Source organism: Diospyros lotus, chromosome 10 (assembly GCF_014633365.1).
Source record: "Diospyros lotus cultivar Yz01 chromosome 10, ASM1463336v1, whole genome shotgun sequence".
Lineage (NCBI taxonomy): Eukaryota > Viridiplantae > Streptophyta > Magnoliopsida > Ericales > Ebenaceae > Diospyros > Diospyros lotus.
Window position 1 is genome coordinate 22,446,314 of NC_068347.1, and position 121,888 is coordinate 22,568,201.

A 121,888-nucleotide genomic window follows, 5' to 3' on the forward strand; every position below is an offset into this window, starting at 1 on the left:
ATGTACTATATATATAATATAATCTAATATATATGTGTGCTATGTGTAATACATATATATAATATATAATTTATTAATAATATTAAATTATTTTTTTATTTTTAGCCATGAAGCATTCAAGCCTATGAAGAATTCAAATCCATGAAGAAATCAAGCTCATGAAAAATTAAAGTCCATGAAGAATTCAAATCCATGAAGAAATCAAACCCATGAAGAAATCAAGTCCATGAAGAATTCAAGCCCATGAAGAATTAAGGCCCAATTTGAGCAACCCATGGAAAATATTATTTGGAGAAGGCCCAAGGATTATTTTTAATCCTAATGAAGATTAAAAACTAATTTATAGAAATCTATTTTTATTTTTTATGTGAGAGCTTTATTAGGTGTGTTTTTTAGCTAAAATCTATTTAACTATTAGGTGGATATTATAGCTAAAATCCATTTAACTTTATGAGTGCTTTATTAGGTATGTATTTTAGCTAAAATCCATTTAATATTAGGTGTGTATTATAGCTAAAATCCATTTAACTTTAAGTGTGTGAGTGCCCATTAGATATAATTATGTCTAATTGAATAATTGAAATTGTGTGGTTTGTATTGCATCTTGTGGCCTATAAATAGCTCACTTGATTGCATTTGTAAGTGTGATTATTATTCTTGAATAAAAGTTTAGTTATTTCCTTAGAATTCTCTCTTTGAGAATTGCTTTTGTTCTCTCTCATTTTATTTAGTATTTTCTCTTGTGATCTTACTTCCTTCCTTTCTTCTTTTAAATTCTTATGTCATTTATTATTACTTTATTATTCACCGCCTAAATGGACGGTTAGTTTTTGCCTTTAAATTCTTGCAATTTTCATTCTTATCATTTAATTGTTCACCGCTTAAATGGACGGTTAGTTTATGCCTTTAAATTTTTGCAATTTTAATTCTTGTATTCTAATTATCTACCGCCTAAATGGCCGGTTAGTTTCTTCTATTTTAATTCCTGTCATTTAAATTCTGTTATTTAAATTATGTCATTTAAATTCCTGTCAATTAATTTAATGGAGATGAGTAGTTAAATCTAATCTTGGGTTAAGGCAAGGACAGTGTCCAACGCCAATGATTCCCAAAGAAAGCTGCGTTTTAAATAAGTAACCTTAATTTAAATTTCAGTATGAGTGTGTATTAATTATTGAAAAATCACTAAGTTTGGATTGGAGCGTAAGCCTAACTTAGAGCTTTCATGCCATGTATGAGAGTTACTAGAACTGGAAACGCTATCATACTCAAACCCGGATGATTAATTTAGTTGTTTTGTATATTAATTGTAATTGAATTTATGGTAGTTGCTTAAATTAGAATCCCGCATATCATGTATGAGGATTGCTTAACCTAGAACTATCATCATCTTTAATTGCATTTAATAACAAACCCTCATATCTGAAATTAAATTAATGTTGCTAATCTTTTATGCTAAAATTTGGGAATCAACGGGTTGGTACTGAAATTGTCTTAACTCAAGCACTATCCAAATTCATATTTTTACGTTTAATGTTTATTTCAATTTTTGCCTTACTTTATTTTCTAGTATCTGTTGTCTAAAAACAAAACCATAAAAAATCTTGTTGTCAATTTGTCCAAATGCGTGTGCGTGTGTGTGAAATTCTTTTTCTTTTGCCATAAATAAATCTCTCAGTGGACGACCTAGATTCATCCAGAAAATATAAATTTAAATTTGGACTACAACTGCACTCGTACACTGGCGAGTATAAACCTCTCACTAAAATAAAAAAAAAATATAAAAATTTTATTATGATTTGTTTTTATTGTGTTTTAATTGAAGGGTGAGAGAGCAGCCAAATTTTGGCGCCGTTGCCGGGGAGATTAAGGCAAAAAGAAAAAGAAAAAAAATAAAAAAATAAAAAATAAATAAAAGAATAAGCATCTCTTGATAAAATCGGTAACTCTATTTCTCTTTTACTTTATTTTTGTTTGTGCATTGTATATGAGACTGAGATCAGGTAGAATTTTGAAACAGTATTTTCATATCATTTCGAGTCTTTACCTGCAATTGGATTGTCAACTTTACACTCATGTCTCAAAATTACTACAATCTGTCTGCTCAAGATACTTATCATGATGAAAATTATCATTTTGAATCTGATTTGTCTAGACCTCTTAAGGATTATCTATACCCTCTTAGGCAAACCATTTTTGATTTGCAACCAGACACTACCCATTTGTTATCCACTTACCATGAAATTGAGGTTTGGTGTGCTGTGTGTGAGACTTCAGCTCATTTAACGGATGACTGCCCTATAATACCTGCTTTTAAGGAGGTATTGTATGGTCAATCCAGTTACACACACACACACAACTATGAGGGAATGTATTACCAGAACCATGAGGAAAACTACCATTCGGACTTTGATGCATATCACCTTAATTCACACTTTCCTCTAAATTTCTCATGGGAAAATGATTTTGTAGCCCAACCACATGAGCACTTCCTTTCCCAGCCTCAATCATTTCAAACGAATGAAGGGTCTACATTCGATGCATATCAACCCCCTCATGGGAGTTCATTAGAAGATACCTTCAATCTATTTATACAAGGCCAAATGGAAATTTTTACACAAATGTCCAAATGTTTACAGAGGACATTAGGAACCAATTGACACAGCTAACCCAGACTTTGAGCATGTCAGAGCCTGTCCATCCCAACTCACTCAAAATCCCAGTAATAAAACCCATCATCAAAAGTGAAAGTCAGGAGCAGGACATAGGAGTGACTGTCTTAAGGAATGGAGAAATAATTGAGAAACTTGATGCCCCTAGGACAGTACACCCTTTGGTGCAAGAAAAGAGAGTGGTTGATCACAGTGAGGTAGATGTCAATGAAGCCTTGGAGGAAGAAAAAGACCAAAATGATGTAAGAAAAGAATAAACCTGGGAGGAAGAAGAGGATAAAATTCGAGAGCCAAAATGTGAAAAAATCATAAGTTTATCCACATTTACCCCTCAATTTCTATCTTTTAGGTTAGTCGATATTATTGAGGATCAAATTAAACCAACCATGTGTGAGATGTTTGTGCAAATTAATGTGCCATACGCAGATATAATAAAACCAACACCTCCGGACGATATATTTTCAAAATATGTATGTGCATTCATGAGAAAAATCAATTTACATAATTTTGAAAATAACTTTAAAAGTGGTGTAGTGAATGAGAAATATTATACGATTAGGTGGGCAACCACTCATTTGATCCTTAACTGGAAGAAAAAAAAAAAAACTCTAAAAAAATAATAAAATAAAAAATATATAATAAAATAATTTTTTATATATATATATACATATAAGTTGTTCCTTTTCTGCATTACTTAACTAGTGTTTCTCTATGTGCAGTCTAAATAAAATTTCTCCATACGAGTTTATGTATTGAAGACCGCCAGGTATGCCTATCTTCTATCATTTTATTGCCAATTGAGGACAATGCGCAATTTAAGTTGGGGGCTAAGGTGTCTAAAAAATTTTACCTAAAAAAAAAAAAAAAAATTAAAACAAAATTAATTAAAAACAAAAATTGAATTGAGAGGGACAGAATTGACGTTGGTGGTAGCCATCTTTTCTTGGGCAGTGCAATCACACTGCCCTATAAAGAAAGAAGGCACACTGCCAAATGTTGAAAACAGAGGCGCCGAGCGTTGAAAAAAAAAAAAAAGGCACTGCCAAATGTTGAAAAATGAGACGCTAAACGACGTCAAGTCTGACGGTGCAATTATGGCATGCCTCGAGTCGAGTGTAGAATAGTGATGCCCATTGCTCTATAAGAGACTCCCTATCTGTATGAGGCAAGTCACCCCTCTTGAGCTCAATCTTCTCTCCTTTATGTTATTCTCCGATCAGGTACTCTCATCCCTTTTGTAAAGTTTATAGTTCTTTACTTTCTTCTTAGTATAATTTTAAAAAAAAAAAATGGATCTTTATCTCTCAAAAATTCACAAGTACTATCCATCTCTCCCGCAGAATGATTTGAAAAAAATTTATGCTGCTAGGTGTGAAAGACTTAGGTTGTTGATGCTTAATAACATCCCTGAAGATATTCGTTGGCTGATCGAAGAAAAAGTTCGATTAGCTGGTGTAACTTCACCTAGTTTTAAGCATTTTCCAAGCTTAGGGAAGAGTAGTTTTGCGAAGAAAAGAAGAGCGAAAAGAGTGAATGGTTGTTACAAATGTGCTCGATGGACCTGTAACACACGATGCAAATCTGTGGGGTTTACGTCCATAAATCGAGAAGATAAAATTAGTTTCATAAAGGATGGACTGAGTAAGGAGTCTCTGGATGATATCCGATTGACTCTTGAGACGCATCCATGTGGAATAGTGCAAAGAGAACTTCTTGCTTTATGGACCCAGTTCAGAAGTGACCACCAACGCTATAGTCTTGGGAATCTGACTAAAAATGACCATGTTTGCCAATCTATAAGAAAATTGGATGGGAAGCTTATCCCCGCTTCATAGAAAGTGTTTAAGCCGTTTCTGGACGTAAAACCAGAGGAAGATGTGAGCCACAATCACAACTACTTATACATACGCATGATTTTTGTTTGTATTTATTTCTTGTTGAATTGTTGTATAGCTACATTTGATCGCCAAACTTCTTTTCAGGACATACAAAAGGAACAAACATGGAAGGTCAGTTAGTTCGTCGAATCAATACCATATGTGTACTTTGTGGCTCTCAACTTGGGAGCGATATTTGTTACGCACTTGCAGCGAACGAACTTGGTAAAAAATTAGGAGAGAAAAAAATTAATTTGGTATATGGAGGGGGAAGTCGTGGATTGAATGGTTATGTTTCACAAGCTGTACATCTTGGAAATTCATCTGTGGTAGGTATAATGCCAATCCCTTTAGCTGAACCACATATTTCCGGGATTACACGCGGTCAACTTATAGAAACGACTTCTATGTCTGAGCGCATGGCTTGTAAGATTTATCAGTCAGATGCCTTCATTGCTTTACCAGGAGGTTTTGGAACACTTGAAGAAATCTTTTGTATAATCTCTTGGGCCAAGAGTAATCTCCATACCAAACCCATTGGACTTTTAAATGTTAACCATTTTTTCGATGGGTTACTCTCTTTTCTTGATCAGGCTGTGGACCAACAGTTCATTTCTCGTTCAACAAGAAAGATTCTCATTTCTGCATCCACCATTGATAAGCTGCTAGAGAAATTACATGCTTATGTTCCACAGTACGATCCTCATGAGCCTCGGATAGACTGGTCTAAGGCAATTAGTAACAAGCGCCAAAGGGGTCCGATTAATTTAGATTTATCACTGTGAGAAATGCTCTTTATTAAGATGGCTGAGTAAGGAGTACTTTTTGTACTCTTGAGACGCATCTAGTTATTGTACAACTTGCAGGATTTTTCTTGGTTGTGTTCTTAAAAAAAAAAAAAAAAAAAAAAACTGTGGAATGTTGTTGGGCAAAGTCTTTGATAAGATGGCTGAGTAAGGAGTACTTTTTGTACTCTTGAGACGCATTTTTTTTATCTTATGACTTGCATCAATTTTTATTTTGGTATGAAAATATAAATATATATATATGGTGTGCTCATTTGTTGTTTAAGTTTTAGCAGTTCACAGCAAAGTGGACTTGTGGAGTTACAGGTATTCCTAACAACCCTAATTTATTACTGCAATTCAAGTTGGGGGGTGTAAGGTTTAGTTATGAATTATCTGGTTCATATTTAACTGTGAGTTTGCTATTGCTAGTTTGTAGTCTTGTGTGAATTGATTATCTTTATCTGCTCTTATTAAAAAAAAAAAAAAAATTGTGTTTCAAATAACGCTATTCCTAAAGTTTTGAAGTTATGCACTGATAGCCAGTTAAGTTTGCAATACGAAACATGAATGCATTGATTTCTTATTTGAAAACGTATATGCATTAGAATAAGTAATTTGCATTCATCGAGAATTCAAAATTTAAAAATTGATTATCGGTCATAAAGTCAAAGGTAACAGTAATTAGCTTATTAGTACACTGTATGATCTCTCAACAGAAGTGGAGACTATTACCCAAGTGAGTGTTTGAACCTAATAACCGTTAATTCTGAGTGAAATAACACTTACTCTAAATATGTTTTATTGTTTATTTTATCTTTTCAATGGCTTCAAAATATCAATTCGTTTTGAATGTCTAGTATGATAATGGATAAGTTTGACTAGTTTCAAACTCTGAATTAGATGACTGAGTATCATCGTTTTGTAGAAGCATGATAGAGGGATCAATTTCTTTCATTTTGAGCTTATTAAACCTTTTTCTTTCTTTAAATTAACCTCCTTTGCTATCCCATTTGAGCCATTTGTAGTACAATTTCTTTCGTTACCCTCGTTTGGTGTGATTTTGGGAATTAGTCTGTTTATCTATTTTCATATTTAAAGAGAAAAAAAAAGAAAAAAAGAAAAAAAAAGAAGAAAAAAAAGTGAAAAAAATGGGGGAAAATTCTCTTAGCTATTCAGCATAACTGTTTCAAAAGAAATGGTAAAAAAAAAAAAAAAATCCCGACACATCCTTTGCACACTCTACCTTTTCTTTGACAACCCGTATTAACTTTATAGCCCCATTACAACCCATTCTGGTCCCTTTTTGATGCTATAAATCATGTGATCTCAAAATTCGAGTTTGGAGTAGGGAATCATGTTTAAATTCAGAAGTTACTCATCTAGAGCATTATTCCAATCATGAAGCTATGTCAATTTCCTTGTTCTTTCATGAAAATACGTTCCTTGTATTTGGGATGGCACCGAGTTTTGAACTTGTTCTGCATTTACTCTTATAACGGTGCACCCCCTTGTGTGTACACCTGAGGAATCCTTTTTATTGGAGAGAAAATTCATAGTGAGATTTGAAGTCAAAACTTTGAGGGACTAAGTCTGTGTGTTGGTTATCCTAATTTCTATTCCTGAGATTATATGACCTTTAACCAAAAATCTGATTTAGAATGCTAAATTACTTATTCAATTTTATGCATTTTGGTTTCGAATTTGAAATTTTTACATTCATATAGTTATTGTGAATAAAGTTTGGCAGGTGTATAATCTGATTGCTAAGGGACTAGCAATGTTTAAGTTGGGGGGTATGATTAGTGGTTAATTTTGTAAAAATTTTATTATAATTATACCCTTCTTTCGATCTTAAATATGGTTTAAATTAGATATTAATATATATTTTATGGTTATATGCAAGTTTAAATTGAAAGATAAATGAAATGAAATTCTAAAGTAAATAATAATAATATATAAAATTATATATAATACATATACATCATTATATGCATGCATGTACTATATATATAATATAATCTAATATATATGTGTGCTATGTGTAATACATATATATAATATATAATTTATTAATAATATTAAATTATTTTTTTATTTTTAGCCATGAAGCATTCAAGCCCATGAAGAATTCAAATCCATGAAGAAATCAAGCCCATGAAAAATTAAAGTCCATGAAGAATTCAAATCCATGAAGAAATCAAACTCATGAAGAATTCAAGCCCATGAAGAATTAAGGCCCAATTTGAGCAACCCATGGAAAATATTATTTGGAGAAGGCCCAAGGATTATTTTTAATCCTAATGAAGATTAAAAACCAATTTATAGAAATCTATTTTTATTTTTTATGTGAGAGCTTTATTAGGTGTGTTTTTTAGCTAAAATCCATTTAACTATTAGGTGGATATTATAGCTAAAATCCATTTAACTTTATGAGTGCTTTATTAGGTATGTATTTTAGCTAAAATCCATTTAATATTAGGTGTGTATTATAGCTAAAATCCATTTAACTTTAAGTGTGTGAGTGCCCATTAGATATAATTATGTCTAATTGAATAATTGAAATTGTGTGGTTTGTATTGCATCTTGTGGCCTATAAATAGCTCACTTGATTGCATTTGTAAGTGTGATTATTATTCTTGAATAAAAGTTTAGTTATTTCCTTAGAATTCTCTCTTTGAGAATTGCTTTTGTTCTCTCTCATTTTATTTAGTATTTTCTCTTGTGATCTTACTTCCTTCCTTTCTTCTTTTAAATTCTTATGTCATTTATTATTACTTTATTATTCACCGCCTAAATGGACGGTTAGTTTTTGCCTTTAAATTCTTGCAATTTTCATTCTTATCATTTAATTATTCACCGCCTAAATGGACAGTTAGTTTATGCCTTTAAATTTTTACAATTTTAATTCTTGTATTCTAATTATCTACCGCCTAAATGGCCGGTTAGTTTCTTCTATTTTAATTCCTGTCATTTAAATTCTGTTATTTAAATTATGTCATTTAAATTCCTGTCAATTAATTTAATGGAGATGAGTAGTTAAATCTAATCTTGGGTTAAGGCAAGGACAGTGTCCAACGCCAATGATTCCCAAAGAAAGCTGCGTTTTAAATAAGTAACCTTAATTTAAATTTCAATATGAGTGTGTATTAATTATTGAAAAATCACTAAGTTTGGATTGGAGCGTAAGCCTAACTTAGAGCTTTCATGCCATGTATGAGAGTTACTAGAACTGGAAACGCTATCATACCCAAACCCGGATGATTAATTTAGTTGTTTTGTATATTAATTGTAATTGGATTTATGGTAGTTGCTTAAATTAGAATCCCGCATATCATGTATGGGGATTGCTTAACCTAGAACTATCATCATCTCTAATTGCATTTAATAACAAACCCTCATATCTGAAATTAAATTAATGTTGCTAATCTTTTATGCTAAAATTTGGGAATCAACGGGTTGGTACTGAAATTGTCTTAACTCAAGCACTATCCAAATTCATATTTTTACGTTTAATGTTTATTTCAATTTTTGCCTTACTTTATTTTCTAGTATCTGTTGTCTAAAAACAAAACCATAAAAAATCTTGTTGTCAATTTGTCCAAATGCGTGTGCGTGTGTGTGACATTCTTTTTCTTTTGCCATAAATAAATCTCTCAGTGGACGACCTGGATTCATCCAGAAAATATAAATTTAAATTTGGACTACAACTGCACTCGTACACTGGCGAGTATAAACCTCTCACTAAAATAAAAAAAAAATATAAAAGTTTTATTATGATTTGTTTTTATTGTGTTTTAATTGCAGGGTGAGAGAGCAGCCATGCTCGTTCTTTAGATCATTTGATAGTGTTAATCATTTGTTTTTTCTATTGAAGTTTGTTCCAAGTGTTTTAATCAATTGTGTTTGCTTTTCAAAATTTTGTAATGATGTTTTGATTTCATTTATGTACCGTTTTTGTGAGAGCTAAGATTCCTCTTCTCCCATATATTATTATTTTTCTCCTTTCTTTATTCTATTCTTCATTCAAAACCCTAAACCTACTTGACTCTCCCCTAAGTCAATCCATACCCAAATTGATCTTTGAATTTTATCTTCTCTCTGGCATTGAAGCTGGTAATCGTCTCCTCTTAGGAAATTGCACCAACATTTGGGGAAAACGATTTGTTTGTTTCACATTATATCAAGGTATATGTTTTGTCTCTCATTGATTTTTCTTGCATTCTCGTATTTGTCTCTTAGACCATTCGAAAGTGTTTCATTTATGTTTGATGTTGAAGTTTATTCCAAGAGTTTTAATCATATGTATTTGTTGTTCAAAATTATGTAATGTTGTTTTGTGTCATTTATGTAATGTTTTGTGAGAGCCGAGATTCATTTGCCACCGTGTTGTTTTATTCGTCTACAAATAAGAAGAGAATATTATTTTTAGGGATTTTATGACATCCATTTCTTCATTGTTGGCTTTGTATGTGTTGTAAGTCAATCTCTCATTAGTTGTGTTTATTGTCAATGTAGATTATGGCACTCTTCCCAACTAGTATAATTACTTGTTCATTGTTAATCCTATATGTCCTAGTTTTGCCATAAATCTACTCAAGGACCATTATCTCATGTTAGTCCAGCCTACCACATTTTTATGATAGCTTCATTATTACTATTTGCGTCCTTATGTATAGTCAAGCTCGAAGACCATCATTCTTCACTATTGGGTAGTTGGGCTTTTAATTGTAACTACTCCTTTCTTCGTCTTTTTGAATTCTACTAAATCACATTCCATGTATTTTAGCTTTGTAGTTAATAGTTTTTATACTCCTTAATTTTAGAACTTTTATTTACACTCCATGTATATAAATGTTCAAAGATTAGTTGTTAACCTATATTAATTATGCTCGTAGCAGAAATATGGACAATGTACCAGCATGGTCCAAGGCCAGAGGTGTATCGAATCTCTAAAATAATCATTGATGAGAAGACATTTGGGTTGGAGAAGACCGTGGTCTATTGACATGCCTTAATAGATGGTCATGGAGTTTGTCCTACATTAGTGCATGACCTTGTACATCATGAGGGTTGGCTTTTTTCACACAGGCTTAGGAAAGACTTGAAGATTGATTTAGCATTGATGATCATCCTCATTGAGCAATGGAGACAAGAGCGGTTCATAAGGCTCTTGTGACATGCTATCTTTCTACTCTCCATTCCCAAGTAAAAGGTGAGTCCCGTGCTTTTATAGAGCATGGTCTCACCCACAAATCCCTATTGGTGCCCATAGTAGGTCAATTACCCTACTTAAACCAATCATTATATCAGTCCCTAGGCACCATAGCTGGAAAGGCTCGACTTCAAAACCATACGTGGAGCTTCCACCTCATATAGCTTCTCTAAGAATGAAGGCAAGCCTATCTTGTGCAGTTAAGGTTGTTGTGCAGGCTATGCTTCAAAATTAGTATCCACATCATCCTTTTATAAGAGGATTATCTCTTCCAATTTCATGAAGGTCGACGAATGGATGTTTTTCTGGTTTAGGTCGTGAAACAAGGCATGCAAGTGACTCAAGAATTCCTTCCTTGTGGTTGTTTGAGGGTTATCCATCGCTCGAGCTCCTTGTTAGAGCCAATCCCCTTGTGGCTGAAGGATCGTCATGGCCCATATAATTTCCACCCTGACCTTGAATAGGTCTTGGGCTTGAATTCTCGCCATATCTATGTCAGGGGCAGAAGGAGAGTGGAATCCACTCAAAAGCCACAATTGGATGCTTTCCACATTGTCGTCCCCTTTTCATATTGTTGGAAATATCATAAAGATATTCTGAAAATAAAACAACAGTTTACTCAAAGAAGGACTCAAGTAATAGTTAGATTGTTCTCCTAATCTTATGGTCTAAAAAATAGGAGATGAAAGGATAAAGTGATAAGGTGATTTGGAGATTGAAAAACTTCAAGAATAAAGGATAAAGGCAACAAATAAGGCAACAGAATAATCTAAGATATCTCAGCAAATTTTTAAATTCTTGTTGTATTTATTTTATCTTCAAAATATATTCAAATATGTTTCTAGAATATATGAGATAACCTAGTTATTGTGTATAAATACCTTATATTACTCAAGAATCAGTTAAGCAAATGTATAATTTTCTTAACTTGTTTCATTTTTCTACATAGTACAAGAGCCTTATTTCTTAAAACCTTAATTCTTTTTCCACCTCCATCTTTAGGGTTTTTGTGTGTGCGCGCGCGCACACCATTACAACCTTCATTGCTATTCAACCACTACCCTTGACTCTTTCCCTTTTTTTAGTCTTCATTGTTGCATCTATTTAGCCGACATTGCCACTACCAGCTCTACAATTTCTAATATAGTTACCCCAAATCCTTTCAATCTTCCATCAGGGAATCAACCCACTAATTTATCTTCATCCTATCAATTCATCTTATCAACTCCATGGAAAGAATTATCTCCAATTGTCCCAAGTAGTCTCTACCTATCTAAAAGAGCGTGAAAAGTTTTCTTATCTAATCAATAAGGATCCTAGTTCTATCGATCCAAGGTTTGAGGCATGGAACGAAGAAGATGCCATGATTATGTCATGGGTTTGGAACCCCATGTTACTAGAAATAAGTAGAAACTACGTGTTTCTATCATTTACTCGTGACATTTGGGAGACACTCCACCAAAGCTATTCCATGGAGCATGATGCAACAGTTATCTATGAGATTCGAACCAAGGCCACTGCTATGAAGTAAGGAAGGATGATTGTGACTGATTATTACAACACACTTACATGTATTTGGTTTAAAATCGATTATTACTAGAATATGACAATGATTTGCCTTGAAAATACTACAACGTACTATGCATTTGTGGAGAGAGATTGAATCTTTGATTTTCTTGATGGTCTTAACTTAGAGTATGACCAAGTAAGAGTGCAAATTTTGGGAAAGAATCCTATGCCTCTTGTTGCAAAGGTATTCTCTATTGTTCGAGGAGAAGAGACGTGATGCTTTGCCATGCTTAATCTATCAACACTTGTTGGATCTGCTATGGAAGTAAACAAGACCACTCTAATTGCAGTTAAACTAGGATCTAGTCCCAACAAAGATGGTTTATGGTGTAGCTACTACAAGAAACCAAGACACACAAGAAAATTGTTTCAAACTTCATGGAAAAGAACAAGTATTCAATAGATTGGGAGGCTTTAAAGGAATTCCCAATAGTTGGGCTAATCTCACTAATCAAGACAACTCTCAGCTAGAGAAAACTTTCTCATTGAGAATTGATATAAATGAAGAGATTGAACGACTGAAAGGTCTCCTTGATACACTCTCCAAGCCCTCTAGTTCTTGTTCATTTGCTTGGAATGATAAGTGTCTTATTGCTTCCTCTTTTAATGCTTATGGAACATCTCCACCTAACTGTTGGGTATTTGATTCGAGTGCTACTAACCTTATGATTGATGAGTCTACTTCATTTATTTCCTATAAACCAAGTTCAGGGCATCACAAAATCACTATTGCCAATGGATCTTCTCTTGCTATTGTTGGTGAAGGCCATATCATCTTAACACATTCTCTTCGTTTAACTAATGTTCTTCATGATGGATTACAATTATGATGGTGTGAGTAAAATTAAAATTTTTTATGTACATCAGATATACAGAGCAAAAGCATTAAACACACTATACACAACTTGAATATTTAAGTAATGCATTATTTTATTACATAAAATACAATAAACAAATACTTGAAATCAGATGTTAGGTTGGAGCCTTGTTAGCAATTCGTCGAATTATTCGCGTATTATACGTAAATTATTTCGTATTTTTATAAAAAATATTATACTTGCATATTTTTAAAATATTCAGATTAATTTGTATATTTTAAATTAAGAAGTATAAAACGCGTATCAGCCAAATTTTTAAAAATTTGACTAAAAAGTTCATTGCCTACTCATAAGGCTATGTGCAGAAGACTCTGATAGTAAAGTTTTTTTTTTATTATTATTATGGTTAATGACTCATGATGATTTTATTATTTAATACATTTATAATCAACACTAAAGAAACATGTCTCCTGGGTTCTGTTTCCACTTTCCAATTCCACCTACATCTGCTTTAGTTTTTTTTTAAATATTAATGAATATTATTATTCATTTATCCCATACATATCTCTCATTTCTCTGTATCTTAATAATTCTTATTTTGTAATATTGATAAAAATATAGAATTATATTTGTGTTTAACGAATTATTTTTTTATTTATTAGGAATATGTTTGTATGTATATATATATATAATATGCCGAATTTATTCAGTTGAAACATATTAAACACGAATTAATTCTTTGCTGATTATTTTTTGAATGACGAATGTTTGATTGAATTTTTGACCATATTTAAAATATATCAAGCCGAATAATATTTGGTACTTTTATCGTCCCGAATTTTTCCCGTTCATCGAATTGCTAACGAAGGGTTGGAGTATAGAAACAGTTTTTATATTGAGACTAATTCCATCTCACATTGTTGGGGGTTAGGTTGTCCGCACCTAGCATTTGTCCAATTCCATTTCGGTTACCTCTTCTTGTGCTAGACAGATAATCCTATATTACTAGCACCTATGTCTTGATTCCTCGCATGACATTCACGCCTAATTAATTTTACGGAAGCAGAGTAGAAAAAGACAAAAGAAGTAAAGGAGAATAATAGAAAGCAAGCAGTAACTTTTCTGTAATTTCAATTGCTTCTTTACGTCCCAATTTCATCACCTCCTCACCCCACCCCTTGCCAATTGGCTGACACGCGAACAACATTATCACTGGCTGGGGCAGTGCAGGATTTAACTAGCAACCACCAGTAGTTGACTGTTAAATCTAGAAGATTTTGTAGCTCAATTCACTAACTCTTAGCAAACTAGATACCCTAGACACATTGGGAGATTAGTGTCAATACTAGACGTAACACTACATGGTGTGTAACTTTTTAAGTTTAATGTTCGCTAGCAATTAGATAGCACCAAAACCCGTTTTGACATTGGATGCGTAAAAATATTATACCAAAACCCGTTTTTATAACATTTCACATCAGATAGCATCATGTCTCATTCATCTTAGTTTTTGCTACAATCTTCATCTGGAACATTTGAATATTTCAGGGGCAAAGTCTAAGTTAGACGATGAATCATTTAAATAAGGGAACAATAAACATATTTCGTGCATGGATGCGAAATGTCATTTTCCATTTCATTTCGGTTTGAGTCGACCGTACCTTATGATACTCCCCATTTTCACAGCCTTTTTACTAGGTCGAGGTGTATAGGTGCACCCTTGGAAGAGCAGTGGTCCCGGCTGCTCTTATCCTACCCACCATCGGTTGATCGTTTCGCCATCGCGCCTCCGCCCACTGCCGCTGATCGCGGCTTGCTACTCGCGGCTGCTTGCTAAAGGATGCGACAATGACAGTCGCTCTCTACCTCGCTGCCGATGCTTGCCACGTCGGTCACCTCCACCAACCCACCAATCACCGCTGGTCGCGGCGCCTCCCGCCTTCACATCCAACTCTGCTTGGCCTTCATCACAGGACAGTCATGGTCGACTTCAGCCCAAGCTCTCACGAGCTCTCTTTCTTTCTCTCATTCGATTTCTCTTTCTTGGCTTCTCTCTGTCTTGATCTCTCATGGCTCTCGGCCAAGCTTTCACAAGCCCCCCTCTCTCTGTGTGTGTGTTTAAATCTCATGAAATGGGGCACTGTTGAAGCCTTGGTCCCGAAACACACAAGTACCCATAATTATAAATATACATCAATCTTACTCCAGCCAATTGCTCAAAAATTTGCTCCTCAAATCACTTTGTAATCCCTCATCCCAATGTCCTCAATTGGTGCAAAATTTATCCCTTAATTGCTACAAATCTGCCTCATCACGTGCACAACTATGTACATATATATAACATTATATATTACATCAATATATATAAAAAAATACATATTGAAACCCCAATTTCATCTCTATTTTTACCTGTGCAATTCCTTAATTGCATTTATATCCTCAAATATCAAATTAATTTGCATTACAATACCGAAAATCTAAAATTAATAATTCGAGATTTACTCGTTAAGGGCAATTTCATCCACACGCCCTTACCGGACCTTTGTTTCATTTTGAAATCACTCCATGGTTGATCATTACGTAAAATCGGAGCCCTCTCAGGGTTCTATTTATTTTTTGGAAGTCCCTTATTATAATTCGGTCTTTCAGCCTGAATCGAAACTATACCGAAAACTATTTTGATTCTAATTTCTTTTAATACTATAAATCCTATCTCAGAACGCTCATCGAGACCATATCATTTTCCTTAGACATTTACACTCCGAGACATTCCTTACAGTTGAGTCGGTACTTATAACTGTAAGAAATTATACTTAAGCCCCTAATCTTTTGATAATTTCACCTATAGCCCAAGTTAAAATTACTCTTGAGCCTTTTAAAAAAATTGGGATATTACAACAAGAATATCTCCATATCTCAATGATGATCCGAGAGGTCTTGGATAGTGCCTACCAACAGTCCAGGACAATATAAAAGACAATGAAATTTAACTTTAAGTGAGCCTATTACAGTTGACGATTATCGTGTATTATAATCCTTCCATCACCTAACATCCCGACTGAGTGAGAGCCATGGAGTGATAAATTCACAAATTCAGTAGCTATGTGTCTGACCCAAGGTTGTTAAAATCGAGATTTTAAGTGGGATCGACAAAGGGTTCATAAAATCGTATCGTAAAATCAAATCGTAAAATCGTAAGATTTTAGAGATAATTAAAAATACCCTTTAATTTTTGTAAATATATGTTTATAATAACACAATTTTGTAGAAAATGAATTAATATCATGTAATAACCTAATTATTCCTTATTATAATTCAAAAGATGATATTTCCAAAATATAGCTCAAAAACTAGTAGGTTGGTATAGGCAATTTAAAGGCAAAATATAGGTAATTTAGAGGTAAAATATAGCTTAAAATTCTTTAGAGGATACTTCCAACGTCTTCCATTAGATTTAGATTGCAATTTTTTCTTGATTTAACATTGATTAAATCAAGTAATATCCCGATTTGGAGTTGGGTGGTCCATTAATTAATCACACTAATGGGATTTGAATCGTTTGGGGGTCTTCGAATCATAAAATCGTACGCATAAAATCGGGATTTTAACAACAATGGTCTGACCCCATTAGTGTGACTAGATGACACATTAGGAAATCCCTTTTCCTAACAATTGATATGCCCTAGCCAGGGACTGTTTTGTCACAGTAATAGTAGATCACATAGAACGTTCACCTCATCAATAACAGCGAGGGTGACAGATCTTATTGCCAACATTTGTCTACATACACTAGCAATACAAAACCATAGATAAATCTCTCCACCTCGCAATTGGATGGTTTGACCCATTAGCAAATCATGCACACCAATATACAAAATAACTGTGCTGGTTCAAGTCAAGGATTAGCTACACAATCACAATTTTGACGACACGACCATTATCCACAATGCCATGTGGTCATTCATCAGCGTTACATTCAGTGGATTGTTCCCCAATAACCACCCACAAGTTTACTAAAAACATCCCCATATCATACGGCATGTGACACACCATCTTTCCATCAGTATTTCATGTTGAACAATGTAGTAAACGTTGTGCTAGTCCATACTTGACTAATTAGAGTCCCCATCCAATTAATCCAAGGAGTAGGAATCATATAAGAAGTCTTGTCACTAAAGAATCCAATCACACAGTCTCAACATTTTGAGAATAAGATTGTCAAACAGGAGATCTAGGGACTGATTTATATAACAAATTGAAGAGTTTATAAATGAAGATAAAATTATCTTTTATTAATAGGTCGAATAGACTAATATATCCTAAACATAGGGTTAATTTTCAATTTTATCCTGTTTTGACCTTTGTTTCAATTTGATTATCGAACATTCACTTTTGTTTCAATTTTATCCTCAATCTAGCAAGAATATGCCCTTGCTTATGTGGCGCCTGATGTGTCAAATAACAAATGTAACACCCCACTTTCTCAGGCATGTTATAACTTAGGATAATTTTGGGATAATAAGTTTTTTCTATTCAAAACTACTGCTAAACCATATCATTTCTTATATTTATCCCAAAATTTTCATTCATCTATCTCAAATGAGAATCATCATAAACATCAAATGCGGAAGATAGAATCAAACCTTAACTTTAACATTAACCAATAATAAGGTTATACATCATCGCTCTTCAAAACGTTTAGAATTCAAAGTAACAGAACTTTAAATACATAGGCGACATAAACGCATAACCATTACATTATGCACTTTGCTAAGTGTCATTGCATGTCTCTTTTATCCTCGTTTCAGCTACAATTTCTATCTAGAACGTTTGAATATTCCAGGGACAAAGTCCAAATTAGATGATGAATCATCTAAGTAAGGGTACAAAATCATATCTCGTGCATGGTTGCAATATGCAAAATGTCATTTTCCTTTCGTTTGAGCCGACCATACCTTAATGTTACTCCTCATTTTTACGATTTTCTGACCATGCCGAGGTGTATGGGTGCACCCTTGGTAGAATAGCAATAATGGCCCGTACTCTCAAACCATATGCGATGCATAATCAATAATATCATCGTGAACATATTCACATTTCATCATAACATGTAAATGCAATCTACGTAACATATTCACATCAAGGCATGACAACATGATAAAATCATTTATATAAAACCAGGTTTAGGGTCGGGCTATTTACCTCAAACGTATTTCAAAATATCTTGATTCTCGTGTCAACCTTCTAACGTACTCAATTTGGAATTTCAACGTACCCTGGCCATCATATTTATTCAAGAATATCAATATTTTATTTTTCTAATTTTCTCATAATTTTCCTTTATTTCTTCCTATTTTTCTCAATAATTCCTCAAACATTTTCCTCACTAAATAATTTCTCAATAATTCCTCACTAAATAATTTCTTAAACATTTTCTCAATTTTTCTACTACCACAATTCATAAAAAATAATAATTAGAAAAAATCCACTTACCTTGATTTAGCCTCTCAGGCTTCCTTGGTATATGTGCCCTAACCTTGAAACGCATGTTGACCTCGATTGAAGTGTCAAGATCGAAAATCTCACTCCTGACCAAATCTTAATGCATCAATGGTCCCTGGTCATTATATTTAATCCAAAACTTCAATATCCTATTTTTCTCAAATTTCTCATAATTTTTCTCCAATTTTCTCCTATATTTCCTCAATAAATCCAAACTAAATATTTTCTCAAATATTTCTCTATAACAATTCATATAATAATTTTCTTGATTTTTTGAAATTTTCTAAAAAATTTTACTCACCTCAATGTAGTCCATTCGACCTTTCTGTATGCATACTTTTCCTTGAACTATATGTCTCGAGTAACTTTTTTGGCCAAATTTCTCAAAAAATTATTAAACTTCCATTCCTATTTTTCCATAATTTTTTAAAAATATTTCCTTATTTTTCTTCCTTTTTCTTTTTCTTCCTCCTCCTTCCTTCTTCTTCCAATGCACGAACAACCACCATGCCCAGCCACTCCCTCACACTACTACTGCCGCCTGGCCCTCACTTGTCGTCGCCAGCTGCCACCGGCCTTGCCATACCACCACAGCCGCCCCTTGCTTACTGTCCATCTTTCTGCCATGCCGCTAAAAGCTTGCGGCCATGGCTACCGCAACCTGTTGTGGCCTATTTCGGCCACCCTCACAACTGCCTCCGACCACAAGCTTGGCTCTCAACTCTCTCTCGATCTCTCGGCCATTTGCTCGCTGCCTTCGATTCCTTCCATTTCTCTTATCTTCTTCATTTTCTCTTGATTTCTCCCTTTATTTATAGGCGCCTCAACTGCCTTGGCCATCACCCTATGCATCCACTTGCAGCATGGAGTTTGTAGGGCATAGCTATGAATTTGCAAAGGCATGGCCTCACACACATGATAGATTTATATATATAATACTATATATTGCACTACAATAATAAAAAAATTACATATTTAAATCCCAATTTTCATCTTTATTTTACTTAGGCAATTCTCTAATTGTAATTACACCTTCAAATATTAAATTAATTTGCATTATGATACTAAAAATTCACAATTAATAACTTAAAGCTTACTCAATAAGGACGATTTTTCCTTTACGTCTTCACAAGACCCTTGTTTAATCTTGAAACCACTTCAGGGTTGATGTTTACGTAAAATCAAAGCTCTCTCAGGGTTTCACTAACTTCTCGGAAGTCTCCTACGATAATTTTGTTTTTCAGCCTGAAATACAATTGTACCGAAAACTATCTCCGATCTGACCGCTTTCAGTTTCATAAATCGCATGTTGAAATGCTCATCAGTACCACATCATTTTCCTTAGATATCTAAGTTTCGGGACACTCCCTACAATTGATTCGGTATCTCATAACTGTGAGAAATTATATTATAATCCCAATTTATCTGAAAGTTTCACTTACGGCTCAAGTTAAATTACACTTGAGTCCTTTAGAAAATTTAGGATATTACAACAAACAAGTCAGCATAAAGGGCATCATTTTTTATCTTTAGCTGTTCATCCGACATCCATAATGGAATCCTCGCAACCAGTTTTATCATCAGGCAAATGATGGACGTTACCACGAGGTTCCACCCAATCACAAAGCTGGCACCCAAAATCTGTTTAAGGATTTGGACTTCGCCAGCCGATCGACTGTAAACACCTTCCCTGGAGTTGGTCACTAGCAAGAAGAGGGCGCAAAGCGCTAGCTCTGCAAACAAACTTGTCAGAACACCCTCAAGAAAGCCGGTAACAACATGGGTGTGGAAGACGCCTAGCATGTCGTCCACGTGCTGTGGCAACTTCGACCTCTTGTAGACGATCATCATCGTGAACCATGGCACGGTGCCGAAGAAAACCCCCATTATTATAGCCACCCATCCTTGAACCAAACCTACAACATTAATCAATGTGAATCAATCAAAACATCTAGAAATAATTACACTCACTTCAATATTAGTTGAAAAACTGAGTCTCAAATTGTGATCATGACCATATATAGTTCTTGGTGACATACATGATATGATCAAATTAACATTGGCCATCGAGATATACTTAAATATTTCTTAATGAGTCAAGTAGTCACAAGATAGCATTGGATTGGGGTTGGTCAATAGGGTTAAAATGATAATCTTGCATGTGTTAATTTATTTTTCAAGTATGGTAAGATGATTTAATTAACTGACTGAGTGAATTGACTAAATTAAATATAATTAAATTAATGTAATTTATTATATAATATGGTCCTTAGAGAAAGAAGTTATGTTTCGATTAATTAAAGAATGAAGGTAAGAGAAACAATTAATCTTTTTTATGATATTTCAAAAAGAGAGGAAAATGGGATTGGAGAGAACCTAATTAATTCCCCCTATATATACTTCCCTAAAGAAATGAGTTTCCTACTTACCTACCTTCAAACAAACAAGAATAAATATATAACTCCCCAATCCATTTGTCCATGCAAATTAAGACTTGCAAAGTTACTAATTATTTATCCCATTATTAAGTCACGCTAAATTTTTTTGTCTTATTTTTTCTCTTAATTAATTTACACTCCAACACAAATGTACGTAACAGCAGCAGCTAGGAAATTTATTATAAGCTTGCATATGCCAAGGATGATGCAAATAAGGCATGTGATCATGCCCTGAACGACGCCGATAACCGAAGGTTTGTTGAAGAAGATGACATCTAGACAAGTTTAGACTAGATGGCTCGTGGTAGCATAGATGTCAGTGTTGAGAACTGCCATCGAAGAATCGATGTTGGCACTATACGGATTGTCGTCGTTGAAACCCGCCCAACCCATCCACAGCAGCCCTGCTCCGCCTAACATCAACAACACGTTGTTTGGCGAAAACCTCTCTATGTCGTCTACCTAGTGATAAAGTAGATTGCGAGGATTCCATTGTGGATGTTAAATGAATAGTTGAAGATCGAAAATGGTGTCATTTTTGCTGACTTGTTTGTTATTTAACACATCAGCCGTCACGTAAGCTAGGGCACACGCTTGTTCGATCGAGGATAAAATTGAAACAAAAGTAAAAATTTGATAATCAAATTGAAGCAAAAGGTCAAAATAGGATAAAATTGAAAATTGTCTCTAAGTTTAGGATTTATTAGTCTATTATGCCTTATTAATATATACAAAGATACAACAAATGTATTACTTACAAGCCCGCTAGACGCCATCCAAATTTAGCATTAGGGCACACATTACTAACACTTCATATACCAAACACTACTATTCTCATCTCTATTTCTAAACTAACCAAAGATCTAATTCTAGAATGCATTATTACTTTTTTTTTATAATCATTGTGTATTTCAAAATTGGATATTGGGGAAGAATATTAAAGCTAATAAAGTCCAGAATGAGTTATATCTTCTTAATGATGTGCAGGCTCTGTTACTTCTAAGGAATAGGCTACTGAAACACAAGCAAAATCACCTAAACTGTTTGACATTTGGCTTCACCATAGACGTTTAGGTCTTCTTAGTTTTGGTTTTCTTAAAGCTCTATTTCCTTCTTTATTTCTAAATGTCTCTAGTTCTTATTTTCATTGTGAAGTGTATGATCTTGCTAAATACCATCGTGTATCTTTTCCATTTTTATCTGTAACAGCCCGCCTCCCAGAGCCCTTATTAGAACCATAACCTTTTTATCACATGACGCCTAATAATTATCCTTGCATAACTGTACACAACATACGACCATCCGAGATTACCTAACATACATTGATTTCCAAAAACGTAACACGGTAACCTGACAACACCACACCAAAACAACACCCAAGACCCTAGTTTTGGGAGAACTCTACACTTGCTATCACAACTCGACAATCTGGGCCAAAACTCGCTAGACATTCCCACCAACACTGGCCTCTCCTCTACCTGGAATGATGGTCAAACAAAGGGTGAGTCATAAGACTCGGCAAGCATAACAAGAAACAAGACTGGTTTAGTTGAAGATTGCACCCCAAACCACCTGCACGCCACGTGCAAAACAAGCAACAACCCGCACCCCTGTGCCCAAGACATACACACAACATGAACCACAATTCAAATGAAAATCGTATAAATAAACATACACATAATAGTCCTTGGGGACCACATAGAAGACACCGACTGTACTTTTCCTGAGCTTTAAATAACTTAGGAATTTTGGGAATATATATTTTTTTTTCAACATAAACTCAATGTAAATCATTTCCCGACAATTCCATTCTACCTTCCCAACATACTAAATAAGAATCAATAAGCTAAGACAGGTAATCATCATAAATGCGAAAGATTAAAATCGAAACCTGATATGGTACATATCTGAATTCACTAATCACATCATAAGAATCCGTACCATCATATCATTAAATACTTAAATACATGGAGACTTAATATTGAGAAATAACAACTGAGCACCTTAGATACAATTTGACGATTCCTCATAAATACATTAAACCGTAACGATTATACATGATTATCAATATAGTACAATCTTCTAAACATGACTAAGAACATGTCATGAATCCTCACAAATGAGCATATACCCGAAAAATTCGCTGAACCCATCGACCACATCATCAATCATCCTCTTGCCATAGCTACAAATCCTAACTGAAACATTTGAATGTTCCAGGGGCATAACCCAATTAGAAGATGAATCTTCTAGTGAGGGTCCAAAAACATATATATGAATGCATGATGCAATAACATGAACAACATTTGCCCTAGTGTAACTTCCTTGGCCCAATGGCCCGGCTAGAAATCCTAGGCAGAATCTCGAACCTCTACAGGATAAGTTTAACGTTATTCCATCAATTGCCCTTGGGGAATTATGGCTACACTATCAGGGTGACATCCCATTCACATGCACAAATATCAATATGTCAATAATATCGTGTCATGTAAATATCACGACTTTCCATGCAATATCGCAAAATGATTATAGCATTCATAAATAGCATGCATATATAAGCAATCATATTATAAACATAAGTTCTTGGGATAAAACCACTCACAAAACCATACTTAGGATAGGAAAACTCATCTTTAGAGATAAACTCAAATTTCTCAAAAAGCGTGCATCGCCTCGATATGTGTGCCCGATCTCGATTTCCCTGTCAACTCTCGAAAGTTGCACCAATCACTTTTCCTCGAGCACATAAATCATAAAAAGCATATTTAATCACTAAATATCTCAATATTCCAATTTCTTTCATTTTTCCTTTATTTTCTTCCATTTTGCCTTCTAAAAATCCTAATAAATACTCTCAAGACTATTTTCTCGAATCTCTTTCCATAACAATTCATAATATCCAATGAACTTCAAAGGAAAATTACTGAACTTAGCCGGATGTTGCATTTCACGCAAAATGAGGCTGTTTGGTGCGAAAATCGAGACAGATAAGTCTAAATCCAAATATTTTTGCACAAGCCTCTAGAGCTTGATTTTAGAGGAATTTAGAAAAAAAAATCAGAATTTTCTGAGCCCGGACATGCCCTCACTCGCACAAACAAGTTGGCTCACGCCCCCCCACTCGTGGGGTCCAGCTAGTACGTGTCCCACACACGCCGGTCGTCTTCTTTCTCAGCTCGCCGAATAGCTCGCAACCTGCTTGGTTTTTTGGCCATATCTCCTTCATCCGAACTTCGATTGACTCCCCGTTTGAACCTATGGCTTCCTTTTTTCGCCCTCTACGAGATAATAGCTTAAAATCCCACAAACAGAGCCATTTTCAGACCGTTCAAGCTCGTTTTTCGGCAAAACTCATTTTTTCGATGAGGTTTCGGATCTCACTCATCTCTTAACCAAAATAGATCAAATTGCACAGAAATGAAGCTTCAAAAATGGGAAACAAAAGCCCCTTATCCGATTCTCCCAATTTATTCATAAACTTACAAATCTAACAAATTAATTTTCTCAAAGGTTTCGGCCATTGCTATTTATAGGCAACCCGAGCCTCCAAACGCTCAAGGGTGCTCAATCAGACTTCTCCAAAGCCTCTACCGCCCCTAGATCGACCTATTTGCTACAAAAATCGACTGCAATGATGACTTTGCATTACTTTCCAAATTTGGCCAAAAAGTTGGTCGACTTTTCTTCAAATTTCGGCCACCCTCATGGCTCTTGTCGGCCCAAGCTTGATCCTCAAGCATCCCCGACCATCCCTCGTGCGATCCCCATGGATGAAACGGCTAGTCGGCCACCAGATCCAGCTGGTTGGCCATGGCAAGTTGCTTCCAGCTTTATATTTCCTAAATTGCACTTTTGCCCACCTAATTTTACCTCTTATGCCTTGGCTCATTTTCACAAAACCCCTGAACTTTCCAATATTGCCATTGAGTCTCTCAAGTCCTAAAACTTCCATTTCACCTTTGAAGATTCCAAAAACTCCCTATCTCGGCCTCCCTCCGACAAATTCTAAAAACTGCACTTATGTCCGAACCTTCGTTTTGGCCGTAAACCCTTTCGTTTCTTCCTGAAACCACTGAAGGGTTGTTTCTTATGAAAAATCGAAACCTCCTCAAGCTTTCGTTGACTTTTCGAAAGTCCCTTACAACAATTCGATTTTGCAGCCTAAATGGCAGCTGCATTTTAGCTGTATCGAAAATTATTCCCGATTCCATTTCTTTCGATGCCATAAATCCTATCTCGAGATGCTCGTTAATGCCACATCATTTTTCTTTGGCATCTCAGCTTCAAGGCACTCCCTGCAGTCGATTTGGTCATTCATACCGTAATAAATTACCCTTATACCCTCAATTTATCTGAAATTTCACTTTTACCCCCAAGATAATTTACTCTTAAGTCTTTTAGAATTTCTCGGGTATTACATCGACACCCAAGTCCCCGAAAAACCTGTCACTGCCATGAATTAGTAAGCATGAAACCACGAGCCAAATATAACCAATATAACCTTAGGTCGGTACTCCCGTCTGAAACAAAACGATACTTCCATGTGTAATGTCAACCTTAGGTCGGTACTCCTGCCTGAAACAGTACAGTCCTCTCGTCCGTGGTAATAATGCCAACCTCAGGTCGATACTCTCGCCTGAAACGATACGATTCTCCCACCTGTGATAATAGCCTCGGATCGATACTCCCGTCCGAATGATGTACATCAAGAAACCAGAGTCACTGAGCACATAGAACCATACAATGCAACACATAAGAAATGCAATGGCCTCTGCAACATAAGAGTGATGACAAGGCCCTCATAAACCAAGCATCAGGCCATGTTATGCCCACATAAGAATACACACATGTGGAATGCTTTAAATGCATATGCTCACCTAGAGTACCCAAATTAGCTCTTAGGCCAATCAGGTCATGCCAATGCTCACGCAACCTATCACACACAAAGCATGTGTCCTCAATGAATGCAACCCGACCTCGACACACATTGTTAACATCAACTGTAATTAAATAAATAATAACTTCATACTCAAAGACCTAAGACCCACAACTAGCGCACACACACATACACACACCTGGAACCTAACCCAACCAAGTGCAACATCATTCCCAAAGAAATGGGGCGATACAAAGCCCCATGTTGACTGGCAAGAAATATTGCACCAATAATAAATATAGTTGCCACGCGTAATTATACAATTAATACGTGGAATCGAATAATAACAAGGGAGGAAATAAAATATGAATAACGGCAAGAACTTGTAAAGGAATTAAAGCTCACGAAGAGAGGATTAGAAACTTGCCTTTAAACGATCGTTTCTAGCCTTTCCTGCGCTCCTACTGCAAAATAAAATGTTTTATAGAGAATAACAAGATAACGCTCAAATTAATTAAATCTAACTGCGTAATCCACATAATCTAACCGTGAAAAACCTATAATTTAAATATATAACATCTCTAACAATTTTATCTACTTACAAGGATATTTTAAACACTAAATACTCCCAAAATCCCTTGATTTTCTCCCATTTTCTTCCTTCCCAAGCTACTGCTCTCAAGCTCTTCTTCTCCCCCTATTTTCTCTTTGTCTCACAGTGCAAGAAGTGGCCAAATTGGCCACTGGAATGGCCAAAAATAGCCTTTAAAATGTTGCAAAACGAGCTAGCTTGGGCGGCAAGGCGGATGAGAGGCCCAGAGCGCGCCACGTGGCACGGCCAGCAGCTGTTGTGCAGCCACCCCTCCTTCCCCGAAACGTCATTTCGGGGGTCTCCTGCGTTGAAAATACGAAATCCCCCCAGCGCACGTGAGCCTCGAACCCCCGACCTCAACCTCCCCACGCGTGCTCGCAACCACCCACGTTGCTGCCTCCTTCAATACATATATGCACACTATTAAATTTAAAGAGACCCTCGGCCCACTTTCCAAATTCGCACCACAGTCCCCAAACTTTCGGAATTCACACACAAACCCCCGTTTTATAATTACATTAGCACCCCGAAATTTCTGAAAATCCCAACTACACCCCAATTTAATAATTTCATAAATACTCCAAAATAAGATAATCAATTACCTTAATTGCCTATTTCCTCAAAATAATATAATTTTTTTTTTGAATTCTCCAAATATTCAATAATAATCTCAAATATCAGGATTAATGATTATTATTTATCTTCAAATTTCAGGATGTTATATTATCAATAAAAACTTCAGCTCCTTTTGATTTAATTAATTCTAATGTATAGGATCCTTCCAAAGTCTCTAATCTAAAAAGGACTAAGTGGTTCATTACTTTTATTGATGATTATACTCAGGTTAACTGGATATTTTTACTAAAAGAAAAATCTAAAGGTCTAAAGATTCTTTAACATTTCTTTCAACTCATTCATACACAATTTGGGGTTCACATAAAGCACATTCGGACAAACAATGGGAAAAAATATTTTAATCATACCCTACACCAATTCTTTCAATCCCATTAGGTTATTCATTAGTTCTCTTGTGTAGACACTCCACAGCAAAATGGGATTGCTGAGAGGAAGTATCGTCAGCTTTTGAATGTGACTCAAGCCATTCTTTTTGACACTCATGTTCCATCTTATTTTTTAGGAGAAACAATCTTAACTGCTGCACAACTTATCAACCAAACCTCGTCTTAGATCCTTAACCAGCAAAGTCCCCTTCAAAAACTCTCTATTTCCTACCATCACCTACCATATTTGACTCATTTACCTCTCAAGGTCTTTAGTTTCACTGCTTTTTTTGATATCCACAAAATCAATCGCACTAAACTTGACTGTAGAGTACTTAAATACCTATTTCTTGGTTATTCTAACACTAAAAAGGGATACATGTGTTATCATCTCCCTTCTCAAAAGTTTTTTCTCTCTTGATGTCTCTTTTCATAAAGATCAACCATTTTTCCCTTCTCCCAATCTTCATCTTCAGGGGGAGCACTATTCCACTTCAGAAGATAAAGTAGTTTTTCTCATTCATTTACCTACAACAACTGACCATGATCAGCCCTTGCAATCTTTACCTATAGCCACTAACCATGATTAATTGTTTCAGCCTTTACCTACAACAACTGACTGTAACTAGCCCCTACCTATAACAACCCAAGACCAGACTTTTCCTTTGCCTATAACCATTAATCATAACCAATCTACAACCAATGATGACCATCCTTTAGTCAATGACCAGTTTATGACCAACAATCAGTCTTTCCCTATGCTAGCCTTATAGTTGAAACCTCTAAATTTGCAAGAGATAAGGAAGTATAAGGAGCCTACACTTGTATACTCAAGAAGGCTACTGCTTAATTTGGACCAAGAGCTACTCCCCATTTCCAACCTAGTGTCAAGTAATGAAATTTTGAAACTTAGTTATTCTAACTATTAGAATCCTATTGATCTTGAGTGGCCTATTGCATTGAGGAAGGGTACCCGTAAGTGTACTCAAACCCACTATTTATCTTTGTAGCATTCAACATTTCTTTCAAATCTTGACTCCATAATGTTGGTTCCTAATGATGGCTAATATATCCCAAGAGGGAGGGGTGAATTGGGATTTGTATAAATTTTTGATAATTTAAAACTTTAATTGATGGCAGAAAACTAAGTTTCGAAATATAGGGCTTATGTTTCGAAATAAGACTTTATGTTCTAGTAGATTTCAAAACCTACTCTATATGTTTCGAAATAAACCTTTCTATTTTGCAAGTTTCGAAATATGAAATGTATGTTTCGAAATCTACCTTACTGTTTTGCTTGATTCGAAATCTTTTATCTTGTATTTCAAAATAACGATCTTTGAAAAAGATAATTTATATAATTAAGAGTGTACCAAAGGTGTTAGTATATCAAAGATATGTTTATACATATATATACGTTTAAGCTCGAGGAAACTTTGTTTTAGTCTTTGAAAATAATTCTTTTGAAAGCATAAGCAATAGGCAATAATGACAAGTAAAAGCGAAAGTACAATTACACATAAGATATATAGTGGTTCGGCACCCTGCCTAGTCCACTACCTTCAAACTTACCCACTTAAAGGATTTTTCAATCCCAATCACTTTTACTAGTGATCAACCATAACAAGGGTTTTACCACGATTCACCCTAAAACCTTGTACAATGAGTTTTTATGACTCAACTCAAACCTTTCACCAAGTGAGTTTTAGGCTCAACTCAAACTTTATAACAAATGAGTTTTTAGGCTCAACTCAAATCTTTTCCACAATGAGTTTTAGGCTCAACTCAAACCTTACAACATTAACAAAATAACTAGAATTTTATCTTTCCAGCCCAATAGAATGTATAGGAATAAATATATTACCAAAGGCTGGACAAACCTCTTAACTTGAGATGAGGAGAGCTGGAGTGATGAGACTCATTGTTTGCACTTGCTTCTTCTTTTCACACTTTCAATGCACAAGAATAGGATGTCAGAAGATCTTCTTTGAAAGCTTATCAAAAGGATTTAGATCACCACTTGTGCTTGTGTGTGTGTCTCTAGTGTGTGTTCTCTTATTCTTGTTTAATCAATCTTTTCTTGTCTTCAAATACTTGCTATTTATATCAAGATATAGAAATCTGGCCATTTTATAGCCGTTAGAGACAAGACAGAAAAGTAGATTTCAAAACATGGCATACAGGTTTTGAAATATCACAATTTTACACATAGGTTTCGAAACATACTCCTCATGTTTCAAAACATACAGCCTTTCCAGCTGAACTTGCATTTAGAGACAACAATGAGTGGGAGACAAGGTCTCATGCCTATTATGATTAAAAATGATCTCTAATTCAAATTTGAATTTGAATCCTTAGAGCATGGAGAAAGCATTAAACAAATGATTTTGATAAAAATAAAATTACAAAACAAATGCATCTCGGTTTTTAAATGATCTGTTGACAGAATGTCAGAGGTTTCGAAACATACCTCTCTAGAAATGAGGTTTCGAAACATGACATATAGGTTTCAAAATATAGTCCAAAATCTGAAACAAATGCTAATACATAGATGTTTCGAAATAGCATACACACTTTAGAAAACATGAAAACCTTTTCAAATGAGTTTCGAAACATGCATAGAAACATGACAGATTTTCAAAAGGATATACTTGAAAGCACAATCCACCGCATGTATACATCACAACTTATTTACAATTCCTTAGTTTAAGTAAATGTCCACATTTTCTTTTATTTATATTTTACCTTCCATTTACTTTAATACATAAATATAAATAACAAACTACCCCTTATTTGGATTCAATAAAAATATCTAGAAAATCAAAATTCATTACAATAAGAAAGTAGAATTTGGGTTTTAGTATAAACTCAAAATTTAGTAATATTATCACCTCCAAAATACATACTTTCTATTTAATGAAAAATTCATTAAAAATTATTTTAACACTAATAGATATTAGATATCAAAATACCGGGAGATCATTTTTCAAAATGAACACATTTTCAAAAACATGTTCTAGTTGGTCTTTTGCCTTAGAATTATTTTAACCAACGATTTCAAGGCTAATTTTGAAAAACACCTTAGGAGATTCTTTTAAATCATAATACTTGCTTTTGCAAATCTCCATATGTATAAAAATAAACTTAACTTGGTTTTCATTTGAACAAAATAATACTTGATATTGAAATTGATATATGTTGAAAATCATAGCCTTGACTCATGACTTGGGGATTAAGCCAATATATGTTTGTCATCATTAAAACTAATATACAAAAATGTGCAACAACACATAACTATCCCCATGACTGTTCATGAAGCATTAAAAGATAAGAATTGGATTTTTGCTATGAGGGATGAAATGAATGCCCTAGACAAAAATAAGACTTGGGAGGTGGGTGATCAACCAAAAGGAAAAATGACAGTAGGCTATAAGTGGGTTTACCTCAAATACAAAGCTAATGGGTCATTGGAAATGTATTATTGTCTAGAAAAATACCCAAGAGGGGGGTGAATTGGGTTTTTCAAAAATTAATAATTTTAACTCTTTTGAAAACTCTTAAATTTGTGATTTTAATATGTGGTGATCGTAGTAGAATTGAAATCAGTAAAATCACACAACCACACAGAACAATAGAATTTTATAGAGGTTCGGCTCTAAAGAGTCTAATGCTCTCTCTCAAGACTTAGCTTGAGGCTCTCAAGACTTATCTTGAGGTTCCACTAAAGAGAATCAATACTAGATTTTAATTGGAGCAAAAACCAACATACAATCCCTTGTCTAAGCAAGAACCACTAGCACACTACTAGCAAATACAATCTCCTCACACAATAAATGAGTAAAAATAACAAACTTACAACCAGAGACAATTACAAGCAAATCACCAACGGTTGAGAATTCCACCAGCCAACACACTTCGAACCTTCTCACTCTTGTTTGAATGCTCTATCAAATTTGTTCTACCTTGAGCCTACATACTTACCATATATATATATACATCTTACAAACACACTAGCCATTAAAGAAAAATGTTAATATGAAATTTGAAATTCAAAAAATGTTTAAACTTTCTCAAACAATAAGAAAACATGACTCACCTTTAATTCAAAATAAATTTACTTTTTGCATGAGAAATCAGGATTTGAAAATTCAAATATAAGATTTTGAGACATAAATGATTAAAACAAAGAAAACATGTCTAAAAACAATTCTCTTTTAATTCAAAATAAATTTATTTTTTGCATGAGTAAGAGAAAACATGTCTAAAAATAATTTTCCTTTAATTCAAAATTTGAAAATTCAAATGTAAGTTTTTGAGACATAAATGATTAAAATAAGAAAATATATCTAAAAATAATTCTCTTTTAATTCAAAATAAATTTACTTTTTGCATGAGTAAGAGAAAACATGTTTAAAACCAATTCTCTTTAATTCAAAATAAATTTAATTTTTATATGAGAAAGAGAAAACATGTTTAAAACCAATTATCCTTTAATGCAAAATAAATATACTTTTTGCATAAATAAGAAATATATTTATCAATAAATGAAAATTCAAATATAAACTTTTGAGACATAAATGATCAAAATAAAGAAACGTGTCTAAAAGGAATCTATCTTTAATTCAAAATAAATTTACTCTTTGTGCCCATTTTTAATTCAAAATAAATTTATTTTTTGTATGAGAAAGAAATACATTTATATAATAAAAATATTGTTGTTATCATCAAAATCGTATTTACTTACCCTTGAGCTTAACAGGTATAAAGTTCGCTTAGTTGCAAAAGATTATACACAAACATATGGAATCAACTACCAAGAAACTTTTGCACTTATGGCTAAAATGAATACTATTAGAATTCTATTATCTCTTGCAGCTTGCTTTGATTGGGATCTAAAATAGTTTGATGTTAAAAATACTTTCCTACATGGAGATTTAGAAGAAGAGGTCTACATGGAATTACCACTAGATTTTGAAAATAAATTTGGGCCAAACAAAGTGTGCAAGCTGAGAAAAGCATTTTATGGACTAAAGCAGCCCCCTACAGCATGGTTTGGCAAATTTACTGAAGCTATGCTCAGGACGAGATATCGACAAAGCCAAGGAGATCACACATTCTTCATCAAACACTCAAAGGAAGGTAAACGCACCATCTTCCTAATATATGTTGATATAATTGTGACTGCGAATGATGATATTGAAAAAGGAAAATTAAATATTCAACTGGTTAAAGAGTTTAAAATTAAAGATGTGGGAAGGTCAAGATATTTTCTAGGGATTGAACTTGCCTACTCAAAACAAGGCATGTTTATTTTCCAAAGGAAATATGTTCTTAATTTTCTCAAAGAAACAACGAAGCTAGGATGTCAACCTTTCAGTACACCAATTGAGCAAAATCACAAATTAGGAGGACAAGAAGATGTAAGTGTTGTTGATAAAGGTTAAAATCAAAGACTAGTAGGAAGGTTAATTTATCTATCTCATACACAACTTGATATTGCCAACTTGATAGGGGTTGTTAGCAAATTTATGCAGGATCCTAGAGAAAAACATACGCAAGTTGTTCATAGAATCTTATAATATTTGAAAGCCACAATAGGGAGAGGAATTTTGTTTAAAAGAGAAGGAAAATTAACTATGGAAGCTTATACAGATGCTGATTATACTGAATCTTTGACAAATAGGAGATCTACTACAGGTTATTATATATTTTTAAGAGGAAACATTATTTCATGGAGGAGTAAAAAACAACTAGTAGTATCTAGATTTAGTGCTAAGGCAGAACTAAAAGTAACGGCTCACCATCTGGGACTAACTTCCCGGACCTGCTTGTCATAATTTTTGCTTGGTCGAGCCATGCCTCTAAGGAACCTAGGGAGACATATTTCCCACCTGCATTACCTCTCGTTGCCCCATGACAATATGGTCTGCCTGTTCTAGACCCTTTTCCTTCTAGTGGACCTTCCCCATTTGGGGGGCACAAGAGGGGTTCTCCCAAAGGCTCTTCCAAGGACTACATCATGTGCAACAAGAGAAGCATCACATGCTCCATAGGAAAGTGCACTGCACCTTTGTATGTGCATGTCACGTGCCCCCAAAGACGACGAAGGTTCTCCCAATCCTTCTAGGTCGTTCCAATCCCTACATGTTCCTCAATATTGCCTCATCTCTCTTGGACAACGGATTGAGCCATTGCTTAGGTTTTTAGTAGCGTTGGTGTTCTCACAAGGCAAATTCTATTGCTTGCGAAAGCACTACCGACAACTCATTAATTTTTTTTGAAACAAATAAATTTTAATTGTTATATTCTAGAAACAACAATGTCAATGTTTGATTGACTACTGAATAGTTCTAATTGGCTTTTTACTTGTTTTTTTTTCTGTGTGTGTGTCTGTGTTTTTTTTTTTTTTTTTTGCATCTCTCAATTATTAAAATTATTTTTCTTATATATTTAGGTTCCTTGTTCCTTGTGTTTTAAATACACAAATATATATACACACTTACACAATTACTAGTTTTTAAACATATATAAGTTTATTTTTTAGTTTTCTTTTTACATTTTCTCAATTATTAAAATTGTCTTTTATATATTTTAGGCTCCAAGTGTTTTATTTATATTATCGACATTAGTGTTTTCTCAAATGTTGGTGTCTTTCTCAAATATTTTTAGATGAGTAATTGGATTTTGTCTTTATAAATGTCAATATTTACATAAAAAAAACCTTCAAGTATTTAGTGACGATGATCTAGAGTTCGTTTTTCGAAGATCAACCTTTTGAAACCTTCCTCTAATGTTATATATAGTTGTATATAGTTTTTTTTGTCATATTTGGTGAATGATCTTTATTCACTATTTTAGTCTTTTTCTTTTTTCTTTTTTTTTAATTGTGTTACTTGGAATATATCCTAACATAAAGTTGTAGACACTTTTAGTCTTTTTAATAAAATTCTTATTTATGTGAAAAAAAATTATATATAAATACATATTTTGTATATATGTGTATGTATATAAATAAAATACAAGTATTTTAAATGCATAAAAAATAATTTTAATAATTAAGAATTAGCAATAAAAGGTTAAAAAGGCCAACCTGAAGTTGTTTGGTTGACGGAATTTTAAAGGCGTTAATTATTAAATACACGTGACTGACTATGTGAGTCACATAAAAGTTGGCCAAATAGAATCACATATTAAAGTTGGCGTTAATTTTTACAGTTGTTTGGTTGTGGCGTTAATTAAAATTTTAAAAGTTGGCATCAATACATGTTAAAAAATACTATTGGTACATCTTTGTGTACTCCTTAGACTACATAAAAGTATATTAATGACAAAAAAAATCCATCATAAGGCGCATGTGAAGTGCAGGGTATTTTGGTCATAATACCTCCTTACGTAGTTCAAGATGTACAAAATAATTGTATATCTAGCATGATTCATACATATTTTACAAGCTTTTTGCTTTTTTATTATTATTATTATAATTAGTATAGTATAGTAACTTTATGAACATTAGAATTCCATTATTAATATACAATTTTTTTTTTTGGTTGTCTGAACAAATTGAGAGGGGGTGTGGGCCCATGAGAGGGAGTGGGACCCACACCCTAACGTAATAGTCCATTATCAATATAATAATAAATTTTGTAAATTTACTTACTATTTATACCATATTAATAGTAATATCCAATTTTAAATCCTATTTCAATTATAAACTATCATTGCTCTTTCATTAATAAAAAAATCATTAAATACTATACAAAACTATAAATATCCTCTCTATTGGTAAAATATCTCTGTCGCTTTCCCTGTCCCTTTCCCTTTCCCGTTCAGGTCAAACACACCTCCACTTCCACAGACTTCTCTTTTGGTCTCATTAGGTCTCTCTTTGTTCTTTGGGCTTTTTTCTTTTTTTTAAGCCTCTTTCTTCTTAAAAGTAAAACAACAGCAGCAGCATAACCGTACCCTTATCTTCCGACAATTATTTCTTATTATGGTCATGGCAGTCTTTAATAATTTTTATTAACTAAAGAATAATAGCTGTAGCCTAAAATTAAAAAAAAATAGATATTACTATTAATAAAATTAATTTTTTTATTTAAATAAGAAAAAAAGTAAAAACTTAGGTTCTTTGAGCAATTTATCATATATAGACTATAGTGCACCAAGCAAACACAATTTAAATAAAATTTAACACATAAACTATTACAATAAATATGTATTGTATATTTCATACTTCTTAACTATTATTCTTAATTAACACAATATATTTAACATTACCCTTTACAAAACAAAATAATACTCTATCCTTTGCACCTTAATTTAAATAAAATTACAAAGAAAAAAAAACTAAGTTCCCTCAGAAAGTATTCTGTTAATAGAATTTTTAATTATTTTTTGTCATAAAAATAAAAACAGGTCCAAATAGTAATATAGACCAAAGTTGGAGAATTTTATCAGTCGATTTATGCAGGTGGCATGCAGATAGGCACGTGGTGAAGGTAGCAACATTGCAGATTTTGGTGTGCGATTTTGTTCACTCCCTTTAACGGGGTAACTTTACCCCGTTAGTTTAAGGGGTAAAAATGTCATTTCGAAGGTCTCTACTCACTTACCCCGTTTCTCTCTCTCCTCTCTCACCCTTTCCCTTGCTCTCGTCGCCGCCGCCGACCCTCTCGCCGCCTTCCTCTCACGGCCGCTGCATTGCCGCCTCGCCACCGCTTCGTCGCTGCACCGCCGCCTCGCCACAGCCTCGTAGCTGCACCGCCGCCTTGTCGCCTCGCCACCGCCTCGTAGCTGCGTCGTCTCCTCGTCACCACCTCGCCGTTGCCTCGCTACCATGCGATCGGTGAGGCGAGGCGTTCGACATGAGAGCGACGGCGGCGCGAGGCTGGCTGGAGAAGAAAAGGAAGGAGAGAGAGAGAAGAGATGGAGACTTGAAGAAGAAGAGAGAAGTAGAGGAGAGGCCGTTAACTTTTAACGGGGTTTATTTTAACCCCCGTTAAATGGGGTGAACAAAGTCCAGATTTTGGTACACCTGCTACTGACTAGGTCGGCAACAATATGCACCCGCATCTCCACCGTCCATTTAAGCGCCGTTTGATCTAACGGCACGCTCTCTCTTTCTCTCTCTCTATTTATCTCGGGACTCGTCAAATTCCGCCTTCTCTCCGTTTCGTGCACTGACAGGCTTTTTCTTCTTGCTCAGACTTATCCGGGTCGAAACCCTAACCCTCGGATCAGGTACTCGCTCCTTCTTCTTCTCCTCCTCCTCCTTCCGTGTTTGTTGTTTGATTCCTTTATTATTCCCCATCTCCCTGGTGTTCGTCTCGCTTCGATCTATCTGTTTAGTTGCCGGGAAAATTTTAGGTGTTGAAAATGGGTTTTGATGACGGTTTAGTATGTTTCGTTCCAAAGGAGGAAACGAATCTTGTTTGGTATTTCGCTGCTTAGCTTGTTTGGTTTTGTAAGGGTTAAAATTCGATCCAGAATTGGGTTCTGACGGATGAGTTTGTTCGATTTCCTCTGTGAAAATTGAAGAAACAGGAAATAAAATCTTGATTGATACCCTATTTGATTTTTGATGGATTTGGTTGGTTTGCTATTCAAAGAGTTATGGGAGGAACAAAGTAGTCTTCCTTGATTTAATTCGATGAGTTTGTTCTTTCCGGAGGAAATTAAATTCGATGAGTTTGTTCTTTCCAGAGGAAAATAAAAGCGACGCAATTGTTTCGTCTCCCAAGAGAAAGTGAGAAACAGAAGAAAAAAAATCTTGATCAATTTGTTGGAATTCCTTTCAGAAACAGAAGGAACAGGCAAACAAAAAACTTGATCCAAATTTGATTTTCGCCGAATTTGTTTATTTGTCTTCCTTTTGGAAAATAAAAGGAAAGGGAAAAAATATCTTGTGGGGACTCAATTCAAGATATTTTTCCAGAGCATGGCCTTATTATGATCAATGTTATTAAAGGCGCACCTTGGGCGCCTGGAATGCTTCCAAGCGGGCACAGACCACCATGGCACGCCTAGGCCCAAGGCGCCTTGGGCTTAGGAGTGCTTGAGCTTTTTTAATTGTTTTTTAGGTTTTTATTTTACTGTTTATTACTTTATTTAATTTTTTACTGTTTAAGTTTTAAATTTATTGCTTCAACTACAAATTTGACAATGAGTAAAAGGTCTACTACTTTAGCTCCAATTGAATTTGAACTAGATGAAGATGGGGAGGGAGATGATGTGGAAGAAGATATTAGAGATGATGCTTCTAATGATGAAAATATGGAAATGTTTGATCTTGATGATGAGGATGATTTTAGATTATTTAAAATGCATAATTAGTTAATCTTGATTAAGATTTAAGACTTATAAATTATTTTAAGATTTAATTTAAGTTGACTTAAAGACTTTTAGATTGCATTTTTTGGCATTTTTTATTGTTCTTTTCATTAGTATATGTTGAATTTTTTAATTTCCTTGATAACATACTTGTAAATATATTATTAGGAGTTAGAATCTATTTTATACCTTGTTCTTCAACTAGTTCTATCAGGTGCGTGCCTCGCCTTACGCCTTGCACCTTAGGCTCCAACACTCTTTTGCGTCTTGGACTTTTAATAACACTGATTATGATTAATTTTCATTTTCCTTTACCAAAGAAAAATTGAAGGAACACACCGTTGGTGGACTATTTTGTTTGGTTATGTGAGGAAGAAAAAGCAATATAGAAAAATAATCTAATCTTGTTCTTTTTTTATGTTCTATTGTACAGTAATTTCATGTGTAATTCATCTTCCCTTTGATATTCGTTTCTGAGGGAAATTCAGACTAATTTTCTAAAAAAAATATTAGATTGTGTTGGCCATGCAATTTCTGGGGTTCAGTGGTTTAATGACTGGGGCTTTGATGCAAACTATGGTGTGTGATATTTCCTAAATTTTGGGGCTTCACCCCAATACTCGAAGTTACATTCATAAGTGCAGAAATATGTATAGCGTTTTACAAATTTCTTCATAGTTGGTTTTGGTGTATAAAATATAGGGGGTTTCTTGTGAGTCCTCTGTTCATATTTTATTCTATGGGCTTGGGTATATGGTTTTCAGATAAATAAAATGAACAGCTGGGAAAAATTCTAGATCTTGGGCTACAATTTGTATGTCTGAATTCTTTTGTGCCTTTTCTTTTCTGATCTTCCACTGTTGAACTCTTGGATAACTTCCCAATGGTGTTTTCTTATATGCCATATTCAACGCCTAAATGCAAGGCATCAAACATAGCCTATGTTTCATGATCCTTATTCTCTATAATAAAATCAATATCAGTCATATTTTTTTTAATGGGAAAAAGAAGTGCATGCTGTTATTATTCCCAGAATCAGGTGTTGGATAAAAACATGGCGGATTTAGGTGCGATCACATGCCAATTCTACTTTTGATTCTTTGAGCAATTTCATCTTTTGTGTTATTGTGCTAAACATTGACCACAGCTAGGACAGGTCCTTGGTTATTCCATTCGCAATCAATCTGCAGGTCTGAGTATTCGGTGTTCAGTGCAACTTCTGTTCAAACTTACAAGCCTAGTTTCATGTCTGAGATTGACATCCAGATTCCTAATGCTTATGGTATGTTAGAATTATTTGTGATGTCCCATATTAATTTTTTCAGTTCTTAGAAGCAAAGCAGTGTAAAACTACATGAGAATTTTCCTGTCTTGTCATTTTAATTTGCAAAATCATGAATAATTGTGCCATATGGTTGGTTAGATCCTTTTGCCGAGGCAAATGCTGAGAATTCTGGTGCTGGCACAAAAGAGTATGTGCACATTCGCATACAGCAGCGGAATGGTAGGAAAAGCCTGACAACTGTTCAGGGGTTGAAGAAAGAATTCAGCTACAATAAGATACTGAAGGACCTCAAGAAGGAGTTCTGCTGCAATGGCACTGTTGTACAGGACCCGGAACTAGGCCAGGTATGTGTGCCGGTGATGTGATATTTCTTCATAGTTTTTGACCTGTTTCCCTTATATTTTTTATATTGTTGCTTCTGTTAAGGTTATCCAGCTTCAAGGCGATCAGCGGAAGAATGTGTCTACCTTCCTTGTTCAGGTGAGATGGACTGAGGATCCATGTTGGTAGTTGTTCACACAGACATAGGTTAAACTGAGCTTATGCGGTGGTGGGTTGGGTTTTTGACTTGTACTCTTGGGCTTTGTTTCTGGTGAGCAGGCTGGAATCGTGAAGAAGGATAACATAAAAATTCATGGTTTTTAAGCTGCTGCTGCACAGGTTCCGATTTGCCTCCAAATGTCAGTTCGGGAGACCTAGAGTTAAAAAGACTGTAAACCTTGCATCTATAATACCTTTTACCTTCTTTTTTTTTTTTTTTATTAAGGTTGGCCTGTTATCTCAAGTTCTTGGTTGTGTTATCGTCAGTGAGTTGAGAGTATTATGTGCTATGATGACCGAGAGAAGTTCAATAATTTTCAGTAGGGTGCAAGATTATCGTTACTAATGGAAAAACATAAATGATGATTAACAGCCTGTTTACATGATTCTTGTTTTGTGTGCCTAGGGTGAATAATAATTGGCACTGATTTTTAGGATATATTATTCCGGAGATAATACTATTAGTGAGTAAAATATACTGACTTTTTTTTCTCTGCGTTACCCACTTGGTTTGAAACCAGATGGGTTGTGGCGATAGCCATCACTCTCTAGTAGTTCTAAGATGGCCATCGTCGAAACCCGCATCTTGTTCCGACGACGGGGGATTTTTTTTTTATTTTTTTATTGTTTTATTAGAGAGATCAAGTTTAATGTTATATTGATTTAAGTAGTTAATTAATAAAAGGAATATTTTGGCAATAATTTAACCAATTTGGTTTGTAAAAGTACATGATAAAAGATATTCGGGTAAAATAAATAATATTTATCTCCTAGGTTCTCAATCAATATTTTGAAGGGAAATGCATCCCACCAGTTTTAAGTTTGAATAAATAACTCTTAAAAATTATGGCAAAATCTAATTTATATTAGATTTATTTAAATTTATAAATAACTTTATAAATTGTTATAAATTTATAGTGTTGTTATTTGGAATGATCGTTCTTGTGAGATTTCTTGCATTCGTGTCTTGATTATATCAAGGGAAATAAATCATAGCTGTGAGTCTTCATTTTATTGCGTTAAGTAAGAATCGATCTTATGACTTATTAGATTGACATTTACATATCGTTTGTCTGATCGTTCGATCTCTGTTTTGGGAGTTAATAGTGTTATTATTTCAAATTATAGAGTAGAGGTTGTTTGTTAAATTTATTTATGGTATAGTATTTTTTTATTTTGAATATTTTAATAAGTGCCTAAGAATGAGACTAACGCCATATGTGCTGATATGTTTAATTCTTTAATTAAATATAAATGTGTTTTGGTTTTTATATTTAAAATTACATAATATAATATAATTAATTCAAATAAAATATTAATTTATATGTCTAAAATAACTAAATAATTTAAAACGAGTAAGAAAGAAGACACGGATTGTTTAGCCTTGCGTTGAGCTTCAAATTTTAATTTAATTTTTGTAAAATAATATATTACTCATTATTTTTATATTTTTTAGATGTCACTTTATTATTTTAACTTATTTCAAGTTATACGTAATTAGGGTTCATTGTCTAGCCTCCAACATTGTGTTATTTTTGTTAAATTTTAATTTTAATCTTTATAAAATAATTAAATAATAATAATAATATTCATCATTCTTATGTTCATCATTTTAACTCATCTCAATTTTAAGTGTTTTTTAAACATTTATACATAATTAAGCTTATTTTACCTCACTTTTATCTCTGAATTAAACGAATTGATTGATGTTGTGTTAATCTAAAGTAATTAGAAAACAAAAATGTAAAACTACATAATATATATATATATCCAATATATTTCTTGAGGCACACTTATTTAAATTCTTAAGTGATCTTAAACTTGTGAACTTCTTTATATATAATTTTATATGTACTTATTTATCTAATACTTAGTACACTTAAAATCAAATTCAAACCCTGCATCTTAAAAAATCAAATTCAAACCCTGCATCTTAAATGCAGGTTGAAGCAGATGAAAGGTCTGCACATAAAATTAACAAAATAATTATATATTTTCATTCATCAATTTTAGTTTGATTTTCAACCATTAATAATTATATTTAGAATGGAATATAGAAATGAAAATAAAATCCAGCATGATGATTTTAATTTGTGAAATTTGAATACAACTCACCACTAGGAAGTGAAGTCCAAGTCATAAGTAAAATCAACAAATACGCATATATATATATATATAACTAAATTAAATTATTTTTCTATCAGAACTAATTACCCAAATAGAAATAAAAGGTGCAAAGTAGAAGAAAGTAGACCAATTAAACTTGGTGTAGTGTGAGGGAAATCATAGGACTTAGTCTACTTGAAAACTTTCACTACATGAAAATAATGAGCAATACACCAAGTCTTCTCTAGATCAAACTAGAGATAAAACTAAAAGCAATCATCAAGAACATCAAATTCTTGGCATTCAACTTGATATTGTAAAAAAAAAAAAAAGAAGAAAAGGTAAGAGGAAATATCACTAAGAAGAAGTTGTCGTGTCATACGCAATCTAGGAGCTATAGTGCACCAATTCAAATCTCTGTCGTTTAGAATGATGATAAATATCCTGGGAACTTACTATTAAAATTTGAGGTCAATCGGACCAAAAACAACTTCAGAGCGATAATTTGATGAAAATTATCCAATTATTCTTGTCCTCCAATTTTCTTCTTCTTCCTAGTCATCAAATTCTCTATTCTTTTTATTTTCTATGTAGTTTTCCCTATTTATTTAAAACCCTAACAACCATTCATATATTTAGTAAGCCTAAACCCATTTTGAGCTTTTCTTATTGAGCTTGCCAACTAATAGGGACTCAATATAACAAACTCTCTTCTCTAACTTAGTTGGAGTGACTCACCATTCCAACAATCAAGAGGCAAGTTTCAAGTTTCTTCCTTGGCAAAGTCTTTGTTAACATATCAACTCTATTATCATAGGCATGAACTTTCTCAAGATGCAACAACTTAGCAATGAGAACATCTCTAATCCAATGATATCGAATATCAATATATTTATATTTTGCATGTAATGTAGGGTTCTTACCAAGATGAATTGCACTTTGGCTATCACAAAATAATATATATCGATCTTGTTCGAAACCAAGTTTCTAAACAAAATATTTCATCCATAGCAATTTTTTGTAAGTTTTAGTGGTTGCAATAAATTTTGCCTCAGTAGTGGAAAGTGCTACACACTTTGGTAGTCTAGATTGTCATGCCACACCTCTCCCTATAAAAGTAATTATGTGACCTGAAGTAGATCTACTCAGGGGCAAATCCAGGAATTTAAAATGTAGGGGTTGGAAATTAAAAAAAAAAAATCGATGTAATGAATTCATATATAACAAAAGTCATTTTTATTTAATTTGAAACTGTTCCCGACGAGGTTTTAAAACATAAAATTCATCTATAATAGAATCTAGATCTATTTTCTTAGCGAGTTCCCGTTCAATGTTGAGTATCATACAATCAGAAAGAAATCATCCTCCATTTTGCTACGAAGTTTTGTCTTCACATGTTTCATTGCTGAAAATGCTCAGTCAGTAGTCACAGTAGAAACATGTAAAGTTAATATAAGACGAATCAACTTAGTCATCATAATATAAGTCTTCGACCTTCCACTCTCAGTCAAAATACGACATAACTCAACAAGTGTAGATACTTGAAAACAAGTATCACTCTTCATATCTAGCTCATAATGTTGCAACTTATATTCCAAAGCACAAATGTTTTGCCGTGAAAAATCTTTAGGATAGAATTTTTCTGTAAGTGTAAAAATATCACAATCATTAAATGATTCAAATGAGTTTTGGGGATCTAAAGTTGCATTGAGAGAGAGAAGCTCTACTGATGTATCATTAAACCTTGTATTTAACTCCATCAGTACAAAATCTATTGTTTCATTGAAAACATCAAAGTGATAATGATGTTCCACTGTAATCTGATCACGATAACGACAAAGACCAACCTTATAGAAGCTATCTAGATCGGGTATGCCAACATCATACTTGGAGCAAAAACTTTTCACTTTTTGAAGAAATTATTCCTAGTCATCATCTCTCAATTTTTGAAGAAGTGTTTTTGTTGTAAAAACAAATTTTATAACAGCCATGATATCTTGAGATTTCCTTTGAAGTGTTTGACAAAGAACATAAATGATTCTCATAATGTTATGCATTAAATGCAAGCTGACACACAAAATCAAAACTTTTCAATTGTTTGTAAGCACCAATAGTTTCAACCCGAGATCTTCCCTTCGAAAAATGGACACTAAGATACTCAAACACCTTGCAAGTTGCATTGTACATGTCTATCAAGCTCTTTGTAGAGTCATAATGAGAACTCCAACAAATAGCTCTAGATCGTTGCAAATTACCCACTGATTAGCCCTACTTGCTGACTCATGCTCTCCAATAGCCAACATACGCTCAACTTCTTCTCTTTGAGCAGCTTGAAATTTAATAACGCGCTTTGGAGAATAAGTGGTAATATTGATAATATTGTCCAAGTGAGAAAAGAATTGCCAAATAACATCAACATCTCTAACTGCATAAACCAATGTCAACTGTAATCGATGGGCAAAGCAGTAAACATAATATGCATATGGACAATCTCTAAGAAATAATGCCTGAAGTCCATTGCAAGCGCCACATATGTTACTAGCACCATCATACCCTTGCCCTCTCATTTTTTTCACATGAAGCTCATGTTGAGCAAGAATATCGGATATCTCATTTTTTTAGATTTGTTGATGTGGTATTAATGGCGCTTTTGATATGAAAGAAGCATTATGTCAAAATACCCCAACAATTCACAAATCTCAAGATTATTACCATTTTCTCTCGGTTAGATGCATCTTACGCTTCATCAACAAGAATATAAAAACATTCATCCCCAACTTCTTCCCGAATCATCTTTCTTACTCTACTGGCCATAATGTGCAACATCTCTTTTTGAATACTAGGAGCAATGTATTGATCATTTTATGGAGCATTCTGCAATACAACATTATCAATTTCTAGATTTGATTATGCCACAAACTGTACCATCTCAATAAAATTTCAACGATTCAATGAAGATGGAGATTTATCATGACCTCTAAAGGCACAACCTTGAAATGCTAGCCATCAAACACTTCGAAATGAAGTCTTCACACGCAACCAACGTCTCTCAACTTTTTCTCTTGTCACGGTATGCATCACCTTGTCAATATGTTGAGATGATTTCATCAAATCTTTTGCTCTTCTCTCACATATATTATGATTTGATGAACCAACATGAGTAAGAAAAACATATTGTGATCCATCATTAACCCTCTTTCATTTCTTAAATCCAGTACTGACCAATGTTGAACTGTTAGACGAATTACCACAAATCTGAAAAAGAAAACAATAGAAATAGTAGTCCTTATCCATTGTAGGCGAATACTCTAACTAAGAAAACTGACTAAACCATTTTTTCTAAAAACAATGAGCTTGAGATTTTCCTTCTGTCCTCGGATACTCCACAAGTTTTGGTTGATAAGGCCCAACTTTTAGATATGCCATTCTAATCTCATCACGTAGATTAATAGGATGTTCATATAATTGTTTTCTTTTTCTTTGATATCATTCAATGGCTGTAGATGGTTGCAATTTAGGTTTTGAGGACAAAGGATGTTCAATTTTTGGAGATGAAATTGGAGGAATTTGCTCAGTAGAAATTGAAGGTTGTGCCTCGATCAATCCATCAACAGCTGCAATTTCACTAGATTGATCTATCTTTGAAAAGAACGAATACAAGTTCCTATTTTTCTTGGGAGAGAGTTGACCTTTCATTTGTAAATTCTAAAAATCGAAAACAAAAAATAGCGATCCATCAATAACACAACAAGTGAAAAACAATTCAAAAATCCAAAAGAGTAGGAAAGAGTTTATTAGATTTAAATTAATTTTAATTTTTTATTATTTTTGTATTCTTTATTTTTTAGTAAATTTAATTTAACTTTATTAGAGTTTACTTAAGTTCATTAAAAATGAAAAGAGTGTTCAGACAAAAATATATATACATATATAGGGCTCTCTAAAAATATTTTAAATTATAAGAGTTTTTATACAATCCCCAAAAAAATAAGAAGTATAGGATAATTTATCCTAGACAGAACAAATAATTTAGTATATTATTAAAAATTATTTAAATGTAATAATATAAAGCAAATACATTAAAACAAGATAGAGAACAATCTTAAGAACACATACAAAAAATTGAACCAAACATGAATAAATGTTGAATTCAAGGCTTAGCATCTGCCAAGAATATGAATAAATGTTGAAATGTAACAATATGAATAAATGTTGCTTACATGGAGAAGTAGAACCGTCCTTTTGGACCAACAAGCTTTATGGGCTTCAATTTCATTGCGGAGGAGGACTGGAAGGTAGAACAACAGTAAGGATCTCATAATCACCGCGACACCGCCGAGCCGACAACCTCCTTTGTTGGAGAAGGAAAGTGCCTCTATTCTCGGAGAAAGCAATATCAACTCACAAGAGAAAGAGAGAAAGATGGGGGCAGGGGAAAAAAAAGATACATTTCAGGTGGCCCACCAGATTTTCTTTCTATCATCATCACTTCTTGGTTGAACTGTTGAAGAGACATTTCATGTAGTAACTGTGTAAAGGAACAGACTAGCAGTCTTGAGGTTGAATCATTGGTTGAAAAGATGTAATGTAATCATGTAGTTAGATGAAGAGAGACGTTTGACAGCCACATCAAAAGGACAATTGATGGAGCAAGTGGTGGGCTACTTGGGCTATATATATATATATATATATTAATGTTTAGTTGGGGCTAAGCTACGTGGGCTTTTATATATAAATATATATATTACTGTTTAGTTGGGACTGACACGAGCTCCTGAATCTACTAGAATCAATGTCTCCAGTCATATATGTATTTGTGTAGCTGACTAACATTAATTTTTCAATGCCAAAATTGAGTTCTATTCTAGACATGCCTCAAGATATCTTATGATCTATTTCACTACATTCTAATGCATTCTTCCAAGGTTTGAAAGAAAATGACTAACAATACTAACTACATGAGTTGTATCTAACCTTGTACACATTATAGCATGCATTAAACTTCCCAATGCTAAGACATAAGGAACTCTCTGCATTTCCTTTTTCTCTTCATCTACTGAGGGACTTTGTTTGATACTCAACTTAAAATGAGTGGCAAGAGAAGAGTTAACTTTTTTAGTCTTATTCATATTAAATCTATGAAGTACCTTTTCAATGTATTTTTCTTATGACAAAAAAGTACTTCTTGGTTTTTTTGTCTTGATCAATTTTCATACCAAGGATCTGCTTTGTTGGTCCTAAGCCTTTCATGGAAAAAGATTTATTTAACTACTTCTTTAGTTTATTCTTGCCAAGAATCAGCATGTTATCAACATAGAGCAAAAGTATAATAAAATTATCAAACAATTTACGTACAAACACACAAGGATAAAAAATAGTCTTCTTATAGCTTTGCTCCCCCATAAATGATTCAAACTTCTTCTATCATTCTCTTGGTACTTTTTTTAAGCCATAAATACTTTTTGTTGGAAAGTTAAAATAAAATCCCGATTATACTGGAATCAATTTGGTCAACTTTCTCTTGTAATTAGTTGTAATTTCATATTTAATTTATGGGTTTGTAGCTTAGGATTTTAGGGTTAGTTGCCTTTTTCTGATTTGTTTCCTAAAATGAGGGAAAAGTCTAGCCTATATATATTATAATTTCTCATTCATGGAAAATCAATAAAGAGAAATTCTTCCCATAATCTCTTTGTTCACTTTTCTTCAATTTGCATACATAATCCTCTTTGTTTTAATCTATTCTTTATTGTTCAATATCACTATGAAAAAAAGTAATTTTTATTTTCATTTGCTCAATCTTTAAGTTAAGAGTAGCCTCTGAACCAAGACCTACACAGATGGATGACATTTTAACCAATAGAGAAAAAATATATTCAAAATTAATACCATTCCTTTGACAAAATCCTTTAACAACCAATATAGCTTGGTATCATGGATTTGAGGAGTGTTCTTGCCTTTGCATTATGTTTTACTCTAAACACCCACCTATTTTTCATAGCCATTGGGTAATTTTACCAATTCAAATGTGTGATTCTTATGCAAGAGTTTCATCTCATCTTTCATGGTTTCAATCCACTTTTCTTTATGTTCATTTTTCATAGCTTCTTCAAAACTCTCTAGTTCTCATTCATCAGTTAATAATATATATTCATTTTGGGAGTATCTGGTGGAGGATTGTCTTTCTCTAGTGGATCTTCTTAATATAGTTAGAGGTGGAACATGGGCTGGAACCTTTAGTATAGGTTGATTATGATCATCATCATCAGTCTTAATATGATTAGGGGCATCTTCATCGCTTGCATTATGTAAGTCACCATGCAAATCATTCTGCATATCATCTCTAGCTTGTTCTGGAATTGATGTGAAAGGAACTAGATTCAAATCAACCAAGTCATTAGAATATTAAGAAACTGTCTTGTATGCCTTATTAATATCCTGCATGGTTTGATATTCCACAAACACTTCACAACTTCTAACTACCTTCTTTTTAACAAGATCGTATAGTTTGTAACCAAACTCATCTTGTCCATAACTCAGAAAATGCATTCTCGTGTCTTTACATCAAGTTTTGTCTTTTCATTATAAGGAGCATGCACAAAAGCTTTGCAGCAAAAAATACACAAGTGATCATGTGAAACATCCTTACCTGAAGAACTCTATTAGGCACATCAAACTACAAAGAAATATATGGTAAGAGAATAAGAAAATGGACAACTCTGTTCAAAGCTTCACCCCAAAAAGATTTTGGCAACTTTGTTTGTGAAAACAAACATCTCACCCTTTCAATTAATGTTTTGTTCATCCTTTTAGCTATTTCATTTAACTATGATATCTTAGGAGGTGTAATTTGATGCTGAATGCTTTGTTGCTTGCAATAATCATCCAATATCTTGTATACTCACCTCCATTATCTGTGTGAATACATTTTAGTGTTGACATTTTGAATATATTTTATGGAAAAATATGCAGAGAATAGAGAGAACACAAAAGACCAATTTATTCAGCAGTAAAAACATATATTTATACATAAAAAATGTAAAAAGAATTGTTAAAAATTAGCTAAAGATCAGCTAACAACCAATCTGAAGTATATAAGATAGTTGCTAATTTATTGGTTATGGATAATCTTTAACAATTATTTTGACTCCTTCAAACCACATTAGCAGCTTTTTAGTCACTTTTTCAACACTTCTCATTGACTTTGAGGCTATAAATGCAAATTTTTAATTTTGGCATGTCTTAGATATATATGCATATGGGCATTTTATGGTTATGAAGCATAGGTATGGTTACGGGGCATAGTCATGAATATGATTTTGAGTAGAGTTAAAATAACTCTTCCTCCTCCAGTTGGCTATTCATTGCTGCTTTGGCTTCATTTTGTTAGATCTCCTTTGAATGAAGAAAATACTGTGCCAACCATTGTGTCAGTGTAGGACAACTCTTCAACAAACCCGCGCTTAACTGGATCATTGGGTAAAAGTGTAGGCCCTTTAAAGTTGTTGTCTATATATTTGACTACATCAAGGCTCTTGCCAAGGACTTGATTGTTGTGTTCCAGTGCAGGCACCTTATTAGCGGGGTAAACTTTCTCTTTGTATCAAGTTGTCCTGTCTTGAAGGTCAATGGCAACCAACTTGATCTTGTCTTGCAGCCCTTTGTAGTTTCTAGAAATCCACGCATGTTGTGCAAATGTTCATATGTAAGCGATATTCAACTTGGTAGTGCCATCAAAGACAGAAGATGACTCGGAGTCAAGACTCAAAGTCAGGGGAGAACTTCTTTCACCGATGAGGTGGCCATTGCAAAAGCCGCAAGTGATGGTGGATTCGATCGAGATTGTAGCTCTTTGATGTGATGTGGACATTGTTGTGGACTTTGTAGACGTATACAGACAATAATGATGGCAATATTATTATATGCCATAAAATGAAAAACTGGGCTCTCGGCTCGCTTAATCTCGCAAGTCCCTCAAGAAGAAGGGCTCTGATACCAGGTTGACATTTCGAATATATTTTATGAAAAGATATGCAAAGAATAGAGAGAACACAAAAGACCAATTTATTCAGTAGTAAAAGCATATATTTATACATAAAAAACGTAAACAGAATTGTTAAAAATTAGCTAAAGATCAGCTAACAACCAATTTGAAGTATATCAGATAGTCGTTAATTATTGGTTATGGATAATCTTTAACAGTTATTTTGACTCCTTCAAACTACATCTGCAGCTTCTTAGTCACTTTTTCAACATTTAGTTTCTTTCCAATATCTCTTTCAACCAAAGCCTAAAACTATTTAAAAACACCCAATACTTAATCTTTTGCCTTCATAGTATATATTGATATCTTCCTTGAATAATCATCCATGAATATCATAAAGTATTAAGCACTACCAAGTGTTCTTGTCTTCATAGGACCACACAAATCAAAGTAAATCAAATCAAGTGGTTTTGACTTCCTTAATGGAGAATGACTTACATGAAACTCTTATCTGTTTACCACACTTTTTTAGTTGTACACTTTTCAACTCAGATAAAAGATTTTCCTTGGCTAGCACAATCATGCATCACTCATATAGCTAAGTCTCTTGTGCCACATATCAACTACGTCTTCATTCTCTAATACATTAACAATACCACTGATAAACTTTGCTTGCATCAATTTAAGTGTTTCTTGCCTCTTGCCATAACCATGTTGCCCTTTGTGAGTTTCTATTGACAATTATTGAAAAAACTGACAAATCCACAATCTTCAAGTCTTCCAATGGAAATCAAATTCAACCAAATAGTTGGAACATGTCTCACATCCTTAAGAACCAATCTTGTGCTAATTTTCAAACAAACATCTCCAATACCATCAATTTCAGCTTCACCAATATTGCTCATTTTTGCAGTCCAAAAAGGATCTGTTGTATAAGAAGTAAAAAATCTCTATGTGATGTAGCATGAATTGACCTGCCATTGTCAATCACTCAACTAGGTTCTATGACATACCAAGTTGATAATATCCTGATGACAGACAACGAGAAAGTTATCAGTGTGGTAGTGATTCTCTCATTGTCACCATCATTTCCATTGTCATTTTTCTTATCTTGATCTCTACCATTGTTTTCTTTCTTTAACTTTCTGCGAAATTTCTTGATATGCCTTTTTTTTTTCCACAATGATAGCATTCAACATTTGTAAATTTTCCCTTAGACTTGTTTCTACTTTTATCTCTATGCATCAGATCTCGATTCATACTATTCTCTCTAGTCTTAGTGACCATAACATCTTATTATGAGGAAGTATTTTGTGACTTTCTTCTTTCTTTTTCATTCAACACACTATTTTTGGCTAAATCCCATGAAATCACACCATTTGGTGCAGAGTCAAACAAAGTCTCTAAAAGTTTCCCATGAGTCAAGCAAAAAACCAAGAAGCGTTAGTGCTTGTACTTCATCATCAAGTGTGATGCCCATATCAACTAACTAATTAATAATTCCTTGAAATACATTTAAATGGTCTGCCATTGTAGTTTCATCTCGATATCTCAAATGCATTAGTTGCTTTAACAAATACATTTTATTGTTGCCACTTTCAAGCATATAGATCTTCAAGTTTCTTCCACAATGTGTGTGCATGAATCTTTCTGCTAACATAATTCAATACATTATCATTTACCCATTGTCTGATATATCCACACACTTGTCCATGACATAAGGTCCACTGCTCATCAGTTTTAGTTGCAAGTTTTTCAGTGGCAAATACAGGTAAATGATATTCTTTAACATAAAGAAGATCTTCCATTTTTCCTCTCTAAGCATGATAATTAGAACCGTTCAAGTAAATCATTCTACTTCTATTTACATCCATTGTTCACCACAAGACAAATAATTAGCCTTACTCTAATACTAGTTTGTTGGGAAAATACCTGTAAACATGCTATTACAGATGCTTTCCAATAATAAATAAACCAAGACTATTAAAATAATTTTCTTTCTTTGTGTGAACCTAGTAGGAAGCAATCATATAGAGAATATGTTGCATCAATATAATATAATCCAAGCACATCCAAAAATCAAGACACTAGATCTTTTTTTCTTTTTTTTTTTTTCTGTGGAAAACCTCTTAAAAGAAAAAGAAAAAAAAAACATGGGATCTTGTCTAATTAAAAACTTCCACTATATGAAAATAATGGGCAATACACCAAGTCTTCTCTAGATCAAACTAAAGGAAAAACTAATTGCAATCATCAAGAACATCAAATTCTCGACATTTAACTTGATCTTGAACAAAACAAGAATATAAGATAGAGGCAGTATTACCAAGAAAAGGTTATTGTTCTGTACACAATCCAAGAACTACAATACACCAATTCAAATCTCCAGCATTCAAAATGAGAATAAATGTCTTGGGAGTTTACTGCTAAAATTTGAGGTCAATTAGCCTAGAAATAATTTGACTTCCCATCGACAATTTGATGAAAACTGTCCAAATATTATTCTCCAAGTTTATTTTTTATTGTGAAATTCTTTCTTGTTTTTTGTGCGGCTTTTTCTATTTATAACAACCCACTCACATATTTAGTAAGCCCAAACCCATTTTGGTCTTTTCTCGTTGGGCTCTCCAACTCAAAGGGGACCCAATATAGCTTATGCAATAGGTTTGGCTTTTTTGGCTAACCATAATCTACTTGAATGTATGCTTTGCTTTATCTCTTTTAGTTTCACAACGTGCGTTATTTGAATACTTAATTTTAATATTTAGGGTGTCATTTTACAATGATATATTTTTTTTCTATAAGTAAGAATTTCATTAAGAACAATCAAAAGCGTTTACAACTTTAAGGTAGAACATCCCCCAAGCCCCAACCAAATGTCACACTAGAAAATCTAAACAACTAATAAAAATATAAAATGTACAAACCTTCTTATATCAAAAGAAATATACAATTGTTTTCTTCATTAGCATCACCTTCTGAACACATTCAAATAAAACAACTTTCCTAAAGATTATGTTTGCTTTGGTCATTTAAGGTTAACAATTGTGTTACCAACCGCAGGATACTCACCAAAATAATCACTTAGGTTGCATAAGTATACTCATAGCTCAAGCCTCCATTTAAGGTGAGTGTTGGCATTTGTGATGTCAATCCTAATTAATAAGTAGTTCAAACTAGTAGAGTAGATAACAAACACTAAACTAAACCATCAATTCATAAATTTCCCTAAGGATTGTATTGGCTTTAGTCATCCAAGATTAACAGTTATGCTGACAACCCCAATATACTCACCAAAATAATCACTTAAGATGCATAAGCATATTCATAACTCAAACCACCATAAGCGATTCAAATTAGCAAAGTAAAGAATACTGGTTAGCCAAAGGCTGCCAGAAATAGTAGCTAACCTTATCCAAACAACATACTGGATCTGATGTATCAACTATGACACAGATCATTCTTTCTTTCTGTAGCATCTATTGTTGCGCTCTTGTCACAAAAAGTAAACCATAGCTTGCAAGACCAAATGGTTAACAACCTATCGAAGGCCCTTACCATTCCATCTTGTCGCTACCTACAATACACCTATCTCTCATTAATGCCAAGGCCATCCAAATTTCTTTGAATGGCAAAAGAAAGATAGCACTTCATGGGAGTAAGGACAATCAAAGAAAATATGGCTATGTCGCTCTGGTGTCACCCTGCAAAGGAAGCATTTATTCGAAAAAAGTAAATAAAGGTTAATACGATCAAGAGTAGACAACATCTCCCTAATTGCCAAACAAAATATAAACATATGTGAAGGAAATTCCAAACTGTGCCATACCAAACGAATGTGCAGACGCTACATCAGAAGGTCTTGCAAGGCAAAGCGAACAGAAAAAAAACCCCATTCGAGGTTGGTAACCTCTTCAATTCATCATGATACCCAACTCTAGGAGGGTTATGCATTTGATCTTGAATAATTTTCAAAGATTGTGACAAAGTCACCTCTGGCCATCGCTAAGACCCATTGATAATTATTTTTTATACCTGGACATTAATAGAGATACCCAACTATCGAGGCAACTAATAGGAAAATCGATTTATAAGCACCCTAAGGGGATGCCACTGATCGTGCCACAAGAAGACTTTTCTACCATCACCTATCTTCCAACCAAATTTATATTGCACTATATTGCAAAGTGATAGAAGCCTTCTCTAGTACCTGGGACACAAGGTACTAGAAGTAGCTAGAAACACTTATCTTTACTCGATAGGTGTTCACCCACTTCACCCATAGAGAGTCACTGTCCCTTTAGAACAATCGCCACATCAATTTTGCAATAAGGGCTCGATTCCAAACATATAAAGGTTTAATATCCAAGCTTCCCTACTCCTTCAAGCAACACACGTCTCTCTAGGCAACCTTAGCCTTGTGAGGATCAATCTCCTTACCACTCCATAAGAAGTTACGCACTAATTGTTCAACTTCTTTAACCACACATTTTGGAAAAATAAACACAAATGCCCAATAGAAATACATGGTGGTAAGAACTGACTGAGCAAGCTAGAGTCTACCACCAAATGATAACAATCGACTGCACTACGAACACACTTAATTCCTTACCTTATTCACGATGAGCCTACAATCCCCATATGATAACTTGGTGGATAAAAGAGGAACCCCCAAGTATCTCATGGGTACTGAACCCTTCCTGAATCCTAAAGAAAGATATAGCTCATTCCTCAAGGACTCATCCCTGCATGAAAAAATCAATCACTTTTCAAGGGATTAGCACAAATACCTAACCAAGAAGAAAACTTCTCCAAGCATGACTTCAAAATTCCAACAGAGAAAATGTCCCCATAAGAAAACAATAACAAGTCATCAGCAAACATAAGCATCACCATATGCATCCGCTCACATTTCCAATGAAATTGGAATTCGGCAGACTACGTATACTGACGCATAATGCCCTATAGGACCTACATTACCAGGACAAAAAGGTAGGGTGACAAGGGATCTCCCTACCCAAGCCTCAACCTCTAGGAAAGAAGCCATGCAACTGGCCATTAATCTTAACCGAATAATGAGGGTTGTAATACACTCATTTACTTAGCCACAAAACTAATTAAGGAATGAAGTTCATTAAACAAAAGGCCATAAGAAGAAAGTCCCATTCCATAGAGTCATAGGCTCTAGCTAGGTCCACTTTCATGGTACAAGGAGGAAGGCTCTTATGAAGGTGGTACTGATGAACCAACTCCTAAGTCAACAACACATTATCCCCAATTGCTCTGCTTGGCACAAAAGCCTTATGGGACTCATGCATCCACCAACCCTAGCAAAACCCTTTTAAGCTTATTAGCCATTATCTTTGTAATGACCTTATAAATAACATTACAGCAAGATATTGATTGAAACTGGCTAGGCGACTCTAGGATGGGGAACTTTTTGGGATGAGGCTAATGATAGTAACATTAATCTCCCTCAAAATGCGACCCGTGAAAAAGAAATTTCAAACAACCTCAACCACATCAGGACCCACCAAATCTGAAGTCTTTTTAAAAAATTTAACAATAAACCCGTCTAGCCCATGTGCTTTATCATCCCTCGTACCAAATAAAAACTGCCTAACTTCCTCAAGGGTCACAACCATAATAATCCCAGGCAACTAGTCTTGAGTGAGTTGCCTCTCCACAAAGGAAGCAACATCTTCAAGCTGTAAACTAACCAAACGAGCACTACTTCCTAGGAGGTGTTAATAGTAGGATAGTATAATATCCACAACATCCTCACTAAACTCAACAGTCAAGCCATTAGACCTCTGGAGGCTAAGGATATGATGGTTATTACGACGAGCCATCCTAGTTTGGAAAAAGAATTGGGAACATTGATCCCCCTCCACTGACCATTTAATTCAAGCTAAGGACAAAAAAATTCTGACTCCTAGACTAAAACAGCCATATAGTCCTTGTTCAATTCCAATTCTCGTTGATAAAGAGCAAAATCTTGAGGGTTGCCATGAAGACCTTATTGCACCTCAGCTAATCTACTTTTAAAATCCATAGCTCAAATCTACCATATATAACATATAATATAATACATAATATCACTCAAATGTCAATAACATAACATATGTTATTGACAACTATAATATAACATATGTTGTATAGTATCACATACAATATATTATGTGTTATATTTACAATATATAGCGTATAATATAATACATAGTATCACTTAAATGTCAATATTAAATATTTAAATAATATTTTTGTTTATAATAAAATAAAAATAATTTTTATTTAACTTTTTAATTAATTGTTTTTGTTTTTAATTCAAAGATAAATTAAAAGCAACATACGAATATAAAAAATCACAACATGGGGAATGGGGAGAGGGCACGTATCAACATATATACACGTACACATAAATAAAAGAAAATGGTATGAGAGTATAGAATTTAAAAATAAAAATAAAATTAAAAACCTGCTCATAGCCATATACATGTGTGTGCGCGCCATCATTGTAGGTAGTAGGCACCCCAGAAACTGGAGTTGAGAGGGGGGATTGCACTAAATAAATTCATCAGAAATATTTCCTCTTGCTTCCACCATCTTTTGTCATCTATCTTTTCTTCTTGTCTTTGCCAAGTGGGTTTCATTTTTATTTTTTTTTATAACTTTGGTGTTCGAGTTTCGTCTGCCTAGTTTTGAAGGAGACCAATCTTTCCCCATGGTTCAATTTTCGGGTAAATTGAATGCAGTCGCAAACTTATACATTCCCAAACGGATACGCGGTTAGTCTCTACTAAATAGAGCATTTTTGTCTCCACCAAGAATTGATCCCCAGCCACTCCCAAGGAAACTTAGGAGCTTTACTACTTGCGCCATGCCCTAAGAACAAGTGGGTTTCATATTATTTTGAGAGAGAGGGAGACAGAGAGATGTGGGAGGAGCCGAGGGAATGGTAGACCAGTTTTGAGAGGGAAACACCATAATGGGTGTTTTTCTTTCTATGATTGAAGAGATAGAATATATTTTAGGAAAATGTTACTTGTACAAATAATTGGGTTACCGAGAGGATGATCGAAGATGCCAAATGAAAAAAATATCATCACCCAATTTGCAAATTCACCACCCCTACCCTTGGCTGCCTTCTCTCTCCTTTGTCATGGCCGCTTCCAACAAGCTTCGCCTCACCTCGCCTCATTATCGCCCCGTGTTGCCTTGCTGCCTTGCAGATCTCCGATGCATCATCTCATCGCCCCGCTACAACGCATCGCGCAACCGTAGTTGCATCCTGTCATCACCTCGATGCAACGTCTCGCATGATTGCTGCTGCATCTTACCGATCGTCATTCCACCGTCTCGTCGCCTTGCCGCTGTCACATCTAGATGAAGCCTGATCGAGCTTCATAAAGCAAACCCTAGGGCTTCATTCGCATATGAAGCCCATGCGATGAAGTCCAATTCAATCATTGAGTCTGTCATCCCTTCGGTACAAGTAGTACGGTCCTATATTTTATATCTATATATTTTTTATGAATTATTTTTAAACCTAGGAGAATGTTGCTATAAGTTATATAGTGTTTTTTTCATTTTTTTGTTGTATTTTTCAAATCATAGATTTAATTTTTATATTTAATAAAAAAATAAATTTTACACATCATCTCTAATATTTGACTAAATTAGATTGATGACTCTTCTATGCTAAAAAATAACTCCAATCTCTTAGTTATGATGCATCGGATACCCCTCTATTGTTAAGTAATAAAAAAATATTTTTTTTTAAATTCCTAAATGTACTTGTAATTAAAAAAGAAAAATAAAATAAAAAAAACTATTGGAGTGACAAGTGATACCATCACCAACCCCTTGGATGACAAACCCAAAAAAAACTTCAAATAACCCATATTAATCATGGAGAGAAAGAAAAAAGGAGAAAATCTAATTTTAAAGAATTTAAAATGATCCCTAACTCAAATCAATCTAAGTGTTCTTTTAACTCAAAAACAAAGAGAGAGAGAGAGAGGGGGGGGGGGGGAGATTGAATCAAAGAGAGATTGAGTGTAACACTTCGTTTTTCTCGACATTAAAAGGCTTTTTTCTTATTAAAGAAAAAATATCAACTTTTATTGTTAAATTAATTATATTCTTTCTTGACTTGTGTAGTAAATTCTTAACTCATCAAAATAAGTTCATACCATTCATCACTAGAGAACCTCACTCTTAATCCATTTCAAAATACAATAATTTATTATAAAATCATGGTGGAGCGCAATAATCCAAGTTTCAACTCATATAAACATGTTTAATTTAAATTTTAATAATATTATCATTTTTTAATTTTCTTTAATCATTTGTAATCCACTCTTAAACTTAAGAGGCTCTCGAATTTTTATTTTTTTTTAAAGTCAAGTGTTTAAAATAGTCAAAACATCATCAAAATTCATAAAAAATTCACAACAACTAGAATGCTAATATACAGTTAAATCAAAACAAAATATGTAACATATATGCTTCATAACACAAAAATCAATTTTTTTTTTTACTTATATCAATATATAATTTTTACTTTTATCTTTTTTCTCTAGACATGAGTGTACATGTATCTAACTTTTTAATTAATTTTTGGTCGAGTATATCACTTCTTAATTTGCATATATATATATATATATATATTAACCATTACATTGATAAAAAACACTACTATACTTAATATCAATTTAATTTTATACTTATTAAATAAAATAAAATTTTAAATCTCACTATTTTGTAATGTGAGCTACCATAGATTACCAATAGAATTTATTTCGGTATCAATTTTAGCCTTTATTTAAGAAATCATTTAAGAATTTCTTGTCATAAAAATTATTTTCCTAACTACTCTCAAATTTCAATATCACATAGATACATTAATTAAACCGATCGAGATCAATTTAGTTTTAAACCGAGATCAATTTTAGTGTTATTCAAATTCAGATTATAGAGAGAAAAAGATTTATAAAGAGAGATATATGATGAAATTTCTACTAGGGATGCCCCGTGCGAAAACCTCCAACAACATCGTCTCAAAGGCCCACTTGGATCAAATAGAGAGAGAGAGAGAGGGGAAGGGAGAGAAGAAAGTAGAAAGAAAAAAGATAAATGGTTTAAATACAGTGATAAAATGGTCAACTGAATTTATACAATTTAAACAAATCTTAAAAGTAATATTTTAAAAAATACATAGAAAATCGATATAATTTAAGCAAATCTCAAAGGTGATTTGTGAAATTTAGCATTCATAAATTACATAAGGCTCGAGTATGTATGATCTTAATATTCTATCTCTTTTTGGTTTGATATTGTAGTCTAATTTTCAAAGAATTTATTATTTTTATTTATTTTTTATGAATTTAAAAATTAAATTTTAGGTGACTGCTAAATTTTTGGGATGCAAAAGATTGAAAAAAGAGAAAAAAAAAATGTCAATATAATAATCTATGTATAATGTAAAAATAGTAATATTTGGAAAGGTGAATACATTAATTATCCTTTGGTGTAAGATAAATTGTAAGAAATTTGGAAAGAGAGTTAAAAGATTATGACAGACTCGAAACATAGGAAAAAGTAACTTCATGAAAAGAGTGATGAGTCGTTAAAGAAAGAACTCGGAGAGACTTAGAAATAGAAAGACAAGGATGACTGCAAAAGATGACTAACAATATAATTTAAAATGACATAATGATTCACATTAACAGCAATTAAATGAATTATCTTTGAATCTTTGTCATTTTTATTACTGAAAATGAAGTTGTGTTAAAGTAAATTCAAAAGAATTTTAAATTTTTATGGATGTAAACAAATTTATTTAAATAAAAAATTAAATCCTTCTATTATTTAGAAATTACTAAAAGAAATTATAGCGTGAACACATTCATTAAATTGTGTGAATCTATTAATCATATATGCAAGATAAAATGCATAAGTGTGAACTCTATCTTATAAAAATCTATGGCTGAAGACACAAAATTGGTATGAAAAGCCTTATTAATAAATAACCAAATTTAAACAATTAAAAATAAATAAATTAAAAAAATAACCTTACAAGTTATATTAAGTTAAACTAAATGTGAGACATCCTCTTATAATTTGACGTAGTTCTAAATAAAAGTAACCTTACAATCACGGGCAAATCAAAAGAAGGGAAGGAGGGGCAGACACAAGTTGTAGCCTGTGCCAATCTCAGCCCACCTTAGATCTGCCTTGCAAATCTTGCTCATTTGAGGGGAGGGCGCAACCCGTGACAGCCTCAGCTCTTCTTAGATTCGTCCCTGAATTTTCTCTGCAAATCTTGCTCATTTGAGGGGAGGGTGCAACCCGTGACAGCCTCAACTCTTCTTAGATTCGTCCTGAATTTTCTCTGCAAATCTCGCCTATTTGAGGGGAGGGTGCAACCCGTGTCAGTCTTACCCTTCCTTAGATTTGTTTCTAAATTTGCCTTACGAATCTATCCCATTTAAGAGGAGGAAGGTGACACGACTTGCAGATCTAGAGGCTAGCTGTCTTTCAAATCCGCCCCTACATAATAATTATGATGTCGCAATTTTCATTAATTAACTGACAATGAAAATGGAATATTTGGTTCATATTCTCTGGAGTGGAGTGGATCACCCTCACTCACCCTGCCCCGTCCCTCGTCACAGCTGCAGCTGCATATGCATGCATTCAAAAAAATTCCGGATAGGAGGAGACGACAAATTACCTTTCCTTTCCTTATCTTATCCCACTACAAGCTCATAAAGTATTTTTTTTATTATTATTATTATTATTTCTCTAATTTTAAAATTAATATTTTATAATAACATCATCCCAGATATGATATGGTTGATTTTTTATTTTGGGAAATATTATTTTTAAAAGAGAAAAATAATATTAAATTCACTTGCAAAATACTTGATATGTGGGTGGGTTCAATTAAAAAAGAAAGACAAAAAAGAGATGGTCCCAATAGCAATTAAGCAAAATCTGCAAATCCGACACACCCTTTTGAAATGAAGATATTTTAATATCCTATAGATAGATAGTAGCCTTCCTCTCCTCTCCTCTCCTCTCCTCTCCTCTCCTATCCTTTTTTCATCTACTAATTTGCTACAGAATGAATGAATGAATGAATGAGACACCATCTCTCTTTCATTTCTTCTCTCCAGAAAGAAATATACATACAAGCACAGGAAGGCAACAGTTAATTTCATCTCTTTCCCAAATAAATACTCACGCTCAAGAGTTTATTTTGATTATGTGCATTGCATGAAAAATAAATCTGTTATGGCCGACCGCTGAACTTCTTACGATGCATTTGGAATCAAACTGGAATGAAAATGGACCGAAACTTTTTTTTTTTTTTTTCTCTTTCTTGGCAAAAGCAAGCAGATGAAAACATTCTTCTTTAGTGCCTTCAACCAGGGGAGAATAGAAAATTTAATTTGTGTGTTGATGATATTAGTATTATTAGGTGCAATCGAGCGGAGCCGAGCTCCGACTTGGCTCGGCAATGTAGCTTATAAGCTTGAGCTCAAGCTCGAGCTTGAGTTGAGACTTAAAGCTCAGCTTAGGTTTGGCTCGTTAACAGGTTGACAGTTGAGGACGGGATCGAGCTCAAGCCCCTATTGGCAAGCTCAAGCTTAAGCTCGACACAAAAAGACTATGCAGTGAGTGGCGACAGAGAGGGAAGTGGTGTGCGGCGATGGTTAGTGGTGGCAAAGAGAGAGAAGATATGCGGCGGCAGTGAGCGGCAACAAAGAGAGAGGAGATATGCAGCGGCAGTGACGTGGCAACAAAGAGGGAGGAAGGCATACGGCGGGCTGCAGTGACAAGAAATGGCCCTACAACGGCTAGCTTCAGAGAGTGAGAGGGTGTGCGGAAACGACGAGTGGCAACAAAGGGAGGAAAGTGTGCAGCGGCGGACAATGACGATAGGCAACATCCCCACAACGGTTGGCTTCAGAGAAGGAAAAGGTGTGTGACGATGGCGAACGAAAGTAGGTGTCGAGATGGAGCCTAGAGGTTGCAGTAAGGGTCGTAGTTGGTGGCGACAAATTATAGGTTCATTGGTCTCTTTTACTTTCTTTCCTCCTTGGCTCTTCAATCTCTTCAGTACATCTAGGGTTTTATTTTAATTTCTAAGTTAAGAATTTATATGGTGTATTTACTGTTTAGTTAAACCTAATTTAGAGAAAATTTAAGCAAACTTAACCACACCAACTCTATATTAAGGAACTTAATAAAAATTTTAAAATGTAACATGTAAATTTTTTTATTCTTTTGCATATTACTAGACAACGTGTATAAACTTCTGTATCCTTTAAATAATTAATTACTATATTTTCATGGAATCATTATACATATATAATGTTATATATATTGATGTAATACTATATAATTTATAATAGTCTTACTCAAAATTAACAATAATTTTAATTATTATTATGAATTATTATTAATTTTTTGATAGAATTATTATGAATTATTATTGATTTTAGATAAGATTATTATAAATTTTATAGTGTTATGTCGATTTATAAATTTTATCTGTGAATCCAATGCTTGAAATATGCATTTAATGTTGTCTGTAATAACTAGTTCTTTTAAATTTAATGCAACATTAGTTGAATAAACTATGTATTACTCGAATGAGATATGCAATTACTCGAGTAAACTTTTTTAATATTCAAGTAAAATATAACTTTAGTTGACTATAACTTTAATTTAATCAATGAATAATTATTAATCGAGTAATATTCATGTTTATTTGACTAAAAAATGAATTACTTAATTAATATTTTTTTTAATCGATTAATGATACAAGTACAGAGACTTGTCATTTTGAAACAGATTTATTACTCGATTAAAAGATATAGTTATTCGACTAATGTATCACTTAGTTGATTAACTCTTTGGTTACTCAAATAATTTTTTTATCATATATTTAAGTAAAATAAGTATATAACCAATTAATCCTTTAAATGGTCAAATCTTACTTGATTAAAAGAATAAATTAGTTGACTACAACACTTGTTATTCAAGTAAACATTTTCTTACTCAATTAAACGATAATTACTTTCAATTAAACTCATGCATTAATTGATTAATTTTTAAGTCACAACATATCTTATTATTAACGCATTTTAATGGAGAACATGTATTAAAGTTTTACATTTAATTTCTTATGGTCAAAATATTCTCAAAATCAAACTCAACAAAATTTAATGATATTGTTATAATAATTTAAAGTTTGATAATTTTATGTTAAATAATATTTTTATAAAATTATGAATAAATTTATTAATGTATTTATAAACGAGCCTATTCAGAAACTATTTTTGTAAACTTTTAATTGAGTCTACTTGTGAACCTCTAATTGAGCCTATTTACGGGCCTTTAATTAAGCCATCTTGTAAACCTTTAATTGAGTCAGCTCGTGAGTAAACGAGCTGAGTTTCATTGTGTTTAAACTTAATTCGTTTACAAATCAAGTTTTAAAGTTAGTTTCAATCTCAACTCGTTTATCTTTAGGGGTGTGCAATCAGTTATAATCGAATCGAACCGACCAAAAAAATACTAACTGAATCAAACCGAATCGCATGTAATAATCAAACCGAACCGACCAATTAATTCTCACTAACCGAAATCTAAAATGAATTAACTGAACCGATAATCAATTATGCAAAATCAGTATAGAAACAAATCGATTTGCAAAAATGAAATACAAGAATAACATCCATTGATACAGAAAAATGCAAAACTATTTAGAGATTGAGAGAATACAAATTAATTTGTGCAAAAGAAAGAAATACAAATGGAAGGAAGAAATATCAAGAAATTACTTCACTGAAACTAACCTCACTGAAATATCAAGAAACTAACCCATAACAAGGAGACGAAGGGGACGACCGATCATTATTGAAAGTCAAAAAAATTGAAAAGTTAAAACCCTAACCTAAGGTCAACACTAACCTCTGTCTGACGGTCAATCATTGTTGGTATGGGTCGATCGTCCAAGCACAAGGAAAGGAAAAAACAATGAGACGAAGGGGATGACGATCGGTGAAGGGAAATGAGTCGGTCTAGCTCCGACGAAGGGGACGATGATTGGCGAAGGGAAAAGCGGGGACTGGCCAATTGCTGACGGCAAAGGGAAAGGCGTCCAAGGTGGAGGCGACACCAATGGCAACAGACTCGAAGGGTCTCTCTCTCTATCAGTCTTGGTCTCTCTCGGCATCTCGCATCTGTCTCGGTCTAGCCTTCTAGTTCTAGATGAGTAAGAGTCTCTACCTCAAGTGTCGCGACGTCGACATCGATGGAAAGGAGAAGGCGATGGTGCTGCCATGCCAGAGCGTCGAAGACAAAGGAAGGGAGAGGTCAGAGCCGGAGCGAACAGAAGGTGCGCGTGGTTTGGTCCTTCCACCTTCTAATCTGGGTCTTCTTTCTTCTGCATCTCTATTTGTCACTTGGATATTTTCACTTTGCGTCTTGGATATTTTCACTTTGCGTCTTTGTTCGGTTAAATAGGTTTCGGTTATATTGTAATTATGTTGCTTCGGTTCGGTTATTTCGATTATTTCAAGCAAAAAATCGAACCAAACACTGAAAACCAAACTTTCCAAAAAATTTAACTGAACTGAAATTTTGAAAAAAAAATAACTGAACCGAACTGACCGAACTTGTCAGTTTGGTTTGGTTACTTCAGTTTAACCGAAGTTTTGCCCACTCCTATTTACCTTAACAAACAAAGTCGAACGATCTTTTATTAAACTGAACATCGAGTAATTTGTAAAAATCACTCATGAAAAAAAAAATATTTTTAGAAAAATTGTTCCCCTTTTGAACAAATTATATGGGACAAATTTTTAGGCCCTATTCAATTTTAGAAAATGTTTTCTAATTTTTAACTCTAATTTTATAAATAAATATCTTAATATTTTATGTTTTAAAAATTTATAGTATTTATTTTTAAAAAAATTAAAAAAGAATATTTTCTACTTCATAGTATAAAGTCAAGAATTTAAAAAATTGAGTTTTCCATTTTTGAATAAGAGATTTAATTATTTAATAAAAAATTAAAATTAGAAAGAAAACATTTTCTGTAATTGAATAAGTCTTTCATGTTTGTATATATGCTTTAATAAAGGGAAATTTCACCAAACAAGATTGAGGTTAGGAAAAATTATATAAATTACTTTTATATTTTTAAAAATGTCACTTACCTCCCCTGCCTTAACAAGGCATGAAATATACATATTTATATCACCCTGTCTCTTAGTCTCTTCCATCTGCCTTAACAAGGCATGAAATATACATCTTTTACTCTCATATTTATATCACCTCGTCTCTTAGTCTCTCCCATCTGTGCGCCTCTCTAATCTTTAACTTGCCAAAAGGCACATGCCAACGCCAACAGTGCTGCAGGTGTATAAACGATTTTCGACAATCATCATTTATTTAATTTCCTCTATCCTTCCTAAAGTCATAATAAGTCAAAAGAAAAATAAGCCATTGATCTAGATTATTCTAGATGCGATGGGCATTTGGGTTTTTGGTTTATGGTTGAAGGGAATTACTATGGTGGTATAAATAAAAATAAAATTTTTATCATGCATTAAATACACGAAACAAAATATAATATACATGCTATACATAATTTAGATATTTAAATAACACGAATATTTAATAATTGAATACATAAATAAATGCATATATACTTAACGTTTGATGAAGGGATATAATACAGAACCAATTTCTATATTAAAATAGATTTTATCTCAAGATGCGGTGGTCTGACTCGATCCACACCTAATATGCAATAGGGTATCGTTCCAGTCACCTCTTCTCGTGCTAGATATAGAAGATCTACGTATCACCAGTGCTCATATCTCAAAATTATACGTGTAACAATTACACGTATAATTTTTGCTAATTATTTAGAGGAAGCAAAAAAAGAAAAAAAAAAATCTGTGTACGTGAGAGAGAAGAGAGAGAACCAAAGAGACAAAGGGCTATACCCCTTTTATATAATACAAATTCCCTTTTATTTTTCTTCCCCTTCCCCAATTCAATTTTTCTTTGAAATTAGTACAGCCCTTTCTTTCTCAATTATGCAAGTTTACCATGCACTGTGCAATTTCGGTTGCCACCTCTTACTATGCAATCAATAGTTGATTTCACACTATGCGTTATCACTATACACTATGCATTTCAACCATACACTATTGGTAGAGGGTCAATGGTCAACATTTGACCAATCAATTTTTGATACATTTTGGGCACATGATGTCGATACCAAACACAACACTATATGATGTATGACTTCTAGATTCACTATCAGCTAGCAATCAGATAACACCGAAACCTTTTTCTGTATCGATCAACCCTTTGACCCATCATCGAAATTTCTCCAAATCCCAATGACATTCCGAGAGTTCCTAAATAGCACCTAGCAATGGTTCAGAACAGTATAGGTGGCAATGAAGTTTCATTTCAAGTGAACCTATTACAGTTGACGATTACTGTGTGCTATAATCTTTCCATCACCAAACGTTCCGACTGAGCAAGAGTCATGGAGTGACAAACTCAGTAATTATATGTCAGACCTTATTAATGTGACTAGATGACACCTCATAAAACACTTTTCTTAACTTTCAATTTACCCTGGCCAAGGACTATCCTATCACATCAATAGTAGATCACATAAGATGTTTACCCTATCAAATACTGACAAGGGCGACGGATCATATTCTCAACACCTGTCTCCATATACCAGCAATACAAAATCACATAGATGAACGTTCCCATCTCACAATTGGATGGTTCAGTTCATTAGGAAATCTCAAACACCAATACACAAAACAACCATGCCGGTTCAAATTTAAGGATCAACATACCATTGTAATCTGATGACATGACCATTATCCACTAGGCCATGTGGTCAGTCATCAGCGTCACATTCGACTGATTGTTCCCCAACGACCACCAACAAATCTACTAGTAACATCTCATATCATATGGTGCGTGACACATCATCCTCATATCGGTATCCCTATACCGAACGAGATAGTAATTCTTATGCTAGTCCATACTCGATTAATCGAAGTCCCCATCCAAAGAATCCAAAGAATCTAAGAATTAGAAATAGTTTAAGATATTTTGTTACCAGAAAATTCTATCACACAATCTCAACACCTTGAAAATAAGATTTTCACACAGAAAATCTAGTGACTCATTTATATAATTAACTAGAAAAAATATGAATAAAGAAAACCTTGTCTTTTATATATTTATACAAAAACACAATTAATACATTAAAACAAACTCGATATATGTCATCCAAATCTAGTATCAGTGCAGACAACACTAACAATGGTTGCAACCCAACAATGATTTTTTTGCAATTATGGGTTTTGGCAATTATTTTTATTTTTTGAAGGCACACAACCATTTTATCTTTATTTTTTTTATTTTTGTGTAATTAATAGGGACATCTAAGAGATTTTAACAAAATTAATTGTCATTACTTAATGATAAAGGTATGTGTTGTGCAATAATTAACCTCAAGTGACATCGGGGATATTTCTCAAAACACAACAATAGTAATTATTTTTTAATCAAACGTTCTAATTGATAAGTTAAAATTTTTGTTCATTCAAAAAAATTAGTTGATTAACAATTTTTTTAGAATTTGAATTAGACCCAAAAGAGAGAGGGCTCGCCAATAATTTAGCAGAGTATCAAGATCGGAGTGAGACCACAAAAATCCAAACACAACTTCACGAAAGTTGGGTCTAAGTGAAGATAGCTAAAAGTTTTAAAAGACAAGTCAACTTTTCATTAAGTTATAGAGCCAACTTTGAACATAAAATTAGAACAAATGAAATCAAATTGGGTTGAACCTAGTCCTGGGCATCGTAAAGGAGGTCATAATGAATTCGTGGGACCTGAGTTGAGAAAATTAGGTGAATAAATTAAGAGTTATTCATGTTTGAAATTGGTTGGATAGGCTACTTTGAACCCAAATCAAATTCAAATAGATTTGAATTTCAACGAATCAAAAGATAGGTGTCAAGATAGGCACAACCAATAACACAAAGGTACAACTGAATTTCACTACCAATTGCTAATAAAAAATAATCAAATTTGAAAGATTGTAGGAAAAAAAAAAAACTAAACTATAACACGATGAACAACTTAGATAAGTTATTTTGTGCCAACACTACAAGAAAACGATTGTGAGTCAGATCAAACTCTCTTACAACGCAATTAGATAGAAGGAAACAAAATTGTATTGGTGCTCTTGACAAAAATTTACTATCACAAACAAAAAAAGATATTGAAGCCAAAAATCTACTAAAAAATGCGCGCGTGCGCGCGCGCGCGCGCGCGCACACACACAAAAACCACGCTATGATGGAATCTAAGGGTGGTGAGACACAATGCGCATGACTAATGGAAAGGACCAGGCATTGTCAGATGGTGACTGACGATAATGAAAGTGACCAGCAATGCTACGTGCATTGAATAGGTCACTCATTTTCACCTATAAATAGTCTAATTCACCTAGTTTTGAAGTCGTGAGCAAGAGCAAGGAGATGAGCGAAATAAGAGGAAAAAATAGGGAATATGAGAGATTTCGAGCTACTGAAAAAACCAGTACGGCAACCTAGTTTGCCAGAGAAGACAAAAGGGCACTACCAACGATTGTTTTTTTGGAATCTTTCTAGTGGCAGGCGGTGGTAACAATGGTCAGCGCATGGCAGGGAGCATTTTTTGGTGCTCGACAGTGGTTTCATGTTGTGGCTGAAAATGAGGGTGGTTGCCAATAGGGTGTTCACAATGCGGTTCGATCAACCTAAGTTATTTTAAATATACTAAATCATATGTACAGTTTTTTTATTACTCTAAATCACGTTGTCTAATTTGGTCTCCATAAATCGTACCACAAAATACGATGTGATTTTCTCTGTTTGTTAGAGTGGGATTTATATTGGCCTTGGTAGATTAACAAATTGGGCTTAAAGAATTTTTGGTTGATCATTTTAACATATTTTGAGTTTTTTATTTCAAAATTAACTTTTTTACATGAAAATAAAAAAGAGAAACTATACTAGCGAATAGTTTAAACAAACTACAACTTAATCAAAAATTAAAATACAAATTTAAACATATTTCCAAAACATGCCATAACTATTAAAGTCCAAACACCAAGCATAATTAACTTACTACTAATTACTAAAGTTCAAACACCAAGCATAACCAATTAAAGTCATGCAATTTAAAGTAAAATAAGAAATATTTGAGAAAGATAAATGAAAGCTTTAGAGAAATGAGGATGAGGGGTAACGAGTGTCGGTAAGGAGAAATGAAAGATTTAGGTTTTTAGTGAAAGAGCTGAAATAGGAAGATGACAGGTAAAGAGTGTTAACGAGGGTTAGGAGTAGAAAAAATTGTTTAGGCTTTAAGATTTTATTTTTTTAATTTCCATATTGTTAGACTATTAATATGTAACGACCCGTTCGAATGATAGGAAGAATCGGAATAACTTACCCTGATGAGCCTATACGAACTTCATAGGGGGGTCACCCATCCCTGGATTACCCTAGGTTAAGCACGCTTAATTTGAGAGTTCTTTGCCAACATTCAGCCCAAAAGGTATCCAGCTGGTGTTGTTTCCTTTCTTACACTATCCTCGATATATACTAACTTGTCTAGGCTCTCGGGGTATTACATTCTCCCCCCCTTAAGCACATGACGTCCTCGTCATGCGATCTTATAACCGGTCCTAGATCTCTCTTCCTTGCATGGCCGATGTGGGATTTGCCTAAGGTCCCTACACGCACCCCCCATAGAGGCCTACACACCCCTCTCGGGACTCAGCCTCCTCGCTGAGGTTTGCCCCACCATCGCGCTCAGAGACTCGGGGGTCGGCTCTAATACCACCTATAACGACCCGTTCGAGCGATAGGAAGAACCAGAACAACTTACCCTGATGGGCCTACGCGAACTTCCCAAGGGAGTCACCCATCCCTGGATTACCCCAGATTAAGCACGCTTAACTTGGGAGTTCTTTGCCAACATTCAGCCCAAAAGGTATCCAGCTGGTGTTGTTTCCTTTCTTACACTATCCTCGATATATACTAACTTCTCTGGGCTCTCGGGGTATTACATAATAGTTCGGCAATTTGGTTAAAAATCAAAAATTATTTTTATCAAATTTCAAATTGTACTGTTTATAGATTTCTCAAACCATCTCAACTAGTTCTCCTAAAAACAAATCGCGAGATATAGTGGGGTGCGGTTGGTTTTTACGATTTAGCAGTTCTTTTAAACACACCTGGTTGCCAGGAAGACCCACTTATTTTTTAGACAACTTGAGAGATAGAAGGTTAAGCAATTTTCTAGAGAGCCTAATAATATTGTAAGATTGCAAATTCACTTTTGTCTAAAATTTACCGGTTTAACAAGTTTCAAATTTGGTAAGGTAGAACATACCTTACCATGTGAGTAAATTAACTTATATAGAGGGGAAAATGGAGTTTCTTGACATGTAAGTTGGCCTTGAATGTTGCAATGGGATGGGACAAAGACATCCGCTGTCAGCGAGACTCTTTGATGGAGGTGTAGTGTCGATGGAACCTTCATTTAATACTACATTAAATGTCGATGGAACTTATAGTGGGCGCGGGATTATTGCAAGTACAGGAATGATGATGATTACTGCTGGCAAGCATGGGAAAATTCTATCCCCAACCAGCCAAATTGCTCTTCACAGCCCACTCCATGCAAAATACTCTACTAATTTTAAAATCCCAATTTTAACCCTAGTTGTAGCAGAGAGAAGAGAGAGTGTAGTAGAGAGAAGAGAGAGAGAGAGTGGGTCGGCTGCCATGGCCGACCCACACACACACACACACACATATATATATATACACGATTCGGCCATGGCAGCCGCACAGAAAGAAAGAGAGAGAGAGAGAGAGTAAGTCGGCCATGGCTGACCCACACCCACACACACACACACACACACATATATACACACTCACACATACATATATACACACACAGCATGGCCGCGGCCATGGCAGCCGCGACTATGGAATCCATGTAAGTTAAATCATAATATTGCATGATAAACATAACATACAATTAATCATTAATGCCCATAATCGTAAAACTCATGTAAATCACATAAACTGTAATTAAATGCGTACTTGAATCAATAACAGAAAATACCGTAATGAGAAATACCAGCTGAAGACGAAATATCAGAATCTGATTTCTCCCCCTTGACCTCAACCATAATGATGGAATAAAATAACTGTACTGCTTTTGATTGTGTTGGGTAGGGAGAGGACCAGACCCCTATTTATAATAGTAGAAGTAGTCTCCCATCAAGACTCTTAGGAGTTATCATTAACATTTTCTAAACCAATTAGAATTAGGATTGACCATTATCTTATTAAATCTTTATATTTATCTCATCAGATTAACACAATTATATCTAATATTGGATTCGTTTATTTTATCAGATAAATACCATAATATCTGATAAATATTAATTATTGTAATATATTAGATAATGTTACAGATTTATCCGATGAGATAAATTCTTAATTATCATGTAAGCCATAAGAAGATAATTCTTACAATCCAGCCCAACACACACCTATATATATATATATATACACACACACTCACACACACGAAAGCATGGCTGCGGCCATGGCAGTCGCGACCATCAGAAACCTCCGCACCTCGCGGTGCAGGGGTTTTAGCAACCCCCGCATCGCAAGATGCGGGGGTTTCTCCAACCTCCGCACCGACCCCTCCCCATCCCGGCGACGATGGCAGTATCGCTGCCTTCGTCAGTTGCGATGGTGGCAGCCGTGATATCGCCACCATCGCCCCGAGTCGGGGTACGCTGGGTTCCTCGACTACTACCATAGCTAGGTTCTATGGCCGCGACCATGCGTGTATGTATATATATGTGTGTATGTGTGTGTGGGTCGGCCATGGTCGACCCACTCTCTCTCTCTCTTTCTTTCTCTCTGTGTGGCTGCCATGGCCGAATCGTGTGTGTATATATACGTGTGTGTGTGAGTGTGTATATATATATGTGTGGGGGGGTCGGCCATAGCAGCCGACCCACTCTCTCTCTCTGCTACAGCTGGGGTTAAAATTGAAATTTTAAAATTAGTGAAGCATTTTGCATGGAGTAGGCTGTGAAGAGTAATTTGGCGGGTTGGGGATAGAATTTCCCGCAAACATGGGATCGAGATTTGGTCGAAAGATCAATAGAAATTTTGGATCTCCATCGAGCTAAACCCGATTGGATCAGTACGATCCACAAACCATAAAACATCCGACAAACATCTTATCTAATAAAAAAATATCACATTATTCATTTTAAGGTATTAAATAGGGTAATCGTTAATAAGCAATAAAAACACATTATTTTGAGATGTAATTTATTTATTATATATGATTTTCAATTATAAATAATTTTTATTAATTGATAACATATTATAAAATACAATATACTTATCATTAATTAAAAAAATATTTTATAACTAAAAGCAAAAATACAATAATAAATATTATTATCTAAAAAAAAGAATATTTATTATATTTTAATTATTATTCTTAAAACGATAAATGGCATTGCTGTTATTTAAATTACATTTCTTCCAAGTTCCACGATCCATGTTCCTAATGCTAAGTCTCTGCCAATCAAAACGTTACGTGTCCTCACTGCCACTGAGGGATCAAGATAAGGTGATTAATTTAAAACTTGCCAGCCTTTCCTTTTTCCTAATCGTTGGGGTTCCTTCCTGTCCTGTCAGAATCATCTTTTCTTTAGCTGCTCAGTGTTTAATGGAAAAGCATCTTTCTTTTTGTTCTAAAAGGTGAAATTGTTCGTTTCAGGTGTTTCCATTCTCGATCTGACAAAAATGTGAGGGGAGATTAATCATGGTGACTCAGTCAACCAACAACAGTTAGACCAGTGTACACTGCGCACAAGGAGCCCCCTCATTTGAGAGATTACTCCCACACTGTGGCTGATGAGACTCGATCCTGAATCATTTGTTCTAACTTCACTGCTGTTAACCAACTGAACTGCCCATAGTGGCGAAAAGTATCTTTCTTTGTTCAGATGTTGACATGCTGCTTGCATAGTGCGGGTGGGCATTTATTATTGGCGAAAGCTCAATTTTTACTCTTTCCTTTTACGTTCTTTTAGCGTAGTTATTTAAAATTTTGATTATTTTAATTATACATCTCACTTATATTTTTAAATTAATTTAATTTTTATATTTTAATTTTTTTTATATGATAATCCAAACATTTCATTATTTGATATTTTTTTATGTGGTAAGTTGAACTTTTAATTATTATGATTATACTCTTAAATTTATATTTTTAAATTAATTTAATCTCTATAATTCGACGTGAATAAAGTGTAATGTGTATTTTGTCATGTCATTTTATTTGTTTTATATAAAAGTATAAGATTAATTTGATTAAAAAATGTAAATCTAGGAGAATATTCGAAACAATGAAAAGTTTGACTTGTCACATAAAAAAAAAAATCAATATATATGATGTTAAATTGACTTAAAAATCATATTCATAAATGTAATCGAAACAACAACAATTTTGAATAATCACATAAAAAACATGAAAGTATAGAAACAAAAATATAAATTTGAATTTTATTTCTTCTTCCACCCCAATGAAATTCTACCCAGCCACACGCTCCACTTGAAATTTAGGTTGTACAAAAATTGAAATGAAAAAATGATATTTTTTTAAAAAATTAAAAAATAAAAATATGAAATAAAGTGTAAATTAAAAAAATATAAGAATTTTTTATAAATATAATTTTTAATATAGAAAATTATAAAAAATAGTTATTTAGGAGATTTTAAATAAAAATATAACATATTAAAGTTAATACACAATTTTATTTTTATAATACATATATAATTAATATTATGAAAAATACTTTTAACGTGTAATTAATTTTTATATAATATTTTATGTATAATTATTATTTTATTATTTTAAAATTAATTAATTATTAAAAAGTGATTGATGGGATTGAAAAGAAGAAAAGTCTATTGAGGAGTTGGGCTCGTTGCGCCTGGAAAGTGAAAGTGAAATTGAAATTGAAATTGGGGGTGAAAACACATAGAAGTGGAGTGGCAACCCTTCTCTCTTTGCTTGATTTCAGTGCCTTCCGTCTTCTCCCTCTTTTGTTCTGTCCGTCCAAAACGAGTGGGATTTTGTTCAGGCTTTAACGGGTTGATCATATTTTCACTGTTCATATGAGAATGAAAAATAATGAAATGATATAAAATAATTTTTGATTATCATTTCGTTACTTTTTATTATCATATAAACAATGAGGGTGATGATCACCCCATTAAAAGAGGTGAATAAAATCGCTCTCGTCCAAAACACGTGGGAGCAGCCTCTATTTTCCAATTAATCTCTCTTTCTCTGTCAACCCTCACAAATACAAATATATATATATATATTATTTTTAGAGTAAAATAATTGAGTCATAATAAATTAAGATTCGTATTAATAAATTATGAGTTCGATTTCTTATTCTACATAGTAAGATAAAATTTTTATGTATAATTTTTTTTTATTAAAATTAAAGACATAAACGATGAAAAATTACACAACAATGATAATCTTTATATATATAAATTAAGGAAGATTATGAAAGGAGATGGAGTGCGATTAGATATTTTGTTCTTTTCTCTAGGTTTTGCGGTTTGATTATGCATAAATATATATATATATATAATATATTTTGAGTATTGACAGTTTGTTATCGACCATTATATATCATTGGGATTGTGTTTTTAGTCATTTTTTATAATTTACGAAACACTATCAAGATATTTTATAAATTACAAAAATAACCACAAAAAATAAAAACATTTCGAGCTGTGTTTTGAAATCAAAAACGATTTGATAACATCAAAATCACGTCTCCCAACCGTTTTCATGCTTAAAGAGGTGATAAATGCATGCATCCTTCCCACTTGTGGCAGAAGAAGACAATCTGGATGCGTCATAACACATTTTCGGCCCTTCAAGTCCTATCATCTCAACACGTGTCCATTCTCACCAAATGACAAGATATATATATATATATGAAGATAACGTTTATTAAAATAAAAAATAGAAAATAAAATATTAAGATAAATTTAAAATAATTTTTGGATCAAAATATGAGATGGCCAACATAAGATTAGGAAACATTTCAAAATTTGTATCAAACTATTTGTTAAATTCTTTAGAATGCATTAAAAGACATAAACGTTATTTTTTTTTTTTTTTATAGGTAGGAGCTAAGATATGCTTATTTTGAGGGGATGAGAGATATGCATATCTTAAAAAATTATGAAAAATATCATAAAATAATTTTTTTCAATAATAGTCAGATAAACTTAACAAACATATTGAAAAGATAAAAGTTTGGGATGTATATTATATCTTGGTTTTTACATCCCATATCTTAATTAACAAACGCCCTTAAGATAGCATTTGTTAAAATAAGTAAGATAAAAAAATATCAAGATTAGGTCAGAATGTTTTCCGAACCAAGATATGGAATAATCAATATAAGGTTGGGAAACATTTCAAAAATTTTATCAAACTATTTGTTAAATTTTTTAAAATACATTAGATGACACAAACATCATTTTTTTCTTATCTATAAATACCAAAATATGCTTATCTTAAAGGGAGAGAAATAAGCATATCTTGAAAAATTAAGATAAGAAGCCACGTGACTTCTTTTTCAATGATCACCAGATACATTTAACAAACACGTTGAAAAGACCAAACATCCGAAATGCTTTTCATATTTCACATTTTCTGATTTATATCTTGATTAACAAACGCTACTTAAAAATATTTACTATCTTAAAATAATTTACTTGTCGCATCCCGTAGAATAAAATTTTTGATAAAATTATCTATTTTTAAAATAAATTAAATAAATAAAATTCATGTACACAAAAACATTCTGACCATGTAACTTTAATTAATACCACTAAGATTAAACTATAAAAAATGAAACTAATAATAAGATTCCAATACTGACTGACCTCTTCAGAACAAACTTCTTCACCTCCCCCATCCCCAGGGAAGCTATCACTTTCGCTGGTAAAAATCTTTTCCTTTGTTCAACCTTGTAGATCATATTTTCTCTATATATATGTCACCTCCACTACTGGACTCAATTCAGACTCATAAACCCCTTCTTCTTGACCCAAAGCCCAGCAGCTGCTCTCTCCTTCTTCTTCAATGGCGGCCGCCGCTACAGCCCTCACTTCATCTCTCTCCTCCAAGACCTCTCTCTTGGACCAGACCTCCTCCTTCTATGGCATCCCCATTTCAACCCCTTCTCGCCTCCAACCCCTCAAGTCTGCCCTGCAAAACCACTCCATCTCCGCCTCGGCGGCATCCTCTCCGCCTTACAATCTCAGGTCATTCAAGTTTCAGCCCATCAAAGAATCCATCGTTTCCCGGGAGATGACCCGCCGGTACATGATGGATATGATCGTCCACGCTGACACGGACGTCGTCATCGTCGGCGCCGGCTCTGCTGGGCTCTCCTGTGCCTACGAGCTCAGCAAGAATCCCTCCGTACAGGTACAAGTTTTTATGTGAGTGAAATTAACGCATGTTTACTTTGCCTTTTCTGCTTTGTTTTATTCTTAGCGGCAATTTGTCGAGCAGGTGGCGATCATTGAGCAATCGGTGAGCCCCGGCGGCGGCGCGTGGCTTGGCGGTCAGCTCTTCTCCGCCATGGTGGTTCGCAAGCCTGCGCACCACTTTCTCGACGAGCTCGGCATCGAGTACGACGAGCAGGACAACTACGTGGTCATCAAGCACGCGGCGCTGTTCACGTCCACCATCATGAGCAAGCTGCTGGCCAGACCGAACGTGAAGCTCTTCAACGCCGTCGCCGCCGAGGACCTGATCGTGAAGGGCGGGAGAGTAAGTGGCGTGGTCACGAACTGGGCGTTGGTGTCGATGAACCACGACACGCAGTCGTGCATGGACCCCAATATCATGGAGGCGAAGGTGGTGGTGAGCTCATGCGGGCACGACGGGCCGTTCGGCGCTACGGGGGTGAAGCGGCTGAAGAGCATCGGGATGATCGAGAGCGTGCCGGGGATGAAGGCCCTGGACATGAACACCGCCGAGGACGCGATCGTGGGGCTGACGAGGGAGATTGTGCCGGGGATGATCGTCACCGGCATGGAAGTTGCAGAGATTGATGGAGCCCCGAGAATGGTACAGTTATCTTCCCCTAGAAATATGCCAGCTTTCTGTAAAGATCCATGTGCTGTTTCATTCACTAGCTAAGAGGCCACCCGAGCATTGGGGGGGTAGAAATGACTGTCTCGCCAAGTATCATTTAGGACAGTGAATTTTGCTGAGATAGATAAAGTCAATTGGACATAGGATGTTTCTGGAAATCTCAATTTTACCCTTCATTAAGCCCCCCTCCCAAAAAAAAAAAAGGAATTGGAGGTCACCATACCACCTTTTTAAGTCGCAATTACTTGGAAATAGTGATTAAGTGAAACCCTCTCTCTCCTAATATGATCTCAATTTAGGTTTGTATCAATCTATCTATACCACCTTTTTTTAAGTCGCAATTACTTGGAAATAGTGATTAAGTGAATCCCTTTCTCTCCTAATATGGTCTCAATTTAGGTTTGCATCAATCTATCTATAAAAATACATATGATTTGGGGGGCTGGTGATTTGCAGGGGCCAACATTTGGGGCGATGATGGTATCAGGGCAGAAGGCGGCTCACCTGGCGCTGAAGGCACTGGGGCTTCCGAACGCTCTGGACGGAACATTCGTCGGGAACATCCACCCTGAGCTGATCCTGGCCTCCGCCGATAACTCTGCGGCCGTTGATGCTTGAGGCCTTCTAAATGAGAAGAATGATGTCTTATCTAAAGGAAGAGAGAGAGATAGATGAAGGGGTAGTGGGGTGCTCCCTTCTTCCTGTGTATTTTCTGGGCAGACCTTTGACTTTTGTGGTGTGATTGTGAATAATGATGGCAGCGTTTGGTTTTTTTTTTGTGTGTGTGTGTGTGTGTGTTTTTTTTAATTGAATAATGTTATTATCACTAGTTATGGTGAATGACGGTAATGTATCACTTTACGTGGACTATATTGTTGGCATTGTATATTTTAAAATATAAAAAATAAAATTTGTTAATTAAACACTCTTTTTATCTTAGTCAAGTAAACACTTTAATTCATATGAGTTGCTACATTATCACCTCTATTAGAGATGAGTAGCATTAGGCTTCTTAATTTTGTGTTCTCTGAAATGTTTTTTGTGGCAAGAATTAGTTGTTTGAAAAGCTTGAATTTATCAACGGACGCTTGCATTGGTTAAGGGTCTCACTAGAAGAAGGCGAAGAATTATTTACTGATAGTCTAATGAGTAGATAACAATTCAAATCAGATGCTGCTATGCATGGCCTAGCTTTTTTATGTCTTTGCTTCTGAACTGAAGCTCTCTTCCGTTTGGTTCTTTGGCTGGGGTCTCTACTTATAATTTTCCTCAGCAATTGCCAATTGAATTGGGGCTGGGGGCCGACAAAACAACTGGGACAAAGACGACATAAATTGATAGACAGTCACAGATATATAAAGCAAAACGAAGAGCCATCAAAACCAGCGCAGGTGGAAGGCACAGCAGGAAACCAGTTCAAAGAGTGGACGGAGACACCCTTATTGCTACAAAAACCGAAACTCCTTACCAAGAGTTTTTATTTTATAGCTATAGCCTCTTCCTAACAACTCTGGCTTCTAATTAATTAGTAATTTCATCACAAGTCGATATGATCATATGAATATGACGCGCACTTGGAGAATGAGCATTTTATCCTCCAAATTGTAATGGAATGGTGCGTTATTGCATTGCATATCGCTTCCCACAATGAGATCATGACATCTGTGTTTCTTCTTTTTGGGAAGTTTTTCCGCCTAAGTTTTTTTGGATATTTTTTTAAAATTTCTTTCCCTAAGATAGTATTTGTTAATTAAGATATAAGGTAAAAAATATTAGATATGTGAAACATTTTGAATATTTATTATTTTTAATATATTTGTTAAATTTATTTGATATTTTTAAAAATCTTCGTGTGACTTTTTATAGATAAATTTATCTGACATCCTTTTAGATAAATTTATTTGATATTTTACAGATAAATCTAAATCATTCATATGTTTCTTATAAGATAATTAATATCATTTAATATATCTTTAAAATTTAAATTTCTCTCTCTCTCTCTCTATATATATATTTTATTATTTAATACAGAATTCATTTCACTTATTTTTTAAATTATTTTATTCAATTTTATATTTTATTATATATTATGAAAATATGCTTTGATAATTTTTAATTATCTAAGTGAAATTATTATAATTTCATCGATAACTATTTTTAATTTTTATTTTTTGACAATTTACATTAATCATAAAATACTATTTTAATCATAAATGTATTATTGATTATAACATACAATTTTGAATGAATTTAGTAATAGTGATATTTTAATAAAAATAACACTTATCTTAGTGTTTATCATATGCATTTAACAAACGTATGAAAAAAAATATAAAATGAATTTTAAAAAATTTAATAAACAATCAGATAAAAATTTTGAAATACTTTACAGTCTTATTTTGATGATTCCATATCATAGTTTAAAAAACATTTCAATCTTATCTTAATACTTTATTTTTTTCTCATTTTATCAAACGTTACCTAAATAAAAAAAACAACAATATTAGTGTTCTCCCAGGTCACCCCTTTCCTTTCTTTGCTTGCTTGCTTGCATAATTAGAATTTGTCTTGTTTGTCATCTTAAATGAGCAGATCAACCAAAAAGATAGCCGCCGGCTATTTCCTCGATTAGGATCTCTTTTCTAACAAACTATGTTGTCTCACTCTCATTGTTAGAAACTGCCTGAGTCATCTTTGCCTAATAAAACTAACATTTCTTATCAGCTTGGTCTAGCAGAATGATTGCATCCTTTAGCCAAGAAGTTTTCATCTTGTCATTTTGTCCCATTTCATTAATTTTTCGAGGCTCCAAGCATTTATGATCAAAAACCTCGTCGGTGTGGGGCTCTTTGCAAATCTAACCCTATCAATAAGGTGGCTTCAACTTGGCAAAACAAGAAATCAAAGACTTGAAGAAGCTTTTTGGCAATTACGATGACAAAGGAGGAATCATGAGATTTTGACTGGGCAACTTTGTAAATGTCAAGAGACTTTGTGGTTATTTGTTTTCATAATTGCTGAAGTTTTCAATAATCGCAACTAAAAAGGTTATAAAGATAAAAAAAGAGTTTAAAATGAAGGATAAAATAATTATTTTACGTAATATATTAATAGTCTTTGTCATTTTTAGACATAAAGGTAATTATTGCCTTTTCATCAAATTTTAGGTATGCCACATTGAATTTACCTTAAAAATTTGGATAAATTTCAAAACTCATTCATGAGATTTGTTTAAATTATATCTACCAATCTTATATTTTTAAAAATAACCCCTACCTTCCCTCTTAGTTAATAAATAGTTAAAATTAATCATTTTACCCTTACATATAAACAATTTCCCCTCTCTCTATCTCCTCCATTTCTCTCTCTCTCTCTCTCACACACACATATGCACTCTGCTTCATGCATCTTCTCTTTTTCTTTGACTTGCATTTTGCAATGTTTACTCTTCTTTTCTTTCCTTGTCTATAATGATTTGTGATTAATGGAATATACTTTTCATTTTTCTCAACTCTATTCCTCATTTTACTCTTTACTGTGGGTTTGGTGATACCAAAATTTTTTTCTCCATCGAAACACCAACAGGTTTTTGATTCCATTGCATAAGGGTTGGGTTTCTTGGTGTGATGGACCTTTATCAAAAACCTGTTGGCTCAATCAATGAGGTTTGATGATGGAAATGGGACGAAGTAGTGTTATACCAATCAATATCTCTTTCTTCTTCAAAGCCTTCAAACCCATGTTTTGAATATGGGTTTTAAGGATTTTTTGAACTTGATGGGTTCAAATCTTCAAACCTTAAAAATTGTCTAGGTTTGAAGGTACGAACCCAAAGGGTTTGCATGTCATCCACGATCTGTAGTCAATGATGCATAGTGATTTTGTTATTATTGGTCACTTGTCATTTTTGTTTAATTTTTTTTAATGATTATAATGAAAAAAAAAGGAGTAAAACAACAAACAATATATCTAGTCTTTATCCTACTATGTGGGATCAGGTACATGAATTTTAAACTTTCATGTATTTCTATCTTACAATGAAGAAAATATATTTTGAAAATTTTAAAAAAATTATCTTACGGGGTATAAATGACAAAAGATATAAGTGATATATATTTATATAATTTATGAAAGATGAGTAATTTTTTTTAAAATATAGAAATAATCAGTTTAGTTTAAGCAAAACTTCATGAATAATTTATAAAATTTATACTAAAAATTTTGTGCAGCATCATTTTTCAAAGGGAATAACTACAAAATAAAGTGCCCAAAAATAGTGATATTCTCTATTTATTAAAGAAGACCGATATTTTTACCAAAAAATTCTGTGGAAACGGGGCAGGGTGAATTTACAAATTTAACCAAGAAGTAAAGACCGTTAAATGACGTCGTGTTTCTGGGGAGCCTTCTTCTAACCGTGACCTGGTTGATTTCTCATCGGTCTTTGCCCCCTCAGATCAGTACCGCCGGCTACTCCTTTTAGTTTCGTTCTCCGGTCACATCTCGACCCCAATTCAACCCTATATTTTCACTATCTAAACCCTAACCCTAATTTAACAAGCCGCCCTTTTGATCTCCGTCCCGAAACATTATTTTGAAGCAGTCAACTAAAAGATGGAGGAGCTCTTCGTCGCAATTCTTTCTATGATTCTCATTGTGGCGTTGATTCCGCTGTATCTATGGAGACGTCGTCAGGCCTCTCAATCACCAGATCGTATTGAAGAGGATGTTCAGGTCTCTCTCTCTCTCTCTCTCTCTCTCTCTCTGATGCCTTTACAACCTTGGGCGCTTCGATTGTAGTTGGTGATGATAAGCTATGAGCATTGGTTTTACATATTTGAGATTATAAATGACTTAGATTGACTTATATTTGAATTCATTTGGTAACTTTTGGTAAACTTGGGAGATTTGTAATGACTGGTACGCAAATAGCAGGCTCGGCAGAGGGAAACTGTGGTGCGTGCGACTGGCGCTCGTAGGATGCGGAGGAGGCCTGCTGCTGCTGCCACTGCCAGCACCTCTTCAGCCCCAGGTCAGTACATTCTTCCGAAGATTAATGTACATGCTGCTTTGTTTTTCTATTTTGTATAGATATGTGTTTGAGTATTCAGGCTAATGAAGAAAAGTTATTAGTAATGCAAGAAATCAATGCCTTAAGAGTAAGATGCACTTGTAATATCTGGAGGTAGTTTACTTGCCTAGATGTGTTGATTCCATAGTTCCATGTTCTCAAAAGGTGGTAAGTTCATGCTTTTGACCATTTTTTCTAATTGATGTAGAGAGAGGTGTCTGGTGAGGTAAGTTAATGCTTTTGTCCCAGGCATGTTTCATGTTAAGCTGTGACCAGAAGTGGTTGTAGATTCTTGGACCAAGGCATTTGGGCTTATGTTTGCTACTTGCAATCCAGTTTCAGCGGAATTTCTTATTGTAGTAGCATTTGCAAGAGGGCCATGTCGAATTTTCTCTCTTTGGAGTTCTTTGGCTGATGTCTATTTGGAAAGCTTAAAAACCGTGGAATTGGAATTAATAGCATTTGCAAGAGGGCCATGTCAAATTTTCTCCCTTTGGAGTTCTTTGTCTGATGCTTGTTTGGAAAGCTTAAAAACTCTGGAATTGGAATTCAAATTCCAGAGTTTTAATAAATTCCTGCATTTGGAATAAAAAAAATGTAGGAATTGGAATTCCATTTACCCTCAAAACTCTGGGATTAGAATTTCGATAAAAGTTGGTTGGAATTGTACCAACTGTTGATGCAGCAAAAAACTTGGTACAACCCATTATAGCATACTTACAGCATATACTACTTTTACCCCCCCCCCCCCCAATTTAAAGTTTTCTTGTCTTGAAGAAATGTTGAGGAGGCTTGCCACTCGAGGAAATTGCTTGAGGAGATCTGGAACGTACTCCCAAGTATTATTATCCGGGTGAAGGTCAAACCATTGGATGAGGACTTGATTGATGGGAGCCCCTTGCTTGTAGATTATCCTTCTATCTATGCTAGCTGTAGGTTCTCTTACACTGTCTCTAGCAGTGGAAAATGTAGGTAGGATTGAACTCACTGGTTGTGCTCCTATTGACTTCTTGAGAAATGAAATGGGAAACACTGGATGGATGTTGGAGCCCTTAGGTAGTTGCAGCCTGTAGGCCACATTTCCCACCTAGGTAGTAATGGGAAATGACCCATAGTACTTTGGGTGTAACTTTGAGCTAGGCTTTTGGAGTAGGGCCCTTAAATGTCCTGATTGCAGCTTCAAGTACACCACTTCCCCCACTTGAAACTCCTTTTCACTCCTCCTTTTGTCTGCAAACTGCTTAATTCTATTCTTGGAGTTGGTCAACTTTGTTTTGAGTATTTGTAAGGCCTGTTGCCTTTGCTGTAGCCGCCTGTAGGTAGGCATATAGGGCTGCCACTGTTGAAGAGTCTCCCAAGGATGGTAGCAAGGGAGGTTTGTAGTCATAGAGAGCTTCAAAAGGAGATCTCTTTATATAGCTGTGGTGGGTGGAATTGTACCACCATTGAGCTGTGGCCAGCCATTTGTGCCAAGACTTGGGCTCTAGGAAGCAAGAACACCTCAGATACATTTCTAAACACTGATTAACTCTTTCTGTTTGGCTGTCAGATTCAGGGTGGTAGGCGGTGGACATGTTGAGCTTGACCTCCAATAACCACATCAACTCCTTCCACAGTAAGCTAGTAAAAATTTTATCTCTGTTGAGACTGTAGCCTTAGGTACCCCATTCAATTTCACTATGTGATCCAAAAATACCTTAGCTATTTCCTGGGTAGTGTAAGGATGAGTTAATCCAATGAAATGGCCAAAGTGAATCTATCCACTATCACCATGATGCAATATTTCCCTTCTAATTTTGGAAGCCTTTCAATGAAATCCATGGATATGCTTTCCCAAGGTCCTCTTGAAATTTCCAAAGGCTGTAGTAGCCTTGGGTATGCTACATTCTTTGACTTCCACCTCCTGCAAGTATCACACCTTAACAAAAACACTATGACATTCTTCTTTAGCCTTGGCCACTGGAAGAGTTGCTTGACCTTATGGTAAGTGTTCACAATACCTGAATGTTCCCCAAGGGGTGAATTATGTAAGGCTTCTATTACCTTTCTCCTAAGCACTTCATCATCCCTTATGACCAATCTCCCTTGGTATTTGATCAAGCCATTTGGTCAGTGTATACCTTGGTCTTGAGGTAGGATTTACCACCAATTGTTGCAAAAGTTCCTTAGTTTTCCCCTTTGCTTCATAGCTTGAAACAATTTCTTGGCACCAATCTAGAACTACCATGGTTATTGTAGCCGAACTGCCCTCTTCAAAACACCTGAATAGGACATCTGCTGTGAGGTTTTCCTTGCCTTTCCTATACTGTATGGTGTAATCCAATCCCATTAGTTTTGTCATCCCCTTCTGCTGTAATTGAGTGTGCAACCTTTATTGCAACAAAAATTTCAGACTTTCATGGTCCGTTTTAATCACAAACTTACCTCATTCCAAATAATGTCGCCATTTGTCCACCGCCATAAACATGGCCAATAGCTCATTTTCGTATATGCTCAATCCCAGGTGTTTAGGGGCTAATGTTTGGCTAAGAAAAGCCAAAGGTCTGCCCTCCTGAACTAACATAGCCCCAATTCTACTAGCACTCGCATTCGTCTCAAGTATGAATGGCTTATTGAAGTTTGGTAACCCTAATGTGGGAAACTTACTTGTAGCCTCCTTGAGTTTGCAAAAAGCCTCCTCCACCTCTTGACCCCAATGGAACCCATCTTTCTTCAATAATTTTGTTAGGGGTCGGCTAATAATGCCATAATTTTTAACAAACCGGCGATAATAGCCAGTTAATCCCTAGAATCCCCTAAGTCCCTTGACATTTTGAGGCCTTGGCTACCTTAACATAGCTTTTACTTTGTTAGGATCAGTACTCACCCCTCCTTTAGATATAATGTGGCCCAAGTACTCCACTTGTTCTTGTGCAAAGACACATTTTGACTCCTTGATATACAATTGTTGAGCCTAAGGACCTTAAAAGTGGTTTTTAGGTGGTCAAGATGATTAGCAAATGATAGGCTATAGATTAGAATATCATCAAAAAACACTATGATAAATTGGCGCAAATATGGTTAAAAAATCAACGCCTGAAAGATAGTTGGGGCATTGGTGAGACCAAAGGGCATGACTAAGAATTCATAGTGCCCTTGGTGGGTTTTGAAGGCTGTTTTGTGAATGTCTTTAGGCTTCATTTGGATCTGGTGATAGCTTGACCTAAGGTCTAATTTGGTAAAGACAGTAGCACACTTAAGCTCATCAAGCAGGTCTTCCACAATGGGTATTGGAAACTTGTCCTTGATGGTTATGGAGTTTAGTTGACGATAGTCAACACAAAACCTCCATAACCCACCTTTCTTTTTGACAAGTAATACAGGTGAGGCAAAAGAGTTGGTGCTTGGTTGGATAATGGATTTGTGCAACATGTCTTTAATGAGTCTTTCAATTTCAGTTTTCTGTTTTAGTAGGTAATGGGAGGACCTTACATTGATAGGCTTGGAATTTGGTTTCAGATTAACAGGGTGATCAAAAGGTCTATTGGGTGGTAGGGAGTTGGGCTCCATGAAGAGGTCCTTATACTTAATTAAAAGTATATTAAGAGAGTCAGTCTTTTGTACCTTTATTTGGACATGAGAGTGGCTACTCACAATAATTGCTACCTCCCCTTCTTGTTCTATACTATCCCCTATAGGCTCCATGGCATGAATGGAGAATAGTTGTGCCATCTTGGTGAATTTAGTTTTGAACATCCTTTGCAACTTCTTACCTGAAATCATCTTGCATACTCCCACTTCATGATTACCCGTTAGGGTCTTCCTTCTTCCATCTTTCTCAAAAGTCACCTCCATTTTATCAAAATCAAAGCTGATTGGATTAACTCGTTTCATCCAATCAACTCCCAGCACCACATCACAACCCCCCAACTTAACAACCTCAAATCAGCTAAGAAATCCTCTTCGTTCATCTCTTAATAGAATCCCTTACACGATGATTGGCTTAAAGCCTTGCTGCCATTAGCGACTATTATTGATAGGGGATGAGATTGAGTGATTTCACACCCCAGCCTCATTGCCATAGCTTCATCCAAGAAGCTATGGGTACTTCCACTGTCAATGAGCACCATGATGGGACAATTGTTTGCTTTACCTTCCACCTTGATAACCTTGCTGTTGGCCACCCCTTTTAAGGCATGTAATGATATTTTTCTCCCCTGTCTTCCCAATCAATCTCAGAGAGTTCCTCTCCTTCCTCTATGTCATCATTTTCTCCTTCCAACAATAGCAATTGCCTTTTACACCTATGGCCTATGAAGTACTTGTCCCCACATTTATAACACAGCCCGGCTTGTCGCCTTTGTTCCATTAATTTTCCTCCATTTGTAGGGGTAGGGGTGGTAGAAGGTAGGGCTAATACTCCCTTACCACTGTGTCCCATATCCCTTGCTACCATTATGTTCTCAACCTGCCAGCCTCCTCTGACTACTCCCCTCATCTGGTTCCTCTTGTAGCCTTGCACTCTTAGTAGCTTGCTTCACGGTCTGAGGCTGTATCATCTTCACCATTAGTCTCACTTCATTTCCTAGGCCACTAATAAAACTTGATACAAAGTATTCCTCGAACAAATGGGGATTGTGCACCATCATTCGGGACCTTAGCTCTTCAAACTTGAGCTGATAAGCCTGCACGGTCCCTTCTTGCTTGAGTTTGTTGAACTTTTCAATTATATCCCTCATACTCCGATCCCCAAATCTCTTACAGAGATCATCAACAATACATTCCATGGACTTCCTTCCTTCACCGCACTCCAACCTTGAAACCATGCATCTCCCGTATCATTCAGGTAAGCAAAAGCTAGGGTAATCTTCTGTTGTTTTGGTATTTGATATAGGGAGAACATCCTCTCACACCTCCTTATCCACCATCTCGGATTCTCCCCTTTAAAAAGTGGAATCACTAATTTCGGCGCAAGGAAGCTCGGCTAGTTATGATTAGCTTGAGCTCTTGGCCTCCTTTCCCTTGTATTTTCCCCCACCATTTCTGGTTCAAACTCGAATTTCGACGTCCCTACTGGTTGGTGCTCCATTCCCACTTCGGGAAGGATGGGCTTCGACCTCTCCCTAGGAGGAAACTCAGGTGAGAGTCTTATCGGTTGTTGGGATGCGAACATCCTTATGAACTAGAGCATCTGCTCCATCATTTGTTCTCGTAGTAGAGCACTTTGTTCCCGGTTCTCTTCACACCATCTCAAAATTGCCTGATCAATTTGGGTATCCACCCCTGTTCTAACAAAGGATTTGAGAGTTCCCAACCTTCTTTGCATCTCCGCCATTGCTGTTGTAACCTGTTGTAACTGGGACTCCATCTACTTCATTCTCGTTCCATCGGCTATGGCGATGAATGATTAGTATCCGATTGACGCCGAAAAGCGTTGCTTTGATACCAGAATGTTAGCTCCCTAAGGATTTGACGGTAGTCTTGATCAATAGATGGACTAAGAGAGAGAGAAATCAAGAGAGAATTTGGAAGAGAAGAATGCAGAGTTAGAGAGAAAGAGGGAACAAGGAGAGAGAAATTCAGAATTCTCTTGGGAAATTTCATAATCATCTGTGGAAGGAATTCAACGATATTTATAGCTGATCCTAACCTCTCCCATGTGCGGGTAACCACTTACATGCATTTGGGAATGTACCAGCTGCTAATACAGCAACAAACTTGGTACAACCTATTACAACATACTTATAGCATATACTACTTTTCCCTTCTACTATATTTAATTACAGTTATCTCCCCCTTACACGTTAGTACATGACATTCACTAACAAATCAATTGTATATTAGTTTTTTTTTTTACTTTAGTTGAATTGTTAAGGGTAATATTTTCAAATTACTTATGTAATTCCATTTCCATCTTGGTTTCAAACATAAGAATTGGAATTCAATCCTAATTAATAGTATTTTGTTCCAAACTGTTGAGAGTAAAATAAAGTTTAAAGGATAAACTTGACCCTTTATTTAATAGCTTAAAATTTTAAATTAGACGGTGGTTAACAATTCAACATGGTATTGGAGCATGCATAGGTCTTGAGTTCAAACCTCACCACCAACCCAATATTTAAATTGTTGCACGTTGTTGGACTAGTTATAAGTGAAGCCTGACCACATGTGAGAGGGTGTGTTGAAAGCAAAATAATAGTTTAAAAGATAAATTTAACCTTCTATCTAATAGGTTAAACTTTTAGATCAGATGGTGGTTAACAATTCAACACAAAACAAAACAAAATAATTGGAATACTAATTCTTTTGGATTCTTTCAAACTCTGGACATTGAATTCTGATTCCATTGGAATTGGTTCCAAACAAGCTGGCAGTTGGCAAGGGCCTTGCATAATAGGGAGATCAGGCAAGGGTGCCATGATCACCCATATTTTTCATGTATAATATCCTGAAAAAATAGCATGTAGACCTTGGAAATCTTACAAATGCCATTTCACTAGTTGAATCAGTTGCTATGGAGCTCCTTGTTCTTTTGGTGCCTGAGGTGATCTTCCTTTTTACTAATTAAGTATATCTCTTTGGAACATTGAGATTTCTGGATAACTTTAGTTTACTTTTTCTCCTCTGCTCTTCCTGTATGGATCAGATCCATTCCATTTTCATCGTCTTCGATGGATTTTACTTGAAGCAATGGAAAGTAGAATGTGCTCTTTATAGCATTCTTATAAACTAGAATCCTGGGACGTTTTTCTTTGTCTGGCAAAATATTGGTACAAAATGAATGGCATAAATTTTGCATTAAAAATTTGGGTTGCAGAAAATATTGACGATAGTGATGATGAAGCTGTTGAAGAAGAGTATTATGCTGCTAAAGCATCAAGGAAAAAGGAAAAGAAACGGCAAGAACGGGAAGCACAAAGACAGGTGCAGGGCTATATTTTTCTTATATATCTTCTTCTTCCTGTGACTTTTTTCATTTTCAATTATGTTTCTTACCGTGTCCATCATAAAATGTTGTTATGGCTATTATTAAAATGTTTCACAATTCACAATATTCAAGGAGATATACTCTTTAATTATAGCACATCATCTCATGAACTATATTAAGATGTTTACTATAACCATTGATCTCATGGTTGATCCTTTTGTCCTTTTTTTCACCCTGCTTATTATGGCTATTGGAGCATTATCAGTTTTCTGCACTAATATTCAGATGGTTTATCTTGAAGGCTCAAGAGGCTGCAAGGGAGTCAAGGCATACAAAACAAGATCGTTATGCTGAAATGCGAAGGAGGAAAGATGAAGAGCGTGAAGCACTAGAACATCAGCTGGTTGGTAGTTGGTTGATCTCCAACATTATTGTGGACGTCAAATTTACACATTGTTGTACCCCATTGATGCGAAACGGGCATGGTTTATGCAGGAAGAAGAAGCCATGGCACGAAAGGCCAAGGAGGAAGAGGCTGCTGCTTTAGAATTTGAAAAGTGGAAAGGGGAATTTTCTGTTGATGCTGAAGGCACAACTGTAAATGAAATCCAAGATGGAAGCCAGAACTTGCTTTCTGATTTTGTAGAATACATTAAGGTGTCTTTTATTCCTAGTGATTTTGACCTGTCCCTTTGAGAATTAAGGCTTGCCAAGATGCATGCAACCGTTTTCAATCAGATAAATCCCTGAATCAAAAGCATCTTAAATCTGTCTTCTTTTAGTCTGAATAATTCTATAAGTTGTTCTTGGAGTCAACTGCTTTGCATATGTATGTATCCATGAATGTGCCTAACTCATAAAGAAAACAAAGAAATGGATATAAAAGGTTTTCTTAAGGGTGCCTTTGTGTTGGCACAGGAACTGTTTCTAGTAATCAGTAATCAATGATTATGCAACTCAAAACTAGTAGTTTTGTGCTTTTTAGTGGTTTTTAATATATTATATGTTATGTTACTGCAGGAGCACAAATACATTCCATTGGAAGATCTTGCTGCGGAATTCAAGCTCAGAACACAGGTTTGTTATAATAATCATAACTATAACTTTGCCTTCACCCCCTCCGGGTGCTTGTTTATCACCAATAGTAGATTTATTGAATGATTTTATGCTATGTAAACAAATCAATAACTGCTGTAAGGAGTTCTGATTGTTAAATTTATGCTTCCATCAAGTATCTTCAATAGAATTGTTTACCAGACCTCCTTCTGATTGTATGTTTTTTTACTTTTAAAGTACATTCTTTGTGTGTGTGTGTGTGTGTGTTGGGGAAGGGGGGGGGGGGGGGGGGGCAGAAATTGCTAGCTACATTCTATGCAACTGTTACGTTTATCTAGTTATGCATGTATGCTCAAGTTGGCCTTTGTGGTTTTAGGTTTTGAAATCACTCCTTGTTCACACAATGCAATGTAACTTTTGCTTGATGCAGGATTGTATCAATCGAATCACCTTGTTGGAAGATGCTGGTATGTTATGGTTTTCATTTTCTTGCTCTGCATTCATCTTTTTCAATTAACTGACACTGCTTGTTGCAGCTGGTCAATGGCTCTCCATGCTATCCCCATTCCAACTTATTTACAGTTGGATTCTATGTCAAAGCATGGATAACTTAATCTACCTTTATGTTGGGCCTGGTTGTCCTTTTTAATACTTTCACATCTACTCGTATTGTTGACTTCATTTTCATCTTTATCCTGATTGTTTGTTGATGATTGCTAAAAGTTTTCTTCTGTAAAACATCTCAGGCTATTATTATTCTGCTTAATCTTTGTTAAGAAAGCTGTGGTATCACTTTGGGTCCGTGTGTGTTTTTTTCAATCAACCAATCCCCAAATTGCTCTCTCAAAAACATATGTTCTTTAATTTTCTTGCTAAAATAATTCAAAATCAAAGGTGCTTGGTACAAAATATTCATACATGGAAGTCTAGAATTCATGTAGGCGACCTCACATAGTGGGATAAAGACTGGATATGTTGTTGTTGTTGTTGTGAATCTGCAAACTAAGATTGGGTGAATCAAAAGCTCTGGGTTTTCAATCCACACTCAAAATAGACCATATGTAGAGAAAGCTCTACATGTGGTGTATGAGGAATGCTAGCCACACCCTCTTAATTTTTACCACTCTCCTTCTCATGCTGAGACCTCACCATCACTGGGCTTATTTTTGGTAGAAAGTCTAATCATTAAAACATTTAGAAGATAAAAATAACACCAGGGATGGTGAGTTGCTAGCCTGAGAGGGAGAGTGGTAACAAGAGTGTGTTTAAGAGGTGTGGCTAGCATTCCTCGATCCATGTATACATTTGGTGTGCTGCTATTTATATAGTTTGTTTCTATACACATTTTACTTGTATCCTTTGTCCCTTTTTACTTGTATCCTTGGCTACCGTATGTATATAGGTTAAATTCCACCTAGATCTCTTGTGGTTTGGTCCATTTTAATGTAGATCTCATGTAGTTTACTTTTAGCATTTAACTTCCCTATACTTTCTTTTGTCCGTAGACCCCTTTCCATTACTAACAATGTTAATTAAGTACAAAAACAACCCCCTCTCTCTGGGCAACTCTTTCTCTATACCTTCTCTTAGAAAAATGATTTAAATTAATGAGTTGAAAATTCATTAGGCTTGGCCATCCAAAAGACATAACTTAAGACATATGTTAACTAGATAAGTTATGCATTGATTAAGAAATCCAAAAGATATTCAGAAAGTAAGAAGGCATCCAAAAGACATTCAAAAATTAAAAGTCCAAACGGATTTGTCTTCAATATTGAAACATTCATAATGAAAATACTTATATCCAATATTCTAGATTGGGCATCTAGATATGAGGTTGAGAAGTACTTGGTTCCCATCAGTTAGTGCAAACTATGTGGGAATGGGATCTAATCCAAGCTAAGTTGAATTCCAGCGATAGAGTTGCTGGATCCCTTGCACAGTGGGAGGCTCCAGCTATCTTCAAGAAGTGTCATTGCAGCTCTTAGCAAGAGATTTGACACTAGATTAAATTTTGGTTTTCTCTAACACGAATACTGTGCTGGTTTTCTAGCAATAACTGTTCCAGTTTTCTAAAACCTTTCACCTTTTTTTTTTTAAATCTCTACTTTCCTTCTCTACCCTCTCTCTATATTTCTCTCTTGAAATCTGCATCTGGCTTGTATCCCTTTGCTCTTGTAATGAATGAACTCAGAAAGCACATCTAAGAAGAAATGCTTTGGTGTATGTTATTTGTGGCGATATTGTTTTGATGTATGAGGCAAAAGAAGGCGTGAATAATAAACTTGAATTGTGGAGACATGCGTTGGAATCCAAAGGTTTTAAATTAATTAGGTAGAAAACTGAGTATGAAAAAAGTGAGTTCAGTTAAAATAGAAGTGTAGATGATGTTATTGTGAAACTTGGAAATCAATTTATTCCAAAAAGGGATCTGTTTTGATATCTTGGATCAAATGTTCCAACCGAAGGGGAGATTATGGAAGATGTTACTCATAGGATCAAGGTAGAATGGTTAAAGTGGAGAAGTGCATTCAACATTTTATGCGATCCTAAAATTCCTTTTAAGCCTAAAAAAAGTTTTATTGGACAACTAGAAGATCATTTTTGTCATATAGCTCAGAATGTTGGGAAATTAGGTCCCAATGTGAGCAAAATATGAGTGCAATTGAGATGAAAATGTTAGGGTAGGTGTGCAGCCATATAAGCAAAGGCAAATAAGAAACTAGGTCATATTAGTAAGATTAGAGTAACACCTATTCAGGATAAAATGCAGGAGTCATGATTAAGATGGTATGAACATGTGAGAAAAAGATGGATAGAAGTTCTTGTAAGACTAGTAAATGAAATAGAGGAAATTTGCAATTAAAGAGGGAGAGGAACTGTCAACGATTGGGAGGCTGACCTTGTCCTTATTTTCGGGCAAGATCAGATCATTTTGATTGGTTTCTTGATTATCTTTTCTTCCTAAATTAGAGTGTGTATCTTCTAGAGCTGTAACTTTCTATATCTTGTTGTATCCTAAATTGTACAGGTTTTCAAAACTGAATTTGGAAACTATCTTATTCTGTTTTTAGGAACTTCCTAAATTGGTAGGAAGTCTTGTATATAATCAGGTCCTTTCCCTCAAAGGATGAATAAGATTGAAAGTATTTTTTTCCATGTCTTGCTTGACATGGTATCAGAGCCTTAGAATCATAGTCACCATTCTTTGGGACTATTATCAATCTTCTTCATAGGATATTATGTCTACTACCCAATAACCCTATGCCGGATTCAGTCGATTCCAGCAGTGCAACAGAAATTCTGTTCGTTGGAACCAATAGTGTAGGCTCGGGGGAGAATTGTAGAACCTTCAAGTAGCTTACCGGTTGAACGATAAGAACTACTTGAAGTGGTCCTAGCTAATCTGCACGTTCTTAAAGGGAAAAGGGAAGTTAAGCCATCTTTTGGGAACTGATCCTAAGGAGGGAGATCCCACGCTTGCAGCATGGGATGAGGAGGATTCCCTAGTGATGTCTTGGCTATGGAACTCCATGGTTCCGGAGATCATCGATACTGTGATGTTCCTAACAACAGCCAATGACATTTGGGAGGTAGTAAAGCTCACCTACTCCAAGGTTCACGATGCTGCATTGTTATGTGTTTGCATCGAGTCTATCCTAGAAGAAGTTAGTGAAGTTAGATTGATTCAAGTGGCAGTGTTAGTTAGTTAATTTGAGTTTAACGGTAACTTAATATATGACGGGTATATTAGACATCGTGTAGTTTTTCATAATTGCATTGTCCTCCCAAATGCCTATAAATATAAGGCATAGGGCAATTGCTTGGCATCATTCATTCTACATTTTACGAGTGTTGTGAAATTGAGAGAAAAGTCTAGAAGCAGTTAGCCTTTGTAATCTCAGTTGTGACTGTACTCGTGCGAGAGGGATTCTTGTACTGATTTCATTCAAGATTCTAGTGGATTGGTTCTCGGGACAAGAGGTTGGATGTAGGATCATCATTGATGATCTGAACCAGGATATATCCTTGTGTACTCGTGTGGTTTGCATGTTTCTTCTCTTACTTTAATTCTGTTCTTATTGTGTTTTATGTTTTGGGATCAAATTAGTGTGTATGACTGTAAATTGGCAAGAACGAGTGATTTTCAGTGCTCCCAATTTCACAAATTGGTATTAGAGCACGGGTAACTCATCAAGAAAGCCAAGATTCATTAGTAAGCGATAGTTAGACTTGTGGGAATGGCTTCTACAGCCTTTGCCACTCGATATGATATTGAGAAATTTGATGGGAAGAATGATTTTGGCTTTTGGAAGATGAAGATGAGGGCCTTGTTGGGAAATTTAAGACTGGAAAAGGCACTTGAAGGCGAGTCCAAAGTGCCAGTCACCTATATTGTAGAAAAGAAAAAGGAAATAGGAAAGAAGGCCTTTAATACTCTAATTCTAAGCCTAGGAGACAACATTTAAGATGCAAGAAGGGCCGAAACTTCAGGGTCACATAGATGACTTTAACAAGTTATGTCTTGATTTAGAGAACATAGAAGTTAAGTATGATGATGAAGACAAAGCCCTAGTATTGCTGCATTCATTACCTAAGTTCTATGAAACCTTTGTAGATATACTCAAACACAGTAGAGGCACAGTGACCCTAGATGATGTAATTGGAGCATTGAACTCATAGGAATTACAACAGAAAGTTGAGGGCAAGAACATAGCAAGGGATGTTCTTGCGGTCAAGATTAGAACAAATAGAAGAGACCCTAGGGGTAGGGGTAGATCTCGGTCTAGGTCAAAGAATGGTAGAAAAGTCATTAAATGCTATCATTGCCATGAAGAGGGGCATATTAAGAAGCATTGCCCTAAAAGAAAGAAGGAATTCCAAGATAAAATTAATCCTGAAATTTCATCCTCTATTTGTGAATTCGACTATGACAGTGCTGATGCTGTAGTTGTGTCTAGCAAGGCAGATAAGGAGGTTTGGGTTCTTGTTTGGGGTTGTTCATTCCATATGACATCCCATAGAGAATGGTTTCTAAACTATAGGGATATAGGTGGTGGAAAGGTACTATTCGGAAACAACCATGAGTGTAATATTAAGGGAATTGGAGACATTAAGATTAAGATGCATGATGGAATTATTAGAACATTAACTTCTGTTAGATATGTTCTAGAATTAAAAGGAAACCTAATTTCTCTTGGAGAGTTGGATAAAAATGACTATTCCTATAGGGGGGACGGTGGAGTTCTAAAGGTATCAAGAGGCTCACTTATATGCATGAAGGCTGTCCTTCAAAATGGGATATATGTGCTGCAAGCTTCCACATTGTGTGGTGATGCAGCTATAGGTGAAAACAAGACCTATGAGCACACTAGGATGTGGCATTTTATGATGGCTCATATTAGTGAGCAAGGCCTTAGAGAACTGTCCAATTAAGGAATATTAGGTGTTGGAAATATTTCAGAGTTAGACAAATGTGAATCATGCATTTTTGGTAAGTCTATAAAGGTAAAGTTCCCTAAGAAAGCTATTCATTCCTCAAAAGTCCCCTTAAAATACATTCATTTAGATTTGTGGGGCCCTAGTTAGTCTTTAACATATGGAGGAGCAAGGTATTTTCTATCAATTATAGATGATTTCTCTATGATGGTTTTGGTTTATGTGTTGAAATCAAAAGATCATACTTTTGAGGTATTTAAAACCTGAAAAATCATGATAGAAAATCAAAAGGGTATGAAAATAAAGATCATTAGGACTGATAATGGTCTAGAATTTTGCAACAAGGATTTTACCCAAATGTGTAATGATAGTGGCTTCCTAAGACACCTAACAGCCCCTAGAAACCCTAAGCAAAATGGCTTAGCTGAGAGAATGAATAGGACCTTACTTGAAAAGGTGAGATGCATGTGATTCCATGCTAGATTGCCTAAGACTTTTTGGGGTGAAGTTGTAGCTACTGCTGCATATGTAATAAACAGGTCACCATCGGCTGCAATAGGGTTCAAAACACCTTATGAAATGTGGAATGAACATAAGCCTAGCCTGGATCACTTAAGAGTGTTTGGGTGTATAGCTTATGCCCATGTGAAGCAAGGTAAATTAGAACCAAGAGCCAAAAGATGCTATTTATTGGTTATCCATTAGGGGTTAAGGGGTACAAATTATGGAATTTGGAAGTAGGAATGCCAAGGACTATAGTGAGTAGGGATGTAACTTTTGATTAAAATTCCTTCATAAGAGATATTAAGATAGAGGACCAAAAGGATGGGAAAGGAAAATCTAAGGCTGTGGAAATAGAACAACAAGATGAAACCTATTATGTTGCCATTGATAGTCAAATTGATCAAGTAGCAGACCAGCAAGAAGATAGTGCTGGTTCCTCTAGCTTAGATAGTGATCCAGACCTAGGGAGATATAATGTAGCTAGAGATAGGCAAAGGAGAGTGAGTAGACCTCCTGTAAGGTATGGATTCTCCGATTTAGTGTCCTATGCACTGTTAAGTGCAATGGAAGTTGCTGTAAAAGAGCTTCTTACTTCAAGAGATTCAAAGAAATGGCTTGCTGCCATGGAATCTGAGATGGAATCTCTTAAGAAGAATGATACTTGGACCTTGGTTGATAGACCCTTAGATAAAAGGGTGGTAGGCTGTAAATGGTTGTTTAAACTCAAAGAAGGAGCATGAAGTGATCAAAAACCTGGGTATAAAGCTAGGTTAGTAGCAAGAGGATTTACCCAAGTTGCTGGGGTAGATTTCATTGAAGTTTTCTCACCGGTAGTGAGACACACTTCCATTAGAATTTTGCTTGCTATGTCTGCTCATTTAAACCTAAGCCTAGAGCAAATGGATGTGACCACTGCATTCCTTTATGGTGAATTAGAAGAGGTCATTCTAATGGAGCAGCCTAAAGGTTTTGAAGTTGGGGGTAAAAGCGAGCAAGTATGCTTGCTGAAAAAGTCCCTATATGGGCTAAAGCAGTCCCCTAGGCAGTGGTATAGAAAATTTGACACATTTATGTTAAATCAAGGGTTCAAGAGAAGTGTATTTGATTGCTGTGTTTATATAAAGCATATTTCTGCTAAGTTCTCAATTTATCTTTTCCTTTATGTTGATGACATGCTGATTGCAAGTCAATCAGATGAGGAAATTCAAAGTTTAAAGCTGAAGTTAAAATCAACCTTTGAAATGAAGGAATTGGGAGAGGCTAAGAAGATTTCAGGGATAGAAATATCAAGGAATAGGCAGCAAAGAATGCTCTAGCTATCTCAAAAGTTCTATCTTGAGAAGCTAATTAGGAAATTTCATATGCTTTATGCAAAGGAAGTGAATGTTCCTTTTGCCCAGCATTTCAAGTTATCTCATGTGCAATCCCCCATTGAGGAAGAGAGCATAAAGGAAATGAGCAAGATCTTGTATTCAAGTGTTGTAGGAAGCCTTATGTATTGTATGGTGTGCACTAGGCCAGATTTAACCCATGATATGAGTGTTACAAGCAGGTTCATGACTAATCAGGGAAAGGATCATTGGGTTGTTGTAAAGTGGATTTTTAGATACCTTAAAGGAACAATCAATATGGCTTTAGTTTATGGAGCAATTGTAGAAGAAGAGCTTAACATTCTAGAATTCACAGATTCTGATTATGCAGCAGATTTAGACAAAAGAAGGTCATTTACAAGGTATGTTTTCAAGCTATGGAACTCAACCATTAGCTGGAAAACCAATTTGTAATATGTGGTGGCTCTTTCAACCATCGAGGCTGAGTATATAGCTGTCACTGAAGCTACAAAAGAGGCCCTATGGCTGAAAGGATTAGTAAGTGAATTACTAGGGAAAGATCTTAAAGCTGTCCTAATGTGTGATAGCAAAAGTGCTATACACTTAAATAAGAATCAAACCCACCATGAGAGAACAAAACATATTGATGTAAGGTACCATTTTATCAGATAAGTACTTGAGAAGAAGGAAATAGATCTGATTAAGGTTGTAGGTGAAGAAAATGCAGCTGATATATTCACTAAAGCAGTCCCTATATCTAAATTGCATAATTGTTTATGGCTTTTGCAGGTTTTTGTGTGTGAATGATCAGGTTTTGTATGGAGGTCCTAAAGGAGAGCAGGTTGTAGAATCGGTTTCTGGAAACACTCATGCAAATGGTGGAGAATTGTTATGTGTTTGCATTGAGTTTAGCCTAGAAGAAGTCAGTGAAGTCAGATTGATTCAAGCGGCAGTGTTAGTTAATTTGAGTTTAACGGTAACTCAATATATGAGGAGTATATTAGACATTGTGTACTTTTTTATAATCCTTGTATTTTCCACCCAAATGCCTATAAATATAAGGCATAGGGCAGTCGCTTGGCATCATTCATTCTACATTTTACGAGTGTTGTGAAATTGAGAGAAAAGTCTAGAAGCAACTAGCCTTTGTAATCTCGATTGTGATTGTACTTGTGCAAGAGGGATTCTTGTACTGATTTCATTCAAGATTCTAGTGGATTGGCTCTCGGGACAAGAGGTTGGATGTAGGATCATCATTGACGATCTAAACCAAGATATATCCTTGTGTACTCATGTGGTTTGCATGTTTCTTCTCTTACTTTAATTTTGTTCTTGTTGTGTTTTATGTTTTGGGATCAAATCAGTGTGTGTGTGTGTGATTGTAAATTGGCAAGAATGAGTGATTTCCAACGCTCCCAATTTCACATGCACAAATCTATGAGATAAGGACTGAAGTTGCAGCCACTAAGCAAGGGGCAAGGTCCATCATAGAATACGCAAATCTATTGCAGATCTTATGGCAGGAATTGGACCGTTACCAATGCCTGAGGATGAAGTGCAATGAAGATGTTGCATTACAAAAGAGATTCGTGGAGAAAGAGAGGACATACGATGCTGGCCTCAATATAGAATTTGATGCTATAAGGGTACAAATCCTTGGTAAGGAGGATTTGCCTTCTTTAAATGAATTGATTTCTATAGTTCGTGCAGAAGAAGGAAGAAGGGGAGTTATGTTGGACAGTTCCCCGATAAAGATTTCTGCCCTAGTATCTCTAAAGGCTCCTAATTAGAATAAATGACCTAGAGAGGAGAAGGTGGTTGGGGACAAGACTCCCTATGGTGTACCTATTGCAAAAGCCTAGACACACCATAGAAAAGTGTTGGAAGCTCCATGGAAAGCCATCCAAAGGAGGACAACTAAGGGGCCAAGGACAAAGTTAGGTGTACATGGCTAGCAACCACTAGCAAGCTGAACAGAAGGGTCTAGAATAAGGAGATGGCCTAGAGCTTAACATGGCTGAAATTGAAAAACTAAGAAGCTTTCTGGAGTCCCTTGGCAAGAAAGATGAGAAAAGTACCTGTTCTCTTTCTCTCACAGGTATTTCTTCTCATTCTCTTACCATACATGCTTCAGGAATAGTTCAACCTAATTTTTGGATCCTAGACTTTGGGGCTACAGATCACATGACCCCTTTCTCACATCTTTTTATCACCTATAGTCCTTGTCAAGCTCCTGAAAAATTGCAAGGGTAGATAGTTCTTTAACCACTATTGTTGGCCAAGGGGATGTTCTTCTTAATGAACATCTCACCCTAAAAAATGTCATTCATGTTCCTAAATTATTCATTAACCTCATCCCTATCCAAAAACTTATCCTAGATACTAATTGTAATGTTAATTTCCATTCTACTCTCTGTGAGATTCAGGAACAAGACATGAAGAGGATGATTGGACTTCTTAGAGCTAGGGTTGGACTTTACTACCTTGAGGGATCGGGTGAGTAGGACGAAAAGGAGGAGGTTCCCCTTGTGTCATGCCTGGCTCAATCCAACAAAGATCAGCTGTGGTTACATCATTATCTTCTTGGTCATCCATCTTTTTTGACTCTTAGGGTGATGTTTCTAGTTTTATTTAAGGGTCTTGATGTTAAGAATTTCCATTGTGTTGTATGTGAATTTGCAAAGTACAAAAGAGTGTCCCATCCTCTGTCAAATAAAAGACCAAATCTTCCTTTCTCTTTAATTCATAATGATGTTTAGGGCCCTTCGATTGTTCCCAATATTTCTGGAGCACGTTGGCTCATCATTTTTGTAGATGACTGCACTAGGGTAGTGTGGCTATACCTGTTGAAAATAAATCTGAAGTGGGTACAATTTTTCCTACATTTTATAACATGATTAAGAATCAATTTTGGGTGGAAATCAAAAGACTTAGGTCTAATAATGCCAATGATTTCTTTAATTAGTCCCTCGTAGTTTTCTTTCAACAAAAAAGTATCATTCATGAATCCTCCTACCCTTATACTTCTCAATAGAATGGAGTGGCCGAGAGGAAGAATGACCACCTCTTAGCTATTATCAGAGCACTTCTATTCCACCATAATGTTCCTAAACATTATTGGGGAGAAGCAACTCTAACAATTGCTTTTCTTATCGGCAGATTGCCTTCTCAAACTCTTGAATCTCATAGCCCAATCCAACTTCTAACCAAGTACTTTCCTGATGTTCATGTCACTAGTTGTTGAAAACCTAAGGTATTTGGGTGTGTATCCTTTGTTCATGTTCCTACTCTTAACAGAGGCAAACTAGATCCTTGTGCTCTAAAATGCATCTTCATTGGATACTCCTCTACCCAAAAAGGTTACCAGTGCTATCATCCTCTTTTTAAGAAATTCTGTGTTAGCTGATGTAACTTTTGCAGAAAACATTCCTTATTTTGGCTATCCTCATCAAGGACAGAGTCTAATCTTGACAGATAGGGATTAGTTTCCTTTTCTACCTAATCCTGACTTGTTATCATCCTCTCTCCCATCAGCTATTCCGAAGGATTCACCAGGTATGACACTGGAGGACCCCCCTCACAAGGTACTCCTTTGGAGAAAAAGAGTATTGGAAGAACTTGAAGTTAAGACCGAAGGCCCTATGAAACTCTTCTGTGACAACCAATATGTCATTAGTATTGCCAAGAACCCTATATGCCCCAATAGGACTAAGCATGTGGAAATTGATCATCACTTCATCAAGGAGAAAATTGAAGGGAATGTTATTGAGCTAGTTTACACCCCCAATAAGTTCTGAGGTTGCAGACATCTTACTTAAAGCATTGCCTCGAAAATGCTTCGAAGACCGAAGTTTCAAGCTTGGGATGAACAATATCTTCACCCCAACTTGAGGGGAAGTGTTAATGATATAATATCTCAACATTTAAATTTCAAAATCTTCTCCATTTTAGGCTATGCATAGTTAGGAGGATTTACAACTTTTTTGACTTTCTTTGTGTTACATTAGCAAGATGTTAGCTTGGTGTAGGGGCTGTTTGGCTTTGCTAGATACTATTTAGCTTTGTTTAAATAAGTTGTGTTTTTGGTATAGCTGGAGAAATGTTCCAGCATGCACGTGACAGGTGTAAAGCCAAGTGGACTAAAAGCTAACCATTTTTGGTGCCTGAATTTGGACATGGATCATTATAAATTCCAATGATCTACGCCTAAGTCCACATGATGATTGAATTGGAAATTAGTTTCCCTCCATCCTCTCTTCCCTCTCATTTATGAATTCTCTTTCTCTCTCCCTACACTTCTCTTCCCCCTAAATTCCCTCTATTCGTTTTCTCAACTCCTCTCAGGAGCTAAGGATTTCCCTTGTCAGATTGGAGATGATATGACAAATTGGTATCATAGTAGAAACTTGGCTAGCGGATTCAGGTGAGCTTGTAGGCATGGTCGATAGCACTTGGATGAAACAAATGGAGATGCAGTTACAACAAGTAAATGCGATGGTGATGGAGATATAGAGTCGGGTGGGATCGATGGAAGAAGTGATAGGAGATCCTGTTGATAAGAAGTTGGAAGTCGTCTCCCATCGAGTGCGAGGGGAGATACATGACTAGATTAGGGAGGAGATGCGAGAACACAACAACCTGGTGCGAGACTAGATGCAACAATTTGCGATGATGTTCGCTCATCAGGCACCTATAAGGTTATCCCCTGATTTCCCACCTAGAGAGAGAATGGATCCCATACTACCAGGTATTGGTACTAGTCATAGAGCAGTCGGATCCTCGAATTTGGGAACTTGGGAACGGATCTAGTAGCTATAGTAGAGAATGTGACAAGCAGGAGGTCTGAGGCTCCGATGAATTCCAGTCCTTCAAATTTTCCGATGCCTAAGCTAAAATTGCCTGTGTTTGATGAGATTAAGCCCCAATGGTGGATTAAGAAGTGCGAGAAGCTGTTTAATATTCATCAGGTGACTGATGACTAGAACGTTACTCTAGTAGCATCATACCTGAACGACATAGGCAACGTTTGGTTCCAAGGATGGGCAGGAGTGGGATAATTGCAATTGGGAGGAGTTTGCTAGGGGAATCTGCGAAAGTTTGGAGAATGGAGAACTATAGACATTGTAGAATAATTTAATAAGCTAAGGCAGATGGGGACTATGCATGAGTATCAGCTCAAATTTGAAGAGTTGAAATCACTCATGTTGAACAAGAATCCCTATATGACTGAGTACTTTGTGTTGAGTTTTATAAGTGGATTGAACGATGATCTCAGGTCCATGGTGAAAATGATAAGGCCTAGATCGGTGTAAGAGGCAACAAAGGATGCCTTGCTACAAGAATTAATGGTAAAAGCGTTAATGAAGAAACAGAGGGGCCAAATGAGAAGGGTTAAGCCAAGAATGGTGCTATCAGGAGGAAGGATGCAGAGCAAGGAGAATTTTAGAGGAGGAACTGGGGTGAGGAATATGGCCAATTTAGTCCCTAATTCGAGTTTACCACAGAGGGACAAGCTCATTGAGCAAAGGAGGGCTACTGGACTATGTTTCAAGTGTGGGGATAGATATACCATCGAGCACCAGTGCAAGAAGTAGTTGCTTCTACTGGACAGAGAAGAAGAGGAAAAGGAGGAAGAGTTGGCAATGATAGAAGAAGAGGATGAATAAGGGAAGGGGGCTATTTCCTTATATGCAATCAAGGGAATGGCCAGTAGTAAAATTATCAAAATAGAGGGAAAGGTGCAAGACAACACCCTGATGGTCTTGATGGATAGTGGGAGTACCCACAATTTCATCGACGAGAGCACAACTAAGAGGATGAAGTGGCCATTGGCCAGCACACACCCACTGTCCGTGATAGTAGCCAATGGAAGTAGAGTAATTAGCAAATCCGCATGCCTGGGATTTTGTTAGGAAATGCAAGGGGAAGAGTACCAAGCTGATTTGAGGCTATTGAAGTTGGGAGGATATCACATTGTGCTTGGGGTCGATTGGATGAGGGTAGTAAGTCCAATCAGCTTCGATTTCAATAAAATGGAGGTGACCCTAGAGAAGGAAGGAAGTAGATGTCATATCCCTAGGAGTAATGGAAGATCAATATTGTAATAAAAATATAATAAAGGGGTAATCTTGTAATAGGTTTATAATAATTGTTAGAATATATTTTAGCAAGTGGTTAGAAACACATAGGAGCATGTGCTAGGTTGTTTGAAGGAAAATATGCCTATATAAGCTTGTTGTAATGGGTTTGTTTCTTTATCCATGAATGAGTTAAAATCTGATTTCTCCTGCTCCACATTCTCGCCCTTTCTTGATCTTCATCTCTTTATTTTCTGTTCTTCTAATCCCCCTAACACTTTTTCTAATTTCCCCCTCATTCTTTCAAATCTCCTCCTAATTTGCTTCTGTTCTTGGCCTTAGTTGAATCGGATTCTTCCAATTCCCAAACTGATCAGAGCAGTTGTTCATGACAAATTGGTATCAGAGCAGTCGTTCGTTGACTGTGAGTTCTGAAATTCAGTAGTTATCCGATCCGATTTTGGAAGTAAACAAGCCGATTTGAAGTAGAGCCTACAATTCTCAGCTGAAGGTGAAGAAGAATTCCAAAAATGATTTCATAGGTGCTGTAATTCAAGCAATTATCAAGACGTTATACAGAGTCGATTAAGTTCGGAATGTGGTGGAGCACGATCTAGAGTCGGAATTGAAAAACGAAGTAGCATCAGGCCATTAGACGGTTGGGTGAGACAAAGGCGCTGATTCTGGTGAGAAAGGAAGGCGCAAAGTGCATAGTTCTAAAAGGCGCGAGACGCAGCGAGGCGCAAAGGGTCCTGGGCGCCTTTGCGAAGCGAGGTGCACCTTTTAGAAAAAAAACTCAAAATCTTGTAAAATTATAAAAAACTATCAAATTATTAATAATAACACATGCATATCATTAATGTTTCATTATCTTCAAATTCTAAACTAACAGCATCAAAGTTAATTCATTCATCATGCAATTTCTAAACTAGAAACATCATCAAAGTTCAAACTTAAAGTCTCAAACTCAAACAAGTACCAATCATCGTGCAAAGTTCTAAACAAACATATAAACACTACAAGTCCACAATCAATAAAGAAGTTTTAATCATCATCATACCCTTCACCAAATTGAAAATCATCATCTTACGGTGCCATATTTTGCTCATCCCTGATTTCCTGTTATTTTTCTTCTTTTGCATGTACTCTCCAATCTCTTGTTTTATTGATGGAGGACATTTTGGAATAGCTTTAGTATTCTCCACAATCAATAAACAATACAAGTCCACAATCAAGAAAATACTTTTATTTTGAAAAATGCTATTTTTCTAGGTCTGGAAGATTAGCGCATTTTTTCTAAGTCTGGAAGATTAGGGCATTATAAGGAGACATATAAGAAAATGTTTTCATTTTGAAAAACTATCTCCCGATATTTTGATAGTTAATATTCATTGTTGTTAAAATGATTTTTAATGAATTTTTCAAGAAATAGTAGGTATGTATTTTGGGGGTGGTAAAATTGTTAAATCTTGAGTTTGTACAAAAATTAAAATTCTATTTTCTTATTGTTATGGATTTTGATTTTTTAGATATTTTTATTGAATCCAAATGGGGGGTACTTTCTTATTTACATTTATGTATTAAAGAAAATGGAAGGTAAAATATAAATAAAAGAAAATGTGGACATTTACTTAAACTAAAGAAATGTAAATAAATAGTGATGTATACATGCTGAAACTGAGAAGAGGGGATGCTGGAGAGGAGAGGAAGAAAGGATGCAGGCAGGATGCAGGCGCGGGTTTCATGAGGCGCGCCTCTCGCCTCTGCGCCTCACCTTGCAAGGCGAGTGCCTTGCTGAAACCGCCTCGCCTCAGCTCAGGCGAGGCGTTAAACTGGTGCCTTAAGGCACCTTGCAACTAGGCGCGCCTTTAATAACTATGGTGAAGTGGAAGTAGGTTTGGGGGCAGTCATTGAATCTCAGAATTGCACACAGAGCTTGGGCAATCTTGAATCCGTTGTAATCCTGTATAGAGAGCGATCAGTGCAAGAGGTTGACAGCTCGCGGCTAAGGCTCCAATTTTGTCCGGAATTGAAGGCAAGCAAGCCAGGAGGATTCACGATTGGAGCCTGTGGATAGTGATTGGGTGGTGATCGGTTCAAGGAGGAATTGAACTTGGATTGATCAAGCAATGATTTTGAAAGAATCAGTGAGTTCTAGCATTTCAGTGAGTCTGGGTGGGCTCTCGGCAAAGGATTAATTCTCAGCCTTCATGATTTCAGTAGATTTGAGTTCGAGTATTGAAGACGAGTCCACTGTGACTCTCGGTCGCGAAATTCAAGAAACGTGAGTACCATCAGAGTCGTGCAACGTGCCGAGTGGCGCCGACTGGATCGAAGTCGCTGTGTGTGTGTGATAGAGGCAAGCAAACCCAGGCGATCTTGGTTGTTGCTCCTTAGCAACAAATCTCGGCCACTACCCAGCTTTCGATTCCTTTTATTGCTGCTAAATTCTATAAGGTCTCGGCCAAATTATAAGAGGCTAAAGTCCAAGATTGCAAGATTGATTGGGTGGTAGGAGGTTGATGAACAGTTCTGGCCCAGATTGAGAAGGCTTAAGGCGACTTGTCCGTGGCTCCGATGAAGGGATTGAGTAGCGAATCAGTGAAGAGGAATTCCGCAGGCAGTAATTCCAATAAAATTCTAGGTTGCTAGTAAGGTAAACAAAGGGTAATTTCAACTTTGAATTCTTGTTAATTTTGTTTGAATTAGAGAGGTGAAGAAAAGCAGTATGTATATAGCTCCTTTCTCTTTAAAGTATGTTGATTGTGAAAAATCGGCTAAGGGGAGCAGTGCACATAGGAGACCATTGGAGCCTCAATTGCAGCAGAAGAATGCTTCATTTTTAGTTGGAATGGAGCCTCAATGGTAGCCGAAGAAGGTTGCATTTTCAATTGGTGGCAATAAGGATAAGGAGCAGTGTAGCTAGAAGAATCAAACATAGGGAAAGAAGTTTGAGAATAAGTTTAGCCGAAGGGACAAAGGAACAAGGAGTGGGATTCATGAGGAGTGCGAGGAATTTGGCCGTATGTTCCGTGAGAAGCTGGAGGAGTTTGCGATGATACTGATTAAGAAGTATCATTACAACTTCCCTGCTAAAGACTTTGATGATTATCGCGAGAGTTTTAACAAAGATGAATTCCTTAAAATAAAGCAACCGAAGGGGAAATTGAGGAGGCAGGAAGCAAATTCATTGCATACCTCCAATGTGGAGTGGAAGAAGTATGTTGGCCTAGGTGGAATGGACAAGAAAGGGGACGATAATGACAGTGCTGGCAGCAATAGCAACATTTGTGGGGGTTTGGTACAAGGTGTGTGGGCAAAAGGAGAATTAAAAGAACACATTGGTTCCTTTGGAAGAGAAGTTCCTGATGAGGATGTTCCGAATGATACTCATGGAAGGCCAAAACTAGAGTTGAATGATGCAACTAGCTGGATGATAGAGATAACGGGAGACAGCCAGGAGTTTTTGGAGTTGAAAAAAAATTATCCGACTGAGATTGACAAGATAGAAGAAGAATTAATACATCAAAGGGCTATTACCAAAAGGTTGCAAGAGGAAAGCTGGGAAGTATTTGATCAAGTGACCAATGAAACCAAGGCCAACTTGTTACCCTTGGCATCTAATGCATGGACTGAAGGATTAGATAACGCGGAGGGTTCTTTATCAAACTATAAGAGGAAGACAACACTAGCAGAAGGAAGACTTGCTGATCCTAAACGATGCCACCGTGTTGCTGTCAATTTTGAAGATGATGAGAGGAGGGGAGCATATGTGGTAACTTGTCAGATGGGTGAATTTCGGGATGAACATCATTTGAAGGATTTAAGGTGGCAGGTTTTAGCTGCTACCTGCAACAAGAAGCGGTTAAATTCATTAATTCACTAGATGTGGACATATTGATGGGATTTGGCATCATATTGGATCCTCAGACTATAGGTACTAACAATCTTAATTTGGTAGCTATTGCAAACCCAAGGGAAATGGTCTGTTACTCCTTGAAGAAAGATGCAGCCTTGATTGCAATAACTATCATTTTTGTTCTAGTTGATGAGAACTTAAGAACGACGAAGAAGAGATCTAGAAGTAGAAAGAAAGGAGGATGATCCACATAGAGAAGGCTGGAATTGGATGAAGAGTAATGGTTACTTGCAACAAGTTCTTGGGGACAAGAACTCTCTCAAAGAGGGGGGAATAGTCATGTTCCTAGGAGTAATAGAAGGTCAATATTGTAATAGAAATATAATAAAGGGATAATCTTATAATAGGTTTATAATAATTGTTAGGATATATTTAGCAAGTGGTTAGAAGCACATGGGAGCATGTGCTAGGCTATTAGAAGGCAAATATGCCTATATAAGGTTGTTGTAATGGGTTTGTTTCTTTATCAATGAATTAATGAGTTGAAATCTGATTTCTCCTCCACATTCTCGGCCTTTCTTAATCTTCATCTCCTTTTCTGTTCTTCTAATCCCCCTAACACTTCTTCTAATTTCCCCCTCATTCTTTCAAATCTCCCCATAATTTCCTTCTGTTCTTAGCCTTAGCTGAATCGGATTCTTTTGATTCCCAAACTGATCCTAAGTTAAGCCCTAGGTTCATGACAGTAGAGTGGTGCTGCAGGGGAATATGGAATTGGGAACATGCAAGTTGATCAATGGGAAGAAACTACAACAACTAATTAGAAGGAAGGTGTCCCAAGTAGTTTAGTTATTTTCCATTGAAGCAACTGAGCAGCTGGAGGAAGGGAGTGAAGGGGGTCCTGAACATGGAAGTCCACCATCTATAGCCATCTGGAAGGTACATGAATTGGCTTGTCTTGATGCATTATTGGTTGAATATCAAGACCTCTTCATAGAACCTAAGAGCATACCCCCCAAAAGATCCCTAGACCACACAATGCCCTTCCAACCTAATGTTGAACCAGTGATCATTAGCTCCTACTGTTATCCCCTTAAGCTCAAATTTGAGATTGAAAAACTTGTTAAAGAAATGTTGAACGGAGATATTGTTAGACCTAGCCACAACCCATTTTCTTCATCCATCCTGTTGGTGAAAAAGAAAGATGGTACATGGCGTTTTTGTATCGATTATAGGCAACTCAATGCCATCACCATTAAGGACAAATTCCCAATACCAATTATTCAAGACTTTTTAAATGAGCTCAAGAACACATCTATATTCTCAAAACTAGACCTAAGGTCAGGATACCATCAAATTAGGATGGATCCAAAAGATATCCCCACAATAGCCTTCAAGACTCACCATGGCCATTTTGAATTCACCGTTATGCCATTTGGCCTAATCAATGCCCTTGTCACATTCCAAGCCCTCATGAACTAGATTTTTGAACCCCACATCAGAAAATTTATGTTAGTCTTCTTTGACGACATCCTAGTCTATAACCCTTCATTTGATCAACACTTAAACCACCTTAGGGCTACATTTGAGATCTTGAGATTCAACCAATTGTATATCAAACAGTCAAAAGTGTTCTTTTGCACAAAAATAGGTGAAATATCCAAGGCATGTGATTTCAAGGGCTAGAGGGGGCAATTGACCCCAAGGAAATTGAGGTTGTAGTGTCATGGCCTAAACCCACCAGCATTCGGGCACTAAGAGGGTTCCTAGGGCTCATTGGTTACTATTGGTGATTTGTGAAGAACTATGAACTGATTAACAAGCCCTTAACGAAGTTATTAAAGAAAGAAGGTTTTAAGTGAAACCCTAAGGCTGAGGAGGCAAAAGGCAACTAAAGAAAGCACTAAGTGAAGTGTTAGTGCTAGGTCTGTTAGACTTTAGCAAACCATTCGTACTAGAGATTGATGCTAGCAAACAGGGCATAGGGGTTGTCCTTTCACAAGAAGGCGGGCCTTTAGCTTTCCTAAGCCAATCCCTAGCCCCCGGACACCAGGGTCTCAGTTTCTATGGAAAAGAAGTGATGGCAATCCTTATGGCAATAGAGAAGTGGCAACATTACTTGGAAGGAGGAAGGTTTATTATTCAGACAGATCATGAAAGCCTGAAGTTCTTAATACAACAGAGATTATGTAACGCCCCACTTTTCAAATATACAATGAAGCTAAATACAACCTAATCAGGCTATTTACAACACACTAGCGTTATTGGAAATCCTTTATCAACGGAAGCAAGGATCGAACTTGAGTACACTAAATAGCTAGGATTTCCACAAGTTTAATAAAAATCCGTCACGCACCAACGTATCAAAAAACTATAGCAGCCTTATGAATACATGAGAATTTGCAGTACAACCGTAAAACCGCACACAAATGCCATACATCTTTAAGTATCTTAGCTGCTATTTACAGTACAATATTGGAAATACAAATACTACGCTTGGTTTACAAATATAAATAGCGATTTCGTAAAAAAATTCCAAAACTTAAAAACTAACCCAACACCACTTCCTCGCCTTTACTCGAACTGGAACCTGGAATACCTGTCACATCTGACATACCTGGAACATTGAATGTTCCAGGGGTATGAAACACCCGAGTTAGACAGTTACATCTAAGTGAGTGGTACAAAACAGGAACAATGCATGCAAGAACAATATGCAGTTATGCCAAGAAATATGCAGAAATAAGAATGAAATCTCCCAAGATCATGTCAATATAAAAACATTCCATGTGGTAGTAAGGTCAGAGTGTTGCAATCACCCTCGCAGTTATCAGGGTAGCTCATCGCAAGAGCACGAGATCATAGCTCACCACAAGAGCACGAGATCTCCTGTGATGTCCCGCAGTTATCATGATAACTCACCGTAAGAGCACGAGATCCCCCTTGATGTCCCAACAACTAGCCACAGATACAAATACCGAAATGCATATAAAATAGGCAAGATATGCTCAAAAGCAATAAAACATGAGATATAACCTCTCGGCCCCCTTGCACAGGCACGAGGTATCCTCCTTGTCATGTATGAACCCCTCGGCTTCCTTACACAAGCTCGAGGTAGCCCCCTTACACAGGCCCACGTGGTCAGCCCCCTTACACAGGCCCCCGTGGTAGTTCACACACGACAAGCTACTAACTAGCCACAGTCACTAAAACGACATGATGTATGACAAAGCAGAAGGAATATGATATGCAAGCCACAAGTCATGCACGAACGCTGTTATGGTCAAACTCGATGCAACAAAGTAGAAAGGATATGCTCGAAACAAAGGGGACATAAGACGTAAGCAACAAACCATCCACAAATGAAACCAAGAGTGATTAAGAGAAAGCAAGAAGCATGCACAAGAACCACTCACCTTCGGGTTCATCAGAAAGTACTGTTTACATGCAAATTGAGGTTGTTTACTGTCAAAACATGAGTTTTCGTAAGGTAACTATCAAATATGTTTACATGAAAGTGTGGGTATTGAAGTAAGGGTCATTGGTGCAAAATTTCAAGAAGAAAGAAGGTCGAACGCGCCCTCATGCGTCTTGGGAAGGAGCCTCACGCGCTGCCACCCGCAGCCCTCACCCAGCGCGTGAAGCTCACGCGCCGTCCCTGTTTTCGGACAACTTTCGATCTCCTTCGTTTTTCAGCCATAACTCGGTCGTTTTAATTCCGATTTGACCCCCGTTTTTTCCTATAGCTCCCTTTTTCAATACTCTACAATATTATAACAAAAAACCAGATTTACCTCGCTGTTTTCCGACTGATTTGGCTCGAACTCTGACGAGGTGCAATTTTCTGTCGAACCTTCATATTTTCTTCGTTTCTCCACCAAATTCACTCCCTTTTTTTTGCAGAACCTCCCCTTTTTTTTAAGAACAAAATCCTCACTTAGAAACTCTCAAAATAACCTCCTTTCTCTCCTTTTGGTATGGCCGAATTCCTTCCGTAGTGACTTATTTATAGAAACGCTCGACTAATTCCATTTCGTCACGTGTCGCCCTTAATCATAACTCATCATTATTCTCACTATCCTTTGCCACTTGGTGCCACAAGATTAAGCCACTTGGCCTTGAGATTTGAGCCTCATAATTGCTCTTCCATGTGTCCCAATTCCATGGTGCCAAGTGTTATTTAGATCATCATTACTTAGCTTTGGAGATTTGGCTTCATCATGCTTACGCCACTTGGCTCAATAGGATTTGACACTTATCCTTAAGATTTGCACCCTACTCACGACTTTTCTTCCCTTGTGACAAGTGGCCCTAGAGATTTGGGCCTAATCATGACATATCAAAATCTCTCGACGAATAGTTTTATGCCACGTGTCATTGGGATTTGAGCCATCATCATTCTTTTATCTTATGGCGCCATGTGTCTCGAGAGATTTGGGCCGCCATCATTACTTTCATCTTATGGCTCTAAGTGTCCCTTGGGATTTAGCCATCATCATTATTTTCATCTCATGGCGCCAAGTGTCCCTTGGGATTTGGGCTATCATCATTACTTCCACAAAATTTCTTTTCGAAGAATTACATATGCATCCCGAAACCTTTAAATTTTCGGAAGATATTTCATTTATTTAACGGCAATAACTTACAAAATTTTTGGGTATTAAGTTAGATAGTTGTGAGTTAATGAGTGTTAATTGTAACTTCGAGTATGATTTGTGGCTTTAAGGAATGTAATTAAGGATTAAGGAGGAAGGTGTGGCAAGGTTGCTCTAGATCATGTTACGAATTATTATGAGTATTTGGTGATGACATTTGGATTAACGCACCTGTAACCCTTGTGAGTTGATGATTGAGGTGTTCAAATCATACTTAGATTAGTTTGTGATTGTATTTATGAACCAATATCTGACTTGTTCTCCTCGAGAGAATTTGAGCATGAGAAAGTGTCGGTACCAGGAGTGTGACTATTGCATCGTGTGCTAAGTGGTCTTGGGGAATCGGAGGTTTGGAAAGGGGGTGATGGAATGGTAATTGCATACATGGGTCGGGATAGGTCGTAACTATGAGTGGTATGTTTTCCTCGATATGGGCATGTGAGGAGTTGCGGGTTTGTTTAGGAAATGTGTTTTCCCTTAATAGCAAGCAATGGGATTGCGGTTCCCATATTTGGCCTTTGGGGAAGGGAAATTTTATTCTAGTTACCGACCCGACCTTCAGTTTGGTATGTAGATTATCATACACCCCAGAAATTGTGAGCAATTAGTTTTGATTTGATTATCCTGAACTCTGCCCTTGTTAATGCAGATGCTGATGCAGTAGTGGGCGTGCTTTGGCAGCACTATATGAAAGTTTGAGATCTTCATGATTGCTTGGGGTACTTGTTCTTCAGAAGGATTGGAATGCGGGGTAGAGACAACAGATAGAGTTTTCGAAGGGTTGTGGTTGTATGATCCAGTACCATCTCGGGAGGATGAACGTTGTGGCTAATGTGGGAACGAGCTTGCTCTGATAGCCTGTTCTGATAACATGAGAACAGGGACTGGGTGGAGGCTCTTAGCCCATTATTAGTGGATGTGATTTCCTAAGAAAACGTCTATTTACGTCGCTAGTCTGGCGATTTGCTCTCTTCTGATGAACAAATCTGGCAAGCTATTTTAGAATACTCGAAGGTATGGTCATGTGTTAACAACTGGGAATGGGTCAAAAACCCTGACTGTGGATATTAGATAGAATTTATGTGCCTGAGGTCAAGAGTTACGGCAAAGCATATCGGACGAGGCACATCAAGCCAGGTATGTTATCCATTCTGATGTGAGTCTTGAGGAAAAAAATAATACCTCTTGGGAAAAGGTGTTCTAGAGACACCATGATTTTGAAGAATTTGTTTGGGAAGAGAAAGAGAAAATTGAGTGAGTTTTGAGGAATGAAGTGGAATTTCGAGGACGAAATTTTCTTTTAAGCAGGGGTGAATGTAAACAACCACAACAACATATCCAGCCTTTATCCCACTATGTGGGGTCGGCTACATGAATTCTAGACTTCCATATATTTATGTCTTTTGTCATATTTTCATTGAGGTCTATACACTTCATATCAAACTTTAGTGTCTCTCCCAAAGTTTTCTTGGGTCTGCCTCTACCTCTTTTTTTGACCAATTGTTTCATTTCATCAACTCTCCTCACATGAGCGTCTCTTGGTTTCCTTCTCACATGACCAAACCATCTTAGTCTAGTCTCTCTCATCTTTTCCTCTATTAGCACTACTCCTACTTTATTACGAATTACTTCATTTCTAATTTTATCTTTTCTTGTATGGCCGCACATCCATCTTAACATCATCATCTCCGCTATGCTCGTCTTTTACTCATGCTGGTATTTGACTGCCCAACATTCTGAGTCGTACAACAAGACTGGTCTTATAGCTGTCTTATAGAATTTTCCTTTCAATTTTAATGGAATTTTACCATCACATAACACCCCCGATGCATTTCTCCATTTTAGCCAACCTGCCTTAATTCTATGTGTAATATCCTCGTGAATTTCTCCATCTTTTTGAATCACTGATTCTAAATATTGAAAGTAGTATTTTTTTTGTAAGATTTGGTCTTCCAATTTTATTATAACATCCTCTACTCTTGCATTCTTACCAAATTTACATTCCATATATTATGTTTTCTTTCTACTTAATTTAAATTCCGTAGATTCTAAATTGTTTCTCCATAACTCAAGCTTACTATTCACTCCTTCTTTTATTTCATCTACCAAAACTATGTCGTCTGCAAATAGCATACACCATGGCACTTCTGTCTGAATATCTTTAGTGAGTTCATCCATTACTAAAGCAAATAAGTATGGGACTTAGTGCAGAACCTTGATGCAATCCTATTGTAATTTTAAACGGTTCCTTCACATGTTCTGACTCTTGTCTCTGCACCGTGATTCATGTTCTTAAGAGCTTGTATATAGGCTATTCGGACTCCTTTCTTCTCTAAAACCCTCCATAATACTTCTCTAGGGATCCTATCATAGGCCTTTTCTAGATCTATAAACACCATATGTAGGTCCTTCTGATGATCCCGATACCTTTCCATTAAGCGCTTCAGTAGGTATATAGCTTCAATTGTTGACCTACCAGGCATGAAACCAAACTGATTTTCCGAGACATCTGTTTCTTTTCTGAACCTCTGCTCTATTACTCTCTCCCAGAGTTTCATGGTATGGATCATTAATTTAATTCCTCTGTAATTTTCACAGTTTTGAATATCTCATTTGTTCTTATAAATAGGGACCAAAGTACTCTTCCTCCACTCATCTGGCATCTTTTTTGATTTAATGATCGCGTTAAATAATTTTGTTAGCCAGGAGATGCCCTCTTCTTCCATGCATTTCCATGCTTCTATTGGTATATTATCCGGTCCAACCGCCTTATGATTTTTCATCTTTTTCAATGCTTGCCTTATTTCAGTTGAACTTATGCGTCGATAAAATGTATAATTCACGTTCCCTTTGGAGTTATTAAGATGTCCCAAACTAACTCTTGTGTTGCCATCATCATTGAATAATTTTGTGAAATACTCCTTCCATCTCTCCTTAATTGCTCCCTCATTTACTAATACATTTTAATTTTCATCTTTTATGCATTTCACTTGATTTAAATCCCTTATTTTTCTTTCTCTTGCTTTGGCTAGTTTATATATATCACTTTCTCTATCTTTTGTATTAAGTCGTTTATATAGATTCTCATATGCTTTTGACCTTGCTTCACTAACAGCTTTTTTTGCTGCCTTTTTCGATTCTTTATAATTTTTTTGATTTTCTTCATTGTTGCATTGATATACAGTCTTATAGTAATTTTTCTTATTTTTAATTTTCAATTGTACCTCTTCATTCCACCGCCAAGACTCCTTAAGGTTAGGGGCTCTACCATTTGTTTCTCCAAGCATTACCTTTGCTGTGCTTCTCAGGGCATTAGCCATTTCTCTCCACGTTTGGTTTGTCTGTCCTTCTCCATTCCATTCTCTTCTATCCCTTAATTTTTCTTTGAAGATTAGTTGTTTCTCCCCTTTCAAATCCCACCACCTGATTCTTGGATTTTGTTTTATGTGGTTTTTTCTCTTCCAATTTCTTACTTGGACGTCAAGTACTAGAAGTCTATGTTGAGTAGTCGAACACTCTCCCGGTATCACCTTACAATCTCTACAACACACCCGATCCTCTTGTCTCATGAGGAAGTAATCTATTTGGGTACTTGATGTGCCATTTTTATATGTGATTAAGTGTTCGTCCCGTCTTTTGAACCTAGTATTGGTTATGATGAACCCATATGCCATTGCAAAATCTAGAATAGACTTACCCTCATTATTAATTTCTCCGAATCCATACCCTCTCTGTACCTCTCTATAGTTATTTCCGTCTCTACCCACGTGACCATTTATGTCACCTCCTATAATCACTTTCTATCCTCTTGGTATCATTTGTATGAATCCTTCTAGGTCCTCCCAGAATTTTACTTTTATCTCCTCACCTAACCCCGCTTATGGTGCATATGTACTAAAGATATTCATAGTCATTCTTCCTAGAATAACCTTCACCATAATAATCCTATCCCATATTCTCTTTACATCCACTACCTCATCTACTAAACTTTTATCCATAATAATCCCCACTCCATTTTTTGCTCGATCATTTCTTGTGTACCATATTTTATATCCAGTTTCTGACAAAGTTTTTTGCTTTTTTCCCTATCCATCTCGTCTCTTGAAGGCACATAATATTAATCTTTCTCCTAATCATCACATCTACCACTTCCATACCTTTGCCTGTTAATGTTTCTATGTTTCATGACCCAATCCATAATCTATGATTTTGTTTTTGGCTTTGGCTTTGAATTTGATTTTAATTTTGGTTTTGATTTTGATTTTGATTTTGGACTAACTTCTTTACCCACATCCGTCCAAGCAAATGCGGGAACCCTTGCTCATTTGTCACTACATCCGGGCGCCGATGCAGCGGCCCTAGCTCACTTGACACTACACGCGAGCAGTGTAGCGCGTCGCTATGAAGGGTTACGCCCACGCCCAAACGATTTTTCATAATTTGTCTAGAGTTCATGTTTTGGATTCGACTAAGTTTTACGTTGGCTGTCGGGGGTGAATGTAATACCCAAAAATTTTGTAAGCTATTGCTGTTAAATAAATAAAATATCTTATGAAAATTTAAGGGTTTCGGGATGCATATGTAATTCTTGGAAAAGAAATTTTGTGGAAGTAATGATGGCAGCCCAAATCCCAAGGGACACTAGACGCCATGAAATGAAAATAATGATGATGGCCAAATCCTAAGGGACACTTGGCGCCATAAGATGAAAGTAATGATGGCGGCCCAAATCTCGAGGAATACATGGCGCCATGAGATAAAAGAATGATGATGGCTCAACTCCCAATGACACGTAGTGTAAAACTATTCGTCGAGAGGTTTGATATGTCATGATTAGGTCCAAATCTATAGGGCCACTTGTCATAAGGGGAGAAAAATCGTGATTAGGGTGCAAATCTTAAGGATAAGTGTCAAAATCCTATTGAGCCAAGTGGCGTAAGCATGATGAAGCCAAATCTCCAAAGTTAAGTAATGATGATCTAGATAACACTTGGCACCATGGGATTAGAGCACATGAAAGAGCAATTATGAGGCTCAAATCTTAAGGCCAAGTAGCCTAATCTTGTGGCACCAAGTGGCAAAGGATGGTGAGAATAATGATGAGTTATGATTAAGGGCGACACGTGGCGAAATGGGATTAGTTGAGCATTTCTATAAATAAGCCACTAAGGGAAGGAATTTAGCCATACCAAAAGCAGAAAAAGGGAGGTCATTTTGAGAGGTTTCTAAGTGAGGATTCTATTCTTAAAAGAGAGGGGGAGGTTCTGCAAAAAACGAGACTGAATTTGGTGGAGAAATAAAGGTTATACGAAGGTTCGACGGAAAATCGCACCTCGTCGGAGTTCGGGCCAAATTAGTCAGAAAACAGCGAGGTAAGTCTGGTTTTTTGTTATAATTTTATAAAGCATTGAAAAAGGGAGCTATAGGAAAAAATAGGGGTCAATCGGAGTTAAAACGACCGAGTTATGATCGAAAAACGAAGGTTGCGCATGAGGGCTGCGCGTGGCAACGCGTGAGGCCCCTTACCAGGGCGCGTTCGGCCTTTTTTCTTCTTGAAATTTTGCACCAATGACCCTTACTTCAATACCCACACTTTCATATAAATATATTTGACATTTACCTTATGAAAACTCATGTTTTGGCAATAAACGATCTCGATTTGCATGTAAACGGTATTTTCTAGTGAACTCAAAGGTGAGTGGTTTTTGTTCATGCTTCTTGCTTCCTCTTGATCACTCTTGATTTCATTTGTGGATGGTTTGTTGCTTACATCTTATATTCCCTTTGTTTCGAGCATATCCTTTCTACTTTGTTTCATCGAGTTTGACCATGATAGCGTTCGTCCATGGCTTGTGGCTTGCATATCATATTCCTTCTGCTTTATCATACATCATGTCATTTTGGTGACTGTGGCTAGTTGGTGGCTTATCGTGTGAACTACCACGAGAATCTATGTAAGGGGGCTAACCACGTGGGCCTGTGTAAGGGGACTACCTCGAGCTTGTGTAAGGAAGCCGAGGGGTTCATACATGGCAAGTAAGGAAGATACCTTGTGCCCGTGTAAGGGGGTTGAGAGGTTACATCTCATGTTTTATTGCTTTTGAGCATATCTTGCCTATTTTATATGCATCTCGGTATTTGTATCTGTGGCTAGTTGTTGGGACATCATGGGGGATCTCGTGCATCTCGGTATTTGTATCATATTTCTTTTTTGATTTAAGGATCGCATTAAATAATTTCGTTAGCTAGGAGATGCCTTCTTCTCCCATGCATTTTCATGCTTATATTGGTATATTATTCGATCCCACCGCCTTATAATTTTTCATATTTTTTAATGCTTGTCTTATTTCATTTGAACTTATGTGTTGATAAAATGTATAGCTCACGTTCTTTTCGGAGTTTTTAAGATATCACAACCTAACTCTTGTGTCCCCACCATTATTGAATAATTTTGTGAAATACTATATCCATCTCTCCTTAATCGCTCTCTCATTCACTAATACATTTTGATTTTTATCTTTTATGCATTTCACTTGATTTAGATTCCTTATTTTTCTTTCTCTTGCTTGAGCTAATTTATATATATCCCTTTTCAAAATGATAGCGCCTGTTCAGTTATAGAAAGCATTTTCTGTTTTTCAACTCCAATTTTCTACTGAATAATTGAATCTCCCATTAGAAAATAGAAAATTCAATTTTCTAATTTTTCAACTTTATACTCATTAATTATAAAATTGGAGTTAAAAACTAGAAAATGTTTTCTACAATTGAACAGGGCCTCAAGTTTTCATTTTTAAATAAATACGAAAATTGAATACAAAATAAAAAAGAAAGCTAAAAGCTGTGTCACATGACCTCTAAGATGTCCCGGTTTAATATTTGTTTATGCACATTCATTTAATAGCTTTGGAAACGTTCTTTTTTTGTTACTCTTTGATCGCCCCCTCTAGTATCAGTGTCTTTAGGTTTTCATCTTTTATACACTTCACTTAGTTTGATCCCATCGTGCTTGCGTGATTGTGATTTCTCTCTCTTGCTTTGACAACTTTAAATTTTATTTTAGTTTCTGTCGTATCCCTGCTGTTTCTGTATTTTTTTTTTCTTTTTTCAAATCACTATATCTCTGTGTTTGGTTGTCTCAATACCCTATTGTTGCTTCTTAGGCTCTGCCAAATGACATCTATGTATTAAGTTGAAACTGCTTTGAATTATATGGATGCAAAGGTTCTATATGTTTATCTTGTATTTCCCCTATAATTGCCAAAATAAGTAAAATCGTCCTTCAACTTTGTTATTGCTTGTGATAGATGGACTACATATGAAGTATATTTTTACTAAAAATTGCTGTACTTTCATGGGTAAATGAAATGCTGGAAATGTTTCTTTTAGGGCGGCTATCCGGTGTCATGGATGATAGAGGAAAATACATATACATCTCACTGGAAGAAATGAAAGCTGTTGCTGATTATATCAAGCGTGAAGGGAGGGTTAGCATATCGCACTTAGCTAGCAAGTCCAACCAGTTCATAGATTTGGAACCAAAGACCCAGTTTGTTGAGGAAATGGGCAGCCTGGAGGAGATCACTGCTGCTTAATTCTATGTATGTGAGTTCATGTCATCTGGATACCAAAACATTTTGATTTACCTGCATTGCGCATTGTGGGCTCGCCTTTTCGGCTTCTGCAATGAATATAACAGCGTTTGAGTGAAAGCTCGGTAATATGTACAGTTTGATTTTTGCAGGTTTGGACCCGTGGCTGAAGTTGAATGAAAGAAACATCGACTCTTTCACTGACATGGTTTTGACGGGTCTAATGTTTCCGACAAATTTACTTTTAGTTCCAATCATATCTACTGACCTTTCCTGTATAGACGTCATACTGAAACTCTCTGTAAACTGATACTTTTTTGTTTATAAGAAGAAATTCAAATCCAGTTATTTTGTGGTCAAGGGAGAAGGAAGGATAGGAATTCATCCCTGATTTATTCATGAGTTTTTAGTTCTTTAAGCAACAATCAGTTCCAGTTCTCTCCTCCAAGAGGATTAGAGTTGTCTGCAAGTGCAGCTTCGAACTTTTTCATTCCGTGTTGAATGAAAATGGTGCTAGCCTGCCTGCTAGGATGGCATATCTTTCCGGGGATGAAAGACGTTTAATAGAAAGTGTTATTATTGTGTAATTATGGAATTTTTCATTTTGTGGTAACAGGGTCGGGTCCGTCCTCAGCCTCCGGCCAACTACTTGCGTAATTTGAGAGAGACAAGATGATTTGATGGGAGGTTCCCATGATGATCTCTCTAAGCAATGCGAAGGTAAAGGTAAAGGTAAATCTCCCTTTGAGAAAGGAGTCTGACTGTCATCATCATGAACAGGAATCCAATTGCGACTATCATTTATAGACTAATCATGCTAAATGTATATTATTTGGGAAATTCTATTTAGAACCTGTAATTTTACTCTTCATAACTCAAATCTCATAAAATTCTACACTAATTTTAAAATTCTTATTTTATTCCTCCACAACTCACTTTCTTCTCCAATTGTCAGCTTTCGCTCGCCTCTCTATTTCTCTCTCACACACAAACATATACACACGAACACATATATATATATATATACACACATACATGCGGTCATGAACTCAGCTGTTGGGTCGGCCATGGCGGTCGACCCCCCGCCAAACACACAGGCGCACGCACACACAAACACACACACACTTTCTCTCTCTCTCTCTCTCTCTATATAAACCCATCACACACACACATATATATATATATATCACACACACACTAACACACAAAAGCCTGGCTGTGGCCATGGAAACCTCCGCACCGCGAGGCGTGGGGGTCTCAACAAGCCCTGCACCTTGCGGTGCGGAGGATTCTCAAACCTCCACACCGCGAGATGCGAATGTATTTTAAATTTTTTATGTTTTTTATTAATGTATTTATTTTTTATGTTTTTAAGTTTAGACCTTTTAAATTTTTTTACTCGTTTTTTAAAATATCATTGATTTCATTCTCACACATATATTTAAAATGTGAAATATAATTAATATAAAAAATAACAAATATAATTAAATTTTTAAATAATATAAATAAATAAATTTTAAATATCTGTATTTTAAGTAATTATAATTTAACTAATTTTAAATTTTAAATCATCTTGTTGAATTTTTAATACTTAAAAAAATTTAAAATTAATTAATTTATCTTATTGAATTACTTAAAGATACACATAATTTAAGTATTAAATCATCTTAAGTGTTGAATTTTTTATACTTAAAAAAAATTAAAATTAATTAATTTAAAATTATTTAAAATACAGATATTTAGAATTTATTTATTTGTATTATTTTTTATTTTATTTTATTATAATAAAACAAATTTAGTTAAAATTAAAAAAAAATAAAACCAGCCTTCCCCAACTGAGCAGTCGGGGAAGGCTTAATTCCCCACAGCGCGAGGTGCGGGGATTTGAGAAAGCCCCGCACCGGTTACTGAAATCCCCGCACCGCGAGGTGCGGGGAGTTCAAAAACCCCCGCACCTCGCGATGCGGGGGTTGCAAAAACTCCCGCACCTCACGGTGAGGGGGTTTCCATGGCCACGGCCATGGAACTTGTGTGTATATATATATATATATATATAAGTGTGTGTGAGTGTGTATATATATATTTATATAGGTGTGTGAGTGTATATGTGTGTGTTGTGGGTTGCATGGCCGCGACCATGCTATATATATATGTGTGTGTGTGAGTCATGTGTATATATATATTTATATAGCTGTGAGAGTGTATGTGTGTATGTGCTGGGTTGTATGGCCGCGGCCATGCTGTGTGTGTATATAAATATATATAAGTGTGTGTGAGTGTGTATATATATATTTTTATAGGTGATGGCTGGTTGTGGGTTGTGGGGGTAAAAGAGGTATATTAAAATTATTGAAAATTTTGATGGGACGTAAGTTTTGAAGAGTAAATTTTTGGGTTCTGAATAGAATTTTTCATATTATTTTTGTACATCTT

The 121,888-nt window shown here is 35.5% G+C and overlaps 4 protein-coding genes across 8 annotated transcripts; 3 read left to right on the top strand and 1 right to left on the bottom strand.

The window, feature by feature from the left end:
- Nucleotides 1-19,917: 19,917 nt before the first annotated feature.
- On the bottom strand, nt 19,918-24,828 carry LOC127811180 (ammonium transporter 3 member 1-like). The gene is made up of 2 exons (XM_052350886.1): nt 24,747-24,828; nt 19,918-20,354 (listed from the first exon to the last, which is right to left on the bottom strand). Exons 1-2 carry the CDS (start codon nt 24,826-24,828, stop codon nt 19,918-19,920), a joined length of 519 nt encoding a protein of 172 aa, XP_052206846.1.
- An 11,590-nt stretch (nt 24,829-36,418) lies between these two features.
- Nucleotides 36,419-39,885, top strand: LOC127812155 (protein translation factor SUI1 homolog 1-like). 3 transcript variants are annotated; one of them, XM_052352490.1, is made up of 5 exons: nt 36,419-36,585; nt 38,865-38,956; nt 39,098-39,303; nt 39,386-39,439; nt 39,560-39,885. In XM_052352490.1, the coding sequence occupies exons 2-5, from the start codon at nt 38,920-38,922 to the stop codon at nt 39,602-39,604; spliced, it is 342 nt and encodes a 113-aa protein (XP_052208450.1). In that variant the 5' UTR covers nt 36,419-36,585; nt 38,865-38,919; the 3' UTR covers nt 39,605-39,885. The 3 variants fall into 3 exon arrangements, with proteins under 3 accessions (XP_052208450.1, XP_052208451.1, XP_052208452.1); XM_052352491.1 differs by having other exon boundaries at nt 36,443-36,585; nt 38,831-38,956; XM_052352492.1 differs by having other exon boundaries at nt 36,446-36,585; nt 38,822-38,956.
- A 35,984-nt stretch (nt 39,886-75,869) lies between these two features.
- Nucleotides 75,870-77,889, top strand: LOC127810795 (thiamine thiazole synthase, chloroplastic). Its single transcript, XM_052350347.1, has 3 exons — nt 75,870-76,289; nt 76,377-76,937; nt 77,421-77,889. Exons 1-3 carry the CDS (start codon nt 75,942-75,944, stop codon nt 77,580-77,582), a joined length of 1,071 nt encoding a protein of 356 aa, XP_052206307.1. The 5' UTR covers nt 75,870-75,941; the 3' UTR covers nt 77,583-77,889.
- Nucleotides 77,890-81,362: 3,473 nt separating this feature from the next.
- LOC127811975 (DDRGK domain-containing protein 1) lies at nt 81,363-119,815 on the top strand. 3 transcript variants are annotated; one of them, XM_052352201.1, is made up of 9 exons: nt 81,363-81,698; nt 81,897-81,996; nt 88,832-88,938; nt 89,244-89,345; nt 89,438-89,599; nt 89,963-90,019; nt 90,429-90,465; nt 119,253-119,468; nt 119,608-119,815. In XM_052352201.1, the coding sequence occupies exons 1-8, from the start codon at nt 81,579-81,581 to the stop codon at nt 119,456-119,458; spliced, it is 891 nt and encodes a 296-aa protein (XP_052208161.1). In that variant the 5' UTR covers nt 81,363-81,578; the 3' UTR covers nt 119,459-119,468; nt 119,608-119,815. The 3 variants fall into 3 exon arrangements, with proteins under 3 accessions (XP_052208161.1, XP_052208160.1, XP_052208162.1); XM_052352200.1 differs by having other exon boundaries at nt 119,253-119,464; XM_052352202.1 differs by having other exon boundaries at nt 81,365-81,698; nt 81,900-81,996; nt 119,253-119,464.
- Nucleotides 119,816-121,888: the final 2,073 nt, after the last annotated feature.

What these genes read in the sequence shown, in the direction of transcription:
- LOC127812155 (XM_052352490.1), top strand. Translation starts at nt 38,920, where the DNA reads ATGTCTGAGATTGACATCCAGATTCCTAATGCTTATG. An exon ending in AGGACCCGGAACTAGGCCAG is followed by an intron (nt 39,304 to 39,385) that starts GTATGTGTGCCG and finishes GCTTCTGTTAAG; the next exon opens with GTTATCCAGCTTCAAGGCGA. An exon ending in TGTCTACCTTCCTTGTTCAG is followed by an intron (nt 39,440 to 39,559) that starts GTGAGATGGACT and finishes TCTGGTGAGCAG; the next exon opens with GCTGGAATCGTGAAGAAGGA.
- LOC127811180 (XM_052350886.1), bottom strand. Translation starts at nt 24,828, where the DNA reads ATGGAAGTTTTAGGACTTGAGAGACTCAATGGCAATATTGGAAAGTTC. An exon ending in AATGAGCCAAGGCATAAGAG is followed by an intron (nt 20,355 to 24,746) that starts GTAAAATTAGGT and finishes TTAATGTTGTAG; the next exon opens with GTTTGGTTCAAGGATGGGTG.
- LOC127811975 (XM_052352201.1), top strand. Translation starts at nt 81,579, where the DNA reads ATGGAGGAGCTCTTCGTCGCAATTCTTTCTATGATTCTCATTGTGGCG. An exon ending in AAGCACTAGAACATCAGCTG is followed by an intron (nt 89,346 to 89,437) that starts GTTGGTAGTTGG and finishes TGGTTTATGCAG; the next exon opens with GAAGAAGAAGCCATGGCACG. An exon ending in ATTTTGTAGAATACATTAAG is followed by an intron (nt 89,600 to 89,962) that starts GTGTCTTTTATT and finishes ATGTTACTGCAG; the next exon opens with GAGCACAAATACATTCCATT.
- LOC127810795 (XM_052350347.1), top strand. Translation starts at nt 75,942, where the DNA reads ATGGCGGCCGCCGCTACAGCCCTCACTTCATCTCTCTCCTCCAAGACC. An exon ending in GCAAGAATCCCTCCGTACAG is followed by an intron (nt 76,290 to 76,376) that starts GTACAAGTTTTT and finishes TTTGTCGAGCAG; the next exon opens with GTGGCGATCATTGAGCAATC. An exon ending in TTGATGGAGCCCCGAGAATG is followed by an intron (nt 76,938 to 77,420) that starts GTACAGTTATCT and finishes GGTGATTTGCAG; the next exon opens with GGGCCAACATTTGGGGCGAT.